This window comes from Oryx dammah, unplaced genomic scaffold (genome assembly GCF_014754425.2).
Source record: "Oryx dammah isolate SB20612 unplaced genomic scaffold, SCBI_Odam_1.1 HiC_scaffold_7, whole genome shotgun sequence".
Taxonomy (NCBI): Eukaryota; Metazoa; Chordata; class Mammalia; order Artiodactyla; family Bovidae; genus Oryx; species Oryx dammah.
Window position 1 is genome coordinate 33,544,951 of NW_024070191.1, and position 144,179 is coordinate 33,689,129.

Below are 144,179 nucleotides of genomic sequence, written 5' to 3' on the forward strand. Positions count from 1 at the left end.
AAGGCTGAATCCCTTTGATGTACACCTGGAACTACCACAACATTGTTAATCGGCTATGCCTGCTTTGTTGCTCGTTGCATCTGACTCTTTGCAACCCCATGGGCTGTAGCCTGCCAGGCTCCTCTGTCTATGGGATTTCCCAGGCAAGAATCCTGGAGTTTATTGCCATTACCTTTTCTAGGGGATCTTCTTGACCCATGGATCAAACCTGGGCCTCCTGCACTGCAGGCGGATTCTTTGCCATCTGAACCACCATGGAAGCCCTAATTGGCTATACTCCAATATAAAATAAAAAGTTAAAAAAAAAAAAAGTGGTGCTGCTGGATGCCTGGTCCAAACCTTTTGGTGTTGAGGGAGATACTGAAAGCTGGGGCTTCTCTCCTGATTGGAACCTATTTTGCCAGGGCTGGGTTTTATGGTGTGTGTGTGTTCAGCCTTTCCTGCCCTTTTGTGTGGTGGATATTTTCTCAGTCACCCAGTATTGAGGAGGCACTCTGCTACTTCCTGCATTTCTCTCAGAGGCAATTGATGCATGCAAAGCTTGTATTTGATATATCTGTGGGAGGAAGATAAGACCAGCCAGTCACCAGGCTTATTTCATGTTCCTGGGTATATTTATTTTTGATTGGATTAACACTGCTAATTCTATTTGGTTGATTGCTTAAGTTTGTGATTTTCCTTTAAAATGTATTATACTTTGTTTTGGCGGGCAGTTAGGTTACCTATTGATTACCTAACCAGATGGAAAATGTCATGCTTGTAATGTCTTTGGCGAGGCTTCCTTGGTGGCTCAGTAGTAAAGAATCTGCTTGCAGTGCAGGAGACTCGGGTTTAATTCCTGGGTCAGGAAGATACCCTTGAGAAGGAAATAACAAACTGTTATAGTATTCTTGCCTGGGAAATCCCATGGACAGAGAAGCCTAGCGGGCTACAGTCTATGGGGTCATAAAGAATGAGACACGACTGAGCGACTAAACTACAATGTCTTTAGGATGAATGTCTCGAGTAACCCCGACTCTAGTTTCTGGGTTTCTAGGTTAGTTTCTCCTTAACATTAAAATTTGACCCTTCTGTGACCTTTACTGAATGGCATGAGTGTGTTCAGTGACATTTTTCTCCTCTGGTTGGTCAGACCTTGAATGTCTCCCAGCACTATATGAGCTGTGGGTTTTATTCCTCAGCTCCTCAGTTCTTTGCCCATGGTGTTGGACAGACCCTAAATTCACAAAGTGGTTCCTACCATCTAGTGTTCAGACCACTGAAGAAACTCCTCCTCTGAGTATGGGAAAAACCTGTGGCTTCCTTCCAACCAATAAGATACGGCCCAGTAGATGGAGGTACCTCTGAGGATCGTATTTTGTTAAAGGGCAAAGATTAGATTTTGTGCCTGTATCATTCTTTTACATAAAACGTGTTTTGCTAGACACTCTCTCACCCTCCGGACGATGTTTTAGAAGCAACCTGCCGTACTGTGTACTGGGCACATCTCCTGCTCCTGGGCCCCTTCCCATCAAGGTGATGAGGACCATTACAGCTCAGTCCCTGGAGTCTCACAGCTCGTATTACTGGAGCCCCAGCATTCTTCCCTTGCTTCCTTCTCTCAAATCTGTATTTAGCTTATATGTGAAGCATTGCAAAGTGGCTCTACTGTTTGAATATTTATGTATTTATAGACATGTTATTGTTTCATTGTATTTGGTGTAGCATGTAAGCCTACAGTCATGCCTGATTCATTTTGGCTAGATGAGTATGTTTTTTATACACATAAACAGTAAAATCTAGTATTAATACATAATAAAGTTATATTTCTTCAAAATATAGCTTTCATCTCTTGTTTTCAAAAGCCATTCTCTATGTTTATTGCCCTCATCCTGAATTTATTAAAAAATTTAAAATTATTGCTAGTTAGAACAAAAAATTTTGAAGGATATATGCTTTTTAAAAATGGATTGGGTGAGTCTTTTTTGATTTTAGTGAAAAATACTCTTTTATTTTATTTATTTCTGATTTACTTAATTACCTTTATTTACTTTATTTTAGGTGACTTATATCATTACCATTGATAACAAACCATACACTCTGCATCTCAGAAAACAGTAAGAAATGATTTTCCCTTAAAGCTTAGAACTTACTTTTTAAAAAAATGTTTTTGTACACTATTTAAATTTAAGCATGCAGCAAAATGTAGGCTGTTTAATTAGTTTTTCAGTTTTGGATTCATTAGTTCCTGAATATTAAGTCTACGAGAACTTTGAATTTTTATTTTCCAGCTTTTTATTTTCGAATAAATCTATGCATAAATAAGTAACCATTTAAATCCATGAACTCAAGAACTGCAAGTTATGTATCAAGTATATCCAGTATGCAATCAAACATGTGTATATCATGTGGTTATTGGCAGAAAATTGAACTAGTTGCATACTTTGTGTGGAGGTTTTAATTATATATGTATTTATTTTTAACAACTTTCTTTGGTAAGTTATGTGTATATACATATAATCATAAAACTCTCAAGTGTATAACTATATAAGTTTAATATAGTATCACACACAATTTTCAACCATAAATCAGTTTTAAAACATTTCGTTCTCCACATTAGACCTGTCATACCATTTCACATTTAATCTCTGTTATCAGCCACTACTCTGGAAAACAAGCAATCTGTTTTTTGTCTCAATCTGTGTTTTTCAACATTTTATATACTCAAATAGCCTCTTCTTTGCCTACGTCTTTGAAAATATGTATTTTTAACAACTGTATTTTGTCTGCCTGTATTTTTGTGGTTGAGTAAGGCCTGAGAAAATTTTCTTTACTTAATTCATGACGATTCTCATCTAACTCATGATCATTAAACTCATGTTGGTCTCTAGGGTCACTACCATTCCATTAAAAAATATTCTTTGGTAAGGTCATCAATGATCCTCATGTTTCTAAATGCCAGTTACTTTTTATTCTTCATTTTTCTTGATCAGTCAGTGGCATTTTGTATAGCTGAGCAGCGTCTCCTCCTTATAACAGTTTCTTCATTTGGCTTCCAGGACACAGCAGGTCTCTTGGTTTGTCTCTTATCAGTATACTCAGTCTTTCTCAGATTTTGTTTGGTTTGTTTTCTGATTTCACCTCATCTCTCTCATCTTAGGAGTACTCCATGGTGCTATTCTTAACCCCTCCTTTTTTCCCTAGCTATACTCAATCACTTGGTTCTTTCATCTGCTCCTATGGGTGTATTGATTACTCCCACACTTATATCTTTACTTTATTTCTCTTTAGTGAACACCACATTCATGTATTTGACTTCTTATTTGATAACCAAGAGTTTGCTCTGATTCTCATATTTAATGTGCCTAAAATATACTTCTGGTCATTTTTCAAAATTTGTCTTTTCCTCAGGGATTTTAGTAAATGGCATTTCTACTCTTTCAGTTTCTCAGAACAAAAATGTTAGAGTCACTCTTGACATCTTATGTTTTTCTTTTGTTTTCCTCCACATCCAGTGGATTACTAAATCCCATGTGATCTACATTCAAAATGCATTCAACAGAAATCAAACCAATATTTTAAAGTAATCACCAATCAATTAAAAAGAAATAATTATTTTTTAAAAATGCATTCAGCAATTGGACCTCCACCACTGCTACAATCCTAGTTCAAGCTACCATCATGTCTTTACTGGATAATAGCCTATCATCCAGCTATTGTAGCCTAGCTGATCACTTTGTTTGTGCTTATCGTCCTACAGTAGGTTCTCAACAGGACGTTCAGTCTGATTATATTAAAATGTTGGTCTGATCCTGCACACTTCCTGCTCAGAATCTCCCAGTGGTGGCTTCTCATCTCTGTGACACCATCTCTTACTATTGTCTCTTGTCTTGTCTCCATAATTCACCACAGGTACTTTGCCCTCTAGATGGTCTTCATAGATACAAAACCTATCTCTGCCTCAGGATATTTGCATTTCCTCCTAGATCTGTGCAGATCCAAGTGGCTTGTTTTTCAGGTCTTCAGTAATTAAATCACTTAGCCTTTCCTTGACATCCTGTCTACATTTGCAACCAAACTTCAGGCCTTATTTATTATCACCTAACATGGCTCAGACAGTAAAGCTTCTGTCTACAATGTGGGAGACTTAGGTTTGATCTCTAGGTCGGGAAGATTCCCTGAATAAGGAAATGGCAACCCACTCCAGTACTCTTGCCTAGAAAATCCCATGGACGGAGGAGCCTGGTGCAGGCTACTGTCTGTGGTGTCGCAAAGAGTCGGGCACAACTGAGTGACTTCACTTTTACTTTCACTTTCAACATACTAGCAGTATGTGTCTCTCATTGTGAGGAAGACCGTGGTTTTGTCTTTTCTATATTGCTGTACCCCGGTGCCTTGAATTGAATCTGTCAGATTGTTGGCACTCAGCAAATATTGTTGAATGAAGACATTTGTAGGCACACACACAAATATCTGATATGGAGGATTCAAAGTCTATTCTGGTGTTAAGAATGCCCAAACTCTCTGAGATGCCAGGTCAGTGAATTTACACTGTGATGGCATGCTAAAATTACTCTAATTAAAGAATACACTTATATGAATCCTATATATTTTACTCATATTTTTATTATTTTAATGTTTATGTTCATAGTAAATTCATGACTCAACCACTTTTAGTTTTTGTTTTCCTTAGCTCATTTGTATCCCAGAACTTTTTGGTTTATACATATAAGGAAACTGGATCTTTCCATTCTGAGTCTTCATATTTTAAGGTAAGACCCTGATGTTGTAGACATTCATTACCACACATTTCTTTATCAAAGTGGGCTTACTGTTACCATTGGGATAAGCTTGTTCCAACTTGGCAGTTTCATACAAATATTTTATTTCATATTCCATGTATGATAGGGATGAAATCCAGATCCAGAGAACACGTCTGGGCACCTCATTGGTAATAAATAAAGAAATGTGTCAAATACTTATTTTCCTTGAAAACCACTTTTATTTTTTATTTTTAAATATGATTTTATTTATTTTAATTAGAGGCTAATTACTTTACAATATTATATTGGTTTTGACATACATCAACAGGAATCCACCACAGGTTTATACATGTTCCCCATCCTGAACCCCCCTCCCATGTCCCTCCCCATACCATCCCTCTGGGTCATCCCAGTGCACCAGCCACAAGCATCCTGTATCATGCATTGAACCTGGTCTGGTGATTTGTTTCACATATGATATTATGCATGTTTCAATGCCATTCTCCCAAATCATCCCACCCTCGCCCTCTCCCACAGAGTTCAAAAGACTGTTCTATAAATCTGTGTCTCTTTTGCTGTCTCACATACAGGGTTATCGTTACCATCTTTCTAAATTCCATATATATGCATTAGTATACTGCACTGGTGTTTTTCTTTCTGGCTTACTTCACTCTGTGTAGTCGGCTCCAGTTTCATCCACCTCGTTAGAACTGATTCAAATGTATTCTTTTTAATGGCTGAGTAATACTCCATTGTGTATATGTACCACAGCTTTCTTAGCCATTCATCTGCTGATGGACATCTAGGTTGTTTCCATGTCCTGGCTATTATAAACAGTATTGAGATGAACATTGGGCTACAAGTGTCTCTTTCAATTCTGGTTTCCTTGGTGTGTATGCCCAGCAGTGGGATTTCTGGGTCGTATGGCAATTCTATTTCCAGTTTTTTAAGGAATCTCCACACTGTTCTCCATAGTAGCTGTACTAGTTTGCATTCCCACCAACAGTGTAAGAGGGTTCCCTTTTCTCCACACCCTCTTCAACATTTATTGCTTGTAGACTTTTGGATAGCAGCCATTCTGACTGGCGTGAAATGGTACCTCATTGTGGTTTTGATTTGCATTTCTCTGATAATGAGTGATGTTGAGCATCTTTTCATGTGTTTGTTAGCCATCTGTATGTCTTTGGAGAAATGTCTGTTTAGTTCTTTGGCCCATTTTTTGATTGGGTCGTTTATTTTTCTGGAATTGAGCTGCAGGAGTTGCTTGTATACTTTTGAGATTCATTCTTTGTCAGTTGCTTCATTTGCTATTAATTTCTCCCATTCTGAAAGCTATCTTTTCACCTTGCTTATAGTTTCCTTTGTGGTGCAAAAGCTTTTAATTTTAAGTAGGTCCCATTTGTTTATTTTTGCTTTGATTTCCAATATTCTGGGAGCTGGGTCATAGAGGATCCTGCTGTGATTTATGTCGGAGAGTGTTTTGCCTATGTACTCCTCTAAGAGTTTTATAGTTTCTGATCTTACATTTAGATCTTTAATCCATTTTGAGTTTATTTTTGTGTATGGTGTTAGAAAGTGTTATAGTTTCATTCTTTTACAAGTGGTTGACCAGTTTTCCCAGCACCACTTGTTAAAGAGATTGTCTTTACTCCATTGTATATTCTTGCCACTTTTGCCCAAGATAAGGGGTCCATAGGTGCCTGGGTTTATCTTTGGGCTTTCTATTTTGTTCCATTGATCTATATTTCTGTCTTTGTGCTGGTACCATACTGTCTTGATGACTGTGGCTTTGTAGTAGAGCCTGAAGTCAGGCAGGTTGATTCCTCCAGTTCCATTCTTCTTTCTCAAGATTGCTTTGGATATTTGAGGTTTTTTGTATTTCCATACAAATTGTGAAATCATTTGTTCTAGCTCTGTGAAAAATACCAAAACTGCCATATGACCCAGAAATTACACTGCTGGGCATACACACCGAGGAAACTAGAATTGAAAGTGACACTTGTAACTCAGTGTTCATCACAGCACTGTTTATAATAGCCAGGACATGGAAGCAACCTAGATGTCCATCAGTAGACGAATGGCTAAGAAAGCTGTGGTACATATACAGAATGGAGCTTGATAAGGATTGCATTGAATCTATAGATTGCTTTCGGTAGTATACTCATTTTCACTATATTGATTCTTCCAATCCATGAACATGGTATATTCTTCCATCTATTAGTGTCCTCTTTGATTTCTTTCACTAGTGTTTTATAGCTTTCTGTATATAGGTCTTTTGTTTCTTTAGGTAGATATATTCCGAAGTATTTTATTCTTTTTCTTGCAATGGTGAATGGAATTGTTTCCTTAATTTCTCTTTCTATTTTCTCATTATTAGTGTATAGGAATGCAAGGGATTTCTGTGTGTCAATTTTATGCCCTGCAACTTTACTATATTCATTGATTAGCTCTAGTAATTTTCTTATGGAGTCTTTAGGGTTTTCCATGTAGAGGATCATGTTATCTGCAAACAGTGAGAGTTTTACTTCTTCTTTTCCAATTTGGATTCCTTTTATTTCTTTTTCTTTTCTGATTGCTGTGACCAAAACTTTCAAAACTATGTTGAATAGTAGTGGTGAAAGTGGGTACCCTTGTCTTGTTCCTGACTTTAGGGGAAATGCTTTCAGTTTTTCACCATTGAGGATAATGTTTGCTGTGGGTTTGTCATATATAACTTTTTTTATGTTGAGGTATGTTCCTTCTACTCCTGCTTTCTGAAGAGTTTTTATCATAAGTGGATGTTGAATTTTGTCACAGGTTTTCTCTGCGTCTATTGAGATAATCATATGGCTTTTATTTTTCAATTTGTTAATGTGGTGTATTACATTGATTGATTTGTGGATATTGAAGAATCCTTGCATCCCTGGGATAAAGCCCAGTTGGTCATGATGTATGACCTTTTTAATGTGTTGTTGGATTCTGATTGCTAGAATTTTGTTAAGGATTTTTGCATCTATGTTCATCAGTGATATTGGCTTGTAATTTTCTTTTTTTGTGACATCTTTGTCAGGTTTTGGTATTAGGGTTATGACGGTCTCATACAATGAGTTTGGAAGTTTACCTTCCCCTGCAATTTTGTGGAAGAGTTTGAGTTGAAAACCACTTTTAATAAATCTTTATGATGCACAAACTTATTACTTTGAACTGTTTTAATGTTTTGAATATTTATAACATTTGCCAATACATTTAATGCATAAATAATTTATTTATTGGCCTCACTGTACTGTTTTTCAGATGCATTGTCATTATCAAGGATACATTGTAGGTTTCCCAAATTCAGTTGTGACACTCAGCATCTGTTCTGGACTCAGGTAACAGAATCTTGGGGCTTCCCCATAACTCAGTGGGTAAAGAATCTTCCTGCAATGCAAGAGACACAGGAGAGGTGGGTTCGATCCCTAGGTCAGGAAGATCCCCTGGAAGAGGGCATGGAAACCCACTCTAGTATTCTTGCTGGAAAAAATCCAATGGACAGAGGAGTCTGGCGGGTTACAGCCCATCCCTGTTGGCTCAAAAAGTAAAGAATCTGCCTGCAGTGCAGGAGACCCACGTTCAGTCCCTGGGTTGGGAAGATTCCCTGGAAAAGGGAATGGCAATCCACTCTAGTATTCTTGCCTGGAGAATTCCATGGACAAAGGAATCTGGTGAGCTACAATCCATGGGGTCACAAAGAGTCAGACATGACTGAGCGAGTAACACACAACAGAATCTTTGAGGTTATTTATACATGAAAAGTTAGGATATACTTTAAAACAAAATTTAGTGGCTGCAAAACACAAATCTGGGATATTTAAGAAGAATTCCAATCGGAACGTTTTCTTCATAATTGAATTAATATTAATTTAATATTAATAAATGGGCCTTTGCAGTAACCATTGATGTGAAATCACTCAAGGGAATCCTAACTGAAGATATGTTCAAGATATTGAGGAGAAAGAGGCAGATGCATTAAAGAAAAAATTCAAACACACCCACCCCCCAAATCCTTTAGAACATCTTCCTGGGTGTTATTGTTGTACTTTGTATCAGCTATCTGGAATAGTTATGGAAAATTACATTAAATAGTTACTTAACTAAGCACAAGCTATATATTCTCAGTGTAGGTGTGCTTTGTATCAGATGTAAGATGACTAGCTGAGACGGTACCTCAGATGTAAAAGGCCAGGGGTGATGATTTTCATTATTGATGTGGCAGGAAGAAGGTGGTCAGTTTATCAGAAAAAGAAACAGGCCCAGAGAAGAGCAAAAAGATTCTTCCCACCTTCCCTTTGCTTTTCGTCTCCTGATGTCCAGAATTTGTTGACTCAGAAACTTGACATTTTCTGAATGTGGTTTTCCTACCTATCAGCCTTTTTAGACCTCCACCCTATATATCCACTGTCCCTCTGTAAGAACAGGAACTTTTATTCTTGGAATTCTCAACAAATGCCTTGGTTTCCAGCAAATCATTTCAATTCAGTCGCTCAGTCGTGTCCAACTCTTTACAACCCCATGCATGGCCTTAATACACCTTGAATGAATGTGACTACTATATGGGAAAAAAAAATACTTCTCAGTTTATTTAGTTCTTTAATACATGAGAAAAATTGAGGCAGATGTGGTTACTCAGTTAGTAGTGGTAGCTGAAAAAAAAGTAGGAAAAGAGAGTGACTTTAAAACATGTTCCTCACTATGGTTGCTCATTTCCTATGGCATTTTGAATTATAAATCTGATGGAATCATTTGCAGGATGATGGGACTATTTGCAGTATTTTTATGTCATTGTTTTCTAAATATTCAGGGGATTCCTTCAGTTTGAAAATATCAGCTATAGCATTGAGCCTTTGGAATCTTCAGCAAGATTTGAGCACATAATTTATCAAGTGAAAAATGACCATCCAGATAAACCAATGTTTGCAGAAAATTACAGCAATATTTGGCAGAAAGATCAGTCTTATACAATCCATTTAAGCTCACAGGTAACTGAGACAATTCTGATGTCATGACAAGCTGCTGAGTAGCAATATAACATTTGGTATCTTTTTTCTACATGGGTATATAAAACACCCATATTTCATCTAAAATACATGGAAATATGCAATAATGCATTTCAAGCTTATTGTTGTATGTTGTCTTATGTAATATTTATTGTTTTTCACTTTTATTCAAGCAAAAGTGCTTATTATTGAATAAAATTAGGAATATAGAAACACTAGTTACCACTGCCCTGGTAAAATTGCTTTCAATATTTTGATATATAGGTTTACATACTACTGGGACATGTCTTTCTAAAATACTGTATCATTTGTATATTATTAAGCTTTTAATTTGTAGGCTGAATATAGAATTCTTAGTTGACAGGTGTTTTTCTTTCATCACTTTGGATATACCAGTTCACTATCTTTTGGACTCTATGGTCTCTGATGAAGAATCAGATGTTAGTCATCTTATTGAGGATTCCTTGTGCACGATGTATCCCTTCTTTGTTGATTCTTTCAAGAGTCTCTGTCTTTGCCTTATGACAGTTTTCTTATGTTGTGTCTTTGACTGGATCCTTTTAAGTTTATCCTACTTGGAGTTCATTAAGCTTCTTGGATGTTTAAATTTATTTTTTCATGAGATTTAAGAACATTTTGGTCATTAGTTATTTGAAGCTCCTTTTTGCCCTTTTATCTATCTCCTCCCTATTACCTCCATTGTATACATGTTGGTCTGCTTGAAAATGCCCCACAGGAAAAGAACAGGTTCTGTTCATTCTGAAATCCATTCTGATTTCTTTCTCTCCCTCAGACTGTATAATCTCAATTGACTTTACAGAGGTACAAAAAGGGAAATCTTCGTGGTGACAAAATAGCTTTGTATCTTGATTGGAGTTGTGGTTATATAAACACACACATGAGAAAATGATGTAGAGCTATACACATACACATTGTACCAGGTGAATACCCTAGTTTTGAAAATGTACTGTAAGTTTGTAGGATGTAACCACCGGGTAAGGTCCGTCTAGTCAAGGCTATGGTTTTTCCAGTAGTTATGTATGGATGGTGAGAGTTGGACTGTGAAGAAAGCTGAGCACTGAAGAATTGATGCTTTTGAACTGTGGTGTTGCAGAAGACTCTTGAGAGTCCCTTGGACTGCAAGGAGATCCAGCCAGTCCATTCTGAAGGAGATCAACCCTGGGATTTCTTTGGAGGGTTGGAGGGAATGATGCTAAAGTGAAGAGTTGACTCATTCGAAAAGGCTCTGATGCTGGGAGGGATTGGGGGCAGGAGGAGAAGGGGACGACAGAGGATGAGATGGCTGGATGGCATCACTGACTTGATGGACGTGAGTCTGAGTTAACTCCGGGAGTTGGTGATGGACAGGGAGGCCTGGCGTGCTGCGATTCATGGGGTCGCAAAGAGTTGGACACGACTGAGCAACTGAACTGAACTGAACCACCGGGGAGAATTACAAGAGATCTGTGATCTATTTTGGCAATATTCTATGATTCAATACATATTTTTTAAAAACTGAACAAAACATTTTAAAGAAGAGAATAAAAGTAACCCATTGAAATGAATGGATTTTAAAGTTCAATTACTGAAAATGACATGTGACGTTATGATGAATGGTACTATAAGTTCATTTTAAAACACAGATATTAAAGGTACAGTTTTGTTATTTTGAAAATAAGAATATAAATTTGAAATGGCAAATGGGGAAAAAACGCTGTTATTAAAATATGAAATCTGCTGTGTAGAAACATACTGAAAATTGATTATGGTGTGTACTTAATTTGTAATTATGTTCAACCAGGCTGCAATTCAGAATCCATGGTTGTCAACAGTGGCTTACATTTTTATACAGGCACAGTAAGAACAACCAAAATACAAAATATTTTTGAAGTTAATTTTGAACACCAAGAAAAGAAATCAGCATCTCAGTATATACACATTTAAGATGCATGCATAGTTTACTTCCCTGTGAAAATGTAAACCTAGGCTCTACCAGTTGAATCCAGTTTCTTTGTTTGCTTGTTTATTTATAGTAAGCTATGCTATTTTGTTGGGCTTCCCTGGTGGCTCAGTGGTAAAAACTTCACCTGCCAATGCAGGAGACACGAGTTCAATCCCTGGGTCAGGGAGATCCCCTGGAGAAGGAAACGGCAACCCATTCCAGTATTCTTGCCTGGAAAATTCCATGGACAGAGAAGACTGGTGGCTGTAGTCCATGGGGTCACAGGGTCAGACCTGACTTAGTGACTAAACAACAGCAACAACAAAAAGCTGGTTTATGACAGATGCCATCTGTGTTCCCTCCTTACACTTAGATTTAGTTACCAGTGCACTTGGGTCAAGGAAGAAATTGTAGGTCCTTTAAAATATCCATGTGTGAAATGGTATTTCAGCATGTTAGACATACAGCTCTTGTAAAAATTACCATTAGAGTACTAAATGATGTAATAAATTGATGATTTATAGCTGACTAACTTGACACAATCAAGGTTCATTACACTGTATCAAATGGGATACAAAGCCTATGCTCTGAAGCTATGGAATTATTCACTTTCTCTTATTCAGTATTAATAGTGAATACCTAGACTTCTACCTTACTCTAGGAGGCTCACTGGGACTCCTTTAAACTTGGAATTTGTTTTCAAGTTAATTTTCCGATTTGCAATTAATTTTTATAGTTAAGACCTCATGAGGGTTTTATGAGGTAACTTGCCTCCTTTACATGCCACTGTCTGTGTTTAATAAATTCAAAACATATTAACATTTGATAAATTCTTTTTTCAGGAAAAAACTTTTTCAGAACTATTGCCCCAATATCTAGAAATGCACATTATAGTGGAAAAAGCTTTGGTAAGTCAAACTTTCCCCTCCTTCCATTGCTCTCTCTCTTCTTTCCCATTTTTTCCCCTTTCTTAAAGTTTAATGTTTTATTGCTATCACCTAGAGAACATCAGCAAAAATGTTTAATCATTTCTGAGTATTAAATGTATCAATTTATGGAAATTTTTTATATTGTTAGCTCTCTTACAAAGGGTTTCAAAATTAATATTTCTAATGATCAAGGAAAGGTAGCTGCACTTTTTTTTGCTAAATGTTTATAGAAAAATTAAAATATGGAACTGCCAATTTGGACCAATTTATCTTTCAGAGTCCAGACATTTTTTATTTTATTTTTAATTAATTCATTTTTCATTGAAGTATAATTGATTTACAATGTTGTGCCAATATCTGCTGTACAGTAAAGTGAATCAGTTATATACATATAAACATTCCTTTTTAGTATTCTTTTCCATTATGGTTTATCACAGGACATTGAATACAGTTCCCTGTGCTATAAAGTGGAACCTTGTGTTATTTGCCTTCTCTCTTTAAACATTATGAAAAGCTTCCTTAAAGACATAATGCATGTAGTTTTCTGATTATTTCCAAGTAAAAAGGTTTAATTTTAGGTGTGACTTGGATATGGTTAAGAAGTTCCCCCATGGCTTACTGGTAAAGAATCCACCTGCAATGCAGGAGGCGTGGATTGGATCCTTGAGTCAGGAAGATCCCCTGGAGAAGGAAATGGCAGCCCACTCCAGAATTCTTGGCTGGAAAATCCCGTGGACAGAGGAACCTGGAGGGCTACAGTCCATAGGGTCACAGAAGAGTCAGACAGGACTGAGTGACTGAACATCAAACAACAACAAATGTATGTTATTAGGATCCCAAACTAGCCTAGGACGCACGATATTATCTACCCGCCCTCTCATCCCCAGATCAGGCCGGGGTCTCTGACCACACTTCCTAACTGCCTTGTCCTCTCCTTAACTTGCTGTACCCTCTCCAGTCACAGTGTTTTCTTTGAACTGTGATAGATATTTGCCAGCTGACCAATTGACTTAATATTTTTTCCAATTTTGGGGGGAATAATTGATAAATATGATTGTATATGGCTAAATTGTAATGTGAAGATTTGATGACCATGTATGTCGCAGATTGTTTACCTAGACCAAGATAATTAACGCATTCACTGCCTCACAGCATTAACACTATTTTCCGTGTGTGTGTGTGTGGTAAGAACACTTAAGAGAACTCATCAACTTTCAAGTGTACAATACCATATCATTAACTATAGTCACCGTCCTGCACATTAGATACTCAGAACCTATAACTGAAAAGTTTGTACCCTTTGACTTACATTTCTCCATTACTTCCTCTGGCAACCAAAATTCTATTCTTTGTTTCTATGGAATTGGACTGGTTTTTGTTTGTTTGTTTGTTTTAGATTCTACATGTTAGTGATACCATAACACAACACAGTTTCTGTCTTTCTTGGGTTGGCACACTTAGCACAATGCCCTCCAGGTTTATCATGTTGTTGCAAATGAGAGAATTTCCTCCTTTTTGTGACTGAATACTATGCCATTGTACATGTACTGTACTAAGTCGCTTTAGTTGTGTCCGACTCTTTGCAACCCTATGGATTTTAGCCCACCAGGTTCCTCTGTCCATCGGATTCTCCAGGTAAGAACACTGGAGTGGATTTCCAGGCCTTCCTCCCATCGTACATGCTGCTGCTGCTGTTGCTAAGTCACTTCAGTCGTGTCTGACTCTGTGCGATCCCACAGATGGCAGCCCACCAGGCTCCACCATCCCTGGGATTCTCCAGGCAAGAGTACTGGAGTAGGTTGCCATTGCCCTCTCTGCCCATTGTACTTATATACCACTTTTTACTGTTCTTTCATCTGTTGATGACACTTAATGTTGTTTTCATATCTAGGCTATTGTGAATAATGTTTCAAACATGGGAATACAGATATTTCTGTGAGACACTGATTTCACTTTCTTTGGCTCTACACTGACAAGTGGAATTGTCATTCATATGGCAGTTCTTTTTTTAATTTTTAGGGAACTGTTATATTGTTTTCCATAATGCTGTTTTCCAGTCCCACATAGTACAAGGGTTTCCTTTTCTCAACATGTTCACCAGCATTTGCCAGTTCAGTTCAGTTGCTCAGTCGTGTCCAACTCTTTGCAACCCCATGGACTGCAGCAAACCAGGCTTACCTGTTCATCACCAACTCCCAAAGCTTGCTCAAACTCATGTCCATTGAGTTGGTGATGCCATCCAATCATCTCATCCTCTGTCATCCCCTTCTCCTCCTGTCTTCAATCTTTCCCAGCATCAGGGTCTTTTCCAATGAGTCAGTTCGTCACATCAGGTGGCCAAAATGCTGGAGCTTCAGCTTCAGTATCAGTCCTTCCAATGCATATTCAGGACTGATTTCCTTTAGGAATGACTGGTTGGATTTCCTTGCAGTCCGAGGGACTCTCAAGAGTCTTTAACACCACAGTTCTAAACATCAATTCTTCAGTGTTCAGCATTCTTTATAGTCCAACTCTCATATCCATATATGACTACTGGAAAAACCATAGCTTTGACTAGATGGACCTTTGTTGGCAAAGTAATGTCAGCTTTCTATTATGCAGACTAAGTTGGTCAAAACTTTTCTTCCAAGGAGCAAGCATCTTTTAAGTTCATGGCTGCTGTCACCATTTGCCATGATTTTGGAAAGAAAATAAAGTCTGTCACTGTTTCCATTGTTTCCTCATCTATTTGCCATGAAGTGATGGGACTGGTTAGTTTTTTTAATGTTGAGTTTTAAGCCAACTTTTCCACTCTCCTCTTTCACTTTCATCAAGAAGCTCTTTAGTTCCTCTTCGGTTTCTGCCATAAGGATGGTATCATCTGCATATCTGAGGTTATTGATATTTCTCCCGGAAATCTTGATTCCATCTTGTGCTTCATCCAACTCAGCATTTCACATGATGTGCTCTGCATTTAATTTAAATAAGCAGGGTGACAATATATAGCCTTGACGTACTCCTTTCTGGATTTGAAAAAAGTCTGTTGTTCCATGTCTGGTTCTAATTTTTCCTTCTTGACTTGCATACAGATTTCTTAGGCATATATATGTAAGCTGTTGTTTTTTTCTTTTTCTTTCTTTCTTTCTTTTTTTTTTTTTTTTTTTGATGACAGCCATCTGACCAGTGTGAGGTGAAATCTCACTGTGGATTTTGTTTCCATTTCCCTGATGGTTAGTAAAGTTGAAAACCTTTTGTGTACTTGTTGGTCACTTGCATTTCTTTTTTGGAAAAATATCCATTTGGTAAACATAGTGTATTTTGAGTATCTAGATAAAAGTGAAACTATTATGTCATTGCTGCTGCTGCCGCGAAGTTGCTTCAGTCGTGTCCGAATCTGTGTGACCCCATAGATGGCAGCCCACCAGGCTCCCCCATCCCTGGGATTCTCCAGGCAAGAACACTGACATTAGGTTAATGTAAATTACTTTTAGAGGATATTGATAATTTTCAGAAGTGACTGTAGCAGTTTGTTCTTCCATCTTCTCATAAGTGATTGGTATTGATAGTCTTTTTCAACTTTAAATGGAGTATAATCTATGAAAATATTGAATCACCATGGTGTACACCTGAAACTAATATAATATTGTAAATTGACTATAGTTTTAAAAAATATTTTTTTATCAGTTTCAGAGAAAAAAAATATTTTCTTTCTTTTCACCTTTACCCTATTTCATTTTGTTCTTTATCAAAATTTTTTGAATCATTCATGCCACATAATTTTCACTTTACATCATTAAGATTTCTGTCTTCCTAAATATTTATTTGAGAATTTTGATTATTTTTAATATTTATTTACTCTTCTTTAATTGCTAAGCATACAATGGGAAATGCTGTGGCTGATTTCTTGTTTTAGAAAATATCTACTTCAAGAAATCCCTTTATAATACAGACAGATCTGTGAAGTTATTTTAGTACTGCTCGATGATTTCAATTGTTTCTGCTGGACAGTGTCTTTAAAATATATAACAAGTGAGAATCTATTTTGAATGCCTAAGTATGATTTTTTTTATTGTTGTTTGTTTTCATTATGGTAAATATTATTATCTTTATGTTAGTATACTTTAATTCATCTCATAAATCCTATGGTTTTCCTGCTTGCTATCATCAAGAGATATTCATCATACAAGAACAACTGCTGTCACATTTTTAAGAGAGTCAAAAAAAATTTCTTTTTCAGTATGATTATATGGGATCAGAAATGATGGCTGTAACACAGAAAATTATCCAGATTATTGGCCTTGTCAATGCAGTAAGTTTTACCATTTTTGCATGTATAAATTTATGAAAAGTCATTGAAAATCTTTTCATTATATCATAGCAAATTAATGACTTCAAGTCCTTTATTTGGGTTAATATCCAAAGTAATCAAGTAAACTTTATTTTTTTTAATGTACTGTTTCTATGTGATGATTTATTTTATTTGAATATATACAATATAAATCTTATTTTTAGATGTTTAGTCCGTTCAAATTGACTGTGATATTATCCTCCTTGGAATTGTGGTCAGATAAAAACAAAATTTCCACCATTGGAGATGCTGATGATTTATTACAAAGATTTTTGACATGGAAACAGGACTATCTTATTCTTCGGCCCCACGATGTAACATTCTTACTTATGTAAGCACAATATTCTGCATTTATAAAGAGATATACATAAATAATTTCATTAATTTTAGAATATTATAAAACATTTATTATAAATAATATTATAAAACATTTATAATGTTTTTCAGTTTTCTATAGGCCCCTTTGAAAATGTTAAGTAAAATATAGCTGTTGCCATTGAGGTGATAGTGTAGTAGGAAACATGATAAAAATAAAAACAATCTGAATCACTTATATGACCAAAATATTTTGGAATATAATTTATATGAAAAAAATCTGTTTTTCATGAGCTTTTATAATATCAGCTATATGACAGAATATATACAAACCCCAACTTATTAATGGTGTAAAACTGATACTATTCAGTTAATAAATATTACCTACGATTTGTAAATGCATTTCATGTCTACTGTTCGATAAAGAAACATTTAGGTTTTTGGTAATATGGTTAGGGCTTCCCTGGTGGCTCAGATGATAAGAATCTGCCTGCAATGTGGGAAACTCAGGTTTGATCCCTGAGTTGGGAAGATCTTTGGAGAAGGGGATGGCTGCCCACTCCAGTATTCTTGTGGAGAATTCCATGGACGGAGGAGCCTGGCGGGCTACAGCCTATGGGGTCACAAAGAGGACATGACTGAAGAAATGCCTGTCTATAATTTTTAAAACTGCTTATATTTAGATGGCAAGAAATAAAAATAAATAAATAAAATTAATCATCAAAAAAAGAAATATTTTCCATAAATTAAAAATTCCTTTAAAATTTTAGTGACCAAAACAATAAATTGCTGAATAAGGGAAACTGAGGAGAATTTGATATAATAAAATTATATCAAGTCAAGGACTTAGGTTAAGAAAAAAATTGATATTAAGGTGAATTATAGTTTTCAAAAATTTGAGCATTTTGTATAATATATTAGGTATTTTCAGATTGAAAATAGTATGTTTGAAAACTTATTTTAAATTTCACGGGAGATTTAACTTAATAGATAAGCTTGTGAATCATTCTGAATGACCATGCTAATACAAAAGGAAACATTCAAATGATGTAGTTACAGGAAACAGCCTAAATATGTGGGAGCAACATTTCCTGGCACAATATGCAATAGAAGCTATGATGCAGATGTTGCTGTGGTATGTAATTTGTGTCCTCTCTGTGACTATTTTTTTTCTAAACTTTATATTGTTTTATAAATATTATTTTACATAGTGAAGTAAACTTGATTTTTTCTCTATATCTGTATGTATTATTATTTTGTTGGGACAACATGATTTTAATCTCAGATAGTTTATTTAATTATAAATTTCAAATATAGGGAAATGATACACAGAGATATGACTACACCTCTTCACCAGCCTGGCATAAAAGATGATAGCATTGTATCAGATTTCCTAAGAACATAACCTTAGGAAAAAGGTAAAGCCTTCTGTTATGTCTCCTTCAAATTCAGGAAATAACAGAAGGCATGACTTCATATTTGCTAGTTTTTGCATATTTTATACTATTGTTACAAATACATGTAACCATTAACTATGTATTATTGTTTTGTTTTGTTCTTTATATATCATTTCAGAACTATTTTGAATAGCTTGTTAAAAAAGATGTATACAAGTTGAAGCTTACTACTACTTACTTTTTCTTTCAAAATTGTATCTTATCAAATAAAGCAAATATTCTTATTACAAATAAAAATGGTTTTACAAGACTACTGACAACACTAAATCAATTCTTTGCATAATCTACACTTTTGAATCCTCTTCCCTTTGTTTTTAAACTTTCCTTCCTGGCATATAACTTAGTGTATATTTCCTTTTAAATAAAAGTTTTATTGAGGTGCATCATGTATAGAGAATATTGCACAAGTCATAAGTGTACAGCACACTTGATTTTGGCCAAGTAATACATAGGTATAAGTATCACAGAGGTCAAAAAATAAAATCTTATCAACACATTAGTTCAGTTCAGTTCAGTTCAGTCGCTCAGTCGTGTCTGACTCTTTGCAATCCCATGAATTGCAGCACACCAGGCTTCCCTGTCCATCACCAACTCCCGGAGTTCACTCAGACTCAAGTCCATCAAGTCGGTGATGCCATCCAGCCATCTCATCCTCTGTTGTCCCCTTCTCCTCCTGCCCCCAATCCCTCCCAGCATCAAACTCTTTTCCAATGAGTCAACTCTTCGCACATGGGGCCAAAGTACTGGAGTTTCAGCTTTAGCATCAGTCCTTCCAAAGAAATCCCAGGACTTATCTCCTTTAGAATGGACTGGTTGGATCTCCTTGCAGTCCATGGAACTCTCAAGAGTCTTCTCCAACACCACAGTTCAAAAGCATCAATTATTCGGCACTCAGCTTTCTTCACAGTGAAACTCTCACATCCATACATGACCACTGGAAAAACAATAGCCTTGACTAGACAGACCTTTGTTGGCAAAGTAATGTCTCTGCTTTTGAATATACTATCTACGTTGGTCATAACTTTCCTTCCAAGGAGTAAGCGTCTTTTAATTTCATGGCTGCAATCACCATCTGCAGTGATTTTGGAGTCCCAAAAAATAATGTCTGACACTGTTTCCCCATCTATTTCCCATGAAGTGATGGGACCAGATGCCATGATCTTCGTTTTCTGAATGTTGAGTTTTAAGTCAACTTTTTCACTCTCCTCTTTCACTTTCATCAAGAGGCTTTTTAGTTCCTCTTCAGTTTCTGCCATAAGGGTGGTGTCATCTGCATATCTGAGGTTATTGATATTTCTCCCGGCAATCTTGATTCCAGCTTGTGCTTCCTCCAGCATCAGAAGACTCCTAAATCCTCCCTCCATCTTGACACTTACTCACTGGTTAATTTGATCTTTCTTTGAGCTTTCTGTAAATAATAGAGTGTGTTCTCAAAGTGTGTGTTTACAACATATTTGCTCAAAACTACATCTTTGATAGTTATTCATGTTTATATGTGTAGAAATAGTTTGTTAATTCTTTTGCTCTATATTTCTGATAATATGCCCAATAAATTCCTTGAGTATTCAAATTTCAATGCAGTTCAGTTCAGTCATGCAGTCGTGTCCTATTCTTTGCAACCTCATGGACTGCAGCATGCCAGACCTCCCTATCCAACACCAGCTTCCAGAGTTTACTCAAACTAGTGTCCATGGAGTTGGTGATGCCATCCAACCATTTCATCCTCTGTCATCCCCTTCTCCTCCTGCCTTCAATCTTTCCCAGCATCAGAGTATTTTCAAATGAGTCAGCTCTTCACATCAGGTGGCCAAAGTATTGGAGTTTCAGCTTCAGCATCAGTTCTTCCAATGAATATTCAGGACTGATCTGCTTTAGGGTGGACTGGTTCAATTTCCTAGCTGTCCAAGGGACTCTCAAGAGTCTTCTCCAACATCACAGTTCAAAAGCATCAATTCTTCTGTGCTCATCTTTCTTTACAGTCCAACTCTCACATCCATATATGACTACTGAAAAAAAACCATGGCCTTGACTAGATGGACATTTGTTGGCAAAGTAATGTCTCTGCTTTTCCATATGCTATCTAGGTTGTCATAACTTTTCTTCCAAGGAACAAGTATCTTTTAGTTTCATGGCTGTAGTCACCATCTGCAATGATTTTGGAGTCCCCCAAAATAAAGTCTGTCACTGTTTCCATTGTTTCCCCTTCTATTTGCCATGCAGTGATGGGACCGGATGCCATGGTCTTAGTTTTCTGAATGTTGAGCTTTAAGCCAACTTTTTCAATCTCCTCTTTCACTTTCATCAAGAAGCTCTTTAGTTCTTCACTTTCTGCTGTAAGGGTGGTGTCATCTGCATATCTGAGGTTATTGATATTTCTCCCCGCAATCTTGATTTCATCTTGTGATTCATCCAGCCCAGCATTTCTCATGACATACTTTGCATATAAGCTAAATAAGCAGGGTGATAATATATAGCCTTGACATACTCCTTCCCCAATTTGGAACCAGTTTGTTGTTCTGTTTCCAGTTCTGTTGCTTCTTAATCTGCATACAGATTTCTCAGGAGGCAGGTCAGGTGGTCTGGTATTCCCATCACTTGAAGAGTTTTCCACAGTTTGTTGTGATCCACACAGTTAAAGGCTTTGGCATAGTTAATAAAGTAGAAGTAGATGTTTTTCTGAAACTCTGTTGCTTTTTTGATGATTCAACTGATGTTGGCAATTTGATCTCTGGTTCCTCTGCTTTTTCTAAATCCAGCTTGAACATCTGGATGTTCACTGTTTATGTACTGTTGAAGCCTGGCTTGGAGAAGTTTGAGCATTTACTTTGCTAGCATGTGAGATGAGTGCAATTGTGTGGTAATTTGAGCATTCTTTAGCATTGCTTTTCTTTGGGATTGGAATGAAAACTGATCATTTCCAGTCCTGTGGCCACTGCTGAGTTTTCTGAATTTGCTGGCATATTGAGTGCAGCACTTTCACAGCATCATCTTTTAGGATTTGAAGTAATTCAACTGGAATTCCATCATCTCCACTAGCTTTGTTCATAGTGATGCTTCAAAATTAGGCATTATTGATTTTCTATATTGAAGTCAGGATTCAACATCCTAATAGCTGATTTCTTCATGGAAACATTTAAGATCTTTTTATCCTTCCATGGTCTTTTATCATCCAACATGCTTGTTATATTAAAGCACTTTCAGTCTGGGCACTAATTTACATCTGTCCTGAGAAGCTTTATTGTATTGTTTACTTGATCATGTTTTTGTTTCCCTTTTCTTTGTAGAACTTTGTTAAGTATGTATGAGAGCATTTTGACTCATCATCTATTTTTTTTCTCTTTTTAACTTTTTCCTTTTTCTTTTTAATCCTTTTTCCCAACCTTGAGCAATTGGCTTAACTTTTTCCAGGGCATAAAATTGTGCTACTCCATATCATGGGTGGTGGTGGTTTAGTTGCTAAGTAATGTCTGACTCTTGTGATCCCATTCACTGTATGTAGCCTGCTAGGCTCCTCTGTCCATGGGATTTCCCAAGCAAGAATACTTGAGTGGGTTGGCATTTCCTTCTCCAGGGGATCTTTTCCACCCAGGGATCAAAGCTGGGTCTCCTGCATTGCAGGTGGATTCTTTACCACTGAGCCACCAGGGAAGCCCAATCATGGATAGAAACCTTGCAATTATTGAAGTCCATGAACACCTTGGTTTAAGCAACATATGTTACAAACTGCATAAGACATATATCATGCTGTAGTTGAGTGTTCTATAAATGCCAGTTTTATAGACATTGTGTGATAATATTTTTCATGTCTTTTAAACAATTTCCTATTGTCTAGTGCTTTTGTCAATTATGAGAGTTGTCGCAAGTCTCCAACTAAATTATGTGTGTATGTGTTTATTCTTTCAATTGTATTTATTTTAGCTTCATATTTTTGCAGCTCTTATGTTTGATATGCAAACATTTAAGATTATTATTGAACTTTTTATTACTGCAATATCCTTTGTCCATGATAATCTTTGTTCTGAAGCTAGCTTCATCTGTTATCAATATAGCCTCTCCAGCTTTCTTATGATGAATGTTCATATGTTAAATATCTTTTCTTAACTGCTTTGGTCTTTATATATTATGTGAATTTCCAGTCAGCAGCTGGACCATGTGTTTTTTCCTCTGTTTCACCAATCTGTTTAACTAGTATGTTAAGACAATTTGCACTGAATCTAACTGTTGTTACATCTATATTTCAGTTTGTCAACTTAGTATATGTTTTCTGTTTTATCTATCTTTTTTTTGGTCCTCTGTTTCCATCTACAGTTCTCATTTTTTCTAGAACAATTTTTTGTATTCTATTTTGATTTATTCATCATAGACATAATAAGCAAGCATGACCCATTGGCCAAATCTGGCCAACCACCTATATTGTAAATAAACTTCTATTTACAGCTTTATCCACACATTAACCCACTGTGTCTAGGTAATGATAGTTGTGACAAATACTGTATAGTACACAAATATATTCTGTCTCTTTATATAAACTATCAATCTCTTTTTAGTGTTTTTCAATATTTCTCTTTGTAAAACATTTTTCATATGTTCTGTAGTGAGATTACACACACACACACTGACACAATCACATACACACGTTTGTTTACCAGCATTTTAGTATTTCAAGTAGAATATGGGAATGTTGATACCATATTTATTTTAGATCTGAAATTATGTGTATAATCATAAAATGGGAATTTTTATAGTATAGTTTGCTTAAATACTACTTCTAAGCATATTAATAACTATACACACTAAATTCTAATTTTAATCATAATTTTTAAAAATCAAATGAAAAATAGTCTATTTTATCTACCCATGAAAGTACATTTTCTGTTCCTCTTTCTTCACTACTGATGTTACAGGTTTTCTTTTATTATCATTTTCTTTCTTGTCTGAAGCACTTCCTTTAGTCATTTTTTTAAAACTTGGTTACTGGCAATATGTCTCTTAATTTTCCTTCATTTTAGAATGTCTTTATTTCATCTTCATTATTTAAGGATATTTTTGCTGGATGAAAGTCATTTTCAGCACTTCAAAACTATTGTGTTACATTCTCTGTCTGACATTATTTCTGATGAGGACTCCTATTAATCATTGTTCCTCTGTAAGCAATCTGTTGTTTTCCTTTGGTTGACTTCAAGACATTTAGAAGTTTTCTCTGGCCACCTAATTATGATGTATCTGATCATGCATTATTTTGAGTTTATTGTTAAAAGTTTTGTGAATCTATGAAATATGTAGATTTGTGTCTTTTGCCAAATTGAGGAGATTTTCAGCCATTTTTCTCTTCAAATATATTTCAGCTATGCACTTTTATTCTAGGCCACTAATCATATTAATGTTAGGTTTTTGTTGTTGTTGTCATCATTGCCCCACTGCTCCTGTATTTCTGTTAATTTTTTCAAAAGTTATTTCCTCTCTGTTTTGAGATTGGATAATTTATACTAATCAACCTTTAAGTTCACTGATACTCCCTTCTGTCATCTCTTTTTTTCTACTAAATTCATCTATTGAAGTTTATTTTCTTATTATTGTATTTTTTCTCTTCTGAAGTTTTAATTTGGTTCTTTTTTTATTATCTATTTATTTGATGAGGTTTTCTATTTCTTAATTTCCTTTAAGAGTTTTTGTAATAGCTCATTGGAGCATTTTTATGGTGGTTGCTTTAAAATGCTTGTCAGGAAATGCATCTTGGTTTTGCTTTCTGTTGATCACCATTTCTGACTGCAGTCAAGATATTCCTGGTTCTTGGTATGTGAGTAATTTTGGGATGTACTCAGAATATTTCTGAGAATTGTCATCAGGCACTGATTTCTCTTTATATTTTCCATTTCTGAAGACAGTTCATTTTCTAAAATACACATTCTAGGCTAGTTTTATGGGCCGTTGCTCACATCCTGATTTAGTTTCCATGGCCTTTTTAATGATATTCTTTGAAACCTTGGACATTACAGCATTCAGAGGAAGTGTGGATTCTGCTGCTTTTCTCTGACGAGGGTTGATTTTTGTTTGCTTGTTTTGTCATTCAGTCTCTTGGTTAAAGTCAGAACAGCAACTCAGCCTCACAGACGGCAGCTCTGGCTTCAGCTGAGGTCTTCAGTTTGAGGCTGCTAATTGTACGAGTGTCTCAGGAATCAGCGAGAAATGTGGGAGACAGAATTCGGATTATCTTCTTTCTGAAGTTTTCTGCTTCTGTATTTGGCAGTCATAATTTCCTGATATTCACATTTTATATTTTCCAGGCTAGAAATAGTAAAGATTTTGCCCTGAGTTGCCCCGTGAACCCACATCCCACGTCTGTTATACTTGTCCTCAGTCTAAAAGTCACACAAACTGTCTCTTTTTAGTTTCTTTTGAGCATAGACTCCCGACCAATGCTAAAACCTTCTGTTAATCTCAGGTGGACTCCAACTTCTTCAACACCTGAAGTATCTATTATATTCTATATTATAGATGCTAAGTCTCTATTGAAACTGTACCATATTCATTTTTCTTCTCCATTTTTTCCCTGTATTTGTGTACATGCAAAAATACATGTGCATGTACAAACACACACACCACACAACTCTTCCTGCCCACCCCCAGCTTTATTGGCTTCCCTGATAGCTCAGCTGATAAAGAATCCTCCTGCAATGCAGGAGACCCCTGTTCGATTCCTGGATAGGGAAGATTCCCTGGAGAAGGGATAGGCTACCCGTTCCAGTATTCTTGGACTTCCCTTGTGGCTCAGCTGGTAAAGAATCCACTTGCAATGAGGGAGACCTGGGTTCTATCCCTGGGTTGGGAAGGTCCCCTGGAGAAGGGAAAGGTAGCCACTCCAGTACTCTGGCCTGGAAAATGCCATGGACTGTATAATCCATGGGGTTATAAAGAGTCAGACACAACTGAATGACTTTCACTTTCACTTTCTAGCTTTATTGAGACATAATTGACAAATAAAATACTTATATAATTAAAGTGTACTGTGGAAAATTCTGAAAGAGATGGGAATACTAGACCAAATGATCTGCCTCTTGAGAAACCTGTAGGCAGGTCAGGAAGCAACAGTTAGAATTGGGCATGAAACAACAGACTGGTTTCAAATAGGAAAAGGAGTAGTCAAGGCTGTATATTGTCATCCTGCTTATTTAACTTATATGCAGAGTACATCATGAAAAACGCTGGGCTGGAGGAAGCACAAGCTGGAATCAAGATTGCCGGGAGAAATATCAATAACCTCAGATGTGCAGATGACACCACCCTTATGGGAGAAAGTAAAGAAGAACTAAAGAGCCTCTTGATGAAAGTGAAAGAGGAGAGTGAAAAAGTTGGCTTAAAGCTCAACATTCAGAAAACAAAGATCATGGCATCCGGTCCCATCACTTCATAGCAAATAGATGGGGAAACAGTGAGAAACTTTATTTTCTGGAATCCAAAATCACTGCAGATGGTGATTGAAGCCATGAAATTAAAAGACAATTACTCCTTGGAAGGAAAGTTATGACCAACCTAGATAGCATATAGAAAAGCAGAGACTTTACTTTGCCAACAAATGTCCATCTAATCAAGGCTATGGTTTTTCCGGTGGTCATGTATGGATGTGAGAGTTGGACTATAAAGAAAGTTGAGCACTGAAGAATTGATGCTTTTGAACTGTGGTGTTGGAGAAGACTCTTGAGAGTCCCTTGGACTGCAAGGAGATCCAACCAGTCCATCCTATAGGAGATCAGTCCTGCGTGTTCATTGGAAGGACTGATGTTGAAGCTGAAACTCCAATACTTTGGCCACCTGATGTGAAGAGCTGATTCATTAGAAAAGACCCTGATGCTGGGAAAGATTGAGGGCAGGAGGAAAAAGGGATGACAGAGGATGAGATGGTTAGATGGCATCACCGACTCAATGGACATGAGTTTGGGTAGGCTATGGGAGCTGGTGATGGACAGGGAGGCCTGGTGCACTGCCGTTCATGGGGTTACAAAGAGTCAGACACGACTGAGCAACTGAACTGAACTGAACAGTGTGATAATTTGATACTAGTTATGGAATGATTCCAAAAATTAATATATCCATCAATCCACTTTATTTATGAAAGTGCTTAAGACCCACTCTCTTGACAGTTTTCAAGTATATATTGCAGTCTCATCAACTGTAGTCACTATGCTTTATACCATACACATACACACACAATATCTTTATTTAGGGTATGAATTAAATTTTACTCATGATAATTTTTTTTGGATATAGAAAAACTAGGAAGTTCTAAAAAATTTTTGTTTGTAATTTGTAAGTTCTAAAAATTATGTAATTATTAAATAAATGTAATACATACATCTACTTACATAAATAAATTACATTTATTTATGAAATGAATGAAATTTCATTCATATGAAATGCTACTCTTCACTACTGTCAGTCTTTTTGGGCTGACAGCTCACTCAAGATTCTTTACCATGGCCTTGCCTGTGTCTTGAACTTCCATCCTGTCATTTCTTTACTTCATTCATTATACTACAACCTTTGAACAGGTTCCTAAACAAGCTTGCTGCCACTATTCATAACAGTGGGTCATTTCCCAAACTTTGTATCTCATCCTAAGCATCAATGCCACAAATAAACTTTTCTATCTGATCTATACTGTTATACCCCTCCTCAGAACTCTCTGTTGAAGAATTCTATTTCTTTAGAGCACTTTTAATGCTTTCTTTATATCTGGTAGGTTTGTTGTTACTTTCCAACTAATTTTCTTTCCCCTCTTCTGTAAAATATGCTCCAAGTGTGGACAAAGTCCCTTCTTTTCATACATGCTACTATATTCTCATCTTTTTTTTTTTATCATAGTGCCTGACCTATGTCTATATTGAACTATATTTGTTAATGGAAAGTATTGATTTAATAAGAAAGTTAAATGTGTTTGATTACATTTTACCTTATCTCATGCTTTTTAATAAATTAACTAGTATGGATATTCAGGTTGATGATTTATCAAAATGAAGTATAAATCTGGTCAACATGGAAAAGTATTAAAATATAAAATTTTATAGGAACAAAGCTCTTTTGATATATTTCTTGCTTTCATTTTCTTCTCATATGTTGGTTTTCTCTTCAACTTTCTTTATTTCAGTATCCAGGCACAATAACATTGGAGGGATTTTCAGTTATTATAGCTCAACTACTTGGCCTTAAAATAGGGTTAGCATATGATGACATCCAAGAGTGTTCCTGTCCAACAGCTAAGTGCATAATGAACCATGAAGCAGTGTAAGCGTTGTTTTTCCTCTCAAATTAATGTCACGCACATATTTGTGCAGTTGGTTACAAGACATGAAGAATTTATTTTTTATACTCAATCTTACATCAAAAATTGGGAAGGAATGTTGTGCAAGAGGAGAAATCACACTAGTGAATTTGTCCATGTGACACAAGACTCCAGAAAGTAGTGGATCCCATAACAATGAAATATTCACTAAAGGGAATTCAAGGAAAAATGTATATTTATGAGGGTATGAAATATTGTATTCACACAGATAGTTTTGCTGTTTATATTGTTGTTGTATCTGTTGTTCAAAGCAAAATCACCTTTGGTGATGTAACATAGTACTAGTCCCTTTAGCTATTATTTTGAAGGGAACAAAAAATAAGAAAATATTTGAAGAAAAATGTAGATGTCCTTATTTGCAAATATTATGATTGACTACCTATGCAAAGGCAGCAGAATCAGTCAGCATACCATCAGAACAATAATATCAGAAAATTCATCAGGGTGATCAATCTTGAAAACTAGTCTGTGTACCAGCACTAAGGAAATAGACGACTTACTATAAAATGTCTAATTTTTCCAGAAGTTCATACATTCAGTACAATTCCAGTCAATATTTTAGATTATTTTTAAGGAATTGGATGAACTCTGTGGGAGGCATAAAATGGAGATAATAGACATAAATGACCTTTTTGTGATTATGGAGTGGAATTTATAATCAAAGGAGAGATTTTACTGATGGGACATATGACATATCTATAGACTGATTAAAATAAAGAGAAAAGAAGGAAAAAATGATAATGTTGGATATAAGGAACACAGGAGCAAAATCACGGAGTAATGTAGGAGAGAATGTAGGATCCAGTGCTTAAGTAGAGGGGCTGATTTTAATAGAGCTGGATAAATTCAGTTATTGTAATAGAATGTTAGGAGTAAGTAGACTGAAACATATACATTACCATCTGTAAAATAGATAGCCAGTGGGAATTTGCTGTATTAATGCAGGGAATCAAAAGCTGGTGCTCTGTGATAACCTAGAGGGGTGGCTTGGGGAGGGAACTGGGAGGGAGGCTTAAGAGGAGGGGACATGTGTGTGCTTGTGGCTCATTTGTGTTGATGTATGACAGAAATTATCACCATATTGTAAAGTAATTATCCTCCAATTAGAAACAAAATTTTAAAAAATTAGTCATGATTGACATTGTCTCCACCAAAAAGCATTAGTTTTTCATTTGGAGCATCTAACAATTCATATGATATATGGTGCATATGATATATGGTGCATATATATATAATATTCGCATTATATATGGTGCATTGTTTAGATGTGGTTTTATTAGATAGGTTTATTTAACCTGAGGATTATTTCATTTTAGAGTTTCCACTGGTGTAAAGATTTTTAGCAACTGTAGCATGCATGAATATAGATCTTTTGTTTCAACATTTGAAGCTCAGTGTCTTCAGAAGTTTTCAATATTGAAACCATTCTACCAAAATCAATCAGTGTGTGGTAATGGAATTTTGGAAACTCATGAAGAATGTGACTGTGGCAACGAACAGGTAAGTGATTAAGACTGAAATCTGAGCACAATTTTGTATGTTTCTAATAAGCAACCACGGTGTATATGGAATAATATATGCAACTAAGTCTTCAGTAGAATTAAGATATAAAAATGAGGATAAATTAAGATGTATGAATCACTTCCACATACCTCTTCAACTGAGAAGGTGAGTAGTCATGAAGTCTGGATTTGTACACACTATTCCCAATTATGCCAGCAGAGAATTTTTGAGTATATATACTAAATGAAATCTCTTTTAGCCTAAATCTTATGACTTCAGTCTCTGTTCTCTTTATAAACTTCTGAATTTGTTCCAGCGTTTTTCTGTCTTTTGTCATTGTGAGAATGTCTAAACATTATAATGTGTTTTTCTTAATTAGTCTCAAATATTTGTGTATTTTCAGGTTTCAGGATGATCAAAATTTGTTCTTTATAATCCTTCTAAAGATAAATATAGAATCTATTATACTATATCTCCATCAACCAAATGTGCAGTTAACACTATTCTCAACTGATAGGACCAGATATTTATTCTGTATTTATTCAGTATCATTATTCTCTAATATTTAACAATCCCCCCTATTTAAATAAAATAAAATTTCTTCATGATTACTCCCCTGCAGCTATATGACTTTCTCATCCACCAACATAATAGCTAACCACTACTCATTTATGTAACTTAAATCCTTACTAATTCTCTTAACCATCTACCATTTCCTTATATGTATGTATGTATGTATGTATGTATATGTGTGTATGTATGTATATATGTTTTCTGACTATCTCAGATTTTCCAGTGTCATCTTAGTTTTTTGCCAAATAGCACTATTCACATCTTGCATTGACCTACCCCTGAATATGTGCCAGTTACTTAACAAATCTGATTATTTTTAATGAAAGATAAAATGAAACAGCATAATCCAGGGCTAAATCTGCACAGTGTGAGTTTCCACAACTGCAGGCTACAGATAGACTGGTAACTATAGCACATGCTGACAGTGCTCTACCATATTTCCTTGGCACTGATTATTCCTGCAGCATGTTTTTGCTTCATGTACCTGATACTTTGTGTTGTAGTGTTTGTTCTGTCCTCCATAGAGTAGAATACTTGGGCAGTTATCAAGGAGAACTTAATGTACTCAGGACTAGCAATCAGCCCCCAGATAATTAGGATTGTGGATAATGTCCCCAGTTGTTTGCTCTGCATGAGGAAATTCTCTAAAGCATGCTCTACATCAGAGTTCTACAAACTGTAGCCAATGGACCAAATTCAGCTGCCATTCACTTTTGTAAATGGTACTGTATTGGAATGCAGCCATGCTTATATGTTAGCATGTTGTCTTTGACTGTTTTTGTGCTATAACAGTGGAGTTGAATAGTTGCAACAGAGACCATATGGCATAGCATTTCTACAAAACTGAAACTATTTGCTGTTTCATCCTTTACAAAAAATGTTTTCTGTCCCCAACTCTGTATCATTTCCCAGAGGTGCTTGTGGGATGTTTTTGATTTTAACTTTTTATTTTGTATTGGATTATAGCCAATTAGCAATATTGTGATAGTTTCAGGTGAACAGTGAAAAGAGAAAATGAGCTTGTGTAATTTTAAGTTTGACCACTAAGTTTGTGGTCATTTGTAACAGCATCAGTAGGGAAATAATATGCTTTCCAAATAAATTACTAATATACATCCTATTGCAGGCTTTCCAGGTGGCTCAGTGGTAAGAATCCGCCTGCCAATACAGAAGACATGCGTTTGATCCCTGGATTGGGAAGATCCCCTGGAGAAGGAAATGGCAACTCACTCCGATACGCTTGCCTGGGAAATCCCATGGACGGAGGAGCCTGGTGGGCTACAGTCACAAAAGAGTTGAGCACAATTTAGCGACTAAACCACCACCACCACAATCCTTGTTTCAGAGTCTCTTTCTGGGGAAACTCAAAGCACATTAGCTGAATCAGAAATTGTCCTGGGAAGCAGATACTCAGGATTCTGGAGCTTCCCTGGTGGCTCAGTGGTGAAGAATCCACTTGCCAAAGCAAAAGACAGTTTCCATCACTGGTTCAGGAAGAATCCACATGCCACAGGGCAACTAAGCCTGTGAACCACAACTACTGAGCCTGTGCTCTAGAGCCCGGTAGCCCCAACCACCAAAGCCCGAAGGCTCTAGAGCCTGAGCTCTACAACAAGAGATGCCGCCACATGAGAAGCCTGTGTGCCACAACTAGAGAAAGCCCACGTGCAGCAATAAAGACCCAGCGAAGCCAAAGATAATAGAAAAAATGATATATATATATATATATATATATATGATTCTGAAAGTGTATTTCATGCTGACCACATAGTAATAGTACTCATGTACTCATTTCTGGGCTTGGCACATTTGAGTAGATGCACTTGAGAAACTTAAACCTCCAGATTCCTCAGAAGTCCCTGGGCTGTGAAGTTACTGCCCTGGTGGAGCAGAGCATCACATTGTGTGTGGACAATAGAGACTTACATGAGATGGATGTCTCACAAGAGGATGCCTATTCTTCTCAAGATCTGTCTCTGACTTCCCTTGTTGGTACCAGACCACCAGTTAGTGTCAAGTCTAAATGCAGCCCAAGTGAAGACAAACTCTCTGCTATTGGAATAAAAAGATTATTTCTTTGAATTGTAGAATTTGCTAATATGTGTGGGCAAGAACATGGAGAACATGCCAGGGGGAGATATCAAGGATGTTGGCCCCAAGATATTGAAATATAAGCCTAGAGGGATTGCGGGCAGGAGGAGAAAGGGACGACGAGGATGAGATGGCTGGATGGCATCACTGACTCGATGGAAATGAGTCTGAGTGAACTCCGGGAGTTGGTGATGGACAGGGAGGCCTAGCGTGCTGGGATTCATGGTGTCACAAAGAGTCAGACATGACTGAGTGACTGAACTGAACTGAACTGAAGGTATTGATAGGGGGATGTTGTCAGTGAACTAGGATTTAATGCCTTGGTAGAGGACTTCCCTTGTTGCTCAGCTGGTAAAGAATCTGCCTGCAATGAAGGAGACCTGGGTTCGACCCCTGGGTTGGGAAGATCCCCTGGAGAAGGGAAAGGCTATCCACTCCAGTATTCTGGCCTGGAGAGTTCCATGGACTATACAGTCCGTAGGGTCGCAAAGAGTCGGACACGACTGAGCAACTTTCATACTAGGGGACTTCCCAGGTGGCTCATTGGTCAAGAATCTGCCTGTAATGCAGGAGGTGCAAGAGAAGCAAGTTCGATCCCTTGGTTGGGAGGATCCCCTGGAGAAGCGAATGGTAACCCACTCCAGTGTTCTTGCCTGGAAAACGTCATGGACAGAGGAGCCTGGTGGGCTACAGTCCATGTGACTGCAAAGGGTTGGACATGACTGAGTGAACACGAGCATCCTTTCATCCAAGATAACCTAGGGCCAGCCTTGATTTGCTGTTGGGCGGAGCCTTGAAGATGGGAAACAATCTGGGCTATAATAAATGAGATTGTTATGTCAGAACTGCCTTAATGGAGTAATACAGGAAGTCAAAAGTTAAGTAGTGGCCATATTTTAATACAAAAACTAGCACCTAATTATTTGAGTGGCCTAGAGTGCACCCCTTTTACTAAAGCAATGAAGAAATGCATTTCCAAGGAGATTCCAACATTGCTGAAAATCTCAGTGGTAGCTTTCTTCTATAGACTAGGATTGATGGTTGGAAGTACCATTATGGAGTTGGGCATTCAATGTCACTAGGGATTGCTGAATTCCAAAATAGCTGAGGCCAAGCAGCTGTGGTTAAGAGAGATCTGGGTGGTCAATGATGAGAGTCCTTGATGTATGTAGCTGAAAACTAACAAGAGGGGAACAAAGGGCTGTTGCCAATTATTACTAATGGAAATTCACAATTCCTTGCTAATTTATGCAACCAAGCCAGTTTCAGAGCCAGAGCTCATTGTTGAAGTTGAGGTTGAGATCCTACAGTAGCCCCAGTAAGGATATAAAGCAGCAGTTTCCTCAGTGATTCTCCCCCCGCCCCCCCCCCCCCCATAGTGACCTCCAGCTGTTTGCTGTAGCTGTTCACTGGGGAAGACCCAGATCATTATAGAATGATGAACAGAGCATCTTTACTCAAGAGGCTTACAAAGAGGACCCAAAACACCATCATGGGTAGCATGGGCATGTAGAGAATCCGAGTGGTACCTGGCATCTTTGGTAAAATCCATCTTAGAGTAGATCCAGTAGATTCTTTAGCCTAACCTGTGGTCATGGTGCTAGTTCTTCTGTGACACATTGAGGTGACAATGAGAAGGTGAAAGATACTCGCCTGGGTTCCCCAATATGTGGAGTAAGAGCTACAAGAATAGGAAAGGATAAATATAAACACCTGAAATTACCAGGATAGAAATTAGCAAGCAGAATGTATTCTGGATGAAGAAATCAATAGGCAAAGTAGAAAGTAATTTGAATCAGATTACAATGGAATGTAATGAAAACCAAGACCATTGCAAAAGGATTAGTTAGCAGATCTAACAGGGCTGACATCAGAAGACCCAAAACACCTTCATGGTCAATATAGCATCTGTATCCAAGCATCCTACACCCAAGTGCAAGTTCTTGTTATAAATAAATAAAATGGGTAAGACTCTACTAGCATTAGTAAAGAAACAAATCAGGGATAACAGTACTTAAAGATGAGACAACACTGTATGGCATCAAAACCATTGATTTAACAACGAGGAAAAAACAAATAAACAGCATTTACAATTGCACTGATCTCAAACACTAACAAAGTAATGCTCAAAATTCTCTAGCCTAGGCTTCAACAGTCTATGAACAGATAACTTCCACATGTTCAACCTGAATTTAGAAAAGGCAGAGGAAGCAGAGACCGAACTGCCAACATCCATAGAAAAACCAAGAGAATTCCAGAAAAGCGTCTTCATTGACTATGCTAAAGCGTTTGACTGTGTGGATCACAACAAACTGTGGAACAGTCTTCAAGAGATGGGAATACCAGACCACCTTACCTGCCTCCTGAGAAATCTGTATGCTGGTCAGGAAGCAACAGATAGAACTGGACATGGAACAATGAACTGGTTCCAAATTGGGAAAGGAATATGTCAAGGCTGTGTATTGTCACCCTGCTCATTTAACTTATATGCAGAGTACATCATGTAAAATGTCAGGCTGGATGAAGCACAAGTTGGAATCAAGATTTCCGGGAAAAATATCAATAATTCTGGATATGCAGATGACACCACCCTTATGGCAGAAAGCAGAGAGAAACTAAAGAGCCTCTTGATGAAAGTGAAAGAGGAGAGTGAAAAAGCTGACTTAAAACTCAACATTCACAAAATGAAGATCAAGGGATCTGGTCCCATCATTTCATGAAAAATTGATGGGGAAACAGTGACTGACTTTATTTTTGTGGGCTCCAAAATCATTGCAGATGGTGACTGCAGCCATGAAATTCAAAGATGCTTGCTTCTTGGAAGAAAAGCTATGACCAATGCAGCAGCTTTGTGTGACCTTGTGTGAACCTATGGACAACAGGCCACCAGGCTCCTCTGTCCACGGGATTCTCTAGGCAAGAATACTGGAGTGGGTTGCCATTTCCATCTGTGACAATAGTCTAGAAAAGGAAAGAAAGTGAAGTCGTGTTTGACTCTTTGCGACCCCATGAACTGAAGCCTACCAGGTTCCACCATCTATGGGATTTTCCAGGCAAGAATACTGGAGTGGGTTGCCATTTCCTTCTTCAGACCAACCTAGACAGCATATTAAAAAGCAGAGACATTACTTTGCCAACAAAGGTCTGGCTAGTCAAAGCTATGGTTTTTCCAGTAGTCAGGTATGGATGTGAGTGTTGGACCATAAAGAAAGCTGGGCGCAGAAAACTTGATGCTTTTAAACTGTGGTGTTGGGGAAGACTCTTGAGAGTCCCTTGGACTGCAAGGAGATCAAACCAGTCCATCCTAAGGGAAGTCAGTCCTGAATATTCATCAGAAGGACTGATATTGAAGCTGAAGCTCCAATACTTTGACCACCTGATGTGAAGAACTGACTCATTAAAAATATCCTGATGCTGGGAAAAATTGAAGGCAAGAGGAGAAGGGGACAACAGAGGATGAGATGGTTGGATGGCATCACTGACTTGATGGATATGAGTTTGAACAATCTCCTGGAATTGGTGATGGATAGGGAAGCCTGGTGTGCTGCAGTCCAAGGAGTTGGACATGCTGCAGTCCAACTCACAAGGAGTTGGACATGACTGAGTAACTGAGTAACTGAACTGAACTGAACAAAGAACAACATGAGTAGAAATAAGTATGTGAATAGCATAATATATTTTAAGGAAATAATGTGCATAATTTTAAAACTTAGAAAAATTTATACCAGTTGTCTTTACTGGTAAAATTTAAAAATTAAGAAATTATACTGATTTTATGCAACATTACCTAGATTATAGAAAAAAGCTATATGCTGTAATTCATTTTTAAGGATAAAAGAACCTTAATTAAAGGGCTTCCCCGGCACAGTAGTAAAGAATCTGCTTGCCAATGCAGGAGCTGCAAGACATGGAGCTTCTATCCCTGTGTCCAGAAGATTCCCTAGAGTAGGGAATGGCAAGCTACTCCTGTATTATTGCCTGGGGAATCCCATGGGCAGGGGAGCCTGTTAAGTTACAGTCCATGGGGTGGAAAACAGTAGGACAGAATTAAACACACACACACACACACACACACACACACAAATCTTTGATACAATATCTAATGAGACTATTTCAAGGATGGATTTATGTATGCTTATATTTCTTTTTTTTTACCTTTCACTTTTATGTTTTAATATAAATTTATTTATTTTAATTGGAGGCTAATTATGATCACAGAATTCTCAGTAAAAGTTATAAACTGAACGTAATGAAACCTGCACACACATGCACTAGCACACACATTACAGAATTTATTGGTTTATTTAAGGAATTTTAAAGAGTGATTATCTCGGTGGAGAGATTATAATCTTCTATTAAAAGGGAACTTACTGTATTATAAGGGAAGGTGTCTATAAAATCTTATCATTAACATCATATACATGATGGTCTTTCTCCCTGAAGTCCGTAATGAGGCATGAGGCCCCTATTATCTTTTATACTTGATTTTGAATGTGATGCACCAGCCAGCAAAGCAAAGCAGGAAAATATTTAACAATTGGAAGTGTAACTTCATTCCTAATAATTTGATTGTGTAAAATTAAGACCTGAAATAATCCAGAAATAAATTATAATTTGTCTATATAAGTGTATGTATCAAGGTCATTGTTTACATAGTTCACAAAAATAAAGAAGCTTCTTTATATCAGCAATAAATTAGAAAAAGAAATTTTAAGACACCATTTACAACAGAACTAAGAAACATGAAATGTTTAAGAATGTGTCCAGTAAAATATGTACAGGACCATGGAATAAAAAAACTGCAAAGCATTGCTAGGAAGAATCATGGAAATATTTAACAAATTCAAAATGAATCCTTATTGTAAGATTAGAGGAATTGATATTGATGAGATCGTGATTTCTCTTCAAATTTATCATCTCTAGATACAATCCCAAGGTGTATAAATTCATCCTCAAACAAATATAGAGTTATAAAATAGAAGGGGATTTTACTAGCTTTTCAGAAAATTGTGTATATTCTACTTTTGATCGGAGAGGGCAATGGCAACCCACTCCAGTACTCTTGCCTGGCAAATCCCATGGACGGAGGAGCCTGGTAGGCTGCAGTCCATGGGGTCGCTAGGAGTCGGACACGACTGAGCAACTTCACTTTCACTTTTCACTTTTCTGCACTGGAGAAGGAAATGGCACCCCACTCCAGTGTTCTTGCCTGGAGAATCTCAGGGATGGGGAAGGCTGGTGGGCTGCCATTTATGGGGTTGCACAGAGTCGGACATGACTGAAGCGAGTTAGCAGCAGCATACCAAACTTGAAAAGTGAAAATTTCTAATAGTTGCATTGTTCATTGTAAAACCAAAATTAGTGGATCATTTATATCCTATTAACGCTAAAACCCACTGATCTATATCACACTTCAAGTGTACCTTTTGGATGCATATAACTTTCTAATTTCTAATGCTGTTTCACTGAATTATGCAGTTTCTAAATATTGACATTTTTCATTATAAAAGACTATAACCTTAATTCATTAATATCATCACTAATATCATCAGAAAAGTAATGGAAAAATGAAGCCTCTGTGGATGGTAAAATTTTCCAAAATTCTAATTTTCACTTAAGATTCAAATTCAGTTGTTTTCCTTGGAGTAACAGGCATATTTCATTCACTTTTAAAAAAATGTCTGCCAAAACCAATACAATATTGTAAAGTAATTAGCCTTCAATAAAAAAAAAGAACTCAAAATTCAAAAATCTAAAAAAAGAAAGAAAGAAAGAAATTATCTGCCAAATACCCAAGACTGAAAAACCATGGTTTGTCTGTCAGTTGTTCTCCCAAGTAAAAATGCTTTCTATGGTAAATGTGACTAGTTAATCTGTAATGCAAAAAATCATAAAAGTGTTTTCCTTGAGAATCTATCGTAATGGAGAATATATTGTGATTATGCATAAACTGAATGGGGGAAGTGTGGAGGTGCATACAGTGTTGAACAAAGTCAGGTTCTGTTTGGCAGTAAGAAGAGGGTATTGGATGCTGGTTAAGCCCAGGAACAATATCTGCTCCAACACTACAATCATATATGAATATATATGTGTATGTGTGTATTCCAGATCACTGAATCCCTTCTAATGAGCTATATATAAAACTGTGTCAGTGATAAACTGAAAAAAAAAAAAAAAGGTGCTTATGAGTGCTCTCCATTTGCCACACAATATTAGAGGAATGTTCAAAGGTTAAAATTCAACACATTTAGTAGTTTTTTACTTCTTTACCAAAGACCTCCTTAAATGAAGCTGTTGAGTACATGATGGTGAATAATACAATGACCAAAAGCTTTGATTTAAACTAGACCTCCAGCAGTTTCATATGAAATTGCTTTTACCTGATCAATGCAAATATCAACACAATATAAAAGACAAAGTCTAATTATTATTAAGAATTTGTTGACCTTATAGACACCATTAAAAATATTTTAAAGATCTCCCAAGATCTGCCAACTACATTTGGAGAGCTTATAGTTTGAACTAGTTGGCAGATAATAAACATAAAATTTTTGACTAATTTTAATAGTAAAGAAAAATTCAGTATTACGAAGTCACACACACAAACACACACTAGAGCCTAGTGTAACAAACATAGATGTGAGTTTTCTATGATAAATAATGACAAATAAATTCATGGTAAAGAATCTGCCTGCAGTGTGGAAGACCTGGGTTCGATCCCTGGGTTGGGAAGATCCTCTGGAGGAGGGCATGGCAACCCACACCAATATTCTTGCCTAGAGAATCCCCATGGACAGAGGAGCCTAGTAGGCTAGAATCCATGGAGTCACAGAGTTGGACACGACTAAATGACTAAGCACAGCTTGCATACATAATCAAAAGAAAAGTCTGCCGAGTTGAGTTTTATTTGGAAGAACACAAACTAAATTTATCCATGTGATTATTATAATAAACAAAGAAATAAAAACATATCACAACTAATTGAGGAAGAATCTTTAACACTAAATACTCCTTCTTCAAAAATATACTTCAGAATAAAATTTAGTATCAGTTTTAAGAAACTTTCTAGCAGTAATTTACAACAAATTTAATATATAATAGTGACTCATTAGAAGCAGATCCATTATATTTGATAATAAAAAACTGTTATTGCTGTTAGAGTACAATAGTGGAATACCTAAGACAAACAGTAATCGTCTTTAGTTTTTAAAAGTCAATAAATAATTATAGAATGAAATAACAAAGGTGTGTTTACTACACTCAAAAAAAAACAAACTATGTAACAAATTGGTGTAAAGTTAATGAGCTCTTTCTAGTACATTGAAAGTCTAAGTGATTTAACAAAACTGAAAGACACACAGAAATTGCAATAAATAGATAGCTGTTTCTTTTAAAGTCAAATTGCATTCAATTTAATCTTTATTAAATCCCAATCAACACACCCCTTTTAACCTGAATTGAACTACCTTTCTGCAAAAGCAATTCCAAAATTTAATCTAGAAATATAAGTTAAACAAGTGCATGAATCTATTTTAATATTTTGGAGCAATGGCCATAGGAAATTAAATATACATACACACATACACACAAGGTGATAATGGCAAAAGAATAATAACAAAATAACATTAAAGGGAATAGACGGTTCATGGCTTGATTATTGCTGCATCACCAGCACACAGAATAGTATCTGATATATATTCCAGGCTCAACAAACATGTTGATTGAGTGAATGCATGGATAATGTAATTCTCATTATAATAACATAGGCTGTGTGCAAGTGGGTGAGGAGTGACTCTTTGGTACATTTGAAATACCCCGTTAGGAACAGTGTTACTTGGAAGGTTTATTCCAAAGTTTTTCTTAAAGAGAACTAGGGAAGAATACAAAGGGACTTTTGATGTTTTAAACATTTTTATAGACTACTCCATTAAAGTTATTTTAAAATAATGGCTATATTTCTCTGTACTATATAATATATCCTAGTTTATTTATCTTACCCTTGCCTCTCTTCCCTTTGCTACCTGGTAACCACTAGCTGTGGGCTTCCCTGGTGGCTCAGTGGTAAAGAATCCGCCTGCCGATACAGGAGAGGTGACTTTGATCCCTGGGTTGGGAAGATCCCCTGGAGAAGAAAATGGCAACCCATTTCAGTATTCTTGCCTAGGAAATCCCACGGACAGAGAAACCTAGAGAGCTGACAGTCCATGGGGTAACAAAAGAGTTGGATACGATTTAGTGACTAAACAACCACCCCTAGCTGTATGTTTCAGTTTTGTTATGTCTATTATTTGTTTTCTCTTAGATTTTGCATATGAATGACAACTACAAAGGAACATTTTAGAAAAATGAGTTCACTTTGGGGTAATTTTGCCTTGCTCCTGCTGCTGCTGCTGCTGCTAAGTCGCTTCAGTCGTGTCCGACTCTGTGCGACCCCATAGACGGCAGCCCACCAGGCTCCCCAGTCCCTGGGATTCTCCAGGCAAGAACCCTGGAGTGGGTTGCCATTTCCTTCTCCAATGCATGAGAGTGAAAAGTGAAAGTGAAGTCGCTCAGTCGTGTCCGACTCCTAGTGACCCCATGGACCACAGCCTACCAGGCTCCTCCTCCATGGGATTTTCCAGGCAAGAGTACTGGAGTGGGATGCCATTGCCTTCTCCAATTTTGCCTTATAAAATATCAAAACATTCTACGAGGCTGTTAAATTCAGCTCACTGTGATATTGGGCCATTGGCTTAAGAAATGAGAAAATAAGAAAGTTGACATCTATACATCTCTATCTACTTATATGTCAGCATTTATGTCTATCAGCTGATATAATTTTCTAAATATGAAAAAATTATATAGATATATAACATTTAATTTCCAGGGTGAAAATAGTTAATGTCATAAGAGTTATCAATTCAATGCATTCCCTACTAGGAAGGGAGAAACAAGCCCTGAAAACGCAGAATCTGAACTATTATCAGCTGAGCCTCCATGTTGCTAGGAGCTGGCCTGCTGCTCACAGACAGGCTGCAGTGTTCCCCTGTTGAAAATGAATGATTTTATACAAGATCAACATCTGTAATCAAAATGGATGAAGGAAAAAGAGTAAACCACTCTTTAAGCAAGGCCCTCCACTTTATTTCTGAGAAGGGTAAAACCTGAAAAATTTCCAAGTTATAATATTAACAAAACACCCCTTTTTCCTGGCCAATGAGTAATTCTTGCTTCTTTACCAGTTTCAACCCTGGCATTAATACTGTCTTTATTCTTGTGTTTGTGTGTGCCCATTCCCTCAGTCGTGTCTGACTTTTTGTGACCGCATGGACTGTAGCCTGCCAGGCTCCTCTGTCCATGAAATTTCTCAGGCAAGGATACTGGAATGGGTTGCCATTTCTTACTCCAGGGGATCTTCCTGACCCAAGGATCAAACCTGTGTCTCCTGCATTTGACAGAAAAATTCTTTACCACTGTGCCCCCTGGGAAGCCCCTTTCTTCTTCTAGATAAGAATTATTAAAATACCCAATCATAGATGAACTCCTGGTTTCTGACAGCATCTAGTCTTGCAAAGTCCAGTCTCTTTAAACCCTCCCCAAATTAGCTAAGCCTCAATCCTCTAACTACATACTCTCATGGAGGTGTATACAGTTCCCCATGGCATTTGTTTTCCTTTGCAGAGACTATTAATAAACCCAGCTTGTTCAACTCAGATGTGTTGCAGGTAGATTTTGGGAGAATGGCATGGGCACCTATATCTTCATAAATATCCCCCACTTTATACAAGTGTAAGCTCTGTTTTTGCACTGACACACACACGTGCAGGTGTGTGCATTTATTTATTCCCGTATTCACAGATACATTGATGAGTAATAAATACTAGAGTAAATATCCCACAAAATATGGAGGGGTATATTTCTGGAAAAAAATCTGTGAGTTTTTTTTAAAAAAAACAAAATATCAGCAAAATATTGATAATATTTGATAGTCTTGGCATGTTGGACGGCTTGGTGATGAGATATAAAATGCAATAGTCATAAAGGAGAAAGAAAGTTGCAAATTGCAAGAAATGACAGACACCATTAATAAGACAAACAATAGACTTCAAGGAAAAGTTATTAACATAGAGAGGAAAAAAAGGGTAATCAGAGATTTTTTTAAAGCCACTCATGGAAGCAACCTAGATGTCCATCAGCAGATGAATGGATAGGAAAGCTGTGGTACATATACACAATGAAGTATTACTCAGCCATTAAAAAGAATGTATTTGAATCAGTTTTAATGAGGTGGATGAAACTGGAGCATTATACAGAGTGAAGTAAGCCAGAAAGAAAAACACCAATACAGTATACTAACACATATATATGGAATTTAGAAAGATGGTAACGATAACCCTATATGCAAGACAGCAAAAGAGACACAGAGGTATAGAACAGTCTTTTGGACCCTGTGGGAGAGGGAAAGGGTGGGATGATTGGGGAAAATGGCATTGAAACATGTATAATATCATATATGAAACGAATCGCCAGTCCAGGTTCAATGCATGATACTGGATGCTTGGGGCTGGTGCACTGAGATGACCCAGAGGGATGGTACGGGGAGGAAGGAGGGAGGGGGGTTCAGGATGGGGAACATGTGTATATCTGTGGCAGATTCATGTTGATGTATGGCAAAACCAATACAATATTGTAAAGTAAATTAAATAAATTAAATAAATTAAAATAAATTTATATATATTTTTTAAAGCCACTCCTATTTAGAGGAGGGAAAAGGTAAATGAATAAACAAAATTCCTTATGCAAAATGGTGAAAATTGTGAGAAGGAATGATTATTCATAAACCAAATTTTACAAAATGCAAAATCATTTTCAAACACACTAGCAATCAGAGAACTAATAATAAGAATAAGGCACCATTTGCAAGTTACCTTGTTACAAATTAAACTGATTGCTCCTAATTAGTTTTGACAAACATTGTTTGGTCATGCATCCTTATTTCCTTTTCATGAAAGAATATATACATGCAGATACACTCATGTAATGATATTGAACTTTGGAACATTAAACACTGAAATAGAATACAGAAAAAAGTTATATGCTCTAACTCATTTTTTAAGGATAAGATAACCAATGAGACCCTGAGGAAACTGCAGGATATGATCACAACTTCAGAGTTTACTCCATATTTTCTATATTATTTCTATAATGGGAATATTTACAAATATATATCCATTCACGTAAACATAAGAAAAATTGGAAACATTTAAAAAATTTTAAATGAAGAAGAATCTTATTAAGGACAAAATCTTTAAAACTTGATTTTTTAGTAAATGGAAGATATTTAATTTTACAAATTTTTAAGAATATAAAAATATTAAAGAATATACAAATTATAAAATGCAATGCATTTACTTGAAAAATATTTGGTTAACATTATTTAAATTATCATCTAATTTGAATAATAGTTGACTGCCCTTTACCTTGTAAAAATATATATGTCAAAATATCCTTTTTTCAATGTATTTCCATTATAGTAAAATGTGGCACATGACTCCTATATTAAATATATTTTTGTTATATGTATATAGCCTAACTTTTCTTTAGCTTTATTCATAAAGGGAAATTTTAGTAAACAAGTCACTAAAAAGAGACCTGGGAAAAGTTTTCTCTTGGAAATTCAAATGTTACCTTTCCATTTTCATGTTATATTTATGTCCAGGTTATATCCAAATTAATTATAATTTCCATGTTATAATTCCAACTGAGTAATTAATTACCACATATTTTAAATATTGAATGCAAATGATCAACTTTTTTTAAGATATTATTGACTTAGTTCTTATAGTTGCATGTGCCTTTGAGAATTCTAGAAATAGTAAAATAATAAAGTTTCACTAAACATAAGTATATTATATAGTTGAAAAGTTGAACACAATAGAGTACTAAGTAGAAGCTGAGAAACAAGAGCTATTAAGTGGTGGAACTAAAATGGTATTTCTTCTTATGAAATTTTAGGAATGTCAGTTTAAGAATTGTTGTGATTATAATACATGTAAACTGAAAGGCCCGGTACAGTGTGCTTCTGGATTATGCTGTACGTCAGAATGTGAGGTGAGTTTCCAACATTTATGTTGATGATTGAATTGTGATAATAGAATGCTATATAAATTGAATTAATGTAGAATTGATAGACTTCAGAAAAAATTCAGTGGAACAAAGTAGAGATGCATAAACAACCATGGGCATTAAGGACAAATATGATGAGATAAAGAAGACATCTAAGATTAGTACTGATTCTTCCATTATGCTGAAATCTCAGTTCACCGTCTTCTAATTTATCTGATAAAGAGTAGAAGAAATATATACAGTCCTGTACAAAAATAGTAATAATAATAATCAGCTCTTAAAGCAATTGTAAAGTCAAATGACTAACAGAAAAAATATAACAGAAATAGCAGACAAATGTGAAACACAATGTGTGAAAGTGAAAGGCACTGAGTCGTGTCAAACTTTTTGTGACCATGTATAGCCCCTGTATCAGTTCAGTTCAGTTCAGGTCGGTCGCTCAGGCATGTCATTTCGACCCTATGGACTGCACCACGCCAGGCCTCTCTGTCCATCACCAACTCCCAGAGTTTACTCAAACTCATGTCCATTGAGTCAGTGATGCCATCCAACCATCATTCCATCTGTTGTCCCCTTCTCATCCTGCCTTCAATCTTTCCCAGCATCTGGGTCTTTTCCAATGAGTCAGTTCTTTGAATCAGTTGGCCAGAGCACTGGAGTTTCAGCTTCAGAATCAGTCTTTCCAATGCATAGTTAGGACTGATTTCCTTTAGGATGGACTGGTTGGATCTCCTTGCAGTCCAAGGGACTCTCAAGAGTCTTCTCCAACACCACAGTTCAAAACATGTATAATATCATATAAAAAATGAATCGCCAGTCCAGGTTCAATGCAAGATATAGGATGCTTGGGGCTGATGTACTGGGATGACCCAGAGGGATGGTACGGGGAGGGAGGTGGGAGGGGAATTCTGGATGGGGAACACATGTACACCAATGGCAGATTTATGTTGATGTATGGCAAAATCAATATAATATTGTAAAGCAATTAGCCTCCAATTAAAATAAATAAATTTAAATTAAAAAAAGGAAAAAAAAAAGCATCAATTCTTTGGTGCTCAGCTTTCTTTATAGTCCAACCTCACATCAATGCATGACTACTGGAAAAAACATAGCTTTGACTAGATGGACATTTATCAGCAGATTAATGTCTCTGCTATTGAATATGCCGTCTAGGTTGGTCATAACTTTTCTTCCAAGGGGCAGGTATCTTAATTCATGGCTGCAGCCACCACCTGCAGTGATTTTGTTTTTTCTCAGTGCTTCCACTGCTTTTATTTTATTTTTTAAAATTTTTATTTTTTACTTTATTTTACTTTACAATACTGTATTGGTTTTGCCATACATTGACATGAATCCACCACAGGTGTACATGCGTTCCCAAACATGAACCCCCCCCCCACCTCTCTCCCCATAACATCTCTCTGGGTCATCCCTGTGCACCAGCCCCAAGCATGCTGTATCCTGCATCAAACATAGACTGGCGATTCGTTTCTTACATGATAGTATACATGTTTCAATGCCACCAAAAATAAAGTCTGTCTCTGTTTCCACTGTTTCCCCATCTATTCGCCATGAAGTGATGGGACCAGATGCCACAATCTTAGTTTTCTGAATGTTGAGCTTTAAGCCAACTTTTTCCACTCTCTTCTTTCACTTTCATCAAGAGGCTCTTTAGTTCTTCTTTGCTTTCTGCCATAAAGGTGGTATCATCTGCATATCTGAGATTATTGATATTTTTCCCGGCTACCTTGACTCCAGCTTGTGCTTCATCCAGCCCAGCGTTTCTCATGATGTACTCTGCCTATAAGTAAAATAAACAGGGTGACATTATACAGCCTTGATGTACTCCTTTCCTGATTTGGAAACAGTCTATTGTTCCATGTCCAGTTCTAACTGTTGCTTCCTGACCTGCATACAGATTTCTCAAGAGGCAGGTCAGGTAGTCATATATTCCCATCTCTTTAAGAATTTTCCACAGTTTATTGTGATCCACACAGTCAAATGCTTCGGCATAGTCAATAAAGCAGAAATAGTTGTTTTTCTGAAACTCATTTGCTTTTTTCATGATACAATGAATGTTAGAACTTGATATCTGATTCCTCTGCCTTTTCTAAATCCAGTGTGACATCTGGAAGCTCACAGTTCACGTACTGTTGAAGCCTGGCTTGGAGAATTTTGAGCATTACTTTGGAAGCATGTGAGATGAGTGCAATAGTGTGGTAGTTTGAGTATTCTTTGGCATTAACTTTCTTTGGGATTGGAATGAAAACTGACCTTTTCCAGCCCTGTGGCCACTGCTGAGTTTTCCAAATTTGCTGGCATATTGAGTGCAGCACTTTCACAGCATCATCTTAAGATCTGAAATAGCTCAACTGGAATTCCATCACCTCCACTAGCTTTGTTTGTAGTGATGTTTCCTAAGGCCCACTTGACTTCACATTCTAGGATGTCTGGCTCTAGGTGAGTGATCACACCATCATGATTATCCAGGTCATGAAGATCTTTTTTTTGTACAGTTCTTCTGTATATTCTTGCCACCTCTTCTTAATATCTTCTGCTTCTGTTAGGTCCATACCATTGTTGTCCTTTTTTGTGCCCATCTTTGCCTGAAATGTTCCCTTGGTATCTCTAATTTTCTTGAAGAGATCTCTAGTCTTTCCTATTCTATTGTTTACCTCTATTTCTTTGCATTGATCACTGAGGAAGGCTTTCTTATCTCTCCTTGCTATTCTTTAGAACTCTGCATTCAAATGGGTATAGCTTTCCTTTTCTACTTTGCTTTTCACTTCTCTTCTATTCACAGCAATTTGTCAGGCCCCCGCAGACAACCATTTTTGCCTTTTTGCATTTCTTTTCCTTGGGGATGGTCTTGATCCCTGCCTGCTGTACAATGTCATGAACCTCCATTCATAGATCTTTAGGTACTCTGTCTAACATATCTAATCTCTTGAATCATTTGTCACTTCCACTGTATAATCATAAGGAATTTGATTTAAGTCACACCTGAATGGGCTAGTGGTTTTCCCTACTTTCTTCAATTTAAGTCTGAATTTGGCAATAAAAAGTTCATGGTCTGTGCCACAGTCAGCTCCCAGTCTTGTTTTTGCTGACTGTATAGATCTTCTACATCTTTGGCTGCATAGAATATAATCAATCTGATTTCAGTATTGACCGTCTAGTGACATCCATGTGTTAAGTCTTCTCTTGTGTTGTTGGAAGAGGGTGTTTGCTATGACCAGTGCGTTCTCTTGGCAAAACTCTTATTAGCTTTTGCCCTGCTTCATTCTGTACTTCAAAGCCAGATTTGTATGGACGGAGGAGCCTGGAAGGCAGCAGTCCATGAGATCGCTGAGGGTCGGACACAACTGAGCAACTTCACTTTTCACTTTCATGCATTGGAGAAGGACATGGCAACCCACTCCAGTGTTCTTGCTTGGAGAATCCCAGGGACAGGGGAGCCTGGTGGGCTGCTGTCTATCGGGTCGCACAGAGTCGGACATGACTGAAGCAACTTAGCAGCAGCAGCAGCAGCAGCAGCCAGGTAGTTTTGACTTCTTATTTTGCATTCCAGTCCCTTATAATGAAAAGGACATCTTTTTGGGGTGTTAGTTCAACTTCAGCTTCTTCAGCATTACTGGTCAGGGCATAGACTTGGATTACTGTAATATTGAATGGTTTGCCTTGGAAATGAACAGAGATCATTCTGTCATTTTTGAGATTGCATCCAAGTACTGCATTTCAGACTCTTGTTGACTATATTGGCTACTCCATTTCTTCTAAGGGATTCTTGCCCACAGTAATAATAGGTCATCTGAGTTAAATTCACCCATTCCAGTCCATTTTTTTTTTCTGTGATTCCTAAAATATCGATGTTCACTCTTGCCATCTCCTGTTTGACCACTTCCAAGTTGCCTCGATTCATGGACCTAACATCCCAGGTTCCTATGGAATATTGCTCTTTACAGCATCAGACTTTACTTCCATCACCAGTCGCATCCACAACTGGGTGCTGTTTTTGCTTGGCTCTGTCTCTTCTTTGTTTCTGGAGTTATTTCTTCACCATTCTCCAGTAGCATATTTAGCACCTACCTACTTGGGGAATTCATCTATCAGTGTCCTATCTTTTTGCCTTTTCATACTGTTCATGGAATTCTCAAGGCAAGAATACTGAACCTTGTGTGCACCAGGCCCTGTATATTCCATGGAATTCTCCAGGCCAGAATGCAAGAGTGGGTAGGTAGCCTTTCCCTTCTTCAAGAGATCTTCCCAACCCAGGGATCAAATCCAGGTCCTCCACACTGCAGGCGGATTCTTTACCAGCTTAGCCACAAGAGAAGTCCAAAAGTGTAGGGTAGCGAAAATACAAAGAATCCTCACACATTAATAAATCAAAGTTGAGTCACACACCACACACACAAACACACACACACCGGCAAATGGAGTACCCAAGCAATATACAACAATGAAAAGTATAATTGTTCAGTGTGTGCCCCGATCATCTGCAGTAATTAAGATAAACACAAATAAAATGATAATACAATACTATAGAGCAGTTATCCAAATAGCAATTTTAAAAACAATGCCAGATATTATCTAAGGAATGGGACTAAAGATCTTTGTTTCATGGTGTTTTTGGAAATTTGAATTACTTTAATCCCTTTCCTGAGCAATTTTTGCATATTCCAAATAAAGTATAAATTATTATGTTAATTGATTATTATGAGTTTATGTCTTACGTATGTACCCTAGAAACATGACCATGTGTGGAAAACTCAGGAAAAAAAAAATGTATTAATTACAGGATAATTTGCAGTAGCAAATCTTAAAGGCAAATTTAATGTTTACTGTTGTTGGAATGGTTACATAAATTATTGAATATAGTACAAGAGTTAACAAGTGCAGGCTAAATATGCATGCACTTAGAAAGCAAGTTTCATAATGCAAAATATTTTAATTCCAACTCTGGTAAGTTATATACACATAAATATTCCATATATTCTTTTTGCTCATTTTTTTCAATTAGAGTATAATTCATTAGAGTAAAATTATTTTAGTGACTGCTTCTGAGTATTATGACAAACATATTCAACCTTATAACAAGCTCCACAATCAAAGGATAGGCAGTTTCATTACCAGGTCTCTCAAACCCCCCTACCTCCATGCCCCTTTGTAGATAGTTCACACGTCCACCCACAGACCCTAGTAACTACAGATCTGTTTTCTGCATTTCTGGTTTGCAAAAGCAAATTGCATTTTATTGAATCTCATGTGTGTAAACATTATAAATAGTCATCTTCAATTCAGTCACACAGTGATATCCGACTCTTTGCAATCCCATGAACTGCAGCATGCCAGGCCTCCTTGTCCATCACCAACCCCCAGAGCTTGCTCAAACTCATGTCCATTGAGTCAGTGATGCCATCCAACCATCTCATCCTCTGTTGTCCTGTTCTTCTCCTGCCTACAATCTTTCCCAGCATCAGGGTTTTTTCTAAGGAATCAGTTCTTCACATCAGGTGGCTAAAATATTGGAGCTTCAGTTTCAGCACCAGTCCTCCCAATGACTATTCAAGATTGATTTCCTTTAGGATTGACTAGTTTGATGTACTTGCAGTCCAAGGGACTCTCAAAAGTCTTCTCCAACACCACAGTTCTTAGCATTATGCATTTGAGCTTCATTTATGTTGTGTTTATCAGTAATTCATTCCTTTTTTTATTGCTGAATAGTATTGCAAGCAATCTAAGGATGTACCACAGTTTGTTAATACAGTTCCCAGTTGAGGGATATTTGGTTCATTTTCCATTTGGGGTGGTGAAAATACAGCTGCTATAAAAATATTCATAAGCAGATTTTGCATGAATATTGTTTTTTTCCCTTAGATAACTATAAATGAAATTGTTGGTTTGTACAGTAAGTGTATATGGAGTTTTATAGGAAACTGTAAACCTATATTCTAAACTGGCTATACTATTTTGAATTCCCAGTAGCTATTAATGAGCCTTGCAATTGGTCTGCAAACTAAATATAGACTCTAAAACTGCACAACATGATTTAATTTTGTCATTGCTACTTGTTTATTATTTAACCTTAAACAATCATTTTACTATTAATAGTTTCTCTGAGTTTACAGATCTTTGATCAATCAGAGTTTGGTTTCACATAATACACTTCATATATGGAGATGGACCTTATATAAAAGAACATCTCTCACATATTATAAACAGAAAATATTTTGTTACTTGTTTTGCTTTATATAGTCTTATTTTTTAGAACAAGTAAAATGAAGAAAACAGAATTTTGCAATTAGCATCATTTATTCCACTTCTGGGTCTCTTTATTTCCTTCTGTAAATTTCTGCTCAGTACCATACTCCTTATATCTGAAGACTTCCTTTACTATTCCTTGTAATTTCTATCTGCTGAAATCAATTATCTTAATTATTGTTTTCCTGGGCAAGTCTTTATTTCACAGTCATTATTGAAATATATATTTCCCAAGAATGGAATTCTATGTTGAAAGAGTTTCTTCTTCATACAGTCCTTTATAAGATGGCATTTCATTCATGTATTGCTCATCTTTGCCTCAGTCTGTTAAATATTAGGTCAATGGAACTGAACTGTAGAGTGTGTGTGTTACTTCAACATGCATAGAATGTCAGCTTCCGGCCATGGTGAACTTCATCATAGAAGGCAACAATGCCTGATTAAGTCAACAGGGAATAAAGATATGATCATAAATGTACTCTTTATCTGAGCTATAAAAAGAGGATTTTAGCTCACAAATGATAAATATAATGGTGATGATGACAGCAATGGTAATAGCTACTCCATATATTGTTTACCATATGTTGTTCAAGCACTTGTTACATTAATTCAGTTTAATACTAACAAGAACCTTATGAGAGAATGATTATTATCCCAAGTTTACAAATGAAGAATTATGTGTCTCACTCACACAAGTAAGTTAGTAAAAGTCCAAGCAAGATATTAAAACCAGGAAGCTTTTTTTAAAAAAATTTCTTTTATATCAGACTATAGTTGATTTATGATGTTGTACTAGTTTGGGGTGTACAGCTAAGGGATTCAGTTATACAAATTATATATGCATAATTCAATATTCTACAGAATATTGAGGAGAGTTCCTTGTGCTATACAGTAGGTCTTTGCTATCTATTTTAAATAGATAGATTAAATTAGGTTATCTATTTTAAATATAATGGAGTATATGAAACCAGGGAGTTTGTCTCCTGGGTATCTCCAAGAAGAAAATGGTAGAGGCAGTGTTTCTCCAATTTTGAGGAGCAAGTATGCTTCATCTGTTTGATCTGTCTCCATCCAAATGCTGGTTAGTCTGGTGGTCTTTTGATGTAAAACACAAAACTCTGGTGGACGATCCTTTTAGCCTTTGAGACAGTTACTTTTCCTCAGGCTTCATGATGAATACTCTGCCTGCCCTTTCCTTTGGAGAACTCAGCAGTAGGGCTCTGTAATCCTCTCTAGTATCAATATGGTAAGTTCCCTACCTATGAACCTTCAACTCACAAACTGTCAAATATCGCAAATGTGCATTTGCTTCCCCAAGAAACTAGAACCCGTGCTATTAACATCAAGCATGATTGAAGCATCACCCTCCATCTCCTATTCCTGATGATCCTTTAGCTCTACCATCTCTCACCTGGTCTTCCTCCTCCAGTCAGTAATTCTTACCTGTTCACTCGATGCCAGCCCCTGGATACCAGCTATTGTGCTGTACTTTTCAAGATATTATAAGATTTAAAATATTTATTGTTTGGGTTTTTTGAAGTATTATTTTTGTGAAAAGGACAATAAATATGTTACAGTATAGATATGCAGATGATACCACCCTTATGGCAGAAAGTGAAGAGGAGCTAAAAAGCCTCTTGATGAAAGTGAAAGAGGAGAGTGAAAAAGTTGGCTTAAAGCTCAACATTCAGAAAACGAAGATCATGGCATCTGGTCCCATCACTTCGTGGGAAATAGATGGGGAAACAGTAGAAACAGTGTCAGACTTTATTTTGGGGGGCTCCAAAATCACTGCAGATGGTGACTGCAGCCATGAAATTAAAAGACGCTTACTCCTTGGAAGAAAAGTTATGAGCAACCTAGATAGTATATTCAAAAGCAGAGACATTACTTTGCCGGCTAAGGTCCATCTAGTTGAGGCTATGGTTTTTCCTGTGGTCATGTATGGATGTGAGAGTTGGACTGTGAAGAGGGCTGAGCACCGAAGAATTGATGCTTTTGAACTGTGGTGTTGGAGAAGACTCTTGAGAGTCCCTTGGACTGAAAGGGGATCCAACCAGTCCACTCTGAAGGAGATCAACCCTGGGATTTCTTTGGTAGGACTGATGCTAAAGCTGAAACTCCAGTACTTTGGCCACCTCATGCGAAGAGTTGACTCATTGGAAAAGAGTTTGATGCTGGGAGGGATTGAGGGCAGGAGGAGAAGGGGACGACAGAGGATGAGATGGCTGGATGGCATCACGGACTCGATGGACGTGAGTCTGAGTGAACTCCGGGAGATGGTGATGGACAGGGAGGCCTGGCGTGCTGCGATTCATGGGATTGCAAAGAGTCAGACATGACTGAGCGACTGAACTAACTAACGACTGAACTAAGTGCCTAGGCTAACTTTGTTGGATTTATGAACAAATCGGATTTCCAAATGGAGTAGAATGCGTTGATATGTAGGGGACTTGCTGTAATCAGGCACATCTCATTTTCTCTTCAGTAATAAATTGAGAATAGTCACTCATGGAACATGATTTTCATTTTCCTCCTAGATATCAGTAGCAGGCACTCCCTGTAGAAAGAGTGTGGATCCAGAGTGTGATTTTACCGAGTATTGCAATGGGACTTCCAGTAATTGTGTTCCTGACACATATGCCATGAATGGTCAGTTGTGCAGGTTGGGGAAAGCATATTGTTACAATGGACGATGCCAAACTACTGACAACCAGTGTGCCGAGGTATTTGGAAAAGGTATAGCTCTTTTTTATATATTTCTCTTTTTCTTGTCTTTGATGAAGCAGAGAAAATTAATAATTTTATTAAGCCTCAATATCAGGGTACAAATCTTCTTAATATCCTGCATGATCCTTGGGGTGGATATTTAAAGCACTTTCATACCAGAGGACACAGTAAAGCACTTCTGCAACTGGTTGATTTGTGAACTGAACTAGCCACCTTTGACATGGAACACCATTTTTACTTAACATAATGATTGAGACAAATGATGTTGATTAAGAGTTGGGTATTTGGAAGACATCAAAAATGAATGAAGTGAGCATGTCATTTCAAGGAAAATAACTGGCTGAATCTGTTGCTAAGGATAAAACTCAAAACTTTTCAACTAAAACTTTGGGTTTTAGAAACATTACCTGCTTCTGTGACTTGACAGCTTCCCCACACACTTAAAGTTAAGTGTAAAAATTTAAGTTAAAAATTAACATTAGTATTGGGGCTTCTCTGGTGGCTCAGATGGTAAAGAATCTGCCTGCAATACAGGAGATCCAGGTTTGATCCCTGGATGAGGAAGATGCCCTGAAGTGGAACATGGCAACCCACTCCAGTATTCTTGCCTGGATAATCCCATGGACAGAGGAGCCTGGTGGGCTACAGTAAATGATATGACAAAGAGTCAGGGACAACTGAGTGATGAACACACACAATATTAGTATTAATATGATCGTTACCTCAAACTCTGTATAAGTAGATTGCTTGTCTCCATTTTGTTTCCTTTTTCTTCGGGGGAACATATTCCTTCTTTGCCTCATTTTGCCTGATTCTCTATTTACATTTCTATGTATTAGATGGGTTGGGGGCTTTCCAAGTGGCACTAGTGGTAAAGAATCCACCTGCCAATGCATGAGACATAAGAGATGCAAGTTCAATCCCTGGGTGAGAGGGCATGGCAAGCAACTCCAGTATTCTTGCCTGGTGAATCTTATGGACACAGGAGCCTGGCAGGCTACAGTCCATATTTGCAAAGATTTGGAAACAACTTAGCACGCAGCACACTTTAGGTGGGTTTATTTCATTTTATAGCACACTTTCTATGGAACCCAGCAGCACACTGCTCTCCATTCTCCAGAACTGTGTGCTCAAATGTTACCCTTGATGTGGACTGCAGGGCCTGCAGGGTCCTGGGTCTGGTCTGGGCCCACTGATGGGAGGTGCTGGGTCCCAGGGCACCTGGGCAGGGGCTGGAGGGTCCTGTCTTATATATTTATCTTAAATTTGGATCCCTCTCTAAGATATAATAGATATCACACAACTCTAGAATTGGAAGAACTGAATCACAAGGTCAGTAAAGATTAAATATGAAGGAAGGAAAATTAGTTTTTGTAGGAGAATTTCAAACTTTGAGGATAATATTATGCATTCCTTTTCTTATGGTTTGGTTTTTGGTTTGGATCTTAACTTTCTCATCAAAAAGATCCATATTTACAGCTCAAATTAGAAGCTATATTTATGTATATAGAGATTGGAATAGCAAGTTAGTAGATTCCATAATTTTACTGAACTTCTCACTTTACCATTCATAACCTAATTTTAGTGGCCTGAAACTTAAAAAGTTCAGAATGAACTTCATTCTGAAAGTATAGAATTATATTTCCTCACTGAAGAACTGATAGGATAACAGTAGTCTCAGGCAACTGATTAAAATTTGTTTTTATATTTCAATTTTTAAACAATTTTTGAGAATAATTCACATGACTAATACATATATCCCTCCTTTTCAGACAGTGATTATTCATACCTCAATATGATTTTATATTTTTAAAGAAGTAAATTAAGTTTAGAATAAATCAAAATTACTCAGTGACATTCAAATAAAATCATTTGCTAATTGAGTAAAGGTAGCAGAACACCAAATTTCAGTTATTTGCCCAGCTGTAACACAAGGTTTATAGTTTGTACCAAATTACACAGTACTGGTTTTACGTTGTCTTCCTAATTATTATTTTTTTTAATTTCCTGTAAGTATTTTTTATCTTCCTAATTATTTGAAACTCATCTTTAGTAACAAGTTTCAGGTTAGGTGACAACCAAAATTCCAGAGCTACAGAGCTTTCATCTCTCATGAATCACAGATCAGTGCTATTTTCTCTATGTTATGTTTTCAAGATGTTGCTTTTTACTTAGTTCTTTGTTGTTATTTTACAATGCTCATTTGCATTTGAAAATATTATTTGTGTTTGCCACAGTAACTTTTGACCAACATTTAATGCATCACTTTTAAATTAAATAATTTACTTATTACTTATTTAGTCTCTGTAAGATCCAATAAGTTGAATCTAGGAAACGATCCTTTTAGGTTTTTAAATTTTTTTCTATAGAGAACCAACAGTTCAATTTTATTCAAAGCGAAGAGAAAGGAAGTTTTTGATCATACTAGAAGAAACTGAGCCATAAGTTTGTAATCTCTACTGAAACTACACATGCAATGAGGACAAAATTCTGCCAATACAATTGATTTGCTGCTGCATTTGTTGTCTGTGTCTCTAATATTACAATTATAAACAAAACAGGGCAACTAGTATTTGGAATAATTGCTGCACTGCTGCAGCATCAGGCAGACAATTTCTCTTTGCATTCCTGGGTTTTCCCTTCTTCAGTAAAATCGCTTTTGATTTTGGATGTCTTTCAAATCTCTTCATATTGACAAACAGCCTTGCGGGTAACATCAAGCAAATCTTTGATTTCTAAGTAGTTTGCTGCCAATGTAAGGTCAAATCATGTTCCTTGGTCAACTTTCAGGAAGTTGTTCAGCTCTTCAAAGATATCATCTGTTCATTTTTCTTTGTTCTCATTGTCCTCAGGATGATGAGGATGGTCTTTGTGATGGGTGAGCCACTGAATGACCATTTTTTGTTTGTTTGTTTTTTAAATACTGCTGCGTTAACATTTGACAAAGGAACAGGATTATCATCTCTTTCAACATCTATTCCCAAATCTGCCTTTAGTGACAGTTGGATAGCTTTCACGCTCTTTTATTAGTGACCATAACATAGTTTTCTTTCAACATGTACTTGATGAACAGTGACTTCCAATACGAATGATAGTCCTAGATTGTTTTGCAATTTCAGCATCAACTTTGATTATCCATCAGACCTCTGCAACCCCTACCCCAAAAGCTTGGCTCCATCTCCACAAAGTAGAGATGGGGGACTGGCTGCCATACTCTTTGGACTGGAAGAGTCCTTCCCACACTCTTTTTAATGAAATGAACCTTTAACACCAAACCGAGTTACTTAACATTTGACATCTTCTTGAGTTCTAATGAAAATAAGGATGCTTAGTAAAGACGTAACCACTCGTGAATTTCCTCTTGGAATATACGTTCTAATATCTCCACAAAACTTATTCAAATAGGTCAAAATCTATCTTTTGATGTAGTTTATTAATTTCTTCACCCAAAAATATTCATTTAATTCAGACTTAAATTGAAAAAAAAAAAAAAAGGAAAAACGATTTAGACCATTCAGATATGACCTAAATCAAATTCCTTATGATTGTACAGTGGAAGTGAGAAATAGATTCAAGGGATTAGATCTGATAGACAGAGTACCTGAAGAACTATGGACAGAGGTTTGTGACATTGTATAGGAGGCAGGGATCAAGACCATCCCCAAGGAAAAGAAATGAAAAAAGGCAAAATGGTTGTCTGAGGAAGCCTTACAAATAGCTGTGAATAGAAGAGAAGTGAAAAGCAAAGGAAAAAGGAAAGATAGTCCCATTTGAATGCAGAGTTCCAAAGAATAGCAAGGAGAGATAAGAAAGCCTTAGTCAGTGATTACTGCAAAGAAATAGAGGTAAACAATAGAATGAGAAAGATTAGAGATCTCTTTAAGAAAATTAGAGATACCAAGGGAATATTTCATGCAAATATGGACACAGTAAAGGACAGAAATAGTATGAAATAAAGAAAGCAGAAGATGTTAAGAAGAGGTGGCAAGAATTCACAGAAGAACTATACAAAAATATCTTCACAACCCAGATAATCACGATGATCACTCACCTAGACCAGACATCCTAGAATACGAAGTTATGTGAGCTTAGGAGGAATCACTATGAACAAAGCTGGTGGAGGTGATGGAATTCCAGCCAGCTGAGCTATTTCAAATCCTAAAAAATGATGCTGTGATAGTGTTGCACTCAATATGCCGGCAAATTTGGAAAACTCAGCAGTGGCCATAGGACTGGAAAATGTCAGTTTTCATTTCAATCCCTAAGAAAGGCAGTGCCAAAGAATGCTCAAACTACCACACAACTGCACTCATCTCACACACTAGTAAAGTGATGCTAAAAATTCTCCAAGCCAGGCTTCAGCAATATGTGAACTGTGAATTTCCAGATGTTCAAGCTGGTTTTAGAACAGGCAGAGGAGCCAGAGGTAAAATTGCCAACATCTGCTGGATCATCAAAAAAGCAAGAGAGTTCCAGAAAAACACCTACTTCTGCTTTATTGACTATGCCAAAGCCTTTGACTGTGCAGATCACATAAAATGTGGAAAATTCTGAAAGAGATGGGAATGCCAGACCACCTGACTGGCTTCTTGAGAAACTGGCTTCTTGAGAAACCTGTATGCAGGTCAGGAAGCAACACTTAAAACTGGACATGAAACAACAGACTGGTTCCAAATAGGGAAAGAAGTATGTCAAGGCTGTATATTGTCACTCTGCTTATTTAACTTATATGCAGAGTACATCATGAGAAACCCTGGACTGGGAGAAACACAAGCTGGAGTCAAGATTGCCGGGAGAAATATCAATAACCTCAGATATGCAGATGACACCACCCTTATGGCAGAAAGTGAAAAACTAAAGAGTCTCTTGATGAAAGTGAAAGAAGAGAGTGAAAAAGTTGGCTTAAAGCTCAACACTCAGAAAACTAAGATCATGGCATCTGGTCCCATCACTTCATGGCAAATAAATGGGGAAACAGTGGAAACAGTGACAGACTTTATTTTTTGAATCCAAAATCACTGCAGGTGGTGACTGCAGTCATGAATTAAAAGATGCTTGCTCCTTGGAAGAAAAGTTATGACCAACCTAGATAGCGTATTAAAAAAGCAGAGACATTACTTTGCCAACAAAGGTCTATCTAGTAAAAGTTATGGTTTTTCCAGTAGTCAGGTATGGATGTGAGAGTTGGACTATAAAGAAAGCTAAATGCAGAAGAATTGATGCTTTTGAACTGTTGTGTTGGAGAAGATTCTTGAGAGTCCCTTGGACTGCAAGGAGATCCAACCAGTCCATCCTAAAGGAAATCAGTCCTGAATGTGCATTGGAAGGACTGATGCTGAAACTGAAACTCCAATACTTTCACCACCTGATGTGAAGAACTGACTGATTGCCAAAACCAATACAGAATTGTAAAGTAAAAATTAAAAATAAATAAATTAATTTAAAAAAAAATGAAATGACCCTGATGCTAGGAATGATTGAAGGCAGGGGGACAAGGGGATGTCAGAGGGTGAGATGGTTGGATGGCATCACCAACTTAATGTTCATGTGTTTGAGTAAACTCCGGGAGTTGGTGATGGACAGGGAGGCCTGGCATGCTGCAGTCCATGGGATCACGAAGAGTCAGACACGACTGAGCCACTGAACTGAACTGAGGTGATTCATTCACTCGATTCTTATTTTGAGCAGGTGCCGGGTTCCTGCCCCGGTGGATCCAGGGTAATTCGAAGGGGAGATGGAGTAGGTGAGGAAAAACTTACTTGTTTAGAAATATAAAACAAGATTAAGAAGAAATAGTATAGTAGGAAAACTGGTGGAGAAAAGAGGCTGAATAACTTGGTTTACATGGAAAACCAATAAAGTTCCAGACAAGGAACTTGCACCATCTACGTTAGGCCACCAGAGTCCACTTGAATAGCGGAGGGTGCCCTGCCTTGGGCTCCCTCTCACGTAGGTCTTAGAAGCCAGGGCAAGTAAATAGACTTGGAAAGCCTCCATGCCCCAGATGGGAATTCAGCCTGAAAAGGAGAGGGAGGGAGAGGGAGAAAGAGAGAGAGAGAGATTCAACACGGGGGGAGCCAGATTTCCAAGAAACCAGTTTGAGAAGCTGGTCTGAGAAACTGGTCCATCCTTTATTGTTCAGGAAAGCTTTTATATTTTTGGTTGTACATAGAGATCAATGGATAATACAAAATTATGCAGTGTGAACAGCCCTGACTCTTATCAAGACCAGGCTTTCTCTCTGCATACCTAGCTGTTATACACAAGTCTTAGGTGATTTACATCATCTTCTGGCCAGAAGGCCAATTAGCACTTTACAGCCCTTTTCTGATAAGGGTAATAGTGTTGTTCTTCCCAAAGTCTGGTGCCACTCTCAGAAAGCACTAAATAAAGTTACATTCTTACATAGCAAGGACACAACAATTTATAACAAAGAAAGAGAAGTACAGTGATTTATAACAAAGAGAAAATTCATTAACTCAAAAGTCTTGTATTGCTAACATCAAAAACTACTATATTCCTATTTCTGCATCCTGTTTACATTGATTAATATCTTCCAGTTGCCTAAAAGATAAAGGATATGGAAGCCTGGCAGTAAACATTAACTCAACAAACTCTTCACCAAACTAATTCTTAACTCTAAGGGGCTCTATATCTTTAAGATGCTTTAAGCTGCATGCCTCTCGCAGTTGGGGGGCTGTAAACAATCACAAGTTGTAAAAGTCTGGGCAGACCGGTCGGGTAAATTAGAAAGCCATCAAAGGGGTTTAAACTGAGACATTCTTTTTATATGCAGGAGACTGTTAACTGGAGCTCGGAGTTAACACTTTCCAGAGAAAGGTGGTTGGGGAAAGCCCCCTGTAATGTCAGAAAAGTATAGTATAGCAGACAGTAAACAGACAGATTTTGGTTTCGGGGTAGATGCTCAGGCAGAGGACCCCTTGAGACCTGACTCGCCTTGCCCGTCAGGTCTCTCCGCATGACCTTGTCATAGGTGGGATCTCCCATGCTGACTCCCGGCAAGCAGGCATTTTTTTTCTTGTTGTTGTTGCCAAAAACTATGGGCAAAAAGCAGTTCTTGTAGTAGCCTACTATATGAGACATACAAATTAACAAAAATTTCTTACATTCTGCATTATTTCTTTAAGTAAACTTAAACTTTTAAAGCATCTGTAGAGTCAATACTAGTCATCATGTTTGTCCATTAAATATATATATAGTGAGAATGTATGTGCACAGGGCTGATAATATTCAAGTTGGACACATGTGCATGGTTACTGTACTCACAGAGCTTAGAGTCAAGAGACAAAGACAGTAAATACATACACACCAAAGAAACATAAAGCTCGTAACTGTACAAAGTGCAGTTAAAGGAAAGAAAATAGAATGTTGAAAGGAAAATGAGTTGTAGAGGACAAGAAAAATACTGCTGAGTGTCATCAGAGAACTCCCAGCTGTCAACTCACCCCGTTGATCTCCACAGCTAGCTAATTGTAGTGGGTCAAATCTTTGCTGGGCCTGCATATTAGTTTGATTTCTTCTCGGCTCTCTCCTGTTGCTTCCCTCTCACTTCCTGATGGTCTGGATGACCTGATCACTAATAGTTTGCACATTGTACCTTATCCAGAGGCTGACTTCTGGAGGCTTCAGCCACTAACTCTTGTTACTGACAGCGGTGTGAGAAAATACAAGATACATTTTCAGAATGACATCACTCACTAACAGGCAATCGATGAACACCTCATCACTGGGGGAAACTGACAATGTGCTCACAGAATGATCAGGGATAGGATGCTAGTGACAGGGTATACCTTGTATCAGCTGGTATGAGTGAACTGTATGGGGAAATAGTAATTACCAGGGCAACGGAACTGGATGTCTATTACAAAGCAACATTAGAATCTGGGAAAAGATAGCAAAAAGATATTGGAACCGAGTGTAAGCTTGCTCTGTTTGCCACACAACAGGCCAATAATCCAGAGACAAGGTGTTGAGGTAAGGAATGTGACTTTATTCAGAAAGCCAGCCAACCAAGAAGGTAGCAGACTAATGTTTCAGAATAACCATCTTATCAGGTTCTTTTATAGAACAGAGATGAGGGAGGTGAGGAAATAAAAAAGCAGAATGGGAGAGAGAGAGGTGGTGAGGAAATAAAGTAAAAAAGGCCACCAGTCTTCCAAAACATCTCCAGGAATGACAAGCTTGTGGAAGGAATGTCTAATCTCTTCTTTATCACAGCCATTCACAGGGGGGCAGGGTCATGTTAGTTGTCTATGAGCTGAACAAAGGCATTTTAGTTTAACAATCAGGCAGGGTTCTGTGAGGCAGACCATTATGTATACTCATAATAGCCAAAACAATGAAAATCAAGTCAAAGAAACAGTTCCAACATGGAGTCAGAATTGGCTCTTCCCTGCAATAGGATGATTTGAATTCAGACTGAGTGGAAGGGCCTCCTTATTAACTTATATAGTTAAAATCAGAGGATAGAGAAATTTGAAGACTTCACAAGTTGAAGGAACTCCAGAAAAGGTTAAATTGTCAATCAAATCTATTTTGCCAGGTTAAGGATCTGGTTGGGAAGAAAACGAGAATCTTGCATTGAGGATGGGAGGAGTTAAAGATATGTCCCCTAAACTTTTGAGCATCCAGATTTCTCTGAAACGTTTGAATCTGTAAAATATCAAACTGCCCCTGTCATACCAACACCTGCACCCAATCTGGCCTAGGGATGTTCCCCTTGCTTGAAAATAATACATATGTCTGTGTCAACTAAAGAAAAGATGCACAATGTGGGCATGCAAGTAGTTTTATCTGGAACAAGATTAGGACTGCAGCCTGGGAGACAGCCCCTCAGATAGCTCTGAGAAACTGCTCGCTCCAAAGATGTAGTGGAAGAAGGCCAATGCATATGATTATGGTGACGGTGGAGTACATGAAAACAAGTGCATACTTTACAAGAGGTTTTCTGCTAATCATGAGGAGCTGATGTCACCATGAAGGGATTTCATGCTTTTCTAGATAAGGATTGGGATCATGAAATCAGATCCTGAAAATATCTAACTATATAAAGACCTGTTCCATCAGTTTTCCTGGAGCACAGGCTGCCTAATTCTCCACCCTGAACTCCCTTCAGGGCAGGTCAAAGTCAACAGCTGCAGCTGCAGAGACTTCCATCTAGGCAGAGTTCAGTTCAGTTCAGTCACTCAGTCGTGTCCGACTCTTTGCGAACCCATGAATCACAGTACGCCAGGCCTCCCTGTCCAGCACCAACTCCCGGAGTTCACTCAGACTCAAGTCCATCGAGTCCATGATGCCATCCAGCCATCTCATCCTCTGTCGTCTCCTTCTTCTCCTGCCCCCAATCCCTCCCAGCATCAAACTCTTTTCCAATGAGTCAACTCTTCACATGAGATGTCCAAAGTACTGGAGTTTCAGCTTTAGCATCAGTCCTTCCAAAGAAATCCCAGGGCTGATCTCCTTCAGAATGGACTGGTTGGATCTCCTTGCAGTCCAAGGGACTCTCAAGAGTCTTCTCCAACACCACAGTTCAAAAGCATCAATTCTTCTGCGCTCAGCCCTCTTCACAGTCCAACTCTCACATCCATACATGACAACTGGAAAAACCATAGCCTTGACTAGACGGACCTTAGTCGGCAAAGTAATGTCTCTGCTTTTGAATATGCTATCTAGGTTGGTCATAGCTTTTCTTCCAAGGAGTAAGCCTCTTTTAATTTCATGGCTGAAATCACCATCTGCAGTGATTTTGGAGCCCCCCAAAATAAAGTCTGACACTGTTTCCACTGTTTCCCCATCTATTTCCCATGGAGTGATGGGACCGGATGCCATGATCTTCGTTTTCTGACTGTTGAGCTTTAAGCCAACTTTTTCATTCTCCTCTTTCACTGTCATCAAGAGGCTTTTTAGTTCCTCTTCAGTTTCTGCCATAAGGGTGGTGTCATCTGCATATCTGAGGTTCTTGATATTTCTCCCGGCAATCTTGATTCCAGCTTGTGTTTCTTCCAGTCCAGCATTTCTCATGATGTACTCTGCATATAAGTTAAATAAGCAGGATGACAATATACAGCCTTGATGTACTCCTTTCCCGATTTGGAACCAGTCTGTTGTTCCATGTCCAGTTCTAACTATTGCTTTCTGGCCTGCATACAGATTTCTCAAGAGGAAGGTCATGTGGTCTGGTATTCCCATCTCTCTCAGAATCTTCCACAGTTTCTTGTGATCCACACAGTCAAAGGCTTTGGCATAGTCAATAAAGCAGATGACAAATACTCTCAGCAAGCACCAAGTTGTTGACAACTGTCACACAAAATGTATCCCCTGAGTTTCTTCCCCTATATTTTGGCCACTAACTTAAAAGAGTTAAGACACAGAGCTCTCTTAAACTAAAGCCCAGATGTCCTGGAGCTTATACAGAAGTAACAGAGCTCTCATTGGAAAAGACCCTGATGCTGGGAAAGATGGAAGGCAAAAGGAGGAGAGGGCAGCAGAGGAAGAGATGGCTGGAAAGCATCACAGACTCAATGCATATGAATCTGACCAGACTCCAGGATCTCCAGAGGACAGGGAAGCCTTTGCTGCAGTCCATGGGGTCACAAAGAGTCAGACACTGCTTAGTGACTGAACGACAGCAAGGCTCTACACCAACAGAGCTGTAGGTCCTAGTTAGCAGTTACAGCTGAAACCAAAGGATATGCATGGAACCGGATTCTGAGAGTCCTTTTTCATAAGACTGGATCAGGGCCATAAGTCTTGGTAGGAGAGAGTTTATTGTTATGGAATCATTCTCCCAAGGTTGAGGAATCAACATTCTGCATGGGTACTAGAAGATAGTAAACATTTTTGCTTGGCTTGTTTCCAAAAACATTGAAAATAACATGATGGCCCATTCTAGGTGAGTTCAGTTCAGTTTAGTTCAGCTGCTCAGTCGTGTCTGACTCTTTGCAACCCCATGGACTGTAGCATGTCAGGCCTCCCTGTCCATCACCAACTCCCAGAGTTGATGCAAACTCACGTCCCTTGACTCAGTGATACCATCCAACCATCTCATCCTCTGTTCTCCCCTTCTCCTCTCACCTTCAATCTTTCCCAGCATCAGGGTCTTTTCAAATGAGTCAGCTCTTCATATCATGTGGTCAAAGTATTGGAGTTTCAGCTTCAGCATCAGTCCTTCCAATGAACATTCAGGACTTATTTCCTTTGGGATGAACTGGATGGATCTCCTTGCAGTCCAAGGGACTCTCAAGAGTCTTCTCCAACACCACAGTTCAAAAGCATCAATTCTTCTGCACTCAGCTTTCTTTATAGTCCAACTCTCACATCCATACATGACCACTGGAAAAACCATAGCTTTGACTAGATGGATCTTTGTTGGCAACGTAATTTCTCTGCTTCTTAATATGCTGTCTAGGGTGGTCATAACTTTTTTTCCAAGGAGTAACTGTCTTTTATTTCATGACTGCAGTCACCATCTGCAGTGATTTTGGATTCCAAAAAATAAAGTCTGCCACTGTGTCCACTGTTTCTCCATCTATTTGCTCTGAAGTGATGGAACTGGATGCCATGATCTTTGCTTTCTGAATGTTGAGCTTTAAGCCAACTGTTTCACTCTGCTCTTTCACTTTCATCAAGAGACTCTTAAGTTCTTCTTCACTTTCTGCCATAAGGGTAGTGTCATCTGCATATCTGAGGTTATTGATAATTCTCTCAGCAATCTTGATTCCAGCTTGTGCTTCCTCCAGCCCAGCATTTCTCATCATGTACTCTGCATATAAGTTAAATAAGCATGGTGACGATATGGTGGCCCATTCTAAGTGAATTTTAAATGAAAGAATTGCTGTACCACTTAGTGGAGTAAAGGAAGGAAAGGCTCAGGGAAGTGGATATTCTGTAATGTACATGCTACATACATAAGGCCAAATAATTAAGCCCAGCAGGAAGGACCATGGCCTTGGGATGTGCTGGTGAGAAGGGTATCAGAATCACCATAAATTTCAATAATGGCCTTCTCTGTAGGCCAAGACAATGACGGTAGGAGGGGATAATATAGAAGGAGGTTCATTGATGGTAATTGGCATGATAAGCTCTTGAAAAAATCAAGATCAGATAGCAGTGCCTGGAACAGCTGGATAAAATTATTATAATAAGCATCAGGGACAGAGTAGCAGATGTGGATACCTGATTTACCGTCAGACAGATGGCTAATATTACAGAATATAGTTTCTATTCTGTTGTGTTATATGAGCAGCCTACAAAGGTATAGTCTTTGTACCATCAAAGAAAATAAAGAATGGATGACTGAGAGACTAAAAAGGATTACCTTATTGAATATCATAATTCCTTATTCAAATTCTAAGCAACTTTCAGAAACCCAGTTTCACCATGGTCTCTCCATGAGAGTGGGCACTTAGAGGGGTCAGGAAATGATTAAGAACCCTTGCCAAGTTTCAGTTCATAATGGGTCCCCTAGATTCAAGGGTCCATTTGGTAGTTCTTTCTCCATCCTAGAGTGTATTCTTGGAGTTCACATCATGGTAGTTTGTGCAATGGCATCATTAAGTCCTTGGTCAGTTTGGGGAGGCCATAGAGAAAGTCCTTCCAGAAATTAGTGCTTTGCTTAAAGATGTAAAGGATGCATACTTGTTGGCTATACAATATCTGCATTGAATGACCAACTGGACCCTTGCAGAAACCAGAGGGTCCCTGGAAGATAACAGTATGTATTGCCAATATCAGCAAGTAGTAGATTAAGTAACTGTACCTGCTCTGCCAGTGTGGTGACTATACTAGAGCAGATCAACATGACCTTAGATATGTGGTAGGAGTGCAGCCATTGATTTGGCAAATATATATATTCTTTTCTATTCCTACCTGAAAAGAAAAAGAGAAGCAGCTTGTATTCACATGGAATGGATGATGGTATTAATTTAGGGTTAAAATATAGCTGCATTCAGCCACATGTAGTTGAAGAGATTTGGACATCCCAGAAAATGTCATGTTGATCCACACTGTCACTGATTTTTGTACTAACCTGGCTAGATAAGCAAAATGTAGCTAGAATGGGCTTCCCTCCTGCCTCAGTGGTAGAGAACCTGCCTGCCAGTGCAGGAGATGCAGGTTCAGTCACTGGGTTGGGAAGAGCCCTTGCAGAAGGAAAGCCACTCCTGTATTCTTGCCTGGGAAATCTCATGGACAGACAAGCCTGGTTGGCTGGTATATAGTATATAGTCCATGGGGTCGCAAAAGAGTCAGCAGGACTAAGTAAAATACATGTGCTACAAAAGGGCAGGAGATACACTGAAGGAATATTTAGGAACCTGTCATATCAGCAAAGTTTTAGGAGTCCAGTGATCAGGGGCATGACCTGACACCCTCTGCAAAGTAAAAGACAAACCCTAGGTATCTTGCATTTCATATGAAAAGAAACAAGTACGGTACCCAAAGGCGGTCTTCTTTGGGTTCCAGAGGCAGTAGATGGGGAAGTGCTGCTTGATTCCATTTACCAGGTGACATGAAATGTTGCTAATATTGAGGGAGGTTAAAAAAAAAAAAAAACCAGAATAAGCCCCTGCAGCATATCTAAGCTGCAATGCAAACAGCCCTGCATTTTGAATCATAAAACACAAAAGACCCATTACTAGAGGTGTGGGTTATGAGAAAAATAAATGCCATGTGGTGTTTCTACCAAGCTTCTTAGGAAAATAGCAGGGTAGTTCCCTGGGGTTCCTGAAGCAAAGCTGTGCTGAACAACCTTCTGAACCACTGGGGAAGCCCATTCTAGCTGCATTTTGGAAAATTGCACTAACTTGACAAACAACTCTGGACACACTATTGGCCCCTGTAGAGATAAACAATCTGGCTTTCAGATATCCAGTGATCATATGCTGAGAACTACTCATCATAAACTCAGTTATGTCAAATCCCTTAAGTCAGATGGTTCGATAGATAGAAGTCATACATTCATCCAGATTCAAGCTCAATAAAAAGAGAGGCAGAAGAAAAATTCATGAACAGGAAATCTAGAACAGTTTGTCTTTCTACCCTCTTATACCTTTGCTTCTCCTTGACTCTTACCAATGGATACATGGGATTTCATTATGACTGGTGGATACAGAAGGAATAAGCCTAGGCTAGGTTTATAGGTGTGTTGGCTCAGTAACTGGTTATAAGTTGAAAAAAGATAGTAGCCATGCTGCAGTCTCACTTGGGAGGATGCCTTAAAAGATTTTGATCATGTGATCATTCATTTCCTATGAAGAAGAAATGTTCAGATATTGGATTATAGATGTATTTATGGACAGTGACAAAGGGCCAAGGTGGTTGGTGGTGAACCTGGATGCAGAGAGATTAGATTATAGACAAGAATTCTGGGATAGACACATGGGCATGAACAAGAATGTGAAGATCTTTGTATTAATCAATCAGGTTAATAGTCATTAAAAAACAAACAAACAAACAGACAAAAACCTACTCATCATGGTTTAGGCACAGAACAACCAACTGGACATAATGACTTTCTAGTTTATATCAGTTAGCACCTGTCATCATCCACCCAAGTACCTGTAGGATGAACTTTATTTTCTTTTATTCCTGTTTCTGAAATAACAGATTATTTTTTCTGAGTTTGTCTTATCTCTTTCTTGACTATTTGCACCATTTGGTTAAATTCAGTCAAGAGTAATTAAGACACATTCTGTTTCCTGACCACCTTGCACAGGGAAGTAAGCTCACTAAAGACATTATTTACCTTTAAATTATTGAGAAGATAGTTTCTCAAGAAGTTTCAAAATTGCATACAGGGCATTACTCTCTTTCTTGCTATCTACTGGCAGGCTTCAATTGCAATGCCACATTTTAGGTGCATTTCACAGTTCCACCTCTAGGTACCAGTCTTTCTGTTTATTGAAATGGAAATGAACCTCAAATCTCTGAGATTTACGTATCTAATACAATTACTCTGCTATATTCTGCTCTGCCTTCACTATGACACCCAAACTGATTAAAGAGCATCTACTTAAAACCTTGCTTATCTTGCATTAAGCAAGATAAGAATATGGCACCCCATCTACTAATTCTGAAGGTTTTACCCCAACTGATGTTTCAAATCTCTTATTTCATTAAGTAGAGCAAGTTACAAGGTCAAGCCTGATGTACATTGGCCTAGGAAAGAGGCATTCCCAAAGGGAGGGGTCAGGAAATTGTTTTTAACTATAAGATACTTTGCTATGATATAGATAATCATTTTCTATTTTCTATCAGATAAGACAATCATTTCTTTCTACTTGCATTGACAGAGTGTGTGCTAAGTCTCTTCAGTGATATCCAACTCTGTTCGACCCCATGGACTGTAGCCCTCCAGACTTCTCTGCCCATGGGATTCTCCAGGCAAGAATACTGGTGTGGGTTTCCATGTCCTCCTCCAGGCAGTCTTCCCGACCCAGTCATCAAACCTGCTGTCTCTTATCTCTCTTGTTTTGGCAGGAAGTTTCTTTACCATTAGAGCTACCTGGGAAGCACATTGATAAGATACACATAGGGAAAAAAAAAAAAAAAAAGGCATGACCAAGACCACAATATTTTTGTTTATGCCATGAGTTTCATTAGCTTTTTATTGAGAAATATTTTATTTGCATTAAGAATAATAATTTAATGGACATGTTTTTCATTTTAAGGTGCTCAAGGTGCTCCATTTGCCTGTTTTGAAGAAGTTAATTCTTTGCATAATAGTTTTGGAAACTGTGGTTTTAAAAATTCCCAACCGTTACCTTGTGAGCAAAAGTATGTATATAGAAAATGACTGTTTCATTGAGTTATAAAATGTCTCTATTGTCAAGTGACACTAAATAGTAATGGACAATAAATTGTGTATCTGGAGAATATTTTCAAATAACATTATGTATATTTTCCTTTTATGCAATTTAACTCTCTTTTTTACTTATCTTTTTTCCCTGTTAATAAGGAGACTAAGAGAAGTTTGGTTTTTATTACTGAAGGTAGAAAGTGGGCTCAGTGCAGAGGGAACAGATGGAATCACTCATCTCCTAAACTGAGAGACACCTTCCCTGCCATCTCTTATCTTCCAAAATTTGGAAGAGAACACTTCCAAAGTCATTTTTTAATGCTAGCATTTCCCTAATAGCAAAGACAGACAAGGGCATTACCAGAAGTGAAATAAGAGGCCAATATCCTTGATGAACATAGATGAAAAAATTGACAAAAAAGCAAATTTAACAAAACTTTAAAAGGAACAGAAACCATGATCCAGTGGGTAATATTCCAGAGATGTAAGGATGGTTTCGTATCCAGAAATCAATCGATGTGATACACCATATTAATAAATAAAGGGGTAAGAATCTTATGATCATCTCAGCAGGTATAGAAAAAGCATTTGACAAAATTCAACATCCTTTCATTATAATAACTCTCTTCATATTAGTGTAGAAGGACTGTACCTCAACATAATGAAAGCAATAAATGAAAACCCACAATTAACACTACACTTAAAAATAATAGCTGGTAGTATTACCCCTGAGATCAAGATCATGGCAATAATGCCTTCTCTTGTCACTTCTGTTTGCTATAATACTGCTGTAATAATAAAAATGAACTCATACAAACAGTGAGTAGAAAAGTAATTGCCAGTGGAAAACAAAAATTGGTAAAATGATACATGCTTTCAGTTGTAAGATGAATAAGATCTGAAGATCTAATGTATAACATGGTGAAAACACTATATAATTATTATATAATTAGGCAATAGAATTATATAATTATTATATAAATGAAATTTGCTGAGAGTAGAGCTTAAATGTATTCAAAATAGGATTTTTGTACAAAAAAATAGGATAAATACATGAAATGTTGAATGTATTAATTCACCTAACAGGGTGAATCATTTCACAATGTAAAATGAAAGTGAAAGTCACTCAGTCGTGTCCTACTCTTTGCAACCCCATGGACAGTCCATGGAATTCTCCAGACTAGAATATTGGAGTGGGTAGCCTTTCCCTTATCCAGGGGATCTTCCCAACCCGGGGATTGAATCCAGGTCTCCCGTATTGCAGGTGGATTCTTTACCAGCTGAGCTACACGGGAAGCCCAGGAATACTGGAGTGGGTAGCCTATCCCTTCTCCAGTGGATCTTCCCAACCCAGGAATTGAACTGTGGTCTCCTGCGTTCATGGGGTTGCAAAGAGTTGGACACAACTGAGCGACTTCACTTTCACTTTCACTCCTGCATTGCAGGCAAATTCTTTACCAACTGAGCTATCAGGGAAGACCCTCAAAATGTATACATGTATCACATCATTAATTTGTATGCTTTACATACTTTATAATCTTGTCAACTATACCTCAATAAAGCTAGAAAGTGATAGCAGCAGATAAGTTCTGGAAATCTACTATACAACTTAATTCCTATAGCTTTTAAAAATATGTTATTGTATACTTAAACTTTTCCCCAAAGTTAAACCTTTTATTAACTGTTCTCACCACATCCATAAAATAATGATTATAATACAAAGGGCAAGAGGAAACTTTGGGAAGTGATGGATATGTCTATTTCTTTGATGATGCTAATAATTTCATGGGCATGTCCTTATCTCCAAATTCAAGTTTTACACACAGGTACAGTTTTTTGGTGGTGACTATAAAGAGTCAGACATGACTGAGTGACTGAACTGAACTGAACTGATACCTTAAGATGCCTTAAAGAATAGTAACAGAGCCAGATTCAAGAACTAAGAGAGGACAAAAAGACAATGTTGATTAAAAAAAAAAAAGAACAGAAAGTGGGAAGAACATGTTAAAAAAACTGAGATAAAGTCAAATGCTTCAGAGGGAAGTAGGACTTTCTTTAACTCCTAGGAAAAAATCAGAAAAAAATTTTGTAAAACCGTTAGGTAAGTACCACACTCAGCATGGCTAAAAAGCAACTTGGTTCCTTTATGAAAACTACAAATGGCTGAAGAAGGTGTTTAGTTCAATGGGACTAAGACAGTATCCTGCACCATCTGCCTCCACATGAGTCTGCTGTGGATTAATTATGATGTGTAGAGAATGCAGAAATTCCCATGTGCTCCAACACCAGAAAATTAACAGGTTAAAAGAGGAAGTCTGGAATCATGAAGTGAATGCTGATGAAGGGAGATCTCATGAAGAGAGCCTGATAATCTTTAAAAGATGGAATATAATCAGCCACACCATATTAGAAAGCAATTGAGAGCAGACTGAGTTACACCACAGCGGATGCCCACAGAGGCAGGAGGGGGTGGTAAGTCAGCCTCAATCTCTCTCTGATGACCAGAGGTATGTGTGCACCATACATACGTATCTTGGTCTAAGATACAGAAGAAGGAAAAGCAAAGGTGGAAGGAACTGTGAAAGTTAGCAAGCATGACTTACATGGACTTCATCTGAGATGATGATAGTATATGAATTTTCCCAAAATAAAATCACTAGATGAGATTGGAATTCAATAGCTCAATTCATCTGCTTTCAGCAGATTCCAGGAATTCAAGCAGATTGCCAGTTCCAAGAATTCAATCGTAAATGCAAATTTTGAGAGAATGTACTTTGGAAGAGGAGTTTGTATTTCAATAGCCAGACTAGAAAAAGATCTATCATGTAAAGTTGGTTTAAGATATTTTGAGATACATTCTATACAAAGAGAATATAAGTATTTCAATCTGAGAAAAGAAGTATTTCAATCTGAGAAACAAGAAAAATGAGACTGGAAGGAGAGAAACTTGGAAAAAGATTTGAAAATGGAATCCCACTCTCATTTCAATCTTCACGTCTTGATGCGTTCTTGCTCAGTCGTGTCTGACTCTTTTGCAACCCCATGGACTGTAGCTCACCAGGCTCCTCTGTCCATGAAATTTTACATACGAGAATACTGGAGTGGGTTGACATTCCTACTCCAGGGGATATTCCTAACCCAAGAACTGAACCCACATCTTAGCAGGCAGATTCTTTACCACTGTGTCACCTGAGAAGCCCTCATTTCTTGATACCATTAAACTAATCTCTGTTATTTTAAAAGGACCTCCCATGGAGAATTCCCCAGGAGTTCAATAGTTAGAACTCCATGCTTACACTGCTGAGAGTATAGACTTAATCCCTGGTCAAGGGACCTAAGATCCTGCAAACCACAAGGCCAAATAAATAAATCAATTAAAAAAAAAAAAAAACAAAAAACCACCTCCCCATGGTCTTTTAGAACAAAGGGAAGAAATTTTCAAATGAAAGACTTTTGAAGAGATAACAGTGACAGGCTCAACAAACACATATCAATAACTAAGAATTGTTTTTTCAATTGAGGATGAGAGTTGGTAGATTTGAGTGATTCCAAGAGCAAGAAGTGACATCAATTATTTTCCAGGGCATAAACTAGGATTATTGGAAGTCTCTTAGAGAAGCCAGTATTCTACCCATTGATAAGTAAATAAACTATTTATGGGATAAACTCTGGTAGGGCTTATGCCAAATATGGAGTCTAAAAGTTTCTGGATTCTCAGGAAAGGAATACAGAATGACTGGAAATAGCAACATATTCAAAGAATCTTGGGATCAAAAGGAATAGTCTGTATATTAGATTGATTTACTGACTAAAGATCATGGTCATTACAGTGAGCATAATTAGAAGGGTCTCAAAATATGCACAAAGTATAAATAAATGCAGTCAGCCACTCTCAACAAACCAGCAGACTGGTCAAGCTTTATCAAAGTGGGAGCAGGTGAGGAATTTTCTGAGTGTGATTGGTGTAATGGGCTAGATAACAAAACTGAGTACTTAAATGGGCAACAAAGGCATGTCTGAACATCTCAGTTCATTGTGTAGAATTCAGTTCTGCTGCTGCTGTGCCAATTAATTGTATCACATTCAGATGTGCACCCTAATGTACAGTGACATTTGGCATTTTTATGACTTTTTTTACTATTGGTTAAACAACATTTATGTTAGCATTGATGTGATACAATACTTATTTAAAACTTAAGTTTCATTAAAGGACAGAATGATAAGACATAGTTTTGTTTACCCTTTCCAGGGATGTTCTTTGTGGAAAGTTAGCTTGTGTTTGGCCACAAAATAGTAATTATAGAAGTGATGTTCGATCTGCAGTTTATTCATATTCTCAAGGACTTCTGTGCATAACTACTGCGTCATCAGTGAGATCAGGTGGAGGAGATTATACCTATGTGGCTGATGGCACCGTGTGTGGTGCACAGATGGTAACAAGCATGTTCACTTGTATTTACCTGTGTTAAATTATGTAATTATCAGATACTATATTCCACGATAACTATCCCAATCATACAGAAAGGATTTGAACCTGGCATTGCCATTTATTTCCCACGTGATATTGAAAAGATTATTAAACCAAGTCTCGGTAATCAAATCACACTGATTTTTTGGATTAACCTGTCATCAGTCCTCGTGGGAGAAGATGTGTTTTTAAGCACAGGAGTCCACTGACACTTGATTCTTTTTAGATCTTTGAATTCTGATGGCTTTAAATCATAAAACTCTAATTTTGTGTTTTTAATTTTTCCTACTTCAGAAAAATCATAATTGAGCATTCGTATTTTATCTGTATTGTCAAAATATAAGTGTGAGAAATTTAGAGGACCCAAAGCAGAAGTCTGCACTGGGAGAGCACAGCTATAGCAATGTACAAGCTCATGTTGACATGTACATGTAGTACTATTTATGTAACTAAAAAATAAAGGGAGAAGAAAAATGATTCAGAAGCTCAGAGAGTCAGTCTGAAATATAAGTGCACACATTCCAGAAAATATAAGGCAGCAGTTGTAAATCAGTGTTTTATGTAAATGGCATTTAGTCCTTATGTATTAAAAATAAAACAAAAGCTTAAAACGGTTAATCAAACAGCCAGTGTTTCTGTCTGCGTTGAGCAGTCCCATCCCCTTGGGGACTTGCCTCTTACGGTCAGCATCTTTAACATGGCTCCAATGCTCCCACTTCCTGATATTCATGCCCCACGTAATCCTCTTCGTCTGTGTGTGCACTGGATATACTGACTGGCTTCTAAGAAAGAGAAGATGGTGAAAGTTATGGAATGTCATTTACAAGATTAGTTTTATTTTTTTTGTTTGTTTTGTTTTTTGTTTTTTTTTTGTTGTTGTTGTTTTATTTTTTTTAATTTATTTATTTATTTTTAATTTTTACTTTACAATTCTGTATTGGTTTTGGCATAGATTGACATGAATCCACCACAGGTGTACATGCGTTCCCAAACATGAACCCCCCTCCCACCCCCCTCCCCACAACATCTCTCTGGGTCATCCCCGCGCGTCAGCCCCAAGCGTGTCATATCCTGCATCAGACATAGACTGGCATTTCGATTCTTACATGATAGTATACATGTTTCAATGTCATTCTCTCAAATCATCACACCCTCTCCCTCTCCCTCTGAGTCCAAAAGTCCGCTATACACATCTGTGTCTTTTTTGCTGTCCTGCATACAGGGTCATCATTGCCATCTTCCTAAATTCCATATATATGTGTTAGTATACTGTATTGGTGTTTTTCTTTCTGGCTCACTTCACTCTGTATAATCGGCTCCAGTTTCATCCATCTCATCAGAACTGATTCAAATGTATTCTTTTTAATGGCTGAGTAATACTCCATTGTGTATATGTACCACAGCTTTCTTATCCATTCATCTACTGATGGACATCTAGGTTGTTTCCATGTCCTGGCTATTATAAACAGTGCTGCGATGAACATTGGGGTACATGTGTCTCTTTCAATTCTGGTTTCCTCTGTGTGTATGCCCAACAGTGGGATTGCTGGGTCATAAGGCATTTCTATTTGCAGTTTTTTAAGGAATCTCCACACTGTTCTCCATAGTGGCTGTACTAGTTTGCATTCCCACCAACAGTGTAGGAGGGTTCCCTTCTCTCCACATCCTCTCCAGCATTTATTCCTCGCAGATTTTTGGATCGCAGACATTCTGACTGGTGTGAAGTGGTACCTCATTGTGGTTTTGATTTGCATTTCTCTAATAATGAGTGATGTTGAGCATCTTTTCATGTGTTTGTTAGCCATCCGTATGTCTTCTTTGGAGAAATGTCTATTTAGTTCTTTGGCCCATTTTTTGATTGGGTCGTTTATTTTTCTGGAATTGAGCTGCAGGAGTTGCTTGTATATTTTTGAGATTAGTTGTTTGTCAGTTGCTTCATTTGCTATTATTTTCTCCCATTCGGAAGGCTGTCTTTTCAGTTTGCTTATGTTTTCCTTTGTTGTGCAGAAGCTTTTAATTTTAATTAGATCCCATTTGTTTATTTTTGCTTTTATTTCCAGAATTCTGGGAGGTGGATCGTAGAGGATCCTGCTGTGGTTTATGTCAGAGAGTGTTTTGCCTATGTTCTCCTCTAACAGTTTTATAGTTTCTGGTCTTACATTTAGATCTTTAATCCATTTTGAGTTTATCTTTGTGTGCGGTGTTAGAAAGTGATCTAGCTTCATTCTTTTACAAGTGGTTGACCAGTTTTCCCAGCACCACTTGTTAAAGAGATTGTCTTTACTCCATTGTATATTCTTGCCTCCTTTGCCAAAGATAAGGTGTCCATATGTATGTGGATTTATCTCTGGGCTTTCTATTTTGTTCCATTGATCTATATGTCTGTCTTTGTGCCAATACCATACTGTCTTGATGACTGTGGCTTTGTAGTAGAGCCTGAAGTCAGGCAAATTGATTCCTCCAGTTCCATCCTTCTTTCTCAAGATTGCTTTGGCTATTCGTGGTTTTTTTGTATTTCCATACAAATCTTGAAATTATTTGTTCTAGTTCTGTGAAAAATATCGCCGGTATCTTGATAGGGATTGCATTGAATTTGTAAATTGCTTTGGGTAATATACTCATTTTCACTATATTGATTCTTCCGATCCATGAGCATGGTATATTTCTCCATCTATTAGTGTCCTCTTTGATTTCTTTCATCAGTGTTTTAAAGTTTTCTGTATATAGGTCTTTAGTTTCTTTAGGTAGGTATATTCCTAAGTATTTTATTCTTTTTGTTGCAATGGTGAATGGAATTGTTTCCTTAATTTCTTCTTCTACTTTCTCATTATTAGTGTATACGAATGCAAGGGATTTCTGTGTGTTGATTTTATATCCTGCAACTTTACTATATTCATTGATTAGCTCTAGTAATTTTCTGGTAGAGTCTTTAGTGTTTTCTATGTAGAGGATCATGTCATCTGCAAACAGTGAGAGTTTTACTTCTTCTTTTCCAATTTGGATTCCTTTTATTTCTTTTTCTGCTCTGATTGCTGTGGCTAAAACTTCCAGAACTATGTTGAATAGTAGTGGTGAAAGTGGGCACCCTTGTCTTGTTCCTGACTTAAGGGGAAATGCTTTCAATTTTTCACCATTGAGGATAATGTTTGCTGTGGGTTTGTCATACATAGCTTTTATTATATTGAGGTATGTTCCTTCTATTCCTGCTTTCTGGAGAGTTTTTATCATAAATGGATGTTGAATTTTGTCAAAGGCCTTCTCTGCATCTATTGAGATAATCATATGGTTTTTATTTTTCAATTTGTTAATGTGGTGAATTACATTGATTGATTTGCAGATGTTGAAGAATCCTTGCATCCCTGGGATAAAGCCCACTTGGTCATGGTGTACGATCTTTTTAATGTGTTGTTGGATTCTGATTGCTAGAATTTTGTTGAGGATTTTTGCATCTATGTTCATCAGTGATATTGGCCTGTAGTTTTCCTTTTTTGTAGTATCTTTGTCAGGTTTTGGTATTAGGGTGATGGTGGCCTCATAGAATGAGTTTGGAAGTTTCCCTTCCTCTGCAATTTTCTGGAAGAGTTTGAGTAGGATAGGTGTTAACTCTTCTCGAAATTTTTGGTAGAATTCAGCTGTGAAGCCGTCTGGACCTGGGCTTTTGTTTGCTGGAAGATTTCTGATTACAGTTTCAATTTCCGTGCTTGTGATGGGTCTGTTAAGATTGTCTATTTCTTCCTGGTTTAGTTTTGGAAAATTGTATTTTTCTAAGAATTTGTCCATTTCTTCCAGGTTGTCCATTTTATTGCCATATAATTGCTGATAGTAGTCTCTTATGATCCTTTGTATTTCTGTGTTGTCTGTTGTGATCTCTCCATTTTCATTTCTAATTTTATTGATTTGATTTTTCTCTCTTTGCTTCTTGATGAGTCTGGCTAATGGTCTGTCAATTTTATTTATCCTTTCAAAGAACCAGCTTTTGGCTTTGTTGATTTTTGCTATGGTCTCTTTTGTTTCTTTTGCATTTATTTCTGCCCTAATTTTTAAGATTTCTTTCCTTCTGCTAACTCTGGGGTTCTCTAATTCTTCCTTTTCTAGTTGCTTTAGGTGTAGAGTTAGGTTATTTATTTGACTTTTTTCTTGTTTCTTGAGGTATGCCTGTATTGCTATGAACTTTCCTCTTAGCACTGCTTTTATAGTGTCCCACAGGTTTTGGGTTGTTGTGTTTTCATTTTCATTAGTTTCTATGCATATTTTGATTTCTTTTTTGATTTCTTCTGTGATTTGTTGGTTATTCAGAAGCGTGTTGTTCAGCCTCCATATGTTGGAATTTTTAATAGGTTTCCTCCTGTAATTGAGATCTAATCTTAGTGCATTATGGTCAGAAAAGATGCTTGGAATGATTTCGATTTTTTTGAATTTATCAAGGTTATATTTATGGCCCAGGATGTGATCTATCCTCGAGAAGGTTCCATGAGCACTTGAGAAAAAGGTGAAATTCATTGTTTTGGGGTGAAATGTCCTATAGATATCAATTAGGTCTAACTGGTCTAATGTATCATTTAAAGTTTGCGTTTCTTTGTTAATTTTCTGTTTAGTTGATCTGTCCATATGTGTGAGTGATGGTGAAAGTTATGGAATGTCATTTACAAGATTAGTTTTAAAAAAGACAGTGACTTCTGTTTGGCACGCACACTTTCTTTCTCTCACCTTCTCAGCTTGCTTGCTTTGCTAAAGCATTTTACATGGTGGAGAAACTCATATAGAAAAGCTTTTAATGATATCGATCTGTCAATTTTTCCTTTCATAGAACATGTGTTTTGTGTCAAGTCTAATAAGCCTAGTTATAACCCTGGGTCATGAAGAGAGTCTCACAGATTTTTTTTATTTCTAAAAATGTGTAATATTGTGTTTTACATTTAAGTTTGTTTTACATTTGGTTTATTTTCAGTTAATTTACTTTAACCTGATGTTTAGGTTGAGGTTCATTTTTTTTTTTGGACTTTTGTCAAAAATGAATTGAGTGTATATTTGTGAGTCTGTTTTTGGATTGTCTAGATTGTTATATTAATCTGCAGGTCTATATATCTACAAATATCATGTTCTCTTGATTACTTTAGCAATTTCAGTTCAGTTCAGTTCAGCGGCTCAGGCGTGTCCGACTCTTTGCGACCCCATGAATTGCAGCACGCCCAGCCTCCCTGTCATTCACCAACTTCCGAAGTTCACTCAAACTCACGTCCATCGAGTCAGTGATGCCATCCAGCCATCTCATCCTCTCTCGTCCCCTTCTCTTCCTGCCCCCAATCCCTCTCAGCATCAGAGTCTTTTCCAATGAGTCAACTCTTTCCATGAGGTGGCCAAAGTACTGGAGTTTCAGCTTTAGCATCAGTCCTTCCAAAGAACACCCAGGACTGATCTCCTTTAGAATAGACTGGTTGGATCTCCTTGCAGTCCAAGGGACTCTCAAGAGTCTTCTCCAACACCACAGTTCAAAAGCATCAATTCTTTGATGCTCAGCTTTCTTTACAGTCCAACTCTCACATCCATACACGACCACTGGAAAAACCATAGCCTTGACTAGACGGACCTTTGTTGGCAAAGTAATGTCTCTGCTTTTCAATATGCTGTCTAAGTTGGTCATAACTTTCCTTCCAATGAGTAAACGTCTTTTAATTTTATGGCTGCAATCACCATCTGCAGTGATTTTGGAGCCCCCCAAAATAAAGTCTGACACTGTTTCCACTGTTTCCCCATCTATTTCCCATGAAGTGATGGGACCAGATGCTATGATCTTCGTTTTCTGAATGTTGAGCTTTAAGCCATCTTTTTCACTCTCCTCTTTCACTTTCATCAAGAGGCTTTTTAGTTCCTCTTCACTTTCTGCCATAAGGGTGGTGTCATCTACATATCTGAAGTTATTGATATTTCTCCTGGCAATCTTGATTCCAGCTTGTGCTTCTTCCAGCCCAGCGTTTCTCACCATGTAGTCTGCATATAAGTTAAATAAATAGGGTGACAATATACAGCCTTGACGTACTCCTTTTCCTGTTTGGAACCAGTCTGTTGTTCCATGTCCAGTTCTAACTGTTGATTCCTGACCTGCATATAGGTTTCTCAAGAGGAAGGTCAGATGGTCTGGTATTCCCATCTCTTTCAGAATTTTCCATAGTTTTTTGTGATCCACACAGTCAAAGGCTTTGGCATAGTCAATAAGGCAGAAATAGATGGTTTTCTGGAACTCTCTTGCTTTTTCCATGATCCAGCACATGTTGGCAATTTGATCTCTGGTTCTTCTGCCTTTTCTAAAACCAGCTTGAACATCTAGAAGTTCACAGTTCATGTATTGCTGAAGCCTGGTTTGCAGAATTTTGAGCATTACTTTGCTAGGTGTGAGATGAGTGCAATTGGGCAGTAGTTTGAACATCCTTTGGCATTGCCTTTCTTTGGGATTGGAATGAAAATGGACGTTTTCCAGTCCTGTGGCCACTGCTGAGTTTTCCAAATTTGCTGACATATTGAGTGCAGCACTTTCACAGCATCATCTTTCAGGATTTGAAATAGCTCAACTGGAATTCCATCACCTCCACTAGCTTTGTTCATAATGATGCGTTCTAAGGCCCACTTGACTTAGTAAGCTTTAATAATAAGCAGAGTGATTCTTCTCATTTTACTTTTCTTTCAAAATATAGTTTTGGTTCTTCTAGGCCCTGCACTTTTCAATATAAACTGTAAAATAAACTTATGCCATGCCATGCTAAGTTGCTTCAGTCTTGTCCGACTCTTGCGACCCTATGGACTGTAGTCTGCCAGGTTTCTCTGTCCATGTGATTCTCCAGGCAAGAATTCTGGAGTGGGTTGCCATGCCCTCCTCCAGAGGATCTTCCTGACCCAGGGTTTGAACCTGGGTCTCTTATGTCTCTTGCATTGGCAGGCAGGTTCTTTTCTGCTAGCACTGCTTAAAGTGGGTGGCAAAAGAATACTGGAGTGGGTAGCATATCCCTTCTCCAGCGGACCTTCCCCATTCAAGAATCCAACCAAGGTCTCCTGCATTGCAGGCGGATTCTTTACCAACTGAGCTATCAGAGAAGCCCTATTAGTTGTTCAGTCGTGTCTAACTCTTTGTGATGCCATGGACTGTAGCCAGCCAGGCTCCTCTGTCCATGGATTTCTCCAGGCAAGAATACTGGAGTGAGTTGCCCTACCCTCCTTTAGGGGAATCTTCCCAAACCAGGGATCGAACCCATGTCTCCTATGGCCCCCTCATTGTAGGTGATTGTTTACCTTTGAGCCACTGGGGAAGCTCAAATGAACTTTTATAGACAGCATAAAACTTTTCAGAAATTTAATAAGAATTATGTTAAAACTTTAATTTAATTTGGGAAGAGTGAATATCTTTATTATGTTGAATTTTTCAATGCATGAAAATGGTAAGTCGCTTCAATTATTTAAGTAGTCATTGATTTCTTTCATCAGCATTTTATAATTTTTAAGGTTTAGGTGTTATGTGTCTTCTATTAGACTACATCTCAACATTTTATTCACTTTAGAGTAAGTATAACTGACATTGTGTTTTTAATTTCATCTTTCACATGTTTATAAAAATATAATGTTCAATATGTTCAACTTGCACCCAAAACCTTGCTGAATTATTTTATTATTTCTAGAACTTTTCTTGTAGAATCCTTAGAATTTTGTATGTAGACAATCACTTCATTTTCAAGTAAAGACAGGTTTTTTGGTTTGTTTTATGTTATGCTGCTGCTGCTGCTGCTGCTGCTGCTGCTAAGTCACTTCAGTCGTGTCTGACTCTGTGCGACCCCGTAGACAGCCTCCCACCAGGCTCCCCCATCCCTGGGATTCTCCAGGCAAGAACACTGGAGTGGGTTACCATTTCCTTCTCCAATGCATGAAAATAAGAGGTGAAAGTGAATCACTCAGTCGTATCTGACTCTTAGCGACTTCATGGACTGCAGCCTACCAGGCTCCTCCGTCCATGGGATTTTCCAGGCAAGAGTACTGGAGTGGGGTGCCATTGCCTTCTCCACATAGCTTTTATTTGTTTCCTTGCTTATTGCACTGGCTAAAACTTCATGTACTATGTTTAATAAAAGTCTTGAGAATAGACACCCTTGCTTTCTTCCTGATCTTAGGGGAAAAAGGTTGTCGTTTACCGTCAGTTATTTTACTAGGTGTAGGTTTGAATATGACCCTTAGCAACTTGAGTAAATTCCCTTATATTCCTTGCTCACTCAGGTTTGATTTTTTTTCATTACAAATAGGTGTTGAATGTTGTCAAATACTTTTTCTTTGTCAATTGATATAACTATGTGACTTGTATTCTTTAAAATTATTATTCTGTTTCATCCAGATGATCTGAAAAGCAATATTAATGGTATTTGAGAAATCTAGATTCCTAAGAAAGGTGGGAATTTGTAAAGATAGGGCATTTCCCCTTATTGTAGGTTAGTTGTGTAGTTTGATAAAAATGAGGAAGCATAGGTGATTAAATTCACATGGAGAATTTTAGAAAATGGATCAAGATTGCCAGAGACTTTGATTATGACTATTATCCAGGAGACTTAAGGGTGCCAAACACCTCTGTGCAAGTTTTTCTCTTAACTTTTTAAATTGGATAAAATGTACACAGCATAAAATTCACACTTTTAACCATTTTCAAGTATCCAATTCAGTGGTGTTAGGTGTGTTCGCTTGACCATATATAATCTGTTTCAGTAGTCAGGTTGTCTGAATTTATGCCAGAACCACATGGTTTTCATAGTGTGCTTACTTTTTTTTTTTTTTAACTGAAGTATAGTTGCTCTACACTGCTGTGTCAGTTTCTGCTGTACAGCAAAGGGAACCAGCCATATATATACATATACCCTCTCTTTTTTGGATTTCCTTCCCATCTAGGTCACGACAGGGCACTGAGCAGAGTTCCCTGTGCTATACGGTAGGTTCTCATTGGCTTTCTATTTTATGTATAGTATCCATAGTGTATTATATGTCCATCCCAATCTCCCAACTCATGCCACCCCTCTTTCACCCTTGGTACTTATGAATTTGTTTTGCATGCTTGTGTCTCTATTTCTGCTGTGCAAATAAGATCATCTATACCATCTTTCTAGATTCCAGATATATGCTTTGATATACGATATTTGTTTTTTTCTTTCTGATTTACTTCACTCTGCATGATGCTCTTGAGGTCCATCCATGTCTCTGCAAATGAGAATGTTGTTCATTTTTATGTCTGAATAATATTTCATTGTATGTATGTATCACATGTTCTTTATCCATTCCTCCGTTGATCAACATTTTAGTTGCTTCCAAGTTCTGGCTATTGTAAAGAGTGCCGCTATGAACATTGTATATGTATTTTCAAATTATGGTTTTCTCTGAATATATATCAAAGAGTGGGATTCGTGGATCATATGCCAATTCTATTTTTAGTTTTTCAAGGAACCTCCATACTGTTCTCCATAGTTGCCACGTCAATTTACATTCTCATCAATGTGCATAGCGGTTTCCTTTTCTCCAAAAGATCTCCATTGTTTACTGTTTGTTGAGTTTTTGATGGTGGCCATTCTGACCTGTGTGAGGTGATATCTGGCTGTAGTTTTGATTTGCATTTCTCTGATAATTAGTGATGTTGAACATCTTTTCATGTAGTTGTTGGTCATCTATATGTCTTTGGAGAAATGTCTATTTAGGTCTTACTTTTTTATTACTTTTTTTTATATTGAGCTTAATTAACTGTTTGTATATTTTGGAGATTAATTGTCAGTTGCTTCATTTGCAAGTATTTTCTCCTATTCTGAGGGTAGACTTTTTGTCACATTTATAGTTTCTTTTACTGTGCAAAAATTTTTGTAAAATATGGAACACTTCATGGATTTGAGTGTAACTCGCATCAGTCAGTCAGTCAGTCAGTTCAGTTGCTCAGTTGTGTCTGACTCTTTGCGACCCCATGATTCGCAGCACGCCCAGCCTCCCTGTCCATTGCCAACTCCCAGAGTTTACCCAAACTCATGCCCATCGAGTTGGTGATGCCATCCAACCATCTTATCCTCTGTCGTCTGCTTCTCCTCCTGCCCCCAAACCCTCCCAGCATCAGGGTCTTTTCCAATGAGTCAACTCTTCACGTGAGCTGGTCAGAGTATTGGAGTTTCAGCTTTAGCATCAGTCCTTCCAAAGAACACCCAGGACTGATCTCCTTTAGGTTGGATTGGTTGGATCTCCTTGCAGCCCAAGGGACTCTCAAGAGTCTTCTCCAACACCACAGTTTAAAAGCATCAGTTCTTTAGCGCTCAGCTTTCTTCACAGGCCAACTCTCACATCCATACATGACCACAGGAAAAACCGTAGCTTTGACTATGGGGCCATGTTGATCTTCTCTGTGTCATTCCAATTTTAGTATATGTGCTGCTGAAGTGAACACTACAGTAAGTTTTTAAATCAAGAAGTGTGAGTCCTCCAATTTTGTTCTTTTTAAAGACTTTTAGCTATATAGAATCTATTGTGATTCCATGCACATTTTATGATGAGTTTTTCTATTTATGAAAAAGATATCTGTCTTGAAATTTTGACAGATTGTATTGAATTTATAGAAGCTTTGGATAGTATTGATATATTAATAATATTATGTCTTCCAGCCCATATACACAGGATAAATTTTATTTTTCTGTTTTTATTTTTTATTTTTAGTATTTCTTTCAGTTTTCAGTTTATGCTTCTTGGTTAATTTTAATTGTCTAATAATAGTGGATGCTATTCTTTATAGAATTATATTTTTAATTTCCTTTTTAGAATGTCCATTGTTATAGAAATGTCTTTAGTTTTGTATGTTAATATTTTATCCTGCCATTTTACTGAATTGTTGATTAGTTCTAACAAACTTTTGTGCATGTGGAGTCTTTAGAGTTGACATACAAGATTATATCACCTGCAAAGAGATAATTTTACTTGTTTATTTACAATGTGTGTGCTTTTCATATGCTTGCCTGATTGCTCTGGCTAGCACTTCCAATATTATATCCAAGAGAAAGAGCAAAAATGGACAGTATACACAACATCATTTACTCATTGGCTATTTGTTAATTTTCAGGAAATAATTGCAAAATGCTAAATTTCATTCTTCTTTTCAATGATTTCTTCATGTGTTACACTGATGTATTTAAAGAAGTCAAGAGAATATAAGTTAGGAGCTTAGCTTAAAGAATAGAGAAAATAAAATGAGGGGGAAAAAAATGACTAATTTAACCCTTGATTAACCACTTCAACATAACTAGGGTTTTGCAATGCATACATATTAGATTAAAATATTTCTTTTGATGGATTATTATAATTAGTATTATAACAAGGACTTATGATAATTTACCATCCAAAATAATAATTTATGTTTTACACTGAAACTAAAATAATAAATTATTTTCCAGTTTTTGAGCAGACAAATCATTGATATTAATCTAACCAGTTATACATAGCAGAACATTAACTCCCATAATGGTGATTCTCATTTCAGTTCCCAATTGTAAGTATTAAAACCAAAATTATATGGCATCACTACATAAACTGTGTTAAGGCAAACACGCTCAGATTTTTTTAAATTAACTCTTACTATTATTTAGATTTTTGTATTGAATTGATAGAATCTTTGTTCCAAAACCAGAGTGATGCATAATATAAAGTCTCAGCAAGTATGTCTTTTGTTCTTTTGTATACACATGATATAGTTAATTCTTTCCTCATGTCAGATTTGTAAATAACTATGAAATATTGCTTGTTTTGTTTTAGTATTGTATAAATAAAACCTGCAAAGAAGTTCCTTTAATGGGATATAATTGTAATGCCACTATAAAATGCAGAGGAAATGGGGTAAGCTACTTTTGTTTTTGTAATTCTAAATTTTATGTTATTTTTTGAGTAATTCAAAATAAAAAATCTATCCTGTTTGGGAGAAATGAAAACCTAAGTTGCTCTTTTATCCAGTCTTGCCTAGGAATAGCTAACTAATATAAAGAAAATCAGCTGATTACCAACCGATCAAAACACTAGTGAACTGTACTATATGTGTACTGAATTTATTGTAAGCAGTCAAAACTTATGAATTGGTAACACATATAAATTTTTAAAAATCATTTTCTCATGCAAATGAATGCATATTTTACTTATATTGTGAACATATTTCTTCTTCATACAATTCATAATTAAAATTTAAAGCTATATAGTATTTTACAGAAGATATTCTTAAAGACATGTTAGAGAATTTCTGAAGTTTTTATGAAGAGGCTTCTACTAGAAAGTATCTTTATGCAAAAAACATTTTTTACTTTTCTGTTTATCCATTTTAATCTGACAATACAGATTTGTAGTTACTTTTGCATTTAATATTTCTTAAAACTGTATAATTTGGGTCCCTTGTTTCACTGCTTTCCAAAAAGAAAATCAGTGTATGATTTGGTCAACATTATAGAAATGAAATCAAACTTATCAGTATTCAGTTTTGTAATATTCAGCATTACAATTTACTTGATTAGTTTTAGAAGATGTAGAATGCTGCTGCTTTGTGTTGAATTTTCTATGAAACTTCTCTGTAAACAAGGATAGCTACATTTTCATGTTTTGTTTTTTACTTTCATTGTTCATTTTAATTGTTATCATTGTTGGTCTGATCTTTTGCTCTTCTTTATTCAATTCTCTGCTTTAAGCCTTCAGCCTCAATATTTTTTGTAAAATCTCAAACCAAACTTATAGGTTGCAGTTTATTGATAGATTTTGTCTAGCTGTAATTAACACACAATATCATATTAGTTTCAACTGTCAGTTCAGTTCAGTCACTCAGTTGTGTCCGACTCTTTGTGACCCCATGGATTGCAGCACACCAGACCTCCCTGTCTATCACCAACTCCCAGAGTTTACTCAGACTCATGTCCATTGAGTCAGTGATGCCATCCAACCATTGTCTCATCTGTCATTCCCTTTTCAAATGAGTCAGTTCTTCAAATCAGGTGTCTAGAATATTGGAGTTTCAGCTTCAGCATCAGTCCTTCCAATGCATATTCTGGACTGATTTCTTTTAGGATGGACTAGTTGGATCTCCTTGCAGTCTAAGGGACTCTCAAGAGTCTTCTCCAATACCACAGTTCAAAAGCATCAATTCTTTAGTGCTCAGTTTTCTTTTTAGTCCAACTCTTACATCCATATATGACTGCTGAAAAACCATAGCTTTGACTAGATGGACCTTTGTCATAACTTGATATTTTATACATTATGAAATTAACATTCCAGTAAGACTAGGTTTATGTGCATTCTATTTTATAGTAAAAAGTTTTATTTTAAAAATCCAAAATATAGCTACTTTGATGTTCCTAAGTGATTTGGTCTATTATGTTAATTTTATTCTAAAATTTATATTATAAGGAATTTATCTATTTAGATTGTATATTCTAGATAAATGTTGTTGGGAGCCAGCTGAGGAACTCCGCCCATAGCAAAGGTCATGAGGAAGGAGGCTTGGCATACGCAAAGGCGTGATCAAGCCTCAGGAAACCCCCTGTTCCCGAGCATCTACCCTCAAACCAGAGTCTGTTTTATGTTCTCCCCCATAACCATTTCTCCCTCCAAGGCAATAAAAATTCCTGGGCGTGACAAGAGTGTTTCAGCTTATGGACTCCTCTGAAGGTTATCTAGCCCGCCTGTATAGGTTCCTCCAGCCACATGTGATTGTTTACAGCCTCCCAATCTGAGAGGCACGAGATGTTTTAGACTTACTAAAGGCAAATTCTTTTGGGAGTTAGAAATTATCAGTATAGTGGGTTGGTTAAGAATTATATTGGTGAAGAGTTTTTCATTTGTTGTGTCAATAATTGCTGCTAATTCCCTGCTCTGGGTGGGACAAGGATGTCTCAGGTCAAACCTCTCTGCTGGCAGACTAGCTTGTGTGACAGCATTATCCATACCCCTGCCACATGACTGTTTACTACCTCTCAACCATAAACAGCACAGAGAGTTTTGGAGTATTTTGAGAGTCTTAATTAGCATAGGGCTTTTTCTTCTCTTTGAGTCAATGATTGCCACCAGGCCTCCATATCCTTAGGCACCTGGGAATATATTAATCAACGTATTTGGAATATAGAAAAGGAAATATAGTAGTTTTTGATGTTAGCAATACTAGAGTTTTTGAGTTAATGGATTTTCTCTTTTGTAATAGATCACTATGCTTTGTTATAAATCACTGTGTCCTTATTATGTAAAAATGTAACTTTATCGCTATCTTAAGACTAAATAGATCTTAAGTGGAGCATTGGTAAAAGGATTTTCATTTGTTGGACTGATGTTTGCTGCTAAATCTCCATATTCCCTGCCCGTATAATGAATATAACTAACATATAGGAGAAATAAGGATTAACCTTTAAGCATATAGGAGAAATAAGTATTAACCTTTAAGATTAATCATGTTAACCTTGGGTTAAATAAATTCCTTTCTTGATTGTAACTCACTACACCCTCACCCTATAGGAATGCAACTTTATCTGGAGGGTGGTGCCTGGTTTAAGAAAAAACACCCTTGGAGGAAATAAGGTTTTTGGTTATCAGAAAGAAAGGATCATAAAATCCCTAAGACCTTTTAATGTGAAGCACCTGATTTTGATAAAGGTCAGGACTGCTGACCCCCCCGCGTGACTCTGTATTCATCCCTATGTGTAACAAAAGGTATATAAGCAAACCCCAAAATAAAGAAATCGGATCAGTTCCCGGAAAGTCTGATTCCACCATGTCCCTTCTTTCTCTGGCTGAAACTCAGCCTCTTTTCTCCCCTAATTCTCCTACTACACTATCCGTTTCTAATCTCTCTCTATATCTGTAATTAAATATGTATTTTTCCAAAGACGCCGTCCCCACCTTCGAATTCCCTGGATCCACCGGGGCTGGTCCCCGGTAACATTGTTCATCTATTTTAATGGGAGAGATAGGGTGCTGGAATACCACTTTAAAGTAGAGAGAAATATATCTTGTGCAGTATGCATTTAGAGTTCTAGCATATCAACAATGCACAAATGTTGTCTTTCCACATTTAAAAAAAAATCACTCACTCTGTTGGCACAAAATTATTAAGTTTTAGTTCTGCTCTCTCAAAACTTTGTAAGCTCAGTTGGACTGTTCCATTTCCTTCAGTCCTGTCAAAGACAAATGTGATGGCATTTAATTCCATTTTATTTGTCCTGAATGTTGTGAGATTACTTTTCTTCATTTTCTAACATTAGAAATATTACTGACAAGTGACTAAGGTATATGTTTTCATTTCATTTTTTCTGCTAAGAACTCTTTGGGTTAGAAAGATCCCCTGAAGAAAGAAATGGAAACCCACTCCAGTATTCTTACATGGGAAATCTCATGGACAGTGGAGCCTGGTGGGCTACAGTCATGGGGTTACGAAAGGTCAAACACGATTTAGCAACTAAACACCGAACACTAGAAAGTCAAATTACATGTCTAGTCTGAAATAGCAAGTCATTCTTCACTAAATAAAATTTAATAATATTTATTTCCTTATTGCTTCTGCTCTAGCTGACCATCTTTTTTCTTTCACTACATTAGTAAAAATGTAATGATGGTAACCTCTGTTGTTTATGTTAAATCAGGATAGGGGAAATTGGGGGGATTATATTTGAAATATGAAATAAATGATATTTTAGTGTTAATTTCAAAATTTTACATTAAAATATTTATCACCAGTGCGTTGTGTGTGTATGTGTTTGCTCAGCTGTGTCCTACTCGGCAACTCCATGGACCACAGTCGGCCAGCCTCTTTGTCTATGGGATTTTTCCAAGCCAGAATTCTGGAGTGGGTTGCCACTGCCTAATCCAAGGGATCTTCCTAAACCAAAGTTGAACCCACATCTCTTGTGTCTGCTGCATTGGCAGGCAGATTCTTTACCACTAAGGCCACCTGGGAAGTTGGGCTACACTAAAAATATATATTTTAAAAAAGAGATATATTGATGTGTAAACTAAAAGAATACTTTTGGATTTCAGTATTATAAATAAGACTCATTTTATTGAAATCAATTTTGATATGTAGGGAAAAGAAATTTAAAATTTCAATAATCTTTCAGTTTGGTTCAGTTGCTCAGTCATGTCCAACTCTTTGTGACCCCATGAATCACAGCACGCCAGGCCTCCCTGTCCATCACCAACTCCGGAGTTCACTCAAACTCATGTCCATCGAGTCGGTGATGCCATCCAGCCATCATCCTCTGTTGTCCCCTTCTCTTCCTGCCCCCAATCCCTCCCAACATCAGGGTCTTTTCCAATGAGTCAACTCTTCACACGAGGTGGCCAAAGGACTGGAGTTTCAGCTTCAACATCAGTCCTTCCAATGAACACTCAGGACTGATCTCCTTGAGGATGGACTGGTTGGATCTCCATGAAGTCCAAGGGACTCTCAAGAGTCCTCCAACAACTCAGTTCAAAAGCATCAATTCTTCAGTGCTCAGCTTTCTTCACAGTCCAACTCTCACATCCATACATGACCACTGGAAAAACCATAGCCTTGGCTAGACGGACCTTTGTTGGCAAAGTAATATTTCTGCTTTTCAATATGCTATCTAGGTTGGTCGTAACTTTCCTTCTAAGGAGTAAGCGTCTTTTAATTTCATGGCTGCAATCACCAACTGCAGTGATTTTGGAGCCCCCCAAAATAAAGTCCAACACTGTTTCCACTGTTTTCCCCATCTATTTGCCATGAAGTAGTGGGACCAGATGCCATGATCTTCGTTTTCTGAATGTTGAGCTTTAAGCCAACTTTTTAACTCTCCATTTTCACTTTCATCAAGAGGCTTTTTAGTTCCTCTTCACTTTTTGCCATAAGGGTGGTGTCATCTGCATATCTGAGGTTATGATATTTTTCCCGGCAATCTTGATTCCAGCTTGTGCTTCCTCCAGCCCAGCGTTATCTTTAAACCCCCCAAATGTATCATTATCAGCATACATGGACAAAACACAATGTCTGCAATATAATGATAGGAAATAACCATAAATGTCTATTTCTTAAAATATGCTAGCCCTATATTTATACCTTCAGGTATGGGAATAAATTAATAATATATCATTAATGATGTTGTTTGGCAAAAAACTGGGAACAAGTGTTTATATGTTTGTGGATGTGGGTATGTGTGTTTATCTGTGACTATATATAAAACAGAAAGTGCTTAGCAGTGGAGAGGGACTTAATTAGTGGATGAAGGCCCTCTTCTGTGTGTTAGTCACTCAGTCATGTCTGACTCTTTGTGACCCCATGGAGTATCACTGCCAGGTTCCTCTGTCCATGGAATTCTCCAGGAAGGAATACTGGAGTGAGTAGCCATTCCTTTCTCCAGAGGACCTTCCTGACCCAGGGATCAAACGTGGGTCTCCTGCATTACAGAGAGATTCCTTACTGTCAAGCCTGAGGGAAGCCCTATGTATCAATTATATAGTCTTCCCTGGTGGCTCAGAGGTTAAAGCGTCTGCCTGCAATGCGGGAGACCTGGGTTCTATCCCTGGGTCTGGAAGATCCCTTGGAGAAGGAAATGGCAACCCACTCCAGTATTCTTGCCTGGAGAATCCCATGGACGGAGGAGCCTGGTGGGCTACAGTCCACGGGGTCGCAAAGAGTCGGACACGACTGAGTGACTTCACTTTAATAAACTTAGAAGACAAACATTTTGCCTTCTTGCATTTCTTTTTCTTGGAGATGGTTTTGGTCAAAACCTCCTGTACAATGTTACAAACCTCGGTCCATAGTTCTGCAGCCATTCTGTCTACCAGATCTAGTCACTTGAAACTATTCATCCCTTCCCCTGTAAAATAAGGAATTTGATTTAGGTCATTCCTGAATGGCCTAAAAGGAGGAAGGGAAAGGTAAGCCCAACTGAGTGCAGAGTTCCAGAGAACAACAAGGAGAGAAAGCCTTTTTAAGTGGACAATGTAAAGAAATAGAAGAAAACAATAGAATGAGGAAGACTAGAGCTCTCTTCAAGAAAATTAGTGATACTAAGGGAACATTTCATGCAAGGATGAACACAGTAAAGGACAGAAATGGCAAGGACCTAATAGAAGCAGAAAAGATTAAGGAGAAGTAGCAAGAATACACAGAAGAACTGTAGAAGAAAGTCTTAATGTCCCAGATAACCATGATGGTGTGGTCACTCACCTAGAGCCAGACATCCTGGAGTTGAAGTCAAGTGAGCCTTAGGAAGCATACCTATGAACAAAGCTAATGGAGGTGATGGAATTCCAGCTGAGCTATTTCAAATCCTAAAAGATGATACTGTTAAAGTGCTGCATTCAATATGCCAGCAAATTTGGGAAACTCAGTAGTGGCCACAGGACTGGAAAAGGTGAGTTTTCATTTCAGTCCCAAAGAAAGGTAATGCCAAAGAATGTTCAAACTACCATAAAATTGCACTCACTTCACATGCTAACAAGATTATGCTCAAAATCCTTCAAGTCTGTCATCAGAAGTACATGAACCAAGAACTTCCAGATGTACGAGTTGTATTTAGAAAAGGCAGAGGAACAGAAGTAAAATTGCCAGCATCCACTGGATCATAGAAAAAGCAAGGAAATTCCAGAAAAAAACATCCATTTCTGCTTCACTGACTATCTCAAACACTTTTTCTGTGTGGATCACCACAAACTGTGGAATATTCTTAATGAAATAGGAATACGAGACCATCTTATCTGCCTCCTGAGGACGTATATGCAGGTCAAGAAAGTCCAGTCAGAACTGGACATGAAGCAACAGACTGGTTCCAAATTGGGAAAGGAGTATGTCAAAGATGTATATTGTCATCCTGCTTATTTAACTTATATGCAGAGCATATCCTGCAAAATGACAGACTGGATGACTCACAAGCTGGAATCAGGATTTCTGGGAGAACTATCAACAACCTCAGGTGTGCAAATGATAGCACTCTAATGGCAGAAAGTGAAGAGGAACTGAAGAGACTCTTGAAAAGGATGAAAGAGGAGAGTGAAAAATCTGGCTTAAAACTCAGCTTTCAAAAAATTAAGATCATGGCATCTGGTCCCATCACTTCATGGCAAATTAGTGGGGAAAAAGTAGAAACAGTGGCAGATTTCATTTTCTTGGACTGCACAATCATTGAGAACAGTGACTGCAACCACAAAATTAAAAGATGCTTGCTTCTTGGGAAAAAATATGAAAAATCTAGATAGCATATTAAAAATCAGAGACATGACTTTGCCTACAAAAGTCCATGTAGTCAAAGCTCTGGTTTTTCCAGTAGTCATGTACAGATGTGAGAGTTGACCATAAAGAAGGCTGAATCCCAAGGAATTAATGCCTTTGAACTGTGGTGCCAGGGTCCAGCCCCAGTGGATCCAGGGAATTCGAAGCGGGGATGGTGTTAGCAAGGGAAAAACTTATTTATTTATTAATATAAGATTAGATTAGGAAGAAATAGTGTAGTAGGAAAATTAAGTGGAGAAAAGAGGCTGAATAACTTGGTTTATGTGGAAAGCCAATAAAGTTCCAGACAAGGAGCTTGCACCATCTACGTTAGGCCACCGGCATCCGTTTGAATATCGGAGAGTGCCCCGCCTTGGCCTCTCTCTCTTATGGATCTTAGAAGCTGGAACAAGTATGTAGACATGGCGAGCCTCCACGGCCCAGATGGGAATTCAACCTGAAATTAGAGTAAAGAAGAGACATGGGGGAAACCAGTCCTTCCAATGACTGCCCCCCCCCCATTGTCCTTCAAGGCCTTTTATACTTTTGATTATACATAGAGATCAATGGGTAATACAAAATTATGTAGCATTAGCAGCCCAGACTCTTTCTGTATATCTTTTTGTATACAAAAAGTCTCAGGTGATTTACATTATCTTCTGGCCAAGAGGCTTGCTAACACTTTTTTGGCTCTTTTCCATAATGAATGTTAATTTTGTTTCCCCTGAAGTGTCTTTCTTTAATCTGAATCTCCTTAAAGCACTAAAGTTACATCTCTATAGAACAAAGGCACAGTGGGTTATAACAAAGAAGGTACTTAAAGATTTAATGTTGCTACTTGTTTTTTCTATATACCAACTATATCAACAAGTAAAAGATATGAAAATTTGGCAGCAAGTATTGGCTCAACAAATGAAACCTTTAATCAGTCCTATTCTAATGATTTTGACTCCTCAGAAGCCCCTACATTCCTAGGATGTTTTAAGCTTCCTGTGCCTCCTGTGGTCAGGTGGCCTCAAACAATCATATGCGCAGCTGTACGAATCCTGCAAGCAGGCTAGAAAGCCATCAGAGGGGTTTTTGGATTGAAACACTCGTATTATGCCCAGGAGATTTATTATCTAAAAGCACTAAATTAATTTTTTTCCAGAAAAAGGTGGTGGAGGGACATCTCCCTGTTAATGTCAGAAGAGTAGGTGGAAAGCACAACACAGTAAAGCAGGCAGACACTGGTCTTGGGGGGTGGATGCTCAGGAAATTCCAGGAGGAACCCCTGAAGCCTGATCACGTCCTTTCGTTTTGTCAGGCTTCCTTCTGCATGACCTTGTCACGGGCGGGATTCCTCACGCTGGCCCCCAGCACTGTGGTGCTGAAGAAGACTTTTGAGAGTCCCTTGAACAGCAAGGAGATCAAACCATGAACATTCATTGGAAGGACTGATGCTGAAGCTGAAGTTCCAATACTTTGGCCACCAGATGGGAAGAGCAGACTCATTGGAAAAGACCCTGATGCTGGGATAGATTGAGGGCAAGAGGAGAAGGGAGCAACAGGATGAGATGGTTGGATGGCATCACTGATTCAATGGGCCTGAGTTTGAGCAAACTCAGGGAGATAATGAAAGACAGAGAAGCCTGTTGTGCTACAGTTCATGGGCGGCAAAGAGTTGGAAACAACTTAGCAACTGAACAACAACAAACTTAGAAGACCAGGGATTTTATTCTTTTGAATGTAAGTGTATATGACATACAGAGACTATCATGATTCATAGTAATTACATATTTTTCTGTTTCAGATATGTAATAATTTAGGCAATTGTCATTGCATTCCTGACTATACACCTCCAGATTGTGAATTACAAATTGGTTCACCAGGAGGAAGTATTGATGATGGAAATTATCATAAATCTTGTGAGTAGAAATTAAAGTTTTAAATTCTAGGATGTTTTAAAAATAAAGCATCAAAATAGGATGCCCTATGAAATAAAGAAATCCACTATTAACTAAAATCTTTCATGATCTCCCAAGTGACTAAAAGAGTTACTTTGAATAGTGGCTTTCATTAAATTAATGTTAAATAATATTTGCAAAGTACTTTCTGCAGAGGCACCCAGTTTTAATCAACTCAGTTACTAAAATACAATATGGTACTCAAGTTTCAATAAGCATCATGCGTGCTCAGTCGCCTCAATCACGTCTGTCTCTTTGTGACCCTATGGACTGTGGCCCAGCAGGCTCCACTGTTCATGGGATTCTCCAAGCAAGAATAGTGGAGTGGACTGCCAGTTCCTTCTCCAGGGGGTCTTCCCGACCCAGGGATCAAACCCAAGTCTTTTTTTTTTTTTAATTTTAATTTTTATTTTATTTTACTTTACAATACTGTATTGGTTTTGCCATACATTAACATGAATCAGCCACGCATGTACATGAGTTCCCAATCCTGAACCCCCCTCCCACCTCCCATCCCATATCATCTCTCTGGATCATCCCCGTGCACCAGCCCCAAGCATCCTGTATCCTGTATCGAACATAGACAGGTGATTCGTTTCTTACATGATAGTGTACATGTTTCAATGCCATTCTCCCAAATCATCCCACCCTCTCCCTCTCCCACAGAGTTCAAAAGTCTGTTCTAAACATCCGTGTCTCTTTTGCTGTCTCGCATACAGGGTTATCATTACCATCTTTCTAAATTCCATATATATGCGTTAGTATACTGTATTGGTGTTTTTCTTTCTGGCTTACTTCACTCTGTATAATAGGCTCCAGTTTCATCTGCCTCATTAGAACTGATTCAAATGTACTCTTTTTAATGGCTGAGAGAATACTCCATTGTGTATATGTACCACAGCTTTCTCATCCATTCATCTGCTGAGGTTGTTTCCATGTCCTGGCTATTATAAACAGTGCTGCGGTGAACATTGGGGTACACGTGTCTCTTTCAGTTCTGGTTTCCTCGATGTGTATGCCCAGCAGTGGGATTGCTGGGTCATAAGGCAGTTCTATTTGCAATTTTTTAAGGAATCTCCACACTGTTCTCCATAGTGGCTGTACTAGTTTGCATTCCCACCAACAGTGTAAGAAGGTTCCCTTTTCTCCACACCCTCTCCAGCATTTATTGCTTGTAGACTTTTGGACTGCTGCCATTCTAAGTGGTGTGAAATGGTACTTCATTGTGGTTTTGATTTGCATTTCTCTGATAATGAGTGATGTTGAGTATCTTTTCATGTGTTTGTTAGCCATCCGTATGTCTTCTTTGGAGAAATGTCTATTTAGTTCTTTGGCCCATTTTTTGATTGGGTCGTTTATTTTTCTGGAATTGAGCTGCATAAGTTGCTTGTATATTTTTGAAACAAGACAAGGGTGCCCATTTTCACCGCTACTATTCAACATAGTTCTGGAAGTTTTGGCCACAGACATCAGAGCAGAAAAAGAAATAAAAGGAATCCAAATTGGAAAAGAAGAAGTAAAACTCTCACTGTTTGCAGATGACATGATCCTCTACATAGAAAACCCTAAAGACTCCACCAGAAAATTACTAGAGCTAATCAATGAACATAGTAAAGTTGCAGGGTATAAAATCAACACACAGAAATCCCTTGCATTCCTATACACTAGTAATGAGAAAGTAGAAAAAGAAATTAAGGAAACAATTCCATTCACCATTGCAACAAAAAGAACAAAATACTTAGGAATATATCTACCTAAAGAAACTAAAGACCTATATATAGAAAATTATAAAACACTGATGAAAGAAATCAAAGAGGACACTAATAGATGGAGAAATATACCATGTCCATGGATTGGAAGAATCAATATAGTGAAATGAGTATACTACCCAAAGCAATATACAGATTCAATGCAATCCCTATCAAGCTACCAGCAGTATTTTTCACAGTTTGTATGGAAATACAAAAAACCTCGAATAGCCAAAGCAATCTTGAGAAAGAAGAATGGAACTGGAGGAATCAACTTGCCTGACTTCAGGCTCTACTACAAAGCCAAATCATTTATATCTCCTGCATTGGCAGACAGGTTCTTTACCACTAATGCCACCTGGGAAACCCTAATAAACATCATGGCATGAATGAAAAATAAATATGGATGGCCGAACATCATGCAAATCATTTGCATTCCATGTTATTAAAAACTTTGCAGGTTATTAAAAAGCACGTGTAGGATAAGGTGTTTATTTTGAATGAAATTTAGATTTAAAAAGTATGACAAAATATAAGTATACATATTTACTAGGAAATAATAGTAAATCACATTTTGAGTGATGAAGTACAAGTTTATACTTTCTCTCGTTTCCATGAATGAAGACAAGTTGCTATTCATTGATTCAACATCTATTTATGATAAAAACTCTCAATAGGGCTTCCTTTGTGGTCTAGTGCTTAAGAATCCACCTGCCAATGCAGAGGACATGGGCTCGATCCCTGGTCGGGGAGGATTCTACATTCCACAGGACAACTAAGTTCACCTACTGCAGCTATTGAGTCGGTATGCCTTAGAGCCTGAGCTCCACAACAAAAGAAGCCAGCTCAGTGAGAAACTTGCACACTGCAACCAAGAGGAGCCACTGCTCATCACAAACTAGGGAAAGCCTGCACTCAGCAATGAAGACCCACCACAGCCAAAAATAAAACAGACACATAAATCTTAAAAAAAAAAACAAAACTGTCAACAGTGTGGGTATAGAGTGACTATAGCTCATCAAGGTGGAGTCCACATATGGCAAACCCCAAACTGACATCATATGCAATAGTTAGAAGCTGAAAGCTTTTCCTCTAAGAACAGGAATAAGACAAGGATGCCTATGCCCACTACTTTATCCAACACAGAATTGAAAGTCCTAGTCACAGCAATTAAACAAAAATAAATAAATAAAATAAATCCTAGATTCTAGTTGTATTTGATGAGTGTTTTATTTTTTTAAAAATTAACTTATTTATTTTTTTGGAGGATAATTGCTTTACAATATTGTGTTGGTTTCTGCCTATATCAACACTTTTGTTGGCTTTTTAATTTATTTATTTTTAATTGGAGGAGAGCATTTTATTCTTATTGGACTACAAGGCCCAAATTGTTTCATACATATCCATTTGTAAAATTTTTCTTGTATTTGTGTCATTTCACTGGAACAGCTAGACACCCATAAATAAGCAAAAGAATTATCCTAGTCACAGACCTCACAACTTTCAAATATTAACTCAAAATGGATCATAGTCCTAAAGTCTGAAAGTTAGCTAAGGACAAGCTCAGGCAATGGTAGTGACTGGAGACAGCAGTATGCATATACTTGACTGTGGGGCCCAAGTGCAGGTGTCCAGGTGGTGGCAGAAGTCAGCTAAAGTTGTGTTTGCAGTGATCAGGGCTGGGGTATGTGGCAATGGCTGGAGCCAACTATAGGTTCACTGGCTACTCCAATGGCTGTGAATGTCAGTACGCTTTCCTATTGCTTCACACTCTACTTCTGTGAATGCATACTGCAAGGGAAATCAGTGATGGGGTGGGGAAATCAAGTTCTGGGGCATGCTGGTGCACAACTGGACAGGCTAGCTCCAGGTAGGCACAGTGATGCCCACCACTGTCAGAAGTCCGATTGTAATCTGGATCCAACAAACAGCTAGAGTATGCTTTCTTGTAGCTGTTCTCTTCTTCCCCTGGGTGTGTACACTGTCTTGGAGGTCAGGTCTTGCTGGGGGTGTGCAGGATCAGAGCTGAAGGCAAGGGCTGGTTACAAGTAGGCATGGTGGTGTGGGCTGGTCAGAGAGGCAGAACCTGATCTGGATCTGACAAACAGCTGCAGGCGCCATGGGTGTTGATATGCTCTTCAGTGGCTGGGTGCTCACCCAGAAGCCAGAGACAAGAGTCAGGCCGGGAACATACAAGTGCATGACTGCAGGGGCTATTCACAGGTGGACATGGTGACATTGGCCAGTGATGGAAGGCAGGACCTGACTCTGTCCACAAACAGCAGTGTATGGCTGGGAAGGAAGGCAGCAGAAAGGGAAGGCTGGCTGGCTATACATTCACCTGTGACTGTTGTTTTATCATTCAGTTGCTAAGTCGTGTCTATTTGTGACCCCATGCACTGTGGCCCACCAAACTTCTCTGTCCATGAGATTTCCTGGGCAAGAATACTGGAATGGGTTGCCATTTCCTTCTTCAGGGGATCTTCCCCACCCAGGAATAAAACCTGTGTCTCCTGCATTGGCAGGCAGATTCTTTACACTGAGCCACCAGGGAAGCCTGCTGCAGATTAATTCCACTTATTATATCAGAGGGTCTAGTCAGTATATCCTTCCCCACAAAGCATACAGATTAAAAAGAAAAAAGAAAATCAGTGTTTCTATACAGGTAATATGATCCTATATGCAGAAAATCCTAATGAGTCGCCAAAACCTAAAAAGTAAGGTGGCAGAAAGTGAGATCAATATACAAAAAGCAATTGTATATCTACAAACGAAAAAGAAACAATCCAGCAATGACATTAAGGAAGCAATTTTATTCATGACAGCATAAAGAATATAATACTTAGAAGTAAATTCAGTGGAAAAGCACATGATTTGTACACTGAAAACTTCAAACCATTGCTGAGATAAATTAAAGAAAATTTAAGTAACTGAAGAGAGTTATCTTCAGAGTTTGGAAAACACTTGTTACAAGGCCTGTTCTCCCCAGATTTATCTATACACTCAGGAAAATCCCATTGCAAGTCATCCATCAGGTTCACTTGCAGAAACTAACAAGCTGATTATAAACTTTATACAGAATTTCAAAGGGACTGCTGCTGCTGCTGCTGCTGCTGCTGCTAAGTTGCTTCAGTCATGTCCAACTCTGTGCGATGCCATAGATGGCAGCCCACCAAGCTCCCTCATCCTTGGGATTCTCCAGGCAAGAACACTGGAGTGGGTTGCCATTTCCTTCTCCAATGCATGAAAGTGAAAATTCAAAGTGAAGTCGCTCAGTTGTGTCCGACTCTTTGAGACCCCATGGACTGCAGCCTACCAGGCTCCTCCACCCATGGGATTTTTCAGGCAAGAGTACTGGAGTGGGTTGCCATTGCCTTCAAAGGGACCAGTGTTGTCAAAATAACTTTGAAACAGAGTGATGTTGGAGAAAATACACACCCAATTGCAGAACTTTCTATAAAGTTACAATAATCAGTGCAGTTTAACACTGATATTAACATAGACATGTAGATCAATGAAACAGAATAAATCACTGGAAGTAGAGCCACAGATGCATGGAAAACTAATTTTCCAAAAAGTGCAAAGCAAATCAGTGAATAAAGGATAGCTTTTTCAACAAAAAATGCTGGAACAATTATATATTCACATGCAGAATAAAAGAATTCTGTACATGTTCTGACATGATGTGAAAAATTCACTCAGAGTGGATCACAGACCAAAATGTGAAGCCTAAACGTATAAAACTTCCAGAAGAGAATATATGAGAAAACCTAAGTGCCTTTGGATTAAATAAAGATTATGTTTTTAACATGTGATACAAAAAGCCCAATCTAAGGAAGAAAGGTGAAAATTTGGACATCATCGCAATGAAAAGCTTTTGCTCTTCAAAACTCACCTGAAAAGTTTTGTATATAACTAGAGTTAAGTATATAACTAATAAAGTATTTATATTTTGAATATATACAAATTTTATATTCACAATATAATCCTTGACAATTAATAATGGAAAATACCCCGATAAAGATGGATAAAATATGGATACTTTATCAAAGAAAATATATAGGTGATAGATAAGCACATGTAAAGATGCCCAATATCATTGTTCATCAAAGAAATTCACACTAAAATCACAGTTAGTTACTGTTACATTCTTTTAAAATTTATTTAAATTTTAAAGACTAACCACATGAAGTTTTGCAAAAATGGGAAGATAGTGTCTCATACACTATTGTTGAAAACTGTACAGTTTCAGCTTCTTAAAAGAATCTTATGTATTGATTATTTATCTTTGACTGTGCTGGGTCTTCGTTGCTGCACATTGCTAGTCGGAGTGAGCAGGGGCTACTCAGCAGGTGTGGTGTGAGGGCTTCTCACTGCAGTGACTTCTCGCTGCAGAACAAGGCTCTAGGGCATGAGGCCTTCAGTAGTTGAGGCTCCCCAGCTCTAGAGCACATGGGCTAAGTTGTTCTTTGGGATATGGGATCTTCCTGGACCAGGGCTGGAACCCGTGTCTCCTGCTCTGGCAGGTGAATTCTTTATCACTGAGCCTCCAGGGAAGCCCTTTCACCTATCATGTAATGCAGTCACTTTACTGTTTGCCCAAGAGAATAAAATGCCTTCACCCCTACAAAACTTTGTACACAAATGTTCATAACAGCTTTACATGTAATAGATAAGATTTGAAAAAAACCCAAAGACAAATCAACAGGTGATGGATCAACAAAGTGTGGTATATTCAAAAAACAGTATACTATTGAACAATAAAAAGGAATGAGCTACTGTTAAAAATACAAATGTGGATGGATGTCAACGTTTATGCTGTGTGAAAAAAAGCAAGATTAAAATGAATATAGACCATATGACTTTATTTATATTAAATTGTAGAACACCTAAACTAATTGATAGAGAATGCTGATCAGATAAGTGGTTGCTTGTGTTGGGAGTGGCAGCAAAGCAGCATTATATGGGCAAGAAACTTGTGGGTGATGGATGTATTCACTCCAGTTGAGCCTTGGACTACATGGATTTGAACTGCTCTGTGCATTAACAGGGATGTCTGGCATGCTGCAGTCCATGAGGTCGCAAAGACTCAGACACAACTTGGCAATTGAACAAGTGCATCCACTTGTACACAGATTTTATTTCAATAAATACCCCACAGTACTAGAGACCAGAAATAGGCTAAATCCATGGGAGAGCAGCTGCAGATATGGTGGAACCTGTGCTACAGAGGGACCGCAGATATGGAGGACCAATGCTAAAGTTAAACATGAGTGTTTAGACTGCTTGGAGTGGATCCCCCAACCCTGCAATGTTCAGGAGTCAACTGTCTTTTGACTGATGTGGTAGTTTTATAGATATAAACATATATATATATATATATATACACACACACACACATATATATATATATACACAACATAAAATATACATCTCAAATAGATTCATGTATTATGCATTTAAAATAACAGTAAATCTGTTAAAAAATCACAAAATTTAAATGACATCAAAGACAAGAGTCACACTATTTTGTTGTCAAATCTCAGACATTAAACTTATTTTCCTTACCAATACTGATAAGAATTTTACATTAACTGAAGAAAATCCATAACTATCAAAACAAAAAATAATATTTTAAATGTATGCCTCATTTGCTATATCTTATCCATTGTACAGTTATAGTGTTCACATTTCATCATATACGAAGAATCAGTTCAGTTCAGTTCAGTTGCTGAGTTGTGTCTGACTCTTTGCTACCTCGTGGACTGTAGCACGCCAGGCCTCCCTGTCCATCACCAACTCCTGGTGTTTACTCAGACTCATGTACATTGAGTTGGTGATGCCACCCAACCATCTCATCCTCTGTCATCTGCTTCTCCTCCTGTCTTCAATCTTTCCCAACATCAGGGTCTTTTCAAATGAGTCAGTTTGTCACAAGAATAACTATATAATAAAAGAAGGAAAATACCAGTTATACCAAGACTCTCATCCATTGCTGATGTGAATGTAATTCCTGCAATCACTTAGGAAAATCACTGGAAAAGTTACAAATGTTTGATTTAGGCATACAGTATAAGTAAGCATCACATTCCCAAGGGCATATACCTGTGAGATATGCACACATACATTGACTAAGAGACATGTAGTATAATATTCATAGCAGCACTATTCATAACACTCATAATTGCAAGTTACCCAAATGCTCATAAGAAACAATGTATTTATAGCTGTTATTTCTATATAAAGATATTGTATGAGTGATGAGAATGAATATTTTACAATTATAAACAATAATTTGGCCAAATCCCCAAATAAGGTAATATGGAGCCGAAAAATCAGATAGGACATAAATACATACAACATAACTCTATATAAAGGTTGCTGCTGCTGCTAAGTCGCTTCAGTCGCAGTCATATCCAACTCTGTGCTACCCCATAGATGGCAGTCTACCAGGCTCTCCCATCCTTGGGATTCTCCAGGCAAGAACACTGAAGTGGGTTGCCATTTCCTTCTCCATTATAATCTGTCAAAAATGACCCATGGATTAGTGATTTTCCATGGATGATGGCTGAAAGAAAGTAGAATGGAGGTAGTGAGATGCTGATAATGTTACTTTTCCTGGATTTGGTGCTGGTTACATCAGTTCGTTTCAGTCGCTCAGTCGTGTCCAACTCTTTGCGACCCCATGAATCGCAGCATGCCAGGCCTCCCGGTCTATCACCAACTCCCGGAGTTCACTCAGACTCACGTCCATCGAGTCAGTGATGCCATCCAGCCATCTCATCCTCTGTCGTCCCCTTCTCCTCCTGCCCTCAATCCCTCCCAGCATTAGAGTCTTTTCCAGTGAGTCAACTCTTTGCATGAGATGGCCAAAGTACTGGAGTTTCAGCTTTAGCATCATTCTTTCCAAAGAAATCCCAGGGCTGATCTCCTTCAGAATGGACTGGTTGGATCTCCTTGCAGTCCAATGGTCTCTCAAGAGTCTTCTCCAACAGCACAGTTCAAAAGCATCAATTTTTCGGCGCTCAGCCTTCTTCACAGTCCAACTCTCACATCCATACATGACCACAGGAAAAACCATAGCCGTGACTAGACAGACCTTAGTCGGCAAAGTAATGTCTCAGCTTTTGAATATACTATCTAGGTTAAATAGATGTGTTCAATTTAAAAAATACTTTGAGCTATAAAATGATGACGTGAATGCATGTCTGTTAGTATTGTTACATTTCTGTGAAAAATCTAACTAAATAGTAATAGAGGAAAGCAGTATCTTTTGTTTTGTTTTGTTTTTCATATAAATTTATTTATTTTAATTGGAGAACAGAATTATGATTAGAAAATGTCCTGGTGTGTGCTTTTGAGACTCTAGCAGAGTATGTCTTGAGATCTGGATTATTTTTCTAATTCTTTGCTAATATATTTATTTATTGTGTACTTTTGCTGCTGCGGCTGCTAAGTTGCTTCAGTTGTGTCTGGCTCTGTGCAACCCCATAGACGGCAGCCCACCAGGCTCCCCTGTCCCTGGGATTCTCCAGGCAAGAACACTGGAGTGGGTTGGCATTTCCTTCTCCAATGCATGAAAGTGAAAAGTGAAAGTGAAGTCGCTCAGTCGTGTCTGACCCTCAGCGACCCCATGGACTGCAGCCTATCAGGCTCCTCCGTCCATGGGATTCTCCAGGCAGGAGTACTGGAGTGGGGTGCCATTGCCTTCTCCATGTCTCCTTTTGGGAATTGTGTAATATTTGAATTTTTTAAGACAGCAAAAGGGCATACTATATTGTTGACTGTCAACAAGATGGAAAAAACACGCACAAGACACTCATTACATATAGGTAGATACAGACACAAGTATGGGTATAGAAATGGATTTTATTCACATGTATAAAATATAAATACTGGATGGAGAAACATAGTCATTTAAAAATGGTTTCCTTTGAGGAGCAAAACTATGTGACTTGACAAGGTAGTGGATCGGGGCTTTTCACAGCATATTGCTAAATTTTTAACTTAAGCCCTACTAATATGTCACCTTTAAAATAAATAAGATGAATGTAGTAAACAGACTTCAAACTGCATATACAGTATCATAATACTTTCAAAATATGCATAAAAGATGACTAGTAAGCCTCCAATACTTTGGTCACCTGATGTGAAGAACTGACTCATTGGAAAAAAAACCCTGATGCTGGGAAAGATAGAAGGCAGGAGGAGAAGGGGACGACAGAGGATGAGATGGTTGGATGGCATCACTGACTCAATGGATATGAGTTTGAGCAAGCTCCAGGAGTTGGTGGTGGACAGTGAGGCCTGGCATGCTACAGTCCATGGGGTCTCAAAGAGTTGGACACGACTGAACGACTGAACTGACTGAACTGAGTAAGCCTATGAAAACTATGCAATTGTAGTTTGGGGTATGAGCTTAAATGCCCTTTTATTTCCTCATATATGACAGTTTGCAAGGTCTTAAACTTTCAATTATGTATATGATTTTACATGTATGCATATGATTGCTGCCCAACTCTTTGCAACCCCATAGACTGAAGCCCATCAGGTTCCTCTGTCCATGGAATTTTCCAGGCAAGAATACTGCAGTGAGTTGCCATTCCCTCCTCCAGGATGCATATGATTAAAGTGAGATAAATAGAAATTTATTCAAACATTCAGTGAATATCCACCTATTTCTGTGTTTCACTTCCAGATACAATGTTTACTAAAAAAGGCTACAATACACATCAAAACTGGCTTATTTTAAGTTTCTACATTTTTCTGCCCTTTTTCATAATTTTCACCATTATGATCATGAAGCGAAATGAAATGAGAAAATCATGCAACAAAGAGAGTGTGGAATATGAGGGGTAAGTAAGATTTTGCAAATAATTTAGTATCTTAAATTGTGCTAGTCATTAACCAGTGTAAAAATTCATAAGTATATAATATTTGTTATATTTATTATGAAATATGTGCTATTTTAAAATCTAAACAAATGTCCTTTTGTCCATTCTGTTTTCCCAATAGTCCATTATTAGTATATTAAGACAAATCAAAATTTTGACTGCTCTAAAACTGTTTTCCTGATGCATATTCCACAGTGTACTAGGGACTTAATACGAGAAAACTATATTTGGTATATCATTTTAAGTTCCTAAGTGGATCTAAATTAAGTAGCAGTGTTTGTTTCCTTCAGAGAAATTCTTTTTATCCAATTTAGAATTATTTTTTTTTCAATTTAGAATTATATTAAAAATGTCATTAATAAATCCTTGAACCTCAAAATATTTCTATCTCTTTAGTAGTCTCAAATGTTGTTAAAAAATCTCTGCAGAATTCCTCTGAAATTAGATACTGTTTCTTACAAACTTGTGCATGATATTTACTTTTGTGCATCTTCCTTTCTGATGACCTCTTTAACTCACTGAAGGCAAGAAACCTTTATATTAATCCCAATATGTGACAGCATGAATGAGGATTTTAGCCTCAAAGTGACATTTTCTTTGAAATCTATTATTGTGTGTTGTGCTTAGTTGCTCAGTCCTGTCTGACTCTTTGTGACCCTGTAGGCTGTAGTCTGCCAGGCCCCTCTGTCCATAGGATTCTCCAGACAAGAATATTGGAGTGGGTTGTCATGCCCTCCTCCAGGGGATCTTCCTGACCTAGGGATTGTACCCAGATCCCCCGGATTGCAGGCAGATTCTTTACCATCTGAGCCACCAGGGAAGCCCATTTTATGAAGACATATTCAATTATACACACATCACATGTATATCATTTAGGGAAATGTTGGATCATAGTCACTGAAAGAGAAAGTGACTTAATCAGCCATCATGAGACTTTACAGAGGAAAAAAAAAAGAGAGAATTCAAAGAAAGCCCTGACAGGTAATGTTGTTGAGGGAACCTGAGTAATGTACATGCTGAATACAGCTCTATATCTAAAAATTCATGCTGTCCCAGCCTTAATGACTGTTCCTTCACAAACTCTCCCACCAGACCTGGGGTGTACTGGAGCTTTTGAATACATAATTTTTACCAGATAGGAAAGAATGGCTTTATCTTATAGCCATATATTTATTTCCATCATGCATTAAGCTAGGGCTCTGGGTTTAGGTAATAAGTTCACAGAGCTGGAACATCATTCTCATCGCATCACATCAAAGACAAATGATATGAACTGATAACTTAATATCAATCTTGATAACTTGGAGGAAGGAGTGTTTGTTAGGCATTTCCTGATAACATGAAAACACCTGTTAGATTATTTTTCTCTCTTCTTATACTTAAATCTATAAAAAAGAAAAAAAAGGCAGCTAAATATACCCCATATGTTTTTGTTTTTTGAGTAGTTCTTCACTGTCAGGATCTATAAAGGGTGTTTCAGAATTATCTCGTATATTCCTTGTCACAGCCTTCAGTTCAGTTCAGTCGCTCAGTCGTGTCCGACTCTTTGTGACTCCATGAATCGCAGCATGCCAGGCCTCCCTGTCCATCACCAGCTCCCGGAGTTCACTCAGACTCACGTCCATCGAGTCCGTGATGCCATCCAGCCATCTCATCCTGGGTCGTCCCCTTCTCCTCCTGCCCCCAATCCCTCCTAGCATCAGAGTCTTTTCCAATGAGTCAACTCTTCGCATGAGGTGGCCAAAGTACTGGAGTTTCAGCTTCAGCATCATTCCTTCCAAAGAAATCCCAGGGCTGATCTCCTTCAGAATGGACTGGTTGGATCTCCTTGCAGTCCAAGGGACTCTCAAGAGTCTTCTCCATCACCACAGTTCAAAAGCATCAATTCTTCAACACTCAGCCTTCTTCACAGTCCAACTCTCACATCCATACATGACCAGAGGAAAAACCATAGCCTTGACTAGACGGACCTTAGTAGGCAAAGTAATGTCTCTGCTTTTGAATATACTATCTAGGTTAGTCATAACTTTTCTTCCAATGAGTAAGCATCTTTTAATTTCATGGCTGCAATCACCATCTGCAGTGATTTGGGCGCCCCCCCCCCAAAATAAAGTCTGACACTGTTTCCACTGTTTCCCCATCTATTTCCCATGAAGTGATGGGACCAGATGCCAGGATCTTCATTTTCTGAATGTTGAGCTTTAAGCCAACTTTTTCACTCTCCTCTTTCACTGGCTTTTAGCTCTTATTCACTTTATGCCCTAAGAGTGGTGTCATCTGCATATCTGAGGTTATTGATATTTCTCCCAGCAATCTTGATTCCAGCTTGTGTTTCTTCCAGTCCAGCGTTTCTCATGATGTACTCTGCATAGAAGTTAAATAAGCAGCGTGACAATATACAGCCTTGACGTACTCCTTTTCCTATTTGGAACCAGTCTGTTTTTCCATGTCCAGTTCTAACTGTTGCCTCCTGACCTGCATACATATTTCTCAAGAGGCAGGTTAGGTGGTCTGGTATTCTCATCTCTGTCAGAATCTTCCACAGTTTATTGTGATCCACACAGTCAAAGGCTTTGGCATAGTCAATCAAACAGAAATAGATGTTTTTCTGGAACTCTCTTGCTTTTTCCATGATCCAGCGCATGTTGGCAATTTGATCTCTGATTCCTCTACCTTTTCTAAAACCAGCTTGAACATCAGGGAGTTCACGGTTCACGTATTGCTGAAGCCTGGCTTGGAGAATTTTGAACATTACTTTACTAGCATGTAAGATGAATGCAATTGTGCAGTAGTTTGAGCATTCTTTGGCATTGCCTTTCTTTGGGATTGGAATGAAAACTGACCTTTTCCAGTCCTGTGGCCACTGCTGAGTTTTCCAAATTGGCTGGCATATTGAGTGCAGCACTTTCATAGCATCATCTTTCAGGATTTGAAACAGCTCAACTGGAATTCCATCACCTCCACTAGCTTTGTTCATAGAGATGCTTTCTAAGGCCCATTTGACTTCACTTTCCAAGATGTGTGGCTCTAGATTAGTGATCACATCATCATGATTATCTGGGTCATGAACATCTTTTTTGTACAGTTCTTCTGTATATTCTTGCCACCTCTTCTTAATATCTTCTGCTTCTGTTAGGTCCATACCATTTCTGTCCTTTATCGAGCCCATCTTTGCATGAGATGTTCCCTTGGTATCTCTAATTTTCTTGAAGAGATCTCTAGTCTTTCCCATTCTGTTCTTTTCCTCTATTTCATTGCATTGATGGCTGAAGAAGTCTTTCTTATCTCTTCTTGCTATTCTTTGGAACTCTGCACTCAGATGCTTATATCTCTCCTTTATTCCTTTGCTTTTTGCCTCTCTTCTTTTCACAGCTATTTGTAAGGCCTCCCCAGACAGCCATTTTGCTTTTTTGCATTTTTTTTCCATGGGGATGGTCTTGATCCCTATCTCCTCTACAATGTCACGAACCTCATTCCATAGTTTATCAGGCACTCTATGTATCAGAGCTAGTCCCTGAAATCTATTTCTCACTTCCACTGTATAATCATAAGGGATTTGATTTAGGTCATACCTGAATCATCTAGCTGTTTTCCCTACTTTCTTCAATTTGAGTCTGAATTTGGTAATAAGCAGTTCATGATCTGAGCCACAGTCAGCTCCTGGTCTTGTTTTTGTTGACTGTATAGAGCTTCTCCATCTTTGGCTGCAAAGAATATAATCAATCTGGTTTCGGTGTTGACCATCTGGTGATGTCCATGTGTAGAGTCTTCTCTTGTGTTGTTGGAAGAGGGTGTTTGCTATGACCAGTGCATTTTCTTGGCAAAACTCTATTAGTCTTTGCCCTGCTTCATTCTGTATTCCACGGCCAAATTTGCCTGTTACTCCAGGTGTTTCTTGACTTCCTACTTTTGCATTCCAGTCCCCTATAATGAAAAGGACATCATTTTTGGGTGTTAGTTCTGAAAGGTCTTGTAGGTCTTCATAAAACTGTTCAACTTCAGCTTCTTCAGCATTACTGGTTGGGGCATAGACTTGGATAACTGTGATACTGAATGGTTTGCCTTGGAGATGAACAGAGATCATTCTGTCCTTTTGAGATTGCATCCAAGTACTGCATTTCAGACTCTTTTGTTGACCATGATGGCTACTCCATTTCTTCTAAGGGATTCCTGCCCGCAGTAGTAGATATAATGGTCATCTGAGTTAAATTCACCCATTCCAGTCCATTTTAGTTCACTGATTCCTAGAATGTCGACGTTCACCCTTGCCATCTCTTGTTTGACCACTTCCAATTTGCCTGGATTCATGGACCTGACATTCCAGGTTCCTATGCAATATTGCTTTTTACAGCATCGGATCTTGCTTCTATCACCAGTCACATGCACAACTGGGTTTTGTTTTTGCTTTGGCTCCACCCCTTCATTCATTCTGGAGTTATTTCTCCACTGATCTCCAGTAGCATATTGGGCACCTAATGACCTGGGGAGTTCCTCTTTTGGTATCCTCTCATTTTGCCTTTTCATACTGTTCATGGGGTTCTCAAGGCAAGAATACTGAAGTGGCTTGCCATTCCCTTCTCCAGTGGACCACTCTCTATCAGACCATTCCATCATGACCAGCCCTTCTTGGGTTGCCTCGCAGGCATGGCTTGGTTTCATTGAGTTAGACAAGGCTGTGGTCCTAGTGTGATTAGATTGACTAGTTTTCTGTGAGTATGGTTTCAGTGTGTCTGCCCTCTCATGCCCTCTTGCAACACCTACCATCTTACTTGGGTTTCTCTTACTTTGGGCGTGGGGTATCTCTTCACAGCCGCTGCTCCTTACCTTGGACGAGGGGTATCTCCTTACCACCGCTATTCCTGTCACAGCCCTAGATGCAGCCTTTTCTACAAGGATTGTTGGTTTCTTTTATTGGAAAACAATTTTACAGATCTAGATGCTAGGTTTGCACCTTGCTATTTGGGTTTCATTGCTTCTAGAACCTCACAACAGACAGATATATGAATCTGATATGTGTATACAACACATGTATACACACAATTGTCCTTAGATATCCTGCAGATAAGTCATTTATCACGTATTTGTTGTAGCTGGGTGGTCTGAATTTTTGCAACCCTATGAACTGTAGCAAACCAACTGTAGCAAACTGTAGCAAACTTTGCTACAGCAAAATGTAGCAAAGCCTGGTTTCCTCTCTTCCCCACTAACTCCTGGAGTTTGCTGAAATTCATTTCCATTGAGTTGGTAATGCCATCTAACCATCTCATTCTCTGCTGCCTCTTCTTTTATCAGATAAAAATTGAGGTTTTGTTTTTTTTTTCTTCAGATATGTGTCATATTTTCATTCAAATCACGGTATTTTTTGCTGAGGAAACATTTTAAAATTTTATCATTGTTTTCCTTCTTGGATTATGCTTTTGCTGTTATATTTAAAAACTCACCACCAAACCCAAGGTCACTCAGATTTTCTCCTATGCTTTCATCTTGAAGATTTATAGCTTTGCAATGTACATTTAGACCTATGATTCATTTTGAGGCAGTTTTTGTTCAAAATTTGAAATAAAATTTTAAAGTACGACATATGTGATAAAGTTTGTATTTTTGCAAATGTATGCCAAGTAGTCCAGTGTCATTTGTTGAAAGGACTATATTCATCGAAATGCCTTTGCACCTTCATTGAATATCTTGAACATATATATGTAGGTCTAATATTGAATGAAGGAAATTAGATATTTCTTATTTTCTTATTCATATTAAGTGCATCTTCTTATTTATAGGGTAAAGTTTTTTTTTCTGCAATATATCTTTTTCCAAGTTTCAAATACTAGAATGTGATTCTCTTTATCCACATTTGCAAATAAGTTTGCCTAAAAGAAAGATGTGTTATCTTTTCCACATGCCACAGATTAAATAGGCTATGTCATGTCTGACTCTTTTGCAACCCCATGGACTGTGGCCCACCAGGCACTTTTATCCATAGGATTTCTCAGGCAAAAATAATGAAATGGGTAGCCATTTCCTTCTCCAGGGGATCTTCCTGATTCAGGGATCGAACTCACATCTCCTGTATTGGCAGGCATATTCTTTTCTCTGTAGTGACTGGAAATATTCTATTTAGCCTTTCACTTTAGTCTTTCTAAACCATGGATTTTTCAAAGAACCAAAAGTATACAAAACTAAATAAACAAATTTTCATTATTTTCAACCATTTCATAGCTGTAATTATTTTGCCTCATACTGAAATGATAAATTAGCAGTAAAGTAATAAATCTAAAGCTATATATTTATACACATAAATATGTATTCATATATGCTGCTGCTGCTAAGTCACTTCAGTCGTGTCCGACTCTGTGTGACCCCATAGATGGCAGCCCACCAGGCTCCGCCATCCCTGGGATTCTCCAGGCAAGAACACTGGAGTGGGTTGCCATTTCCTTCTCTGATGTATTCATATATAAATACATACAATTGTTGTTGTTCAGTTACTAAGTTGTTTCTTACTGTTTGTGACCTCATGGACTGCAGTATGCCAGGTTTCCCTGTCCTTCACCATCTCCCGGAGTTTGCTCAGGCTCATGTCCACTGAGCTGATGATGCCATCCAACCATCTCATCCTCTGTTACTCTCTTATCCTCCTATCCTAAATCTTTCCAGCATCAGTGTCCTCTCCAATGGTCCGCTCTTCCCATCAGGTGGCCAAAGCATTGGAGCTTCAGCCTCAGCATCAGTCCTTCCAGTGAATATTCAGGGTTAATTTTCTTTAGGATTAATTGGTTTGATCTCCTTGTAGTCCAAGGGACTCTTGAGAGTCTTCTACAGAACCACATTTCAAAAGTATCAATTCTTCAGTGCTCAGCCCTCTTTAGACTGATGCTGAAGCTGAAGCTCCAATACTTTGGCCACCTGATATGAAGAGTTGATTCATTAGAAAAGACCCTAATGCTGGGAAAGATTGAAGGCAGGAGGAGAAGGGGATGACAGAGGATGAGATGGTTGGGTGGCATCACTGGCTCAATGGACATGAGTTTGAGCAAGCTCCAGGACATGGCAAAGGACAGGAAGCCTGGTGTGCTGCAGTCCATGGTGTCACAAAGAGGTGGACACGACTGAGTGACTGCACAAAACAGCCTTCTTTATGGTCCAACTCTCACATCTGTACATGACTACCAGAAAAAACGTAGTTTTGATTATATGACCTTTGTCAGCAAAGTAATGTCTCTATTTTTAATATGCTGTCTAGGTTTCTCGTAGCTTTCCTTCCAAGGAGAAAGCTTTTTTAATTTTGTGTCTGCAGTCTCTGTCTGCAGTGATTTTGGAGCCCAAGAAAATAAAATCTGCCACTTTTTTCACATTTTCCCCACCTATTTTCCAAGAAGTAATGAGGCCAGCTGCCATAATCTTAGTTTTTTGAATGTTGAGTTTTAAGTCAACTTTTACACTTTCCTCTTTCACCCTAATCAATAGGCTCTTTAGTTCTTTGCTTCCTGCCATAAGGGTGGTGTTATCTGCATATCTGAGGTTATTGATATTTGTCCCGGCAATCTTGATCCCAGCTTTGATTCATCCAGCCTGGTATTTCTCTTGATGTACTCTGCATATAAGTTAAAGAAGCAGGGTGACAACATACAGCTTTGACGTACTCCTTTCCCAATTTTGAATCAGTCTGTTCTTCCATGTCCTTTTCTAATTGTTGCTTCTTGACCTGCATACAGGTTTCTCAGGAGGCACGTAAAGTGGCCTAGTATTTCCATCTGTTTAAGAATTTCCACAGTTTGTTGTGATCCACACAGTCAAAGGGTTTAGGGTAGTCAATGAAGCAGAACTAGATGCTTTTCTGGAATTCTCTTGCTTTTTCTATGATACAACTGATGTTATCTCTGGCTCCTCTGCATTTTCTAAGTGTAACTTGTACATCTGGAATCCACTGATTCTTTATTTTTCACTCTCTCTGTTCCTTTGAGTGCTTGTTTTGATCTGAGACTTAAAAAAGAAATCTGACAGTAGATATAGTTAAAGTATGAAACTGTCTACTACTAAACAGATTGTAAATTTGTATTTTCTTTTTCTTCCCCTAGTCATTCAGCCATTGTACCAGAACGCTATGACATGGACAACTAATATAGCTAAGCACTTCACCAACAAAATGCTTACATGAAGAGAAGAAAGTGTTTTTTAACCCTTATGCTATCCCTAAATACACTTAAAATGTCAAATTCTTGAAAATAAAGTGCACTTGGGCAGGAGGAAGTCTTCCTTCAGTTCAGATCAGTCGCTCAGTTGTGTCCAACTCTTTGTGACCCCATGGACTGCAGCACGCCAGGCCTCCCTGTCCATCACCAACTCTGAGTTCACTCAAACTCATGTCCATAACATTGGTGATGCTATCCAGCCATCTCATCCTCTGTTGTCCCCTTGTCCTCCTGCCTTCAATCTTTCTCAGCATCAAGTTGTTTTCCAAGGAGTCAGTTCTTCGCATCAGCTGGCCAAAGTATTGGAGTTTCAGAGTCAGCATTGGTCCTCTCAATGAATATTCAGGACTGACTTCCTTTAGGATGGACTGGTTGAATCTCCTTGCAGTCCAAGGGACTCTCAAGAGTCTTCTCCAACACCACAGTTCAAAAAAGTCTCCCTTGTGACTCCCAAATACACCTAGCCGCTGGTGAACCCCTCCAGAAGGCCGCAAATCCTGGTTCCCAAGCTGGGAGAGGCCCAATGCACAGCTGTACTTCCATCCCTCAATCCACTCAACTCTCCAACAGACCTGCCTCTCCACCTGACTGCCCAGCTTGCCCCAGGCCAGTCCCTCAGGCATGCTCCTCCCCTCTCCTGTCCCTCCCTCCAGTCTCACCCCACCTCAGCCTCTCCCCTCCTCTTTTCACGCCCGCCCCACCCCCTAGTTTCATCCCTCCCCTCAGCCCCAGCCACGCCCCTCCCAGGTCCTGCTCCCAATCCCCCCTCCCCGCCCTTGGTGAACCCCTTGAGCCATGTCCAGTCAACCGCCCTCCCTGAGGCGAGGCCAGCCACGCAATGTTGTCTCTCCTGCTCCTCCTCACAGGGCTGGGCTGGCTGGTCTCCGCGGGCCATCGTAAGTGAGGACCCTGCCGGATAGGAGGGGGGGCCCATCATCACAGTGTCCCTTGGTGCGGGGGTTGAGGGCGTTGCTCTCCTGGCCCCAGGAGCCCAGGCCAGGCTGAGGGAGCCCGGGTTTGCTTGGAGTCCTGCCCAGTTTCAGGGTTCTGCCAGGCCCGCTGGTCAGAGAGCTCAGAGCAGGACTGGGATAGTTGACGGGGACACAGGTCTTCCAGGGAGATGGGGTGGGGGTGGGGGTAGAGAGAGGATCCTGGATGGGGTCCTGGGGACCTCTTCTTAAAACCCTACACAGTATGATTTTTGGGGTGTGTGTGTGTGTCTGTGTCTGTGTGTGTGTGCGCGCCCACTGGGGCTTGGAAGATCCACAAGTGATGTGATAGGAAGGGACAAATAAGAATGAATGCTGCCCTGGACTGGGGGAATGCTCACTCCTCTCTTCCTTACTGCAGACTCAAACATCACTTCTACAAATTGCAGTGCTGCAGAAGACTGGGAAAGATACTGACAGTGGAATTTCAAAAACACATGTAATTAAGAAATAACTTAAAAAAAAATTTTTTTTAATGGAGTGCAAGACCCAAATCAAAGCATGCATATCCCTTGTTGAAATTTTGTGTTCTAATGACAGTGTTATTGTTTTCATTTCTCAAGTAATAGATGAACATTATGAAATAGACTCAGAGGGAAAAGATGCCTTGAGTTCTTGTCACACAAGAAGGCATCTACAGTCTACCAGACTGTTTTCTATAAAAGATGTACATTTAAAAATGTCTTCTATGTAAGAGAAGCCATACCAATATTTGTGTTGTAGCATGATTTAAAAATGAAAATATATAAAGAATATCTTCATGCCTGTATTTAGACACATGTGCATATATAAATCTTGGTAATGTTATTTTTTATTTTATTAACATAGTAAAATATGTGCATTATGCAAAATGAAATGTAGACAGTACAGAGACTTGTTAAGAAGGTGAATGGCCACCTCACTTTCTAAAGACAGTAAATTTGAAGGAGACTGAAGGTTTAGAGCCATGCATACACACATGCATGCATATTTTTAATGAGCATGTATGTGAGTTGTAATTGACTTTATCTCTTATGGGTAGAGTTAGGATTATTTTTATGATCATATAGCTCTGACATTATTTTCCCTAACTGTTGGATATCTTATATGTAACATAGTGTAACACATTTTAGACATGTAGATAGTTTCATGGGCTTCCTTGGTGGCTAGACAGTAAAGAATCTGCCTCCAACACTGGAGACCTGGGTTTGATCCCTAGGTTAGGAAGATCCCCTGGAGGAGGGCATGGCAACCCACTCCAGTATTCGTGCCTGGAAAATTCCTATGGGCAGAGGTGTCTGGCAGGCTAGAGTCCAGGGGATCGCAAAGACTCGGACACAACTGAGTGATTAAGCACAGCAGATAGTCTCATAAACCTTCTTGAATAGTCATCTTGGTAGGATCAACAGACGAGCCACTGTAAAAAAAAAAAAAAAATTGATAAATATTGAAAAGGTCTACCAGAAAAGTTGCATTATGTTTGACTCCCATTCACAAAAATAGCAATGCCTGTCTTCCTGAGGCCTCTCCACATCTCCTCTTCAGGCTTCTCCTCTTCTGCTTTTGTGAACATCCTAAATGAATGCTTCACTTTGAACAGGTATTTTTTGGTTAGGCCTTAACAAGAGATGCCTTTCTGCATGCTGACTTGGAATCATTTTGTTAGTTGTCAGTCTTTTTCTGGTTTCGACTTCTGTTTTAGTAATAGTTAGCAACTTTCGACAGGACACTTTGTTTTCAAGAAGAAAGAAATATTGATGTAAAGAAGCACAGGGATCGGATAAGAATCCAACAATTAGAATCCCAGTAGCAAGCTCTCACGGAGAAGGCAATGGCAACCCACTCCAGTACTCTTGCCTGGAAAATCCCATGGATAGAGGAGCCTGGTGGGCTGCAGTCCATGGGATCGCAAAGAGTCAGACACGACTGAGCGACTTCACTTTCACTTTTCACTTTCATGCATTGGAGAAGAAAATGGCAACCCACTCCAGTGTTCCTGCCTGGAGAATCCCAGGGACGGGGGAGCCTGGTGGGCTGCCGTCTATGGGGTCGCACAGAGTTGGACACGACTATAGCGACTTAGCAGCAGCAGCGGCAGCAGCAAGCTCTGAGAGGAACATCTGCAATTGTCAACTGAAAAATTATGTTAGAGACTGGGGCAGCTTTTATAGACTGAATGGTCTACTTTTTTTAAAATTTATTTTAATTGGAAGCGAATTACTTTACAATATTGTATTGGTTTTGCCATACATCAACTTCTGACTGGCTCACTTTGTGGCACCAAGAAACACCAGCAATTGTGTATTCATAAAAGCTATTACAGCCCCCACCTAATGAATAGCTGGAGATGCTGAAATGTTTAAGAGAGTATAACAAATGTACACTGGGAAATGCTAACAAAGAAAACATGAGGACCCATGATAATAGCAGGAAAAAGACAGCATTTGGTACACACACATGCACACAGACACACACACCCAACATGAGAAAGCCTCATTATTTAAAATATTCAGTTCACATGAAACAGATAAAAATTCCAAATTTGTAGGAATTTAATAAAACATCCTCAGCATATATAACATGAAAACCGATAGCATGACAAGGAGAAATTTTCAAATCATTTCCATAGAGGGATATGTAAATGGTTACCTCAAATGTTGATTGGCAAATCATAAAATTTTTAAGAAACATTTGAACAACAAAAATAAGCATTCTGTCAATGAATAAATTGAACCAAATGAAGCTTATGTATTGTTTTTCTCTTTTTGCTCTTTGTTTTGACTCACTCGATTCTATGGATGTCACGTAGGAGGTTTTTATTTAATGATACAACCTATATTGCAGCAAGAGAAAGAATTCAAGCAAATATCAAGAATCCGTGAAGCATCCCTGATGAGCTAGTTCCACACTAACCCAATCTCTCTGCTCTGGGAATATGTTGAGTCTCTGGCTAAAAATCATAAGATTTATAGGCGGAATCTTCGCTTTGGGAGAACTCCTTACAAAGTTTTCAGTGAAGTTTTAAGAAGCCAAGCCAGCCTTATTGAACTAGTTGGGGAAAAACAACAGAACTAACCTTGACCAGGGGAGTTTTGAACCCTAAACAGAGCGTTACTGTCCTTGTCTTAGCTAAGAATCAGAAACAACCAGACTTGTCAGTATCCCGAGAAATAGAGAAAGCTTTTGTAATCAAGATGTACTTATGCTCTGTCTCTACTGTAAATAATGCTTCTGAAGAATGCTTCTCATACTTCTGAAGAATATACAGTGTCACTCAACAAAATTGACCACAACAAGGAAAATAAGGGGCTTCCCAGGTGGCTCAGTGGTAATCACCTGCCAACTCAGGAGACAGAGGAGACACTGGTTTGATCCCTGGGTCGGAAAGGTCCTCTGGAGGAGGAAATGGCAACCCACTCCAATACTGTTGCCCGGATAATCCCATGGACAGAAGAATCTTGTGGGCTACCGTCCACAGGGTCACAAAGAGTCAGACACAGCTGAGCATGCATGCACACATAATAAATGAAGAAGTAAAAATAAATGAAAAGCATATAGTGATGGTACAGAGCTCATTATTTGGGAACAATACAATTAGGTTTAAACTTAACAAAAAGACTGAAAAATGTATTTGGAAATTTAATAATGTACATGGTTCATGGGCTGAAGGAGAAATCATAAATCACAATGGATGCTAAATAATTAAACAATGAACTAGAATGAAGAAATTACATAGAAAAATTTGAATTGCACTCTGAAAATGGTATGTGTGTGTGTGTTAGTCGCTCAGTCGTGCCCGACTCTTTGCGACCCCATGGACTGCAATCCACCAGGTTCCTCTGTCTATGAGATTTTCCAGGCAAGGGTACTGGAGTGGGTTGCCATTTCCTTCTCCAGGGGATCTTCCCAACCCAGGGATCAAACCCGGGTCTCCTGCACTGCAGGCAAATTCTTTACTGACTGAGCTACAAGGGAAAATGGTATAGGAGCATAATTTATAGTCACAAATATTTAGTACAAAAAAGGTTTGCAGTTTAAAAATTAGAAAAAATAATTATAACTTAAAATTCTTAACGATGCTGCTTAAGAAGTAGAATTAATGAAAGAGAAATTAAGCTGAAGCAGCCTGGATTCCCATTGTCAAAAGCTGATTTCTGAGAAGAATGTAAAAAAAAAACAGAACATTTGGTGAGATAGGCTAAGGAAAAGGAAAAGAAGGAAGAGATGTAATTTTAGGGTTTTGAAATATCTAATCATTACTTTCTCTCTGAATACTTTGCTATAGGTCACCTATTCCATCAAAATTGACAGGAAAACATACACTCTCCATCTCGAAAAACAGTAAGTGGCCATTCTTCTTTTCATAGAGTTGCTTTTAGTTTCTTAATGACTGAGCCTACATTTAGAGCCTAAATGTTGAAGAGCATGAGGATTATATGTAATATGTTAAGTCTTGGTGATTCATGTCAGACTAGATTTTCCAGTCTTTATCTTGAGTTTTTCAGTCTAATATTCATACTCAACTGTAATTTAATGATGTAAATGTTAAAGAATATCAGATCCATGAAAATCATTTTATGGAGCTCCTTAAAATATATCTACAACTGCCATTATTCAGGGACTAGTTTTATCTGCCTATAATTCAGTTTGTTTGTTTCATGTCATTTAACATAATTTTATGACTTTAAGCATTTTACTTGGTATTACACTCTTGTTTGATCTCGTTTTGCTATAGTATATATTTTTATGTCTTCAGATTTCTATTTTCACTCTGAGGAAACCAATATGAATAACCTGTGTTTATCATTCTATGGTTTTCTATTCTAAATTGCATCCTTACCTGAAATAAAACATTAGAAATGTACCCCAAAAAGGGTTTCTTTTCACAAAAGGAAATTGTGTTCTGCAAGTGTCTTATTTAATAACAGCATTCATTTTCTTATTTTTATGTATATATTTTACTCATTTTTAATAGATGAAATCTCATAGTATGTACCATTGATGGGAAATGAGTTTATTTCCAGGGATTGTCACTATAAACTCTGACAATATATATCCTTATCTCTGTATACTTATATAATAGAGATTTTGTTTCATAGACTTGATATCAATAAATGGGCTTCTGGATCAAGAAGGACGGCTGTTGATAATAGTAGTAGTATTAGTAGTAATAATAATAATGACAACAGCAACACTAAGTGACATTTATTGAGCAGGTATCATTTCCCAGATGTATTTCTAGGCACCTAATTTGTACCTAGTAACCAGTTATTTTTCACAACCACCTCTAACGTAGGCCTTCTTTATTACCAACATTTTATAGCATGTAAAGATTTTGAGAGCTATTGGGAGTTACTTTCTAAAAAGACACTAGCACTTTAGATTTTCAAAAGCATACATGATGATCTGCTAAGATAGTGTATCTCATCTTAAGGTCAGGTTGTATTTCCCTAAATGATTTTTCTGAATCTTGATTGACTGTGTTTTCCTGTATCTGGTTTGGCTGTTCACCTACTTTTCTTAATACTCCTTATTATCATTTTAATATACTTTATTTTTTAGAGCAGTTTTCAGCTCCTGAGTGGGAAGGCACAGAGATGTCTATATATCCTCAGCCCCAGCACAAGCACTGCTTCCTCCATTATCAACATTCCCCACCAGAGTTATATATTTGCTGTAATTGAAGAGCCTACATTGACAAATCATTCATTATCACCCAAAGTCCATAGTTTATATCATGCTGTTTTTTTATATTAGTGTTTTTTTTTTTCTATGAATGAATAAAAATTAAAAAGGAAACTTCTGAGGATAATATAAACAATCAAGTTCTTGCCATGAATGATGCTCATATAAGCATTTTTCCTACATGTTAAAGAAAGTGTATATGGCCACAATAGTGAGATCTTTTATTCCCATGCACAGACCTCTTCAGCATTCTCAATCCTCAGTGCCAATTGTAATTATGATATTGATACATATTCTTCTGCCACATTTTAAACGTCTTTCATCCATATGTCTAAAGATCAATAAAAATCATGTTCTGATGATTTGTTTAAATAGATATAAATGGCACAGTATTGTATAGTCTCTTAACAGTTCTTTATGGTTCAGAAAGAGCTTCCCAGGTGGTGCTAGTAATAAAGAATCTGCATGCCAATGCAGGAGACATAGAGAAGTAGGTTTGATCCCTGGGTTGGGAAGATCCCCTAGAGGAAGGCATGGCAACCCACGCCAGTGTTCTTGCCTGGAGAGTCTTGCCTGGCAGGCTACAGTCCCATAGGGTTCCAGAGTCGTACACGACCGAAACGATTTAACACTCATGCACTCATGGTTCAGAAGGCTAGGAAAAGGTGCTCCTTAATATGATGAAGCTTGAAAGTGACACCAACTTTTTTATCTTTCCCTGTATCTCCACTCTTTGCCATATAACTTTGATTTCCTCTCATCAAGAAGTGGAGTGTGTATAACTCAACATCCACATCACACTCAGTCTTGTGGGTCTGAGTTTATCTACACAAGGCCAATATCATGGGTGTGAAGAGCCCAAGGTTAGAAGGGCCTTGTGCTTGGATTCATGCTCTACTAATGCTGTCCTGAGGTTCTTAATACTTTTGAATGAGAGACCTCGCATTTTCATTTTACCTTAGTGCTGGCAAATTACTAGCCAAGTTTGGGGCTATGCCACTGATTTTGGGCAGAGTGATGTTGACTGGCTTGATGTCAACAAAGGCTTAAAAGAGCTCTCCTGCTTTTCTACTTTCCTTCTTGTTTGCCTGTCATCCCCATGAGAATATGCCTGAGCTTAGCTTGCTGGAAGGTTAAAGACATATGGATCACAGCCACCTACATCAGCCAATATTCAGCTGAATCCTATACCACTGAGCAAGCCTGGCCACAGTTAGCAGAGTTGTCATGGCTACTGGCACATAAAAGTGTGAGCAATAGATACATAACTGTTTTATTTTATGTGGTTTCGGTTTTGTGGTTGTTTGTCATCCCTTACAGCAGAAAGTGAAGAACTAAAGAGCCTCTTAATGAAAGTGAAAAAGGAGAGTGAAAAAGTTGGCTTAAAGCTCAACATTCAGAAAACTAAGATTGAACTGAACTGAACTGTCATGCAACATTTTGCTTAATTTCACTTGTTGAGATTTATTCATATTGATGTGTGCAATAGAAGTTTTTTTTTTTAAAGAAAATGTAGTCATCAAATTTATTTATCTCATAAATTGTTTATCCTCCCTTATTTACAGCAAAAACAGCTCTCTTGTGGACATCCCTGGCAACGACTTCCCAGGTCCCAGTGAAACTGATGGATTATGATTGTAAATAAGAAAATTCTCAACTGCTATATACTAGCAGTTTTTTTCCTTCGAAACACTTATAACCAACTTTTACTCATGACAATAATTTAAAAGCATTTCTGTTTTGTACATTCTCAACAAAATGATTATCTTCACTCATTTTTGTTAATTAGTGGATAACAAATGCTATTTTATTGTTGTTTTAATATGCACTTCTCAGGTTATTAATAACAAATAGTATCTTTCCCAGTGTTTGCTGACCATTCTCATTAACTGGCTTATGCTAAGCTGTTTGGGGGCGAGATTGGTTTTCATTCACCTGATTTATTTATTTTCTATGTCTTTATATTTCTCTTTTTCTGTTTCTTGTTCCATAATCAATCTGGGAAATTTTGTTTTCTGTAGATATTAACACTTTATTGCTTCTATATGTTGCAAATATGCCACATAGACTACTGATTGTTTTCTTCCTTTGTTTTTGGGATTCATTGCTATACAACAAAATTTTCAGGTAATCATTTTGTTCATATTTTCTCTCATAGATTCTCACCTTCCTCTTTTGTGTCTCTCAGATCCTGAAGCTATAGCATGCTGCTGCTGCTGCTGCTGCTGCTGCTAAGTCGTTTCAGTCATGTCTGACTCTGTGCGACTCCATAGATGGCAGCCCACCAGGCTCCCCCATCCCTGGGATTCTCCAGGCAAGAACACTGGAGTGGGTTGCCATTTCCTTCTCCAACGCATGAAAGTGAAGGGTGAAAGGGAAGTCACTCAGTCGTGTTCGACTCTTCGAGACCACATGGACTTCAGCCTACCAGGCTCCTCTGCTCATGGGATTTTCCAGGCAAGAGTACTGGAGTGGGGTGCCATTGCCTTCTCCAATGATAGCAATAACATGCTATAATATTTTTTATAATTCTTTTTCCATTTAAGATATAAATACACTGCTTTTAGTTTCTTCAACAACAGCATTTTGTAAGGCGAGTGCAGAGAAAAAGAAAGCGAGCCAGGCAGTCAGGCAAGAAAAGGGAAATTTATTAAAGGGAAATGAGAGGGTGACTGGTTCTTAAGGAGAACCAGCGTCCTCCCTTTCTGACGGAGTCCTTCTTATACCCCTCCAATGAAAAATTCTCTGAAGGGATGGTCATGCAGCCGGAGGTCTGGAATCTGGTGGTCTTGTGTCTTTGAGATGATAGGCACCAATGAGATAACAGGATGCCATTTGGGCAATTTGGTCAGTCTCACAGATCACTGTGATTTTATTCTTTGTTTGTCAGGTTGACATAAGGAACCATCTTATCAATGAGACCCCATGTGGGCCCTATCACATTGCATTTTCCAGCTTTTCTCAAAGCTTCTGTTTTACTTTTTTCTTTTTATTGCAGCTTTATGCTGACTCAGGTATTGTTTAGTTAGAATAGTTTCAGATTATTTTCTTCCGATGAGATGTGCAGATGGCCAAATTGCCTATCTGCAGATGTCTTCTGTTCTCATAGTTGAATAGCATTTTATCAATGTGTAGAATTTATGTCATATTTCTTTTATATAATTTTTTGCAATTTGATGCATTCCATATTAATTTTTTTCATGTGTGGGTGAGTGCAAATTTGTGTATGTGTATGACAATAATACCCCTTGATATAGCCCAAGTGCCTTAATTTTTTCATTTTAATTTCAGCCCTTACACATCTTTTTCTTCTGTGGGGAATCTATGTTTTCATCCTGAGTTTTACTTCTCTGTGCTCCATATCATAATTTATTCTATAAATTTGATCAAATATTTATTTTTGATGTGCATTTTACCAGGTATTTCCCTCTTTATTGAGGTGTGTGTGTGTGTGCTCACTTGTGTCTGACTCTTTGCACCCCATGGACTATATAGCCCTCCAAGCTGTCCATGGGATTTCCCAGGCAAGAATACTGGAGTGGGTTGCCATGTCCTTGTGTAGGAGATCTTCCCAAACCAGGGACTAAACCCACATTTATTGCATCTCCTGCATTGGATGGTAGATTCTTTACCCTCTCCTTTATCGGCTAGACCTGTAATTCTTTTTCCAGTAAGCAGATTCTTTTAGGTACACTTATTGGGTCATTGAATATTAACTGTCATGTGTTTCAGTTTCAGGGTATCTTTTTTTTTTTTTCCTCTTGGGATGATCTCCCTTGAAAACTTATTAATTTTTCTTCAAATTAAGATTTTTGTCCATTAGTGCTACTTCATTAGAAACTAAAATTTAAATTTTGAGTTATTTTTTGTTATTTCATTGGATGTTGTTTTTCTTTCAGTGCTCATTTGTATTTTCCTTATGTCACTGATTAAGGCAGACTGGTGTGTTGTTTCATAAAGAAGTGAAAAATATCTTTTTGAAAAAGAGCCCAGGATGAATAAACTTACAAACTAAGTTTTTATCCTTTTAATAATTCTTGTCAAATATCTGTTAAGCTTTTGCCTCTAATTTCTTTCTTCTGGGAAGTACCTCAGATTCCCACTTCCACCACCTCCATTTGAACACAGTTATTAAAATTTAGCTCCACCATTGTTCCAGAATTCATGTTCTAGACGCTTGCATCTAAACCAGGCCATTCAGAGTTTTTGTGTGGAATATAAACTGACAAATATCAATTTTTCTCTTGAGAAGCTCTCTAGTTTTGTTATTTGAATTAAAGAAAGGAAAAGTTTTCAAGAAAGAAAAGAAACAAATTGTTGTAGGATATTGAATATAGGTCCCTGTGCTATACAGTAGGTCCTTTGTGTTTATCTGCTTTATGATAGGAGATATCTGTTTATCCCAAACTCCTAATGTATCCCTCACTCCCTTTCTGTGAGTTTGTTTCTGTTTTGTAAATGAGTTCTTTTCTATCACATTTTTAGATTCCACATAAAAGTAATATTATAGAATATTTGTCTTCCTCTGTCCCACTTAATTTGCTTATATATATATTTTTCAGATTCTTTTATTGATAAGTTCAGTCAGTTCAGTCGCTTAGTCGTGTCTGACTCTTTGCAACCCCATGAATTGCATCATGCCAGGCCTCCCTGTTCATCACCAACTCCTGGAGTTCACTCAAACTCACGTCCATCAAGTCGGTGATGCCATCCAGCCATCTCATCCTCTGTCGTCCCCTTCTCCTCCTACCCTTAATCCCTCCCAGCATCAGAGTCTTTTCCAATGAGTCAACTCTTCACATGAGGTGGCCAAAGGACTGGAGTTTCAGCTTTAGCATCATTCCTTCCAATGAACACCCAGGACTGATCTTCTTTAGGATGGACTGGTTGGATCTCCATGCAGCCCAAGGGACTCTCAAGAGTCTTCTCCAACACCACAGTTCAAAAGCGTCAATTCTTCAGCGCTCAGCTTTCTTCACAGTCCAACTCTCACATCCATACATGACTACTGGAAAAACCATAGCCTTGACTAGATGGACATTTGTTGGCAAAGTAATGTCTCTGCTTTTCAATATGCTTTCTAGGTTTGTCATAACTTTTCTTCCAAGGAGTAAGCGTCTTTTAATTTCATGGTATACATATACTGATATATACGAGAAGGCAATGGCACCCCACTCTGATACTCTTGCCTGGAAAATCCCAGGGACGGAGGAGCCTGGTAGGCTGCAGTCCATGGGGTCGTGAAGAATCAAACATGACTGAGCGACTTCACTTTCACTTTTCACTTTCACGCATTGGAGAAGGAAATGGCAACCGACTCCAGTGTTCTTGTCTGGAGAATCCTAGGGATGGGGGAGCCTGGTGGGCTGCCGTCTATGGGGTCACACAGAGTTGGACACGAATGAAGAGACTCAGCAGCAGCAGCACTGATATATAAAGATATACACAGTATATATCATTTCTGTATATATGTATGTGTGTGTGTATGTGTTTGTGCCTATGAGCATATATACATATATGAATCACTTTTCCATGAAACTTATGCAACATACAAATCAACTATACATTACTAAACAATTTTGTAGAAAATGAGTGAGAGAAAGTAAAGGAGATATGAAAAAGAAAGTTTTGGTGAAAAAAGCACTCTATTAACACTCTAGTTTGTGTCTGTCCTGGCCTTCAGAGGCTTATTGATCTTTGGAATTCTTGCAAAATCTATGGTTCTTGGACACTTCAGTCAGTAGAAATTGGTTAGTGGCCAGACAAGGAATTCAGGCAAGGCTTTGTTGAGACTGGTGCTGCAGCAGGAGGGGGTAAAAACAAGAAACAGGTTCCCTTGCTCACTCTCTGAGGAGGGCGGGCTGGTTCCTTAAGTGGGGTAAAAGTAGGGGTGATTGGTGGGTCCAAGTTCACTCTGCTCACCACACAAAAGGCCAATGAATCTGAGAAATGAGGAGTTGAGGCAAAGAAGAGACTTTATTCAGGGAGCCAGCTGATCGAGAAGATGGCAGGCTAGCATCAAAATAACTGTCTTATTGAGGTCTGGATGCCAGATTCTTTATAATCAGAGATGAGGGGAGAGGAGGAAGTAAAGTAAAAAGGCCATTAATCTTGCAAACAACTCCTAGAATGCCAAGCCTCTGGCAAAGGATGTGTTAATTCTTCCTTCCTGCCATCTGCATCACTCACTCGGTTCTGCACAAAGGCACTTAAGGTTAACAGTCAGGCAGAGGGGTGGGATTCTCTGAGGCAGGCCATTCTGTATGATTATAGTAACAAAAGCAATGAAAAGCAAGTCAAAGAAATAGTTCCAACATGAAGTCAGAATTGGCTTCTCTGCAACAGTCTGCAGGTTCCCTTGGTGGTGGTGTGTACAGCATCATGCACAGTTTTTCCTCCTGGCACCTCAGAAGTCACGTTGTGGCCTTTTTGTGTCTTACTGTTCATACTGGCCCAGATTGCTCATGCAGGCAGTTACTTTTAGTCTTTTATAGTTCCTCTGTCACCGGTTACTTGAGGAGACATTTGTCCAGGTCAAGCATTTCAGTAAAGAGTTCAGGTTCCAACCTACCTCATGTCTACCATAAATATGATGTTAGATTGTTCCAAGATAATCACCATCAACCTTCTGAGAAGACTATAGCTCCATACCCCATTTATATCACGTTTGTCTATAGAAATAAGATATTTGAGCTAAAGACTAGAATCCTGCTTCTAAGCAAAGGCTTTAAGATCTATTGTGTTTCTGCAATTTTTCTCCTTTAGCTACATGAGAAACAGTTTCCATGGAGGAACCATACCATTTCTGAGGTTCCAGAATGAAGGCAATGTGGACCTTCAATGTGAACCTGCAGTAACCTTGTAAACAGTCCTTGTAAAGAATTTTAAGACACTGGGAATTTGGAGGTTGTTTTTAGCACAGGATAACTTCATGAACTAAGATCATGGCATCCAGTCCCATCACTTCATGACAAAGTGGCTGACTTTATTTTTCTGGGCTCCAAAATCACTGCAGATGGTGATTGCAGCCATGAAATTAAAAGATGCTTACTCCTTGGAAGAAAAGTTATGACCAGCCTAGATAGCATATTGAAAAGCAGAGACATTACTTTGCCAACAAAGGTCCGTCTAGCCAAGGCTATAGTTTTTCCAGTGGTCATGTATGGATGTGAGAGTTGGACTATAAAGAAAGCTGAGTGCTGAAGGATTGATGCTTTTGAACTGTGGTGTTGGAGAAGACTCTTGAGAGTCCTTTGGAGTGCAAGGAGATCCAACCAGTCCATCCAAAAGGAGATCAGTCTTGGGTGTTCATTGGAAGGAATGATGTTGAAACTGAAACGCCAATACTTTGGCGACCTGATGTGAAGAGCTGACTCATTGGAAAAGTCCCTGATACTGGGAAAGATTGAGGGCAGGAGGAGAAGGGGAAAACAGAGGATGAGATGGTTAGATGGCATCACCGACTCAATGGACATGGGTTTGGGTGGACTCCAGGAGTTGGTGATGGACAGGGAAGCCTGGTGTGCTGTGGTTCATGGGGTTGCAGAGTCAAACATGACTGAGTGACTGAACTGAACTGTATTGAACTTCATGAAAACAAGCTAATGAAATAAGCATGAATTTTTTGTTATTTATCAACCCATGTCTGCTTATTAGCAAATTATAACAAAAGGATTTATGCTATGAGATGTATTGATGGTTGAACCTATATTAAAAAATTTGCTGTGGGAATTTGGAAGTTCTGGATTTTATTAGACATCAATCTGTGTCATTACAGTGCTCACACCTGTATCTGATCATTCTGCTCTTGTTTTCACTTATATACATAATATGCTATCAGAAAGAAAGGTAGACAATGGGGAAAATGAACCCATTTAATTTTTGTATGTTTAAGCTTATAAAGTAGAAGGTTAAGTTGTTTAATTTCATGACTCTTGAAGTTGCTTTTATTAATGCTGTTGTTAAAACAAAGTGTTTTTATTTTGGCTGAATTAGGTTATTTTTAGGTTCTCATTTCCTGGTGTATTCATAGAGCAAGGTCAGGGATGTTGCTTTCAGATTCTTCATTTATACAGGTGAGTTTTGCTTTAAGTTTTGTAAATTTTTATATTTATGTGGTTATAGTGCCTTTGGTGGGAAGAAGCAGCCTGCTTTATACTCAGCCCAATTGTTGGGCAAATAAATTGATCCCAAACCTAAATATAACGTGGCAGTTGGTATGAAAGCATGTTGAATAGAATGAGTATTTTAAAATTTGGAATTCAGGAATCACTTTCTTGAAAAGGTCATTTACATTCTTTGGAAGTAGCAGTTGCCTTGAGAGGAGAGAAAAATGGGAGCTGGAACTGAGAAGATACTAAACACAAGGAGAAGTATTGATGGAAGTGTCATAGCACCTGAGAAGTGGGGGGAATAGTGGAAAACCACTTCATAGAAAGAGCACAGAAAAGTAAATTTGCAAAAGCATATTGGGTACAGAATCTGAATATATTTACATGAAAATCATGGGAATTTGAATTCTATTCTCAAATGCAGATAAGAGTCAAGAAATGTTTAAAAGTATATAAGGAAGTTAGCTTCAGTTTAAGATATGTACTTTGCCAGAATAGATGATGGGGAAGAAACAAATGTAAGTGATTGGTCAGATTCTGTTGCTGTGCTGCAATTCAGACAGAATGAAATTTAAAATGCAGTAACCGGTACATCATTTGTTTTTCTCACCATCTACGAGTAGAAAACAGGACAGAAGCCATGAGAAACTTCGTTTCAGACATTTGACAATTAAAAAAAAAAAAAATCAGAGATTCTTCCTCTGACAGAAAGAAAGCAGAGAAGGTGAGCCTCACATTGAACTTGGTCCTCTGACTGGGAATAATGTCTTAACTATAGTACAAGAGTTGAATCAACTAAGACTCCTTACAAGTTTGGGTTTTAGGAGTTTTTCAGAGTTAGGGTTGCTGAAGCAGCTGAAACTTGAAGGAAGAACACAGGGCCAGAGATAAAGAAGGGCTGTGTATCGATGTGCATTTTTTTTAGGAGAGGGGAGTTGTCCTTTTTACCCTGAAGATTAGACTGTATATGTGGTAGGCAAGACTCTATTGTAAAGAGTAGAGAGTAAATTGGAGATAATGCTACTGATGAAACAGTGTTGGGAGATGTTGGATTTTCATCCAGGCAGTGCAGAATGATATTGCTAAAACCCCAGGCATTCAGCTGAGGCAGAAAGTCTAAGTCTTTGAAGGAAGGATCAATCTCTAGACTAAGAGACACTATCACTAACACACTCCCCACCTCATAGCCTAGAATTCCTTCCTAGCGGGAAGGTTCCATTACATTCATTGCCTTCAGATACAAACTGTGATATGCTATAGAGGATTGAAACGTAATAAACTGAGGAAATAATGCAAGAAGTTCGGAAATCAATGATATAGATAAGGGGAAAGAATGGAAAAATTACAGCTCTGAATTTAGTTATTGAAAAGGAGTAATAAAATTACTAACCCCCAGTAAGACTTATCTAGATCAGAAACAAATTCCACCAATATTAAGGGTGAAAGGATATATTACTAGTCATGAAGGAAGTAAAATGATAGCTTGGAGTATTACCAGAGATTTATACCAGTGAATTTGATTATTTAGATGAAATGGACAGCTTCCTTAAAAACTACAACCTATCCAAATTGAGAGAATAGAAAAATCTCAGCCATGTGAAATATTTTTTTTTTTTAATTGAATTCCTCAACAGCCACTTTCCTACAAAGAAACACCAGGTTTTGTGGTTCTCACACACTTCAGCAGTTGAGAGGTATTTTGGCACTTTCCCACCTTTAAGCGACTGAGAATTCTTCTGTGAATGTTGATGTACAGTTTGTTCAGTGAGTGTGAATTTTTATTTCTCTGGAATACATACCCAGGAATAACATTGCCAGATTATATAATGAGTATATATTCATTTTTTACAGAAATCACCAGTCTTTTTTGAAGAGTGGCTGTACCATTTTAACTTTCTTCTGGCAATGAATGAGAGAGAAAGGAGTATCTGCATTCTTGCCATTTTTTGCTATTTAAACTTTAGTTTAGCCATTGTGACAGATGTGTAATTTACCTCATATAATTTTGACTCATATTTCTCTGATGAGTAATAATGTTGACTATAGTTTCCTGTACCTGTCTATCATGTTTTGTGAAATATCTGTTAATGTCTGTTGCCCATTTTTTAATTGGATGGGTTGGTTTTTCATTATTGACCTTTGAGGAGTTTATGTATTATAAATCCTTTGCCAGGTATGTGGTTTGTATATATTTGCTCCCAGTCTGTAGTTTATCCTTTCATCCTCATAGTAATTTCTGTGATTGATGAGATATTTCCATTTTAATAGGAATTAATTTAATCAGTGTTTCCTTTTATGAATGGTAGCTTGGCTGTCAAGCCTAAGAAATCTATATAGCCCTAGAATTCCTGAAGATTCTATGTTATTTTTTTTCCTAAAAATTTTATAGTTTTATTTACATTTAAAAGTGTATCCAGTTGAGATGATTTTGTATGAAGTGTGAGATTTACATCAGTGTTCACTCACTTGACTTGGGGATGTAGAATTGTTCTGACAACATTTATAGGAAGTGCTGTTCTTCTGCACTGAGTTGCTCTTGCATCTTTAAAAAAAAAAGTTGGGAGAGGAAAGCTTATTTATGTGGAAAATTTCCTGGGATCTTTCTACTGACTTACTTGAACAGTTTTAAGATTTCATTATGATTCATTTATTGTGTTTTAGTATATTTTCCTTGTTATACTTTTCTTAGTGTCAGGGGAGTGTGTGATTTCCTCAGTTCTGTCTCGTTGCAGCAAAAATTTGAAACAGTGGACCAGTGTTACAGCTCTGTTACAGCTCAGTTTTATTTTACAAGCAAAGAAAAATACATCCTCAAGGCATGAGGGTGGGTCAATCCAAAAAAGAGGGGTTCAATTTTGGCTTCTCTTTTTATATGTTTTTTCTCCTCTTCCTGAACCTGTCCTGTGTAAATTGGGCTAGCCATGTGGGCTGTTTGTTTCACCTGAGGTTTTCTCACTCTGGTCCTCCTTTGTTCCATTTTCACAAGCTTCTCCCTTCTTTGTCTTTTAGCCACCACTATTTTAGACTCCTTTTTCCTATTGTAACTACCTAACATTGCCCCCTCAAGAGACGGGAGGCCCAATTCTTTGGGAGTAGGAGTAGGTGTGTCGAGGTCTCTCTGGCTACTTTCTGCTGAGTTGGGATGATGAAGGGCATTGGGCCTCCCCCTCTTGCTGGTATCAAGCCTCAGAGTCCTTATAGCAGTGTCCATCTAAGGGTGAGTGATATTTTCTGTGGTCGGGTGTAGTTTTATATATCCTTGTTGAACTGGTACTGCATGTTGTAGCTTGTTGACAGGTGTTTTGAGTGTCCTCTTCTGTTTTCTTCCATTGTTTGACTCATGAGTAGTGAATCCAGTAATCGTGTTCTGGTACCTTGACTGCTGTGGGCGTAGAAAGTATCACAGAGTAGAGGTCCTTCCATATGGGCTGGAGTTGAACCTTTGGGGAGCTATCTTTCCAGACTTAATTAGAATTTGAGTCCTTGGAGCATATAGTGGTGGCTCTTTAGAATTTTTGGGGTCCTGGTTGACACCTCACAAGCGTATATCCTGTTGAAATTGCCCAGTGGCCATGGTATAGGACCAGAGGTTCTGAGCCTCTCGATCTAGGAAGAAGTCATTGACATAAACAAAAGGTCTCCCATATAGCATCTCATAAGGACTAAGACAAACCTGTTCCATAGGGGCAATATGGGTGCAGAGGAGAGCTATTGGTAAAGCCTCTTTCCATCCCAGGGAGGTCTCCTGGGTTATCATTTTTATCGCTGATTTTAAGAATTGGTTGACTCTTTCTGCTTTTCCTGAAGACTGAGGCCTCCAGGCACAATGGAGATAAAAAGTAATGCCCAGTGCTTTAGAGACCCCTTGGGTAACCTTATAAGTAAATGATGTTCCATTGTCACTTTGTAATGACCTGGACAGACCAAATCTCAGAATGATTCCATGAAGCAGTTTTTTTGTTGTTGGTTGTTTGTTTTACCACCTCCTCAGCCTTCTCAGTCTGAGTGGGAAAGCCTTCAATCCATTCTGTGAATGTATCTATCATTACTAGTAGGTATTAATACCCTTGAGAAACTGGCATCTGAGTAAAGTCCATCTGCCAGTTCTCTCCTAGGCAGGTTCCATGTCATTGGATGGGCTGGCCCAGCTGGGGTCTTTGTGCTCCTAGGGGGTTGTTTAGTTGGCAAGTGGACAGGAGGAGACCACTTGCCTTATAGTAGTTTGGAGTACTGTTTCTCTGAAGGACCTTTCAGAGGAAGGTCCTTCAAAGTAATCTTTGGGGGGCCTTCTCCGCTAGATGAGTGGTGGCATGTAAGGAGTTAACCAACTTCCATTGGAGGTTCCCAGGTAGAAAATGAGTCCCTCCTTTTGGAACCACCCCTTGTGATATTCTGGAAAGGCCTCACTTTTAACTTTAAGAGTCTCACCTTCAATATATGAAGGAGTTTCAGGCAAATTAGTCTGTGGAACTAAGGTGGCAACCCCTATTAGGTCATTGTTTTGTAATGCTGCTCTCTTAGCCACCTGATCATCTGCTTGGTTCCCTCATGCCACTTCCGTGCTCCCTTTTTGGTGTCCTTTACAATGGGAGACTGAAACCTCAGTGGGCAGGTGGACTGCCTCTAAGGGCCTAAGGATTTGATCACCATATTTGATTGGGGACACTCGGGTGGTCCAGTGGCCTCTTTCTTTCCAAATAGCAACATGTACAAGTGGCACCAGAAAGGCATACTTGGAGTCAGTGTAAATAGCTACTCTTTTTCCTTTTCTCAGCTCTAAAGCTTGAGTCAGGGCTATGAGCTCAGCTAATTGGGCTGAAGTGCCTGGTAGCAAAGGTTTAGCCTCAAAATTGGAGATTACTGCATAGCTGGCTCTTCTTTTTCCATCCATGACAAACTTCTTCCATCAGTGTAGCAGATTTCCTCAGGAATGGTCAGAGGCTCTTCTGACAATCCCTCTCAGAGTTTTGTCCAGTGGTCCAAAGTTTCTAGGCAAAGATGAAAGGGGAGAGAGCCCGCGGGGGTAGGAAGAAGGGTAGCCAGGTTAAGAACCTCACAAGGGGAGGTCAGGTCTGGATTTTCCATCAGCCCTACTTGATATCTGAGGATCCTTGGATCAGACATCCATAAATGGCCTCTCACTGTCAGGAGTTGTTTCACTTGGTGGCTGGTAAAAATAGTTAATTTGTCCTCCCCAAAAGAGTTTTAAAGCATCTTCTACCAGGACTGCAATAACTTCAAGATTTCAAAGGCATGGAGGGCCAGCCTTGGGCAGCTGGGTCGAGCCTCTTGGATAAGTAACCTACAGGCTAGGGTTCAGGTCCCAATCTTTGAATTAACACTCCCAAGGCTATTCCTTCCTTTTCATGGACATAAAGTTGGAATGCTTTCTCTGGGTCTGGCAACCTCAAGGTGGGTGCTTGAATTTGGGCAAGCACCTTTTGGTGTAGCCACTGCCTTCCTTTAAGGAGTTCCCCCACATTAATGGGATTGAATCATCCCATGCCTTCAAGCTTTCATATAAGGGTTAGTCAAGTAGACCATAGTTGGGTAACCAGATTCTACAATACTCAGTTAGCCCAGGAAAGCTTGCAATTGTTTTCAAGTCATGGGGATGGGAAACTGGAGGAGTCCTTGTACTCGATCGGAGAACAGCCTTCTGGACCTGTGTGTAATCTGAACTCCCAGGTGAGTGACCTTTGTCTCGACCATCTGTGCCTTAGCATGGGAGACTTTATATCCCCTCTCTGCCAAAAAGTTTAGAATCTGAATTGCATGTTGTTGGGCATTTTTCTCATCTGGAGAGGAGATTAGTAGGTCATCTACATAATGTAATATTTTCCCATTAGGGCAAATATGTCCAGATCTAGGAGATCCCAGCTAAGAGCCTTCCCAAACAGGTGGAGGCTATCTCTGAACACCTGAGGTAATACTGTCCAAGTCATCTGTTGGTGTTTTTCTCCTGGATCCTCCCACTCAAAGGCAAAAAGATATTGGGATTCTTTAGTCAATGATATGCAAACGAATGCATCCTTGAGATCCAGGAATGTAAACCACTTGGTACTGGGCAGGATTTCTCCCAAGATTACATAGGGATTGGTTACTGTGGGATGGAGGGGGACTACAGCTTCATTTATGATCCAGAGATCTTGAACCATTCTCCAGGTCCTGTCCTATTTCTTTACAGAGAGGATCGGGGTATTACATGGCTAATTGGTGGGAACCAATAGCCCACAGGCAATGAATTTATTTATTAGCAGTTGTAGTCCTTCCAGAGCTTCTCTTCTGAGTGGGTATTGGTTCTAGTTTGGAACCCGAGTGGGATCTCAGAGGACAATGATGACCAGTTCAGATTGGTGGCCTCATCCAAGAGTCCACTGGTCTCCCACCTGGGGGTTAGTTTTACCTCCCATAGTTTTCGGTTCCTCCCTATTGGAGAGGGTGCAATGGGTTCCTCAGTAGAAACCAGAAGCTAAAATGATAGGGCTCCAGGGACTGAAAAGCCTCCTATCACAGGTGTGGTCCCCAGTTTAGTGAGCATATATCTTCCCAATAAAGGAGTAGGACACTCAGGGACCACCAAAAATGGTAGGAAAATATTTGTCCACCCAAGCAACAAAGAAGTGCTTGGGTGAATCTTTTTGTTGTTTTTCCTGTAGCACCCAAAATGGTACAGGTTTGGGAGGAGAATTCTCTGGAGTAGGAGGTCAGGACAGAGTAGGTAGCGCCTGTGTCAACCAAGGAAGATTATTGGACCTACCTGCCACATGCAGTTGCACCCTTGGCTTCAGCCCCATGATGGTTATCTTTGACAGGTTGGCTGGCTTCAGTGGGCTGCTTCAGTCGTGTTGAACCATTGTGAAAGAAGGCTTGGTGCTTGACCTTGAAGCTCTTGGGTTCCCAGGGCAGAGTGCCGTCCAATGTCCCAATTGACGGCATGTGTATCAAGCTGTTTTAAGTGACTTGTCATGGTTTGGACACTCTTTGGCCCAATGTCCCTGCTGTCTACAGAGTAGGCATTACCGTGGGCTTCCCTGGAGGGTGACCAGCATCTGGGCATGCCTTTCCTCTTTCCTTTTCTCTCTTTCCTGGGTTTTGGCCTCCCTCTCCTGTTCTGTTATAAAAGTTATTGGTAGCTGTCTGAACCATCTCATCTAAAGAGGCAGCAGAATCCTGCTGCTGTAGCTGTTGTAACTTTATCCTGATGTCTGATATACATTGAGACAGGAATTTGTCCTTTAAAATCACCTGTCCCTCATAAGAGTCTAAGTCCAGAATGGTAAACTTCTGGAGGTCCTCTTTTAGCCTGTCCAGAAAGGCAATGGGGTTCTCATTGGGCTCTTGAGTTATAGCTGAGACCCAGGCATAGCTGATTACTTTTTGCTGGGCTGCTTTTAGTCCTGCCTTTACACAGATCAGAAGTGATCCACTTCCCAGTTGTGCTCAGGGTCATTATAATTCCAATTAGGATCTGAGGAAGGGACCACAGTTTCCCTGACTGGGTATTTATTGCTTGACATGTGAAGCCCTGTAGCATAACTTCAGGTTTCCTTTAAGATGCTAGCATACTCAGGATCAGATAAAATTTAACTAAATATGACCATGATGTCCTTCCACATCAAGTCAAAGGCCGAGTTAATGTGTTGGAATGTATCTATATATTTGCCTGGGTCATCTGTATAGCTTCCCAGGTCTTGTTTGATCTGTCTTAGTTCTAAGAGGGAGAAGGGCTTATGGGCCTGGGTTGGTCCGATTTTTCTTCTAGTTTCAACTAAGGGATACACTCGAGTTGGCTTTTGTGGACGGGATGCTCCTGGATATGGGGGCATGTTTGGATACGATGAAAGAGCACCAACCAACTCAGGAGCCATGGGAGGTGAGCCTTCACGAGGGGCTTTCTTCTCTTGGTTATCTGTGTCTAACACCATTTGCCTAGTAGGCTCACTTTTAGGGCATACAGCAATCCAAAACTTAAGACAGAGTTCCTTCATATTTCTTTAGTTCAGTTCAGTCACTCAGTCATGTCCAACACCTTGCAACCCCATCAATCGCAGCACTCCAGGCCTCCCTGTCCATCATCATCTCCCGGAATTCACTCAAACTCACATCCATTGAGTTGGTGATGCCATCCAGCCATCTCATCCTCTGTTTTCCCCTTCTCCTCCTGCCCCCAATCCCTCCCAGCATCAGAGTCTTTTCCAATGAGTCAACTCTTCGCATGAGGTGGCCAAAGTACTGGAGTTTCAGCTTTAGCATCATTCCTTCCAATGAACACCCAGGACTGATCTCCTTTAGGATGGACTGGTTGGATCTCCTTGCACTCCAAAGGACTCTCAAGAGTCTTCTCCAAACCACAGTTTAAAAGCATCAATTCCTCAGCGCTCAGCTTTCTTCACAGTCCAACTCTCACATCCATACATGACCACTGGAAAAACCATAACCTTGACTAGACAAAACTTTGTTGGCAAAGTAATGTCTCTGCTTTTCAATATGCTATCTAGGTTGGTCATAACTTTTCTTCCAAGGAGTAAGCGTCTTTTAATTTCATGGCTGCAGTCACCATCTGCAGTGATTTTGGAACCCAAAAAAATAAAATCTGACACTGTTTCCACTGTTTCCCCATCTATTTCCTGTGAAGTGATGGGACCAGATGCCGTGATCTTCGTTTTCTGAATATTGAGCTTTAAGCCAACTTTTTCACTCTCCTCTTTCACTTTCATCAAGAGGCTTTTTAGTTCCTCTTCACTTTCTGCCATAAGGGTGGTGTCATCTGCATATCTGAGGTTATTGATATTTCTCCTGGAAATCTTGATTCCAGCTTGTACTTCTTCCAGCCCAGTGTTTCTCATGATGTATTCTGCCTATAAGTTAAATAAGCAAGGTGACAGTATACAGCCTTGACGTACTCCTTTTCCTATTTGAAACCAGTCTGTGGTTCCATGTGCAGTTCTAACTGTTGCTTCCTGACCTGCATATAGGTTTCTCAAGAGGCAGGTCAGGTGGTCTGGTATCCTATCTCTTTCAGAATTTTCCACAGTTTATTGAAACTGTGCTTCAGTTTTAGCTTTAAGAGTCTCACCTTCAATATATGTGCTTCAATTTTAACTTTAAGAGTCTCACCTCCACACACTCAAAGGCTTTGGCATAGTCAATAAAGCAGAAATAGATGTTTTTCTGGAACTCTTGCCAGGAGCCAACACGGGAGATCCCACCCATGATAAGGTCATGTGGAAGAGCCTGATGGGCAAGGTGGATCAGGACTCAAAGGGATCCCCTAGATCTGCTCGAACATCTACCCTGAAACCAAAATCTGTCCGTTTACTGTTTGCTATACTATACTCTCCTGACATTAACGAGGGGCTATTCCCGACCACCTTTCTTTGGAAAATTAACTTAGAGCTCCAGTTAAGTTTCCTGCATATAAAAGGAGTGTCTCAGCTCAAACCCCTCTGATGGTTCTCTAGCTTGCCTGACAGATTTACCCAGGCTTTTATAACTACGCATGTGATTGTTCACAGCCTCCCAACCATGAGAGGAACGGGAAGCTTCAGTTCAGTTCAGTTCAGCCGCTCAGTCATGTCCAACTCTTTGTGACCCCATGAATTGCAGCACGCCAGGCTTCCTTGTCCATCACCAACTCCCGGACTTCACTCAGACTCACATCCATCGAGTCAGTGATGCCATCCAGCCATCTCATCCTCTGTCGTCCCCATCTCCTCCTGCCGCCAATCCCTCCCAGCATCAGAGTCTTTTCCAATAAGTCAACCCTTCGCATGAGGTGGCCAAAGTACTGGAGTTTCAGCTTTAGCATCATTTCTTCCAAAGCAATCCCAGGGCTAATCTCCTTCAGAATGGACTGGTTGGATCTCCTTGCAGTCCAAACCAGTTGGACTCCAACACCACAGTTCAAAAGCATCAATTCTTTGGCGCTCAGCCTTCTTCACAGTCCAACTCTCACATCCATACATGACCACTGGAAAAACCATAGCCTTGACTAGACAAAACTTTGTTGGCAAAGTAATGTCTCTGCTTTTCAATATGCTATCTAGGTTGGTCATAACTTTTCTTCTAAGGAGTAAGCGTCTTTTAATTTCATGGCTGCAGTCACCATCTGCAGTGATTTTGGAGCCCCCCAAAATAAAGTCTGACACTGTTTCCACTGTTTCCCCATCTATTTCCCATGAAGTGATGGGACCAGATGCCATGATCTTCATTTTCTGAATGTTGAGCTTTAAGCCAACTTTTCCACTCTCCTCTTTCACTTTCATCAAGAGGCTTTTTAGTTCCTCTTCACTCTCTGCCATAAGGGTGGTGTCATCTGCATATCTGAGGTTATTGATATTTCTCTGGGCAATCTTGACTCCAGCTTGTGTTTCTCCCAGTCCAGCGTTTCTCATGATGTACTCTGCATAAAAGTTAAATAAGCACGGTGACAATATACAGCCTTGATGTACTCCTTTTCCTATTTGAAACCTTAAAACATCTTAAAGATATAGAGCCTTTTAAAGAGCTAAGAATTATATTGGTGAAGGGTTTCATTGTTGAGTTAATGATTGCCGCCAGGCCTCCATATCCTTTATCTTTTAGGCACCTGGGAGGATATTAATCAATGTAATTAGGATGTAAAAAAAGGAATATAGTAGTTTTGATATTAGCAATACTAGGCTTTTGAGTTAATGAATTCTCTCTTTGTTATAAATCATTGTACTCCTTTTTATGTAGAAATGTAACTATATCATTTTCCAAGGACAAAACTGATTTCAGAAAAAACATCTTAAGGGAAAACAAGTTTTTTGGTTAACTAAACTTTATCAAGAAAGATGGGGCTATAAAATCTTAACAAGGCCTCCTGGCCAGAAGATGATGTAAATCGCCTAAGACCTGTGTATACAGATAGGTATGCAGAGAAAAAGCCTGGTCTCAATAAGGGTCAGAGCTGCTGACTCTACATGACTCCGTTTCTTACATTTATCTCTATGTACAACCAAAAGTATAAAAGCTTCCCTGAAAAATAAAGTGATGGACCAGTTCCATGAAAGCCTGGTTCCACTGTGTCAGTTCTTTCTTACTTTCTTTCTCTCTTACTCTCTTTTTCAGGATGATCCCTTGGAGCACAGGGGCCCTCCATGTTCCCTTATTTGCCTGAGCTTCTAAGACCTGAACGGGAAGGCACTCTGTGTCTTCACTCCCTCGGGAGACTGGGAGGGCACCTGCAGCCTACAAGAACAGTGCAAGTCCCTTGTCTTGGGGCTTTATTGGCTTTCCGTGTAAACCAAGGAAGATCAGCCTCTTTCACTCCTCTATATTCTTAACTATAACATTCTTTTCTTATCTCTCTATCAATCTCTCAGTTGCCGATGCCGTCACACTTCAGATACCCTGGATCCAACTGGAGCTGGACCCTGGTAAACCCTCTTGCTTTTTCGATGATACAGCAGATGTGGGCAATTTGATCTCTGGTTCCTCTGCCTTTTCTAAAACCAGCTTGAACATCTGGAAGTTCATGGTTCACGTATTGCTGAAGCCTGGCTTGGAGAATTTTGAGCATTACTTTATTAGTGTGTGAGATGAGTGCAATTTGAGCATTCTTTGGCATTGCCTTTCTTTGGGATTGGAATGAAAACTGACATTTTCCAGTTCTGTGGCCACTGCTGAGTTTTCCAAATTGGCTGGCGTATTGAGTGCAGCACTTTCATAGCATCATCTTTCAGGATTTGAAATAGCTCGACTGGAATTCCATCACCTCCACTAGCTTTGTTCATAGTGATGCTTTCTAAGGCCCACTTGACTTCCCATTCCAGGATGTCTGGCTCTAGGTGAGTGATCATACCATCGTGATTATCTTGGTCATGAAGATATTTTTTGTACAGTTTTTTTGTGTATTCTTGCCACCTCTTCTTAATATCTTCTGCTTCTGTTAGGTCCATACAATTTCTGTCCTTTATCGAGCCCATCTTTGCATGAAATGTTCCCTTGGTATTTCTAATTTTCTTGAAGAGATCTCTAGTCTTTCCCATTCTGTTCTTTTCCTCTATTTTTCACTGATGGCTGAGGAAGGCTTTCTTATATCTTCTTGCTATTCTTGGGAACTCTGCATTCAGATGCTTATATCTTTCCTTTTCTTCTTTGCTTTTCATTTCTCTTCTTTTAGTGGCCTCCTGAGACAGCCATTTACCTTTTTTGCATTTCTTTTCCATGGGAATCGTCTTGATCCCTGTCTCCAGTACAATGTCATGAACCTCCATCCATAGCTCATCAGGCAGTCTTATCTATCAGATCTAGTCCCTTCAATCTATTTCTCACTTCCACTGTATAATCATAATGGATTTGATTTAGGTCATACCTGAATGGTCTAGTGGTTTTCCCCACTTCCTTCAATTTAAGTCTGAATTTGGCAATAAGGAGTTCATGATCTGAGTCAGCCCCTGGTCTTGTTTTTGTTGACTATATAGAGCTTCTCCATATTTGGCTGTAAAGAATATAATCAGTCTGATTTCAGTGTTGACCATCTGGTGATGTCCATGTATAGAGTCCTCTCTTGTGTTGTTGGAAGAGGGTGTTTGCTATGACCAGTGCATTTTCTTGGCAAAACTCTATTAGTCTTTGCCCTGCTTCATTCCACATTCCAAGGCCAAATTTGCATGTTACTCCAGGTTTCTTGACTTCCTACTTTTGCATTCCTGTCCCCTATAATGAAAAGGACATCTTTCTTGGGTGTTAGTTCTAAAAGGTCTTGTAGGTCTTCATAGAACCATTCAACTTCAGCTTCTTCAGCGTTACTGTTTGGGGCATAGACTTGGATCACTGTGACATTGAATGGTTTGCCTTGGAAACGAACAGAGGTCATTCTGTCGTTTTTGAGACTGCATCCAAGTACTGCATTTCAGACTCTTTTGTTGACCATGATGGCTACTCCATTTCTTCTAGAGGATTCCTGCCCACAGTAGTAGATATAATGGTCATCTGAGTTAAATTCACCCATTCCAGTCCATTTTAGTTTGCTGATTCCTAGAATGTCGATGTTCACTCTTGCCATCTTGTTTGACCACTTCCAATTTGCCTTGATTCATGGACCTGACATTCCAGGTTCCTATGCAATATTGCTCTTTACAGCATCAGACTTTGCTTCTATCACTAGTCACATCCACAACTGGGTGTTGTTTTTGCTTTGGCTCCATCCCTTCATTCATTCTGGAGTTATTTCTCCACTGATCTCCAGTAGCATATTGGGCACCTAATGACCTGGGGAGTTCCTCTTTCAGTATCTGCTGGGGTCCAGCCCCGGTGGATCCAGGGAATTCAAAGGTGGGGACGGCGTCGGCGTCCTTGGAAAAATACATATTTAATCACAGATATATAGAGAGATTGGAAACGGATAGTGTAGTAGGAAAATTAGTGGAGAAAAAGAGGCTGAATAACTTGGCTACATGGAACAGCATCCATGCTCCAGATGGGAATTCAGCCAGAAAAACGGGGAGCAAGAAAGAAACGACATGGGGGAATCAGTCTTTCTGGAAACTGATCCGATTTCTTTATTTTGGGGTTTGCTTATATACCTTTTGTTACATATAGGGATGAATACAGAGTCACGCAGGGGTCAGCAGTCCTGACCTTTATCAAAATCAGGTGCTTCACATAAAAAGGTCTTAGGGATTTTATGATCCTTTCTTTCCGATAACCAAAAACTTATTTTTTCCAAGGGTGTTTTTTCTTAAACCAGGCACCACCCTCCAAATAAAGTTACATTCCTATAGGGTGAGGGTGTAGTGAGTTACAATCAAGAAAGGAATTTATTTAACCCAAGGTTAACATGATTAATCTTAAAGGTTAATACTTATTTCTCCTATATGCTTAAAGGTTAATCCTTATTTCTCCCATATGTTAGTTATATTCATTATAAGGGCAGGGAACATGGAGATTTAGCAGCAAACATCAGCCCAACAAATGAAAATCCTTTCACCAATGTTCCCCTTAAGATCTATTTAGTCTTAAGATATTGATAAAGTTACATTTTTACATAGCAAGGACACAGTGATTTATAACAAAGTACAGTGATCTATTACAAAAGAGAAAATTCATTAACTCAAAAAGTCTAGTATTGCTAACATCAAAAACTACTATATTTCGTTTTCTATATTCCAAATACATTGATTAATATATTCCCAGGTGCCTAAGGATATGGAGCCCTGGTGGCAATCATTGACTCAACAATGAGAAAAGCCCTATGCTAATTAAGACTCTCAAAATACTCCAAAACTCTCTGTGCTGTTTATGGTTGAGAGGTAGTAAACAATCATGTGTGTAGTGGCAGGAGTATGGATAATCCTGTCACACAAGCTAGTCTGTCAGCAGAGAGGTTTGACCTAAGACACCCTTGTCCCACCCAGGACAGGGAATTAGCAGCAATTATTGAGACAACAAACGAAAAACCCTTCACCAATATAATTCCTAACCAACCCACTATAGTGATAATTTCTAACTCCCCCAAAGAATTTGCCTTTAGTAAGTCTGAAACATCTCATGCCTCTCAGGTTGGGAGGCTGTAAACATCACATGTGGCCGAACGAACCTATACAGGCAGGCTAGATAACCTTCAGAGCAGTCCGTAAGCTGAAACACTCTTGTCACGCCCAAGAATTTTTATTGCCTTGGAGCTGCACGTTTACTCCTTCTCCGAGAGAAACGGTTATGGCGGAGAGCATAAAACAGACTCTGGTTTTGGGGTAGATGCTCGGGAACAGGGGGTTTCCTGAGGCTTGATCACGCCTTTGCGTATGCCAAGCCTCCTTCCTCATGACCTTTGCCATGGACGGAGTTCCTCACACTGGCCCTCAGCAAATATGCTATCATTTTGCCTTTTCATACTGTTCATGGGGTCCTCAAGGCAAGAATACTGAAGTGGTTTGCCATTCCCTTCTCCAGTGGACCACATTCTGTCAGACCTCTCCACCATGACCCGCCCGTCTTGGGTGGCCCCATGGGCATGGCTTAGTTTCATTGAGTTAGACAAGGCTGTGGTCCTAGTGTGATTAGATTGACTAGTTTTCTGTGATTATGGTTTCAGTGTGTCTGCCCTCTGATGCCCTCTTGCAACACCTACCGTCTTACTTGGGTTTCTCTTACCTTGAATGTGGCGTATCACTTCACGGATGCTCCAGCAAAGCGCAGCCGCTGCTCTTTACCTTGGATAAGGGGTATCTCCTCACCACCACCCCTCCTGACCTTGAACATGGAATAGCTCCTCTAGGTCCTCAGGATTTGAAATAGCTCACTTAGAATTCCATCACCTCCACTAGCTTTGTTCATAGTGATGCTTTCTAAGACCCACTTGACTTCACATTCCAGGATGTCTGGCTCTAGGTGAGTGATCATACCATCATGATTATCTTGATCATGAAGATATTTTTGTACAGTTCTTCTGCCACCTCTTCTTAATATCTTCTGCTTCTGTTAGGTCCATACCATTTCTGTCCTTTATTGAGCCCATCTTTGCATAAAATGTTCCCTTGGTATCTCTAATTTTCTTGAAGAGATCTCAAGTCTTTCCCATTCTGTTCTTTTCCTCTATTTCTTTGCATGGATCACTGAGGAAAGCTTTCTTATCTCTTCTTGCTATTCTTTGGAACTCTGCATTCAGATGCTTATATCATTCCTTTTCTCCTTTGCTTTTTGCTTCTCTTCTTTTCACAGCTATTTGTAAGGCCTCCCCAGACAGCCATTTTGCTTTTTTGCATTTCTTTTCCATGGGGATGGTCTTGATCCCTGTCTCCTGTACAATGTCACGAACCT

The 144,179-nt window shown here is 38.4% G+C and overlaps 1 protein-coding gene across 1 annotated transcript; it reads left to right on the plus strand.

Moving 5' to 3' along the window:
* Positions 1 to 1,944: 1,944 nt before the first annotated feature.
* LOC120865697 (disintegrin and metalloproteinase domain-containing protein 18-like) lies at positions 1,945 to 113,555 on the plus strand. The gene is made up of 19 exons (XM_040243015.1): positions 1,945 to 1,953; positions 2,041 to 2,096; positions 4,673 to 4,751; positions 8,016 to 8,092; positions 9,562 to 9,739; positions 12,542 to 12,607; positions 16,845 to 16,916; positions 17,120 to 17,286; positions 18,324 to 18,405; positions 27,870 to 28,006; positions 29,381 to 29,564; positions 44,226 to 44,321; positions 53,141 to 53,339; positions 69,020 to 69,125; positions 73,397 to 73,580; positions 85,409 to 85,489; positions 94,642 to 94,756; positions 105,242 to 105,398; positions 113,513 to 113,555. The coding sequence occupies exons 1-19, from the start codon at positions 1,945 to 1,947 to the stop codon at positions 113,553 to 113,555; spliced, it is 2,088 nt and encodes a 695-aa protein (XP_040098949.1).
* Positions 113,556 to 144,179: the final 30,624 nt, after the last annotated feature.

Bases quoted from the DNA above. Each gene is read 5' to 3' on its own strand.
- LOC120865697 (XM_040243015.1), top strand. The intron at 44,322-53,140 runs GTGAGTTTCCAA...TTTTCCTCCTAG, and splicing joins GCTGTACGTCAGAATGTGAG to ATATCAGTAGCAGGCACTCC. The intron at 85,490-94,641 runs GTAAGCTACTTT...TTTCTGTTTCAG, and splicing joins TAAAATGCAGAGGAAATGGG to ATATGTAATAATTTAGGCAA.